Here is a 144,179-nt window from a genome sequence, read left to right on the forward strand (position 1 = left end):
CTAACTCCATATACCTGCCTATGCCCCATAACCCTTAATACTGTTAGCTAACTGACAGTCATTTTCCAACATTCCATAGACTCTGGATCAGTTCCTATGGAGTGGAGGGTAGCCAATGTAACCCCACTTTTTAAAAAAGGAGAGAGAGAGAAAACAGGGAATTATAGACCGGTCAGCCTGACATCAGTAGTGGGTAAAATGATAGAATCAATTATTAAGGATGTCATAGCAGCGCATTTGGAAAGAGGTGACATGATAGATCCAAGTCAGCATGGATTTGTGAAAGGGAAATCATGCTTGACAAATCTTCTGGAATTTTTTGAGGATGTTTCCAGTAGAGCGGACAAGGGAGAACCAGTTGATGTGGTATATTTGGACTTTCAGAAGGCTTTCGACAAGGTCCCACACAAGAGATTAATGTGCAAAGTTAAAGCACATGGGATTGGGGGTAGTGTGCTGACATGGATTGAGAACTGTTGTCAGACAGGAAGCAAAGAGTAGGAGTAAATGGGTACTTTTCAGAATGGCAGGCAGTGACTAGTGGGGTACCGCAAGGTTCTGTGCTGGGGCCCCAGCTGTTTACATTGTACAGTAATGATTTGGAGAGGGGATTAAATGTAGTATCTCCAAATTTGCGGATGACACTAAGTTGGGTGGCAGTGTGAGCTGCAAGGAGGATGCTATGAGGCTGCAGAGTGACTTGGATAGGTTAGGTGAGTGGGCAAATGGCAGATGAAGTATAATGTGAATAATTGTGAGGTTATCCACTTTGGTAGTAAAAACAGAGAGACAGACTATTATCTGAATGGTGACAGATTAGGAAAATGGGAGGTGCAACGAGACCTGGGTGTCATGGTACATCAGTCATTGAAGGTTGGCATGCAGGTACAGCAGGCGGTTAAGAAAGCAAATGTCATGTTGGTCTTCATAGCAAGGGGATTTGAGTACAGGGGCAGGGAGGTGTTGCTACAGTTGTACAGGGCCTTGGTGAGGCCACACCTGGAGTATTGTGTACAGTTTTGGTCTCCCAACTTGAGGAAGGACATTCTTGCTATTGAGGGAGTGCAGCGAAGATTCACCAGACTGATTCCCGGGATGGCGGGACTGACATATCAAGAAAGACTGGATCAAATGGGCTTGTATTCACTGGAGTTCAGAAGAATGAGAGGGGATCTCACATAAACGTTTAAAATTCTGACGGGTTTCGACAGGTTGGATGCAGGGAGAATGTTCCCAATGTTGGGGAAGTCCAGAACCAGGGGTCACAGTCTAAGGATAAGGGGTAAGCCATTTAGGACCGAGATGAGGAGAAACTTCTTCACCCAGAGAGTGGTGAACCTGTGGAATTCTCTAACACAGCAAGTTGTTGAGGCCAATTCACTAAATATATTCAAAAAGGAGTTAGATGAAGTCCTTACTACTAGGGGAATCAAGGGGTATGGCGAGAAAGCAGGAATGGGGTACTGAGGTTGAATGTTCAGCCATGAACTCATTGAATGGCGGTGCATGCTCGAAGGGCCGAATGGCCTACTCCTGCACCTATTTTCTATGTTTCTATGGTTTCTAACAGAAACCGATTAACCACTGATTAAAAATTAACAATTAACCCAGCATCAACTACCATTTGCGGAAGAGAGATCCAAACATCTACCACCCTTTGTGTGTCGAAGTGTTTCCTAATTTCACTCCTGAAAGGTCTGGTTCTAATTGTTCAACTATGCCCCCTCGTCCTAGACTCCCCAACCAGCGGGAAAAGTTTCTCTCTACCTACCCAATCAGTTCCCCTTAATAGTTTAAAAACTTTGATTAAACTTCTGAATTCTAGGGAATAATTTATATAATCTCTAATTTATATAATCTCTCCTCACAACTTAACCCTTTGAGTCCAGTTATCGTTCTAGTAAATCTACGTTGCACTGCCTCCAAGGTCAACATATCCTTCCAAAATGTCAAAGAAGGGCAAGGGAATTCTACAGGTGAGCTGGCCAATATTTATCCCTCAACCAACATCACTAAGACAGATTAGGAATGTAGAAAATGTGACAGCCAATTTGTGCACAGCAAGGTCCCACAAACAGCAATATGATAATGACCAGAAAAATCTGTTTCAGTGATCTTTCTTATCTGAAAGGTGTCACCTCCATCCCTACAGCACTCCCTCAGCACTGCACTGGAGTGTCAGCCTAGATTATGTGTTCAAGTATCTGGAGTGGGACTTGAACCCACAACCTTCTGACTCAGAAGTGAGCGTGCGACCCACTGAGCCACAGCTGATGCTTTGCGGGTCATCATGGTCCAATATTAGCAGAGGGACTAATGCGTGTCCACTATATTGTAACTGGAATTGGTGGGTGGAAGAATCACAGACTGTGCACCCGTGATGTGCTCCCTGGTGAAGTCTGCTTCTTGGGGAATGTTGGATGATGGAATCGACCCTTGTATATTTGTCAACTTATGAATCAAACTACCAAAGAAAAGGATGAGTGGAAGGTTCCCCCCATGTGTTCCATGTAACAAAATTAGAAATGGATTACTGATATAGGTGTTTACCATTTCATTGTATAGAGACTAAAGCTTTTTTTGAGTATTAAGTTCCTCAATGCAGTGGATTAGTGTGTGGAGTATAACATCAGTCGCAGTCCCTATATTCATAGAAACATAGAAACATAGAAAATAGGTGCAGGAGTAGGCCATTCGGCCCTTCTAGCCTGCACCGCCATTCAATGAGTTCATGGCTGAACATTCAACCTCAGTACCCCATTCCTGCTTTCTCGCCATACCCCTTGATCCCCCTAGTAGTAAGGACCTCATCTAACTCCTTTTTGAATATATTTAGTGAATTGGCCTCAACAACTTTCTGTGTTAGAGAATTCCACAGGTTCACCACTCTCTGGGTGAAGAAGTTTCTCCTCATCTCGGTCCTAAATGGCTTACCCCTTATCCTTAGACTGTGACCCCTGGTTCTGGACTTCCCCAACATTGGGAACATTCTCCCTGCATCCTCCCCTTACATTGGAACATAAGAACATAAGAAATAGGAGCAGGAGTAGGCCATATGGCCCCTGCTCCGTCATTCAATAAGATCATGGCTGATCCAATCATGGACTCGGGTTCACTTCCCCGCCCGCTCCCCATAACCGCTGACTCTCTTCGCCTTCAAGGGCAGCACTAGTGCTCAGGTGAGACTCAGCTGTGCTACCAGCTCACAAACGGCTGTGTCTCAGCACTGAACTTTGAACTCCACTATCTAACAAGAGAGAACATTGACCCCCTCGAGCCTGTTCCTCCACTCAATGAGATAAAGCTGATCTGCGGCCTAACTCCATATACCTGCCTATGCCCCATAAGCCTTAATACTGTTAGCACTGTGGAAGCATCTCACCCCATGGACTGCAACAGTTGAAGAAGATCTACCAGCACCGTTTCAAGGGCAACTAGGGACAGGCAATAAATGGCAACATTGCCAGCAACGTCCACATCCCGAGAATGAACTATATATATATATATATATATATATCTTTATATATACTTAGAGGCCTATTGGGATAGGGTGGGGGCAGTGGGATGAATTGGATCGCTCTTTCAACAGAGCCAGCACAGGCATGATGGGACGCATGGCCTTGTGAGCTGTAAGATTCTATGATTCTATGACCTCTTCATCAGAGGAAGACAAAGAAATGTGATTTGGATCGTTCTAGCTTCTATTCAATGCAACGACAGGCTGAATAATCTTTATTTACCTTCTTTCTGTGGGAACTACTTGGTCTCCATTTGGTAAGCAGTGGTTGAGTGTTGGCGGACTCGCAGTTACTGAGGCGCACCAACTGCTTAGCGTAGCAAAGTGCAGCAATCCTGCGGGCAGCCACTGTGTGACTGGAAACGTGGCTCTGGGCTGAAGGTTGATGTGTAACACTGTGTTAAGATGACAGCAGCGCTGTCTAAAGATGACAGCAGCGCTGTCTAGGGTACAGAATATCCAACAACAAAAAATGACTGCCAAAACATAATATATAACACTGATTCTTTAAATGTTCTCAATCACCTTAGGAAAATAAACTTGCGCCGTGTATGATATCATGTCACTAGGAAACTAAGTGAGCTATTGACTCAGCTAACCTCCACATTTCCCATAAGTTCACTTCATTTACAAGCCCAGTCAGAAGCCAAGTACACAATACACTCTTGTTGGAAGTGGAACAAGGATGAGTCACCTGTGGAATGGAAGCAGTCAGTTGAATATTTTGGTTTGGAAGTCCGGATTAATATTCTGGCATGTATTTTGGGATTCGGAAAAATCCCAAAGCTCCACAGAGCTTTAAATTTTGAAGAGGTATTATCTCCAGTCTCTCAGGAGTCTGTGTCGGTTTGAGAGCCTGTAAATAGGATTGGAGCAACTTTACGTGGCCACAAGGGACCAAGGGGTTCCATCTGGCTGGTTACAAATCTCAGTCATATCATGATGTTATGCTAAACCTTTATAAAACACTGGTTCAGCCCCAGGTGTCCAATTCGGGGCACCACGCCTTCGGAACAATGTCAAGGCCTTCGAGAGGGTGCAGAGGAGATTTACTCGATTGGCACCGGGGATGAAAGACTTCCGTTATGTGGAGAGACCGGAGAAGCTGGGGTTGTCTCCTTTGAGCAGAGAAGGTTAAGGGGGGATTTGAAAGAGGTGTTCAAAATCATGTCGGATTCTGATAAGAGTAAATGAGGAGAAACTGTTTCTAGTGGCAGAAAGGTCGGTAACCAGCGGAAACAGATTTATTGTAATTGTCAGAAGAATCCAAGGTAACAGGAGGAAGATTTCAGCAGCAAATTGCTATGTTGTGGAAGGCTCTGCCCGACAGGGTGGTGGAAGCAGATTCAGTCATTGTTTTCAAAAGAGATACTTGAAGGTGAAAATGTGCAGGGCTATGAGGAAAGAGCAGGACAATGGAACTAATTGGGCAGCTCTTTCAAAGGGCCAGCCGTGGGCATGATGGGCCGAATATCCTCCTTCTGTGCTGTGTGATTCCATGATTCCACTCTACCTCTCATATTCCTCAGTCGCTGTCTGAACCAGGTAGATTCTTGGCAATTTTGAGGTGGGATACACTGGAGTGTAGAATGCAAGTGGTTAGCAGAGGAAATGTGTAAATCAGTAAAATCAACAGGCTGGATGGGCCAAGAATCATTTGCTGATTCTGTGTCAGCATCAACTGCCCATCTACAAATTGGGGAAATGTTAGAGGCACCGTGACCAGCAAGAATAACACAGATTACAAACAGATTTACACTACTTGGGGCTGTCACTCTTAAAAATAATCACATTTGCCTTCAACAGCACCTCCCAAACCCATGACTTCTACCAGCTAGAAGGACAAGGGCAGCAGGTGCATGGGAACACCATAACCTCCAAGTCACACACACCACCCGATTTGGAAATATATTGCCCATTTCTTCATCGTCGCTGGTTAAAATTCTGGAACACCTTTCCTAACAGCACTGTGGGAGCACCTTCACCACACGGACTGCAGCGGTTCAAGAAGGCGGCTCACCACCACCTTCTCCAGGGCAATTAGGGATGGGCAATAAATGCTGGTGTTGACAGCAACACTCACATCCACCAAATTATTTTTTATAAAATGCATCATAATGGAAATACCTTAATATCAAAAATGAATTATTGCCTCTCCCAATAAATAAGTACTTGGTAGCACTCCGTATAGTGTGGATCACGTATAAATAAAATATAGAATCATAGAATGGTTACAGCACAGAAGGAGGCTGTTAAGCTCATAATAAAGTAATGCAACTGAGTACTGAAGACAATGAGTAAGTGTTACTTTAGCTCGTTTATTCAAACTCCAGAGTGTCTGTACAGCATGGGAGGCCTGCTTATAGACAGTGCTCCCATGTACAGGTAGGCCCTCTGGTGATAAGAACATAAGAACATAAGAATTAGGAACAGGAGTAGGCCATCTAGCCCCTCGAGCCTGCTCCGCCATTCAACAAGATCATGGCTGATCTGGCCGTGGACTCAGCTCCACTTACCCGCCCGCTCCCCGTAACCCTTAATTCCCTTATTGGTTAAAAGTCTATCGATCTGTGATTTGAATACATTCAATGAGCTAGCCTCAACTGCTTCCTTGGGCAGAGAATTCCACAAATTCACAACACTTTGGGAGAAGAAATTCCTTCTCAACTCGATTTTAAATTGGCTCCCCCGTATTTTGAGGCTGTGCCCCCTAGTTCTAGTCTCGCCTCCGAGTGGAAACAAACTCTCTGTCTCTATCTTGTCTATCCCTTTCATGATTTTAAATGTTTCTATAAGATCACCCCTCATTCTTCTGAACTCCAACGAGTAAAGAACCAGTCTACTCAATCTATCATCATAAGGTAACCCCCTCATCTCCGGAATCAGCCTAGTGAATCGTCTCTGTACCCCCTCCAAAGCTAGTATATCCTTCCTTAAGTAAGGTGACCAAAACTGCACGCAGTACTCCATGTGTGGCCTCATCAATACCCTATACAGTTGCAGCAGGACCTCCCTGCTTTTGTACTCCATCCCTCTCGCAATGAAGGCCAACATTCCATTCGCCTTCCTGATTACCTGCTGCACCTGCAAACTAACTTTTTTTGGGATTCATGCACAAGGATGCTCGCCTTGGTGCCGTGCTGGACCACATGATCCACCCCGACCAGTCCTACACGGTCCCGGGCCGGACAATCCACGATAACATCCATCTGGTCCGGGACCTCATCCATTGTTCCCAGGAGGCTGGTCTGTCGGTCGCCTTCCTATCCCTCGACCAAGAGAAGGCGTTCGACAGGGTGGATCACGACTATCTGCTCGGAACTCTGCGCGCTTTCGGGTTCGGGACGCATTTCTTCGCCCGGATCCGACTTTTGTACGCCGCCGCGGAGTGTCTGATTAAGGTTAACGGGTCCTTGACGGCGCCCCTTCGCTTTAGGAGAGGGGTGCGCCAGGGATGCCCCATGTCCGGCCAGTTATACGCCATTTGCGTGGAGCCTTTCCTGCGCCTCTTGCGGACGAGGTTGACGGGACTGGCTCTGCAAGGGCCGGGCGTGGAGGTCGTCCTCTCGGCTTACGCCGATGACGTGCTCCTCGCGGTAGAGGATCCAGCTGACCTGCGGAGGATGCGTGAGTGCCAGGAGATTTACTCGGCCGCGTCCTCCGCCAGGATCAACTGGGAGAAATGTTCCGGACTCCTGGTGGGTCAGTGGCGGGTGGACTCCCTGCCGGAGGAGCTCAGGCCTTTTGCCTGGAGCACGACCCATCTCCTCTATCTGGGAGTCTACCTTAGCCCCGACGAGGGAGCCTGGCCGGCGAACTGGCAGGAGCTGGAGGCCAAGGTCGCCGCTCGCCTAGGGCGCTGGACAGGACTGCTCCGAGTGCTGTCCTACAGGGGTCGAGCGCTAGTCATAAACCAGCTGGTGGCCGCAATGCTGTGGTACCGGCTGGTCACTTTGACCCCTCCCCCTGCGTTTGTCGCCAAGATACAGAAGAAGCTGGTGGACTTCTTCTGGAACAACAGGAAGCACTGGGTCTCTGCCGCGGTCTTGAGTCTCCCGCTTGAGGAGGGCGGTCAGTCGTTGGTGTGCGTCAGCGCCCAGCTCGCGACTTTCCGTCTTCAGACCCTGCAGAGATACCTTTACGTCGAGCCCCCTCCTAGGTGGTGCGCTCTGGCGAGGTATTTCTTCCGCCAGCAGCGCGACCTCAATTATGACACGCAGCTCCTGTTTGTGAACTTGGGGGGTGCCAGGACCGCCCTCCGGGAGCTGCCTGTCTTTTACAGGGAACTCATCAGGGTCTGGAACAAAGTCTCCACCAAGCGCAGCTCTCCGCCGGCTGGAGTGGCGGCCGTCCTGCAGGAACCGCTGCTCGGGAATCCGTACCTCCACGGCCGAGGTTTTATGTGGCGGTCGGAAGAGAGGGCTGTGGCTGGTGAGGTGACCAGGGTCAGGGACCTGCTCGATGGCGGAGGAGCGGGCTGGATGGCGCCAGACACGCTGGCGCGGCGCCTAAATTCTGCCAACGTTCGCCACGCGGCCGATGCCATCGAGTCGCTAAAAACAGCTCTGGGCCCTGACTCCGTTAGGTGCATCGAGGAGGCTCAAGCACGTGGGGAGATCCCGTCCGAACTGACCCCCGTCCGGACGGAATTCCTCATCGGCGCCAAACCCCGGAACCTCCCTCGGGGGCCGGCGCCTCACAACTTGAGCCGCCTCGGAGAAATCCCCTCCGTGCCTTTCAGTTCCGCGCGGAGGGGTTTCCTGTACGGGCTGCTCCTGCACACCCTCAACTTTGCCATCCTCGCCGGCCGTCCGGACACGCCATGGCGTACCATCTTGCCGTCCGGAGGAGGCGGGGGTCCCCGATGGAGGGCACTCTACGCAGGGGTCCTCCCACTATTCATCGGGGACTTGGCCTGGAGGGTGGTGCACGGAGCAGTGCCGTGCAACAAATTTTTAAGCCGGTTCACGGACTCCCAGGCCGCCTGCAATTTCTGCGGTCTGGAGGAGTCCGTGTTCCATGTTTTTATTGAGTGCACAAGGTTGCAGCCCCTGTTCCATTATTTGAAGGGGCTGCTCCTGAAATTCTGGCTGCACTTCAGTCCCACTCTCCTGATCTTTGGGCACCCTGTGCGGAGGGGAGCGGGTAGGTCCGAGGGCCTCCTCGTAGGACTGCTCCTGGGCACGGCCAAGGGTGCCATCAGCCGGTCCAGGCAGCGGGCGGTCGAGGGGGTCGTTCAACCTGACTGCCTGCCTCTCTTCCACTCTTACATCCGGTCCAGGGTGTCCTTGGAGATGGAGCACGCGGTGTCCACCGGTACGCTCGCGGCCTTCCGCGAGAGGTGGGCACCGGAGGGACTGGAGTGCATCATCACGCCCGGCAACCAAATTTTAATTTGATTTTACGTTTTAAAGTTTAATTTGTTTTAATTGCCGGTGCTTTTAGTGTCCCCCTCCCCTTTTATAGGGGGCACTGGAAAAAATTTGATTTTAGCGCCCCAAAAAAAAAAGGAAAAAAAAAAGGGGCCTTGAAAATGTCAGCTGTGTCACCCAGGCGGGTGGCATGGTTTTAATGTTTATGTTTATTTTCAGGTAAACTCAAAAGAGTTTCATGCACATGGACCCCCAAGTCCCTCTGCACCTCAGCATGTTGTAATTTCTCCCCATTCAAATAATATTCCCTTTTACTGTTTTTTTTTCCAAGGTGGATGACCTCACATTTCCCGACATTGTATTCCATGATGGTGTGATACAGGTTGTCAAGGGTTGCATACATAACATCACTCTCTCCCCCAAAGTCAATAGTACACTTATTTACAGGGTGAGGCAATCTGGGGCTTTTCGCTCCCTTGTCGATCATCTTGGTTCAAATGCAGGTGTGGGTGAGTTGGTTGGCTATTCACTGGGCTGTTGGGCAGCTGGCCTTGCCGGGCTGCTGGGGATGGTGAGTTCAGCTTCGTGGGGGGTCAACCGTGATGTCGGTTGCCATTTGTGTGTGTGTTGGAGGGTCGAAGTTAGTGGTGTCCTTTCGGGTTGCTCGTGGCTGTCTGTGAATCGCAATTTGGTTTGGTCCAAATGCTTTCTGCAATTTAGTCCATTGGCAAGTTTGACCTGAAACACCTACTCCCTTCTTTGGCTATGACCATGCCAGCAAGTCATTTGGGACCATGTCCATAGTTGAGTAAAAATACAGGGCTATTGACTTCAATATCGCGTGACAAGTTTGCGCGATCATGGTATGTGCTTTTTTGATGCTGCCTGCCTTGACATGATCATGAAGATCAGGATGGACAAGAGAGAGCCTTGTTTTGAACACCCTTGTCATGAGCAGCTCAGCTGGGGGAACCCTGGTGAACGAGTGGGGTCTGGTGCGGTAGCTGAGCAACACTCGGAACAGGTGGGTCTGTCGGGAGCCTTCCGGCACACGTTTCAAGCTTTGCTTAATGGTTTGGACTGCCCGTTCTGCCTGGCCGTTGGATACGGGCTTGAATGGGGCAGATGTGACGTGCTTGATCCCATTGCGGGTCATGAATTCCTCGAACTCAGCGCTGGTGAAGCACAGCCCATTGTCGCTGACAAGGACATCAGGCAGGCCGTGCGTGGCGAACATGGCTCGTAGGCTTTTGATGGTGGCAGCGGATGTGCTTACAGACATTATTACACATTCAATCTACTTTGAATAAGCATCCACAACAACCAAGAACATTTTGCCTAGAAACGGGCCAGCAAAGTCAACGTGGATCCTAGACCACGGTTTGGAGGGCTATGACCACAAACGTAGCGGTGCCTCTCTGGGTGCAGTTGAGAGCAAGTGTTGCATTGGCGCACCACACATGGGATCTGGCTATAGCTTTCATCATTACTATGCCTGGGTGGGTACTGTGTAGGTCGCGTATGAACGTTTCCCTGCCTTTCTTCGGCAAAACCACATGATTGCCCCACAAAAGACATCTTTGCGCCACTGGAATGACTTGATCTCTTCATGCATCTCCGCTGGGATGCTGGCCCAGCTCCCATGGAGGACACAGTTTTTTACAAGGGACAGTAAAGGATCCTGGCTAGTCCAGGCCCTGACCTGGCAGGCCTTAATGGGTGACTTTTTGTTTTCAAATGCATCCATCGCCAAGATCAAGTCTGCAGGCTGTGCCTTATCCACCCCGGTGGTGGGCAATGGTAGCCGACTGAGAGCATCAGCGCAGTTCTCTGTGCCTGGTCTGTGGCGGATTACATAGTTGTATGCCGACAGCGTGAGCGCCCATCTTTGGATGCGGGCAGAGGCATTGGTATTAATCCCTTTGCTCTCTTAGAATAGCGACATGAGTGGCTTGTGGTCAGTTTCTAACTCAAACTTGAGACATTTTTTTCACCCCGTAAACGCATGCCAGAGCTTCTTTTTCAATCACGCCGTAAGACCCTTTCGGCCTTGGACAACTTCTGGACACATAGGCAACCGACTGCAATGTTCCCGATCCGTTAGCTTGTTGTAACACACGCCCGACCCCATACAATGGCGCATCACAAGCTAGCACTAAACATTTACATGGGTTATACAGAACATAACAGATTTCTGGCTTTCTCAAAAGCAGCCTCTTGTGACTTCCCCCATACCCAGTCGTCTCCCTTGCGTAGCAGCACATGTAGGGGTTCTAGCAAGGTGCTTAACCCGAGTAGGAAATTACAAAAATAGTTGAGGAATTGCAGGAATGACCACAGCTCCGTCATGTTCTGTGGTCTCGGCGCGTTCTTGATGTCCTCCGTCTTGGTGTCGGTGGGTCTGATGCCGTCTGCCGCGACTCTTCTCCCGAAGAACTCGACCCCTGGTGCCAGAAAAACACACTTCGAGCATTTCAACCTGAGTCCCAAGTGATATAGCCGACTTAGAACCTCTTCCAGGTTCTTCAAGTGTTCGATGGTGTCCCGACTTGTGATCAATATGTCGTCCTGGAAAACCACGGTGCGCGGAACCAACTTTAGCAGGTGTATTCCAGATCCTAAACACTCGCCGCGTAAAAACATTTTTTCTTATGGCACCTTTGGTTCTTCTACCAATCACCTTAAATCTGTGTCCTCTGGTTCTCAACCCTTCTGCCAATGGAAACAGTTTATGTCTCCTTTGTCCTGACACCCTCATGATTTTGAACACCTCTATCAAATCCCCTCTCAACCTTCTTTGCTCCAAGGAGAACAACCCCAGCTTCTCCAGTCTATCCATGTAACTGAAGTCCCTCATCCCTGGAACCATTTTCGTAAATATTATCTGCACCCTCTCTAAGACCTTCACATCAACCTTCACCTGCATTGCTCCAACAATTCACTTTAACTGTAACCTCGGAGGAGAATGTCTGACTCTGGGTTATGTTGGGACTTACGGGTGGGAACGGAACGGGAGCTGAATTTATTGAGGGAATGTTGGTCTTGCTTGTTTTATCCATATGGAGATATCTGTATTTTTGTGTATGGAATCTTACATTTTGGGTTATTTTGCATGTATGGGAAGGTTTCTATTTTTTCGTATGGGTATTTGATTTTTCAGCAATGCGATAATGACCAGTTAATCTGTTTTAATGATGTTAGTTGAGGGTTAAATATCGATCAGGACACTGGGGAGAACTCCCTGTTTTTTTTCGGAATAGTGCAGTAGGATCTTTTATGCTCACCTGAGACGGCAGACATAAGAACATAAGAAATAAGAGCAGGAGTAGGCCATACGGCCCCTCGAGCCTGCTCTACCATTTAATAAGGTCATGGCTGATCTGATCAAGGACTCAGCTCCACTTCCCCACCCGTTCCCCATTACCCCTTATTCCCTTATCGGTTAAGAAACTGTCTATCTCTGTCTTAAATTTATTCAATGTCCCAGCTTCCACAGATCTCCAAGACAACGAATTCCACAGATTTACAACCCTCTGAGAAGAAAAATTCCTCCTCATCACAATTTTAAATGGGCGGCCCCTTATTCTAAGATTATGCCCTCTAGTTATAGTCTCCCCTATCAGTGGAAACATCCTCTCTGCATCCACCTTGTCAAGCCCCCTCATAATCTTATACGTTTCGATAAGATCACCTCTCTTTCTTCTGAATTGCAATGAGTAGAGGCCCAACCTACTCAACCTTTCCTCATAAGTCAACCCCCTCATCCCCGGAATCAACCCAGTGAACCTTCTCTGAACTACCTCCCAGAGCAAGTATATCCTTTCGTAAATATGGAAACCAAAACTGCACGCAGTATTCCAGGTGTGGCCTCACCAAAACCCTGTATAACAGTTTAACATCTCATCCGCAAGACGGCACTTCTAATGGTGTAGCACTTCCTCAGCACTGCACTGGGAGTGTCAGCCTGGATTTTGTGCTCAAATCCCTGGAATGGGACTCGGACCAACGACCTTCTGACCCAGAGGGGAGAGTGCTATCCACTGAACCACGGTTGACACAGCTGCGAATGACATAGGTAGAACTTCATTGCAATTATGTATAAGTGGTTGAAAAGGATTAACACTTTACAATGTTTGGCAACGAAATAGCAAACGCTTGGCATAAAATATTCCTAAAACAGACTGTTTTCCAGTTAACACAGCACAATGCACTTGCATTTCTATAGCACGTTCCACGACCTCAAGATGTCCCAAAGCCCTTGACGGCCAATTAAGTGCTTTTTATTTGAAGTGTCGTCACTGTTGTAATGTTGGGAAACAGGCTGTGAGTCATGAACGATATTGTGATATCTGCAAGGAATGCACTTGGAACATACTGACACTTGGAATTAATGCTTGTCGAGACTTTGGCCCACCACAAAAATTTTAAACCATCGTGCCGAAGAAAATTGATGGCTCACTTGAGGATGCAGAGCATCAGCAAAAAGGGACTCCTTGGCCAGGGCTATCCTGCAGGAGTTATCCCAAAAAAAGAACCTGTGGAAAATTTTCTGAACGTGTAATCTCCTTCTTCTGGAACTTGGCCACACGCAAAATTTAGAAGCTAAATCCACTTTCTGTCAGCAACGCAGAGTGCAGAGAAACTTCTTTTTGTAACAAATCTTAGTAAAACCTTTCCCAAAATCATGAATGTCCCAGGGAACACAGATTCAAAGACAGATTTCTAGGGCTAGAAATTAAGTTGGTTAGCACCACACGTTAGCCACCTCCCATGGCTAAACACCTTCCACCCAAGCACCTCAGTGTCAGTGCCTGCCACGAACTTCAGTGAAGATTTAACAGTGGCACTGACAGTTCGCGCTGTGCTCGCTAGCCCCAGCCATTCGGTGACATCACCGAGTGTGCAACGCCCCCTTAGCCCTTCATTTGCAAAATTCACGCTTTCACCTGCGGCAGAGCCTGGCACTGAGACCGGCGGGGACAAGCAGTCGGCCCGGGGCGATATCGTCCGGAGAGCGAGGCAAGTGTTGAAATTCCAGTTTTGCAACTTTCATTTATTTGTGGCAGTCGTGGGGAAGTGTGGCTGAGGTTTATTGCAATTTTCAACAGGATTTTATTTTTCATCTTCAGGCACTAGGATTCCTGTGCTATCGCTCCGCTAACGCCGGAAAAGGAGTGTGGAACGCCTCTCTTAGTGTTCCACTCTTCTCTTGGAGCGATGCAACTGAATATCTCACTTTGAGGCGGTAGACATCGCACGGCGCTAAAGGTTGTGCCCCGGCGATGTCACTGCCTCAAAGCGGGCGATACCGAATTTCTAGCCCAGAATGTTCAAGGCCAGAAGCAAATGGGATTTAACACAGACAAATGTAAAAATGTAAAAATGTAAACAAGTGTAAAGAAGACATGTACAATTGGAACAGGGTGATTTATAAACGAACGTGGGAGTAAAAGTAACCCCTTGCAATGTAACGATGGGCCGGAATTTGATGAACAAATAACAGGGTGTGAATCAATCTCAGATAATCCCCAGGGGGTGAGGTTAAAGTGGGCTATGGCGGGGGAGGCCAATCATGATATCGGTGCAGCTCAGGTACAGCACATCTGCTCCTCCTGTCTCCCAGGAAAGTACTTTTAACAAAACTTTATAGCTTATTCCTTATGGCAGCCGTGAGGGCCGCTGAAGACTCCTAAGCGAGGTAGCCCCAAAGCCTGCCACCACTGTTGACTAATCGAAGGGATGTGGGGATCGGGTGGGAAGATGTAGGTCAGCCATAATCTTATTGAATGGCGGAGCAGGCTCGAGGGCTCGTGTGGCCTACTCCTGCATTCACTTCCTTCTTTCTTTCTCAGGTGGACGAAATATATCCCACGGCACTATTTCATAGAGGAGCAGGGAAAGTTATCCCCGGTGCCCTGGCCAATATTTATCCCTCAATCAACATAACGAAAACAGATTATCTGGTCATTATCATATTGCTGTTTGTGGGAGCTTGCTGTGCGCAAATTGGCTGTCACATTTCCAACATTATAACAGTGACTACACGTCAAAAAGTACTTAATTGGCTGTAATGTGCTTTGAGCTGTCCAGTGGTCATGAAAGGTGCTATATAAATCCAAGTCTTTTAAAAAAATGTCCCCACACATAATACGGTATGAAACGGAAGTGGAATCAGACTCCTGAGAGTCTCATTCCTTTTTGCTCTGAAATGGGGTTTGTTATGTATGTAAACTTGTAATTACCATGTCTAACCACCAGAGGGCTTATCTCCTGGAATCCCAAAGGATCCCACAATCCCTTGGGAGCACCTGTATATAAGGAGGCCTCACAGGCTGGAGAGGCACTCTGAGATCTGTAATAAAAGACTATGGTCACACTTACTTTGAGCTTGCAGTATCTAGTCTGACTCTTTATCCAAGACATAACAACTAGCGACGAGATACAGATAACGAAACCCAACGCAACAATGCAGAGTACTGTGGGGATCCTGGAGAAATTTTCGGAGGGAGATGATTGGGAAACCTTCATGGAACGACTTGACCAATACTTCGTGGCCAACAAGCTGGAAGGAGAAGCGAACGCTGCCAAACGAAGGGCGATCTTTCTCACTGTTTGCGGGGCATCAACGTATGGCCTCATGAAAAACCTGCTCGCTCCAGCAAGTCGTACGATGAGTTGTGCATACTGGTCCAGGAGCATCTAAACCCGAAGGAAAGCGTTCTGATGGCGAGGTATCGGCTCTTTACGTACAAGAGGTCTGAAGGCCAGGAAGTGGCGAGCTACGTCGCTGAGCTTAGGCGCCTTGCAGGACATTGCGAATTTGAAGGACACTTGGAGCACATGCTCAGGGACTTCTTTGCACTTGGCATGGGCCATGAAGTAATACTTCGCAAACTTTTGACTGTAGAGATCCCAACCTTGAGTAAAGCCATAGTGATAGCCCAGGCATTTATCTCCACCAGTGACAATACCAAACACATTTCCCAACACACTAGTGCTGCTGCAAGTACTGTGAACAAAGTAACGTTGTTTTTGAATCGAAATGTACATGGCAGAACTTACAAGTCTGTAGCTGCACGTCCGCAGAAAACTCAGAGTCTTCCATCAAGGGTGGTGAATACAAGGCAATTAACACCTTGTTGGCGCTGCGGGGGTGATCATCGATTCTATTCATGCCGCTTCAAAGGATACATTTGCAAGGACTGTGGAACAATGGGACACCTCCAACGTATGTGCAGGCGAGCTGCAAACCCTGCTAATCTTGCAAACCACTATGTTGCAGAGGAGGACAGATCTACGGTGGACCATGACGAACCAGAGCCTCAGACCGAGAAGGCAGAGGTATATGGGGTGTGCACATTTACCACAAAGTTTCCCCTGATAATGCTAAATGTTCAATTAAATGGACTCCCGGTGTCCATGGAGCTGGACACTGGTGCAAGCCAGTCCATAATGAGTAAAAAGACTTTCGATAAGTTGTGGTGCAACAATGCTTCGAGGCCAGTCCTGACTTCCATTCAAACCAAGCTTAGAATGCACACAAAGGAACTGATTCCCGTAATTGGCAGTGCTATCATAAAGTTCTCCTATGATGAAGCGATGCACGATTTACCACTCTGGGTGGTACCGGGCAATGGCCCCACGCTGTTCGGCAGGAGCTGGCTGGGAAAGATACGCTGGAACTGGGACGACATCCGAGCGCTTTCGTCTGTCGACAACACCTCATGTGCCCAGGTCCTAAGCAAGTTCCCCTCGCTGTTCGAACCAGGCATCGGGAAGTTCCAAGGAGCAAAAGTACAGATCCATTTGATTCCGGGGGCATGACCCATCCATCACAAGGTGAGAGCAGTTCCTTACATGATGAGAGAGAGGGTGGAGATCGAGCTGGACAGGTTGCAACGAGAGGGCATCATTTCGCCGATCGAATTCAATGAGTGGGCCAGTCCAATTGTTCCAATCCTCAAGGGAGATGGCACCATCAGAATCTGTGGTGATTACAAAGTAACTATCAATCATTTCTTGCTGCAGGATCAATACCCGCTACCAAAGACAGATGACCTATTTGCGACGCTGGCTGGAGGGAAAACGTTCACGAAGCTGGACTTGACCTCGGCCTACATGACGCAGGAGCTGGAGGAATCTTCGAAAGGCCTCACATGCATCAACACGCTCAAAGGTCTTTTCGTTTACAACAGATGCCCGTTTTGGATTCGATTGGCTGCAGCGATATTCCAGAGGAACAAGGAAAGCTTACTGAAGTCGGTCCCACGTATCATGGTCTTCCAGGATGACATCTTGGTTACAGGTCGGGACACTGTCGAGCATCTGCATAACCTGGAGAAGGTTCTTATTCGGCTTAACAGCATGGGGCTCAGGTTAAAATGCTCGAAGTGCGTTTTCCTGGTGTCTGAAGTGGAGTTCCTGGGGAGAAGAATCGCGACGGACGGCATCAGGCCCAACGATTCGAAGACGGAGACAATCAAGAACGCACCGAGACCACAGAACGTGATGGTACTGAGGTCATTTCTAGGACTCCTGAACTATTTTGGTAACTTCTTACCAGGTCTTAGCACATTGATAGAACCCCTGCACTCTTTACTGTGTAAGGGAGATGAATGGGTATGGGATAAAAGCCAAGAAAATGCCTTTGAGAAAGCTAGGAAGCTGTTATGTTTAAACAAATTGTTTGTGTTGTACGATCCATGTAAACGTTTGGTACTAGCATGTGATGCGTCGTCGTATGGGATCGGGTGTGTATTGCAACAAGCTAATGAATTTGGGAAATTGCAACCGGTTGCTTATGCATCCAGAAGTCTGTCTAAAGCCGAGAGGGCCTACAGCATGATCGAAAAAGAAGCGTTAGCGTGTGTTTACGGGGTAAAGAAAGCGCATCAATATCTGTTCGGGCTCAAATTTGAATGGGAAACTGACCATAAGCTGTTTATATCCCTCTTTTCTGAAAATAAGGGGATAAATATGAATGCATCGGCCCACATCCAGAGATGGGCGCTCACGTTGTCCGCATACAACTACGCCATCCGCCACAGGCCAGGCACAGAAAACTGTGCCGATGCTCTCAGCAGGCTGCCATTGCCCACCACCGGGGTGGAGATGGCACAGCCCGCAGATTTAGTCATGGTAATGGAAGCATTCGAGAGTGAGCAATCACCTGTTACCACCCGACAGATTAGAACCTGGATGAGCCAGGACCCCTTACTGTCCTTAGTAAAAAACTGTGTGCTCCACGGGAGTTGGTCTAGTGTCCTGTTAGAGATGCAGGAAGAAATAAAGCCATACCAGCGGCGGAAAGATGAAATGTCTATAGAGGCAGACTGCCTTCTATGGGGTAATCAAGTAGTTGTGCCAAGAAAGGGCAGGGACACTTTCATTAGTGATCTCCACAGTACCCACCCAGGCATTGTAATGATGAAAGCGATAGCCAGATTCCACGTGTGGTGGCCTGGTATCGATGGAGACTTGTGTGCACAAATGTAACACATGTTCCCAGTTAAGCAATGCACCCAGGGAGGCGTCACTAAGTTTATGGTCCTGGCCTTCCAAACCATGGTCTAGGTTTCATGTCGATTATGCAGCCCCATTCTTAGGAAAAAATGTTTTTAGTGGTTGTAGATGCGTACTCGAAATGGATTGAATGCGTTATGTCGGCAAGCACGTCCACTGTCACCATTGAAAGCCTGCGGGCCATGTTTGCCACGCACAGCCTGCCTGATGTCTTTGTAAGTGACAATGGGCTGTGCTTTACCAGTGCTGAATTCAAGGAATTCATGTCCCGCAATGGGGTCAAACAAGTCACGGCTGCCCCGTTTAAGCCAGTGTCCAATGGTCAGGCAGAACGAGCAGTTCAAACAATCAAGCAGAGCTTGAAAAGGGTAACTGAAGGCTCACTGTAGACTCACTTATCCTGAGTCCTGCTTAGTTACCGCACAAGACCCCACTCGCTCACCGGGGTCCCTCCCGCTGAACTGCTCATGAAAAGGGCACTTAAGACAAGGCTCTCATTAGTCCACCCTGATCTACATGAACAGGTAGAGAGCAGGCGGCTTCAACAGAATACATATCATAATCGCGCAAATATGTCACGTGAAATTGAAGTAAATGGTCCTGTATTTGTGTTGAACTATGGAGAAGGTCCCAAGTGGATTGTTTTGGCCAAAGAGGGGAGTAGGGTGTTTGTGGTCAAACTTGAAAATGGACTCACCTGCAGAAAACACTTGGTCCAATCCAAACTCAGGTTTATGGACTATCCAGAACAACCCACAATAGACTCTACCTTTATCGACTCTCCAACACACACACAAGTTTCAACCGACCCAGCGGTTGACCACGAAGCAGAACCCATCACCCGCAGCAGCCCAGCAGGACTCACCACCCCCAGCAGTCCAGCAAGGCCAGCTGCGCAGCAGCCCAGCGAAGGCCCAACAAACGACTCACCAACACCAGCATTTGCACCGAGATTATCAACCAGGGAAAGGAAGGCCCCAGATCGACTCACATTGTAAATAGTTACACTATTGACTTTGGGTGGGGGGGGCGGGGTGGTGTTGTTATATATGTAAACCTGTAATTACCATGCCTAACCACCAGAGGGCTTATCTCTTGGAGTCCCAAGGGATCCCACAATCCCTTGGGAGCATCTGTATATAAGGAGGCCTCACAGGCTGGAGAGGCACTCTGAGATCTGTAATAAAGGACAAAGGTCACACTTACTTTGAGCTTGCAGTATCTAGTCTGACTCTTCATCCAAGACATAACAGGGTTGGTTCCTGAATCCACATTTAAACGTGGAAATAGGAGTCAAGGCCAAAGCCTAATTGCCTTGCACCAACTCGAAGCTAAGAATGTGGATGCAGACTAAGAATGACAGAAAGCTGAGTAAATACAGGGGGTGAGGATAAATTGAGAGTTTGTTTGCCATCGTTGAGCCTGGTCTGCTGGGAGCGCATATCCGGAATTCCATTTGGACAGTAGATTGTGGTCAGTGTATGCCCGAGGCAATTTTGTAAAATGACTGACTACGGAGCTGTTTTATTGTAAGACCAGCATAAAATAACATCAGACTGAATCTTTAGACTGAAACTTGTGAATTGTGGCTCCTAGTGAGTAGAATTTGATGCTTCTTGTCATAGAATTCAGGCATGATCACAGTCACTAAAGCAGACCAAAGAGTGCAGGCGTTCCACGTTCTTTGCCTGATGTCATGTATTCAACTGTCATTGTAACCTATGTAAAAGCTGACCTAAGTTATACATCTTGAGCATTCTGACCACAAGGAGCAAACTTGTGGGAAACACTCCTAACCTGGACTTTCAGGTATAAAAGGGGAAGCTCCACCCACCTTCATCACTTGAGGTCTTGGTAATAAAGGTAACAGGTCACAGAGTGATCTTCTCTCAAGTATGGGCCTCGTGTGCATTTATACTGTATAGTAAGGACATATAATTGGCGACAAGAAACTGGGATTTAAACCAGCGAGCATGGCCACTAGACCAGCGAGCAGCATGCACATGGTGAGACACTGGTTTTACACGCACCAGTGGCGAGAAGGGCAACGCGTTCCAGACTTCGCGGCAGATCTCCGGCGACTGGCGAGCCTATGTAAGTTCCCAGATGCAGAGCAGAGATGCTGCAAGACTTTTTTATTGAGGGCATCGGGCACGCTGGGGTTTTCAGGAAACTGATTGAGACCAAAGACTTGACCTTGGAAGCGGCGGCTCTGATAGCCCAGAAAATAATCTCAGGGGAGGAAGAGACCAGAATGATTTATGGCAACAATCTTGGCTCAAATGTGGTAAACAACCAGGGAGTTAACATTGTTAACCTGGCACACAGTTCTCTAGGCAGACAAGGGCAATCGGACATGCCCCAGCATGCAGTCGAACCCAAAAGGGGAAGTCAACAGAGACAATGGCTTGCTGAACGGCGATTGATGCCATCGCAATGGACAATGCGGCTAGTAATGGGGCCATCAACACCTGTTAATGGTGCGCTTAAGGACAGTTACAGAGACAGTCAGAGACGATCGACTGGTAATGGACCTTTTGTTTCCGACAATGGGGCCCCTAGCTCATGCTGGAAGTGTGGATGCAAACACCCAGCCAGAGCTTGCAGGTATCAGCAATATACCTGCAGAAACTGCAACATCAGCGGTCACTTGGTGCGTATGTGCAGGAAGCCTGCAGCCAGGTTGATGTACAAGGAGGACGGGCCCGATGTAAGCCCTACGAGGCCAAATGAATACTGGGGGAAATCGCTGGAAGCTGAAGTTCAGCGAGTTCACGTGGAGCACAGTTCATACACCACGACGCCACCGATAATGATGAAAGTGCTCCTCAATGGCATCCCAGTACTAATGGAGCTGGACACGGGGGTCAGCCAGTCCCTGATGAGTATCAAACAGTTCGAAAGGTTGTGGGTGTCCAAGGCGAGGAGGCCAAAATTATTGCCGATTGACGAACTGCTACGGACATATACAAAGGTGATCATTCCGGTGCTAGGCAGCGCCATGGTAGTCGTGACCCACAACGATTCGGAGAACAGGTTGCCACTTTGGATTGTCCCTGGGGACGGTCCCGCACTACTGGGGAGGAGTTGGCTTGCTGTCATGATCTGGAAATGGGGCAATGTCAATGCAATTTCTTCTATGGAGCGAGTATCATGCTCACAGGTCCTGGACAAATTTGACTCATTATTTCAACATCGGCACTTTCATGGGGACCAAGGTAGTGATTCACATAAACCTGGACGCCAGGCCAGTACACCACAAGGCCAGAGCGGTGCCGTACGTAATGCGGGAAAAGACAGAATGCGAATTGGGTGAGCCCGATCGTGCCGGTGCTCAAGGCGGATGGGTCGGTCAGGATATGTGGTGATTACAAGGCCACCATCAATTGGGTGTCACTCCAAGACCAGTACCCGCTACCGAGAGCAGAGGACCTCTTTGCGACGCTATCCGGTGGCAAACTTTTTAAAATTGGACCTGACCTCAGCTTACATGACCCAGGAGCTGGCGAGTGAGTCAAAGAAGCTGACCACCATCATGACACACAAGGGGTTGTTTGAGTATAACACATGTCCATTCGGGACTCGTTCGACTGCCACAATCTTTCAGCGAAACATGGAAAGCCTCCTCAAGTCGATTCAGAGGACGGTGGTTTTTCAAGATGACATCCTCATCACGGGTTGCGATACTGAAGAACACCTCCACAACCTGGAGGAGGTGCTACGTAGACTGGACCGGGTAGGGCTGCGATTGAAAAAGGCGAAGTGCGTCTTCTTAGCTCCAGAGGTAGAATTCCTGGGGATGAGGGTAGCAGCAGACGGGATCAGATGTACTGCATCCAAAACGGAAGCAATCCAGAGAGCACCCAGACCGCATAACACGACGGAGCTGCGTTCGTTCCTGGGGCTCCTGAACTATTTTGGCAACTTTCTTCCCAAATTGAACACACTGTTAGAGCCGCTACACATGCTCATACGCAAAGGTCGCGATTGGGTCTGGGGGGACAGCCAGGAAAGGGCTTTTGATAGAGCACGCAACTTGTTATGTTCCAACAAACTGTTAACGTTATATGACCCGTGTAAGAAACTTGTTTTAACGTGTGATGCATCGTCCTATGGGGTCGGGTGTGTGTTGCAGCATGTTAATGCCAATGGTCAGTTACAGCCGGTAGCTTATGCCTCCAGAAGTTTGTCCTGGGTAGAAAGAGGTTACGTGATGGTAGAAAAGGAAGCGCTAGCATGTGTATATGCAGTAAAAAAAATGCACCAGTACCTATTTGGCAGGAAATTTGAGCTGGAGACAGATCACAAACCCCTAACGTCCCTTTTGGCCGACAACAAAGCCATAAATGTGAATGCATCGGCCCGCATACAGAGGTGGGCACTTACGTTAGCTGCCTATGACTGCATAATTCGGCACAGACCGGGCACCGAAAACTGCACTGATGCACTCAGCAGGCTACCACTAGCCACCACTGAGGGCGCAACTGAGCATGATGCTGAGATGATCATGGTGTTGAAGCTTTCGAAAGCGAAGGCTCACCTGTGACAGCCTGTCAGATTAAAGTCTGGACAAATAAAGACCCGCTACTGTCTTTAGTTAAGAAATGTGTCCTGAATGGGCACTGGGCAGCCACGTACGGGGCATGCCCTGAGGAGTTTAAACCGTTTCATAGGCGCAAGGATGAACTCTCGATTCAGGCCGATTTCCTACTGTGGGAAAACCGAGTAGTCATGCCCCAGAAGGGCAGAGAGATGTTTATTAGAGAACTTCACAGTGAGCACCCGGGCATTGTCATGATGAAAGCAATTGCCAGGTCACATGTTTGGTGGCCAGCGATCGATGCAGACCTGGAACTTTGTGTTCGCAGATGCAACACGTGTGCTCAGCTGGGCAACGCACCCAGGGAAGCCCCCCTTAGCCCATGGTCCTGGCCCGCCAAGCCATGGTCACGCATCCTTGTGGACTACGCAGGTCCTTTCACGGGAAAAATGTTTTTGGTTGTAGTAGATGCCTACTCCAAATGGATTGAGTGTGCCATTTTAAATTCAAGCACATCCTCTGCCATGGTAGAAAGTCTATGGGCAATGTTCGCCGCCCATGGTCTACCGGACGTCTTGGTCAGCGACAATGGCCCGTGCTACACAAGCACTGAATTCCAGGACTTCATGGCAGGCAATGGAATCAACCATGTCAGAACGGCACCGTTCAAGCCGGCCTCAAACAACCAGGCAGAACGAGCAGGGAAGATAATCAAATGGGATGTTCAGAATCCAAGGGGGTTCCCTACAAAGCCGCTTATCACGCCTCCTGTTGGCCAATAGATCCCGACCACACTCGCTCACAGGGGTTCCACCCGCAGAGCTGCTAATGAAAAGGACGCTCAAAACTAGGTTATCCCTTATACACCCTTCTATGAAAGAAATTGTTGAGAGCAGGCATCAGTCACAATGTGACTACCATGACAGGATGTCAATGACCCTGTTTTTGTCCTTAATTACGCTGCAGGGCCCAAATGGCTTGCAGGCACTGTGATTGCCAAAGAGGGGAATAGGGTTTTGGTAGTTAAACTTACCAATGGGCAAATCTGCCGCAAACACATGGATCAAACTAAAAGGCGGTTCAGCAACCCCATGGAAGAAGCAGAGGAAGAACATGATGTAGAGTTTACTCCACCACAGGTAAACGAACACCGGAGGAGAGTGGAGGAGAGCCCAGTCACTGTGGGCAATCCGGACAGTCCTGAGGCACCGCAAACAGCAGACTCTCAGGCCAGCACCCAATAACCAGAGCCCCAACTCAGGTGCTCTACAAGGGAGCGTAAACCACCAGAGAGACTTAACCTGTGATCCCAATAAGACTTTGGGGGGAGGTGATGTCATGTATTCAACTGTCATTGTAACCCATGTATAAGCTGACGTAAGTTGTACACCTTGCGAACACTGACCACAGGGGGCAAACTTGTGGAAGACACTCCTAACCTGGATTTTCTGGTATAAAAGGGGAAGCTCCACCCACCGTCTATCTCTTGAGGTCTTGGTAATAAAGGTAACAAGTCACAGAGTGATCTTCTCTCAAGTATGGGCCTCGTGTGTATTTATACTGCATAGTAAGGACATATTAGAAGCCCACTCCATCCAATCCCCTGCACGGCAACATCGGAAAACTCCTCGTGTGGGAAAGGAAGGCATGGACTCTGGTTTCCTTGACAGAATGTTATCACTGCACTTTTAATCGTTCTCAATATGCCAGTGAGAGAGGCTCATTTGCAACATTATCGAGAGAGTTATGTTCAGTTTGAACAAGGTTCCATTCATGACTGGGTTATTTTGAACTTCTTTCCCAGTGTCTGTGTTTCCGGAGAGGATGCTTGTGGTCGCAGTCCTGGCAAACTGCTCGTGATTGCTTGTGTCAGTCAGAAAGCTGTGTCAACAAAGTGACCACTTCAGGGAATTTTCATACCACGAGATTTGGGTTTAAATCCAGACCTCACTGATGGCATGAAAGTCGCTGCCAGGTGTAATGCAGTGAGTCTGGAACAGGCCCAAGCTCATTCCTCGTGAGTGTAAAGTGGATAACTGGCAGCATTTAATACCAGTCTCACTCGGGCTGCAACAGCAGCTGATGTAGGTAATGGAGGTGTCACACTGATACAGTCAGAGGTGGGCATAAGAACATAAGAAATAGGAGCAGGAATAGGCCATTTGGCCCCTCGAGCCTGCTCTGCCATTCAATAAGATCATGGCTGATCTTCGACCTCAAATCCACTTTCCCGCCCGATCTTCATATCCCTTGATTCCCCTAGAGTCCAAAAATCTATCGATCTCAGCCTTGAATGTACTCAACGATTCAGCAATCCACAGCCTTTTGGGGTAGAGAATTTCAAAGATTCACAACCCTCTGAGTGAAGAGATTCCTTCTCATCTCAACCTTAAATGGCCGACCTCTTGAGACTATGTCCACTAGTTCTAGACTCTCCAGCCAGGGGAAACAACCTCTCGACATCCACCCTATCAATCCCCCTCAGGAATGTATATGTTTCAGTGAGATCACCTCTCATTCTTCTAAACTCCAGAGAGAATAGGCCCAATCTACTCAATCTCTCCTCATACGACAACCCTCCTATCCCAGGAATCAGTCTAGTGGACCTTTGTTGCACTGCTTCAAGATAGGTATATCCTTCCTTAGAAAAGACCAAAACTGTGCACAGTACTCCCGGTGTGGTCTCACCAGGGCCCTGTACAATTGTAGCAAGACATCCTTACTCCAATTAAGAATTGAGCAGAAGCCTGAAACTCTAAGCTGGGAGTTTGACTACAGTTGAATAAATAGGATTACATTGGATGTACAACACAGAAACAGGCCATGCAGCACAACCATAGTTTTTGCTCCACTCGAGTCTCCTCCCGTCTTTCCTCATCTAAATCTATCAGTATAACCCTCTATTCCCTTCTCGCTCATACGCTTGTCTAGCCTCCCCTTAAATGCGTCGATACTATTCGCTTCAACCACTCCCTGTGGTAGTGAGTTCCACATTCTCACAACTCTTTGGGGAAAGAATTTTCTTCTGAATTCCCGATTGGATTTCTTGGTGACTATCTTATATCGATGGCCTCTAGTTATGCTCTTCCCACAAGTGGAAACATTCTCTCTGTATCCACTCCATTAAAATCTTTCATAATTTTAAAGTCCTCTATTAGGTCACCCCTCAGCCTTTTTTCAAGAGAAAAGAGACCCAGCCTGTTCATCCTTTCCTGATATGTATACGCTCACATTTCTGGTATCATCCTTGTAAATCTTCTCTGCACTCTTTCCAGTGCCTCTACATCCTGTTTATATTATGGCGACCAGAACTGTACTCAGTACTCCAAGTGTGGTCTAACCAAGGTTCAATACAGGTTTAGCATAACTTCCCTACTTTTCAATTCTAGGGACTGGATTTTCGACTTTTGAGAGTTTGGGGCGGTAATGGCAACGTGTCCAGTATTAGCTCCATCCCTCAGTTTCCTCCATTTGGGAGAACTGGTCCATTATGAGCTGGCGACGTGCGCTGCCTCCACTGTGGATGGTGTGGCTATCCAATGGGGGCCTCACCAGGCTCCTCCTCCTGAGGTGGGCCTGCAAGCCCCACCATCAATGTCTGGCCCCTCATGATGGCCAAGTTGTGCAAGATGCAGCACACCACAATGAACTCTGATACCTGTTGAGGGGAGTATTGAAGGCTGCCTCCAGAGCGGTCCAGGCATCGGTCTGCCTGTAGGAGATGGAGTCATCTCACACACTGCTCCTCAGAGAGCTGGAGGTATGAGTGTTGGCGCCTGTAAACCCGTGGGGGGTAAGCCCTCCTCCCCAGACGTCTTTGACCTCTCCTCATCCGTGGCCCGACAAGGCCAAGAGCCCTTCTTCTAGTTTGATGCCACCTGGCAATAGCTTGGAGCATGATAGGCTGCCGAACCAGTAATGCCTCCATTAAATTATTTCACTGAAGTTGTAAGGGCACTGTAAAGGTAGATAAAAGTGCCTTTTGCAAGTCGGAGCTTCACGCAGCGTGCTGGGCGCAACCGTTGCAGTCAATGTGACCTGTGATGTAGGAGCCTTCTCCCTCCATTTACATAAGCTGCCAATACCGCCTGCTGCACCCTGGGAAAATACCGCCTGCTGCACCCTGGGAAAATACCGCCTGCTGCACCCTGGGAAAATACCGCCTGCTGCACCCTGGGAAAATACCGCCTGCTGCACCCTGGGAAAATACTGCCTGCTGCACCCTGGGAAAATACCGCCTGCTGCACCCTGGGAAAATACCGCCTGCTGCACCCTGGGAAAATACCGCCTGCTGCACCCTGGGAAAATACCGCCTGCTGCACCCTGGGAAAATACCGCCTGCTGCACCCTGGGAAAATACCGCCTGCTGCACCCTGGGAAAATACCGCCTGCTGCACCCTGGGAAAATACTGCCTGCTGCACCCTGGGAACACCTGGTTTTTCAGACGTTTCCTGGGGCAGGCGTTAAATGAGGTGTTCGGGCCGAATGTTGCATCCTGGGCAGTAATGCAGCGTTGCACGATGATTGACGTCATGATCTCAGTGAAACTAGAGGGCGGGGCGTTAAGTTTTTGTGCCACCGCAAACCACGAGCCGAATTTGCCGGTGGGGCGGTAAAAGCTGGACACCCGGCGTTACGCCTAGAAACATCATTTACCGCCCCTCTGGGGTGAAAATCCAGCCCAACATCTCTAAAAATCAACCCTAGTGCTTGGTTTGCTTTGTTTATGGCCTTGCTAACCTGTGTCACAACTTTTAGTGATTTGCGTATTTGTACTCCGAGATTCCTTTGTTCCTCTACCCCACCCAGACTCGCATCCTCCAAGGAATAAGTGACCTCCGTATTCTTCCGACAAAAATGTAATAGCTCCCATTTATCTGTATTGATCTTCATTTGCCAATTATATGCCCATTCTACATGTTTATTAATGTCCTCCTGTAATTTGTTTCAGTCCTCCTCAGTATTGACTACACCCCGTAATTAGGCGTCATCCGCAAATTTAGAAATTGTGTTTTTGATTCCAAAGTCTAAATCATTAATTTAAATTGTGAACAGCAGTGATCCTAGCACTGATCCTTGTGGAATACCACCTTGTGCCACTGTGAGACCTCAGTAAAAATTCCTCTGATTGCTGCATGTAAAAGAACAAAGGGATTGGTGGACGAAAAATGACCATGGTCCATCTCGTTCTCCTTCTACCATCCTGGCTCTCACTTGATACAATGATGATGGCGTTGTTGCCTAATCATAGCAGTCAATCCCAATGAGCCATAACAACCCAGGCATAAGGCAAGGAAAACCCTCAGAGCTTTGGTGGTGACCATAGGTCCAAATTCATCTGTTCTGCCCGAGCACATTGCACTCACCACTCATCACGTCTCAAAATGGTCTTTCTTATTTGCATTTTGGTGGATCAATACTGACTGTTTGCACGATTCTCTGGGAACCCTGTTCCATAGAATGACCACGTGCTCACAGAAATATTGTTTCTGAAGATGAGTTTCATATTTACCCTCTTCAAGCGCAGGCTGTGTCCTTTGGTTCTACTGACATAGAAGGCATTTATAATTTGGCTAGAAATATTTAGCAAAGGAAATCTTCTCTACCATGTCCTTGCAGCAACTCACCAAGGTCACTTCGAGAACACTTCCCAGTATCACAGCCTCTGTCACCGAAAAACACAAGCGCATCAAAGTCACAGGAATACCAACACCTCCAAGTTTTCCCTCCAAGTCGTGGAATATTCTGACTTGTACGTTTATTGCTGTAGCTCCACTGTTGCTGTATCAAAATCATGGATTCACCTTCGTCGCAGGAGCAGCATCACTCCAGAGAATAAAAACACAATCTAGGCCTCAACACCACCCCACCAGGCAACTCGAGATGGGTAATAAATGCAGCCTTGCTAGTGGTATACTGGGGTTCATTGTAATTGCTTTTCTGTGCATCTTTTCTAGTGCAAATACATTTCATAGAACCATATAAATATACCGCACAGGAAGACCATTGGGCCCATCATGTCTGTGCTGACTAAGACTGCCAATTTCCACCTCCAGAATATCGTCCATCTCCACCCCTGCTTCAGCTCATCTGCGACTGTAACCCTCATCCATGCCTCTAGACTTGACTATTCCAATGTACTCCTGGCCGACCTCCTACACTCTACCCTCTGTAAACTTGAGGTCATCCAAAATGTTGCTGTCCATGTCCTAACTCGCACCAAGTCCCGTTCACCCCTGTGCTCGCTGACCTATATTGGCTCCCTGTTAAGCAACGCCTAGATTTTAAAATTCTCACGCTTGTTTTCAAATCACTCCATGGCCTTGCCCCTTGCTATCTCTATAATCTCCTCCAGCCCTGCAATCCTACGAGATATCTGTGCTCCTCTAATTCTGGCCACATGAGCATCCCTAATTTTAATTCCTCAACTATGGGCAGTCACGCCTTCAGCTGCTGAGGCCCCAAGCTCTGGAACTCCCTCCCTAAACCTCTCCATGTCTCTTTCCTCCTTTAAGACTTAAAACCTTCCTCTTTGGCCAATCTTTTGGTCATTTGCCCTAATGTCTTCTTATGTGGCATGATGTCAAATTTTGTTTGATAATGCTCCTGGAAGTGCCTCGGGACGTTTTACTATGTTAAAGGCGCTATATAAATACAAGTTGTTGTTGTTCAAGCAATCCAAATCTAATCCCACTGCCCCATGCTCTCCTATAGCCCTCTATCTTTCTCCGATTCATCAGCTGTGGCTCAGTGGGCAGCACACTTACCTCTAAGTCAGAAGGTTGTGGGTTCAAGCCCCATTCCAGAACTTAAGCCTACAAATCCAGGCTGACACACCAGTGCAGTGCTGAGGGAGTGCTGCACTGTCACAGGTGCTGTCTTTTGGATGAGACGTTAAACCGAGGCCCAGTCTGCTCTCTCAGGTGGATGTAAAAGATCCCATGGCAATACTTCGAAGAAGAGCATGGGAGTTATCTGCGGTGTCCTGGCAAATATTCATCCCTCAATCAATGTAACAAAAACAGATTATCTGTTCAATATCACATTGCTGTTTGTGGGAGCTTGCTGTGCGCAGGTTGGCTGCGGTGTTTCTCACATTACAACAGTGACTACACTTCAAAAGTATTTCATTGGCTGTAAAGTGCTTTGAGACGTCCGGTGGTCATGAAAGGCGCTGTAGAAATCCCTTTATTTCTTTCTAATATTTATCCAGTTTTCCCATAAAAGGATGCAATGTTCTCTGCCACTCCTCGCAAAGTATTCTGTGCTCCAATAACCCTCTGTGTAAAGACATTTTTCCTATCCTCTCCCCTCACTCTCTCAGTGACAATGTTAAATGGATAATCCCTCAACACTGCCTCCCCTACTAGTGGAAATAATCTTTCTCTATTCACGCTATCTAAACCTATCATAAATGTAAAAACCTATTAAATTGCCTCTTAAAATTCCTTGTTCCATTGGAAGTTGTCCCAGCCGCTCAAGTCCATGCTCACTGTAGCTTTCCATTGCTGGCATCTTTCTGGTGAGTCAATATTCTTTATGAATTTAATGTCCTTCCGATAATGAAATGCCTACAACTGCAAATATTTTTTAAAAATTCCAAAATTCTCAACGACTGCTGAGAAATCAGTGATGCTGGTGCCCCATGGATCGAAATCCTTTCCTCCCACACCCCTCTTGGGCTGGATTTCCTGGTCTTCTGTGCTGCGTTTTTCACCCCAGAGCGGCGGCAATGGTGGCAGTGAGGTCTCCAGCGCCTCGCCGCGATCCTCCGCTCGTGTTTCATGGCGGCGCGGAGCAGCACCGCCCGGAAGAGCTGTGCCGGGAGTGCAACGCCCCTGGTTGCCGATCCGTCTGTCCGGAAGTGCGCCCCGGAATGCCCAGCTGGGAAATCAGAGCGGTCCAGCCATCCCATCGGCGAGCAGGTAACGGACTCCTAAGGCAAGTGTGAATGTTTTTCCTTTTAATTATTTTAGCGATTTGCGTTGTGGTGGCGTGGGCAATGTTTTCAGACGTCTCTCGGAGCACTCCCGGCCAGGCTCTTTAGCTCGGGAGTTTCCCATCCTTGTGCCAAGAGAGTACAACGCCTCCCTTAGCACTGCGCCCCCTGACACAGGGCCCAGATGCCCAAGCTTAACTACTAAAGCGCAAACTATTCCTGGCCACTAACTTTCCCGCCCCGCCGCCATTTTCGCCCCCAAAACATTAAAGCTTAAAATACAACCCTTTGAGACACACTTTTAACTCTCTAATGGCAGTTGGTCACTAACTCACCATTCACACCCTATCTTGACTAATGTTTTTCTAACTCCTGGCATTACGATTTGAATTTGGGCCATCATCCCTTTTGTCTCTCTAATCTCTCCTGTCTTCCACCCGATCACAGACCTTCCCTTTTGTTCTTTCTTCCCCTCCCCCTTTCAGTGCTTGTTAACAATCTGTTCATTTTGAACACTCTGCAGTTCTGATGAAGGGACATTGACCTGAAACGTTAACTCTGCTTCTTATCCATAGATACTGCCTGGCCTGCTGAGATTTCCAGCATTTTCTGTTTTCTACTCCAGCTCCAAATTCTTATGTTCTTATGTTCTTAACTGTGCATATTAGCTCAACTGTAGCCCAGAACCAGAGCCAGGGGTCACAGTCTAAGGATAAGGGGTAAGCCATTTAGGACCGAGAGGAGGAGAAACTTCTTCACCCAGAGAGTGGTGAACCTGTGGAATTCTCTACCACAGAAAGTTGTTGAGGCCAGTTCGTTAGATATATTCAAGAGGGAGTTAGATATGGCCCTTATGGCCAAAGGGATCAAGGGGTATGGAGAGAAAGCAGGAAAGGGGTATTGAGGTGACGGATCAGCCATGATCTTATTGAATGACGGTGCAGGCTCGAAGGGCCGAATGGCCTACTCATGCACCTAATTTCTATATTTCTATATTTCTATGTTTGCATTTATATGGTGCTTTTGATGAGCTCAGGATATTGCAAAGCCTTCCTGGCCAATGAAATACTTTTAGAAGTGTAATCACTGTTATAATGTAATGTAATGTTGGAAACAGTAACTAATTTACACACAGCAAGCTCCCACAAAGAGAAATGCGGTAATTGACCAGATAACCTATTTTAGTGATGCTATTGAGGGCTAACTATTGGCCAGGACACCGGGAGAACTCTGTTGCAAAATGGTGCCATGGGATCTTTTACTTCCCACTGTGAGGTCAGACAGAGCCTTGGCTTAACATCTCATCTGAAATACGGCACCTCCGACAGTCTAGATTATGTTCTCAAATCACCGGAGTGGGGACTTGAACCCACGCATCTCTAACTCAGAGGCTGGACAGTGTTCCTGCAGTCAAACCACAGCTCTGCACAACTTTACCGGTACTTTTGATGGGCTTTTACTCTTGAAATCCCATTTTAAATATGATGACCAACATTACACACAGTGTGCCAAGATTCTGGCTTAACCACTGCGCTATGGGACCTTAGCAGATTAGCTGTAGATTTGCATCGCAGTGTCCTTGCTATGTGTCCCTAACCGTTGCCCAAGTGGGGATGACATGGATGTCCATCTCTACATTAAACACAAAAGTTGGCCAAAAAAACATGCACACACACACATACACAAATATATGTATATAATCCCAAATTTGTCAACGCATTTTAGAATAATAACTATTTTTAAATGCACTTGACATCTGGCCCATGCATAACGCCAGAAAACCTGATGATTAATGCCAGCCGCAAACAATTCTTTCAGTTAGTTAAGTGACTAGTCTCCATTATTAGTTGGCAGAGCATGAGCAGAAGCAGCCAGCTTTTATGCATTGGAATGACAAATGTTAATGATCAGTTCACCAACTGCACCAGAGAATTTGTCAATAGGTGTCGACAACTTCCTTGAATTTGATGAGCAACAGTGCTACACTGTAAAATCCAACTGAGCGAAACGTAAGCAGGGGAATGGGAAGGGAAGGTCATGTAGTCCAGACTTGCATCACCATGTCAGTCGTGGCTCAGTGGGTAGCCCTCTCGCCTCTGAGTCAGAAGCTTGTGAGCCCAGCCCCATTCCAGAGACTTGAGCACATAGGCCTAGAAATTGGCCTCATTAATGCCTCCCATTATCGCCTCCGGGGGAGGGGGGTGCGATAATGGTGCGCCAACCAGGTTGTGACTGGGCACAGCGATAACATTGACCTCGCCATACTTGCTGGGAGTTTTGCGGAGGTCATGGTGTCATCACAGTGTGCATCGCCCCAGTAGCCCCCCCCGGACCCGCACTAGCATTCTGCCCCCGTGCAGCATTTCCAGGCGTAAACACCGACAGCTACAGGAGGCATCCATCGTGACTCAGAGGCGAGAGTGCTACCCACTGAGCCACGACTGACATGGTGATGCAAGCCTGGACTACATGACCTTCCCTTCCCAATCCCCTGCTTACGTTTCGCTCAGTTGGATTTTACAGTGTAGCACTGTTGCTCATGGGGAGAGGGCCATGCTTAAAGGCGAGGTGGCCGAGGTAAGTAAAAAAAAAAATGGACCTGCTCTCCTGCAGGTTTTTTCCGCTGGTTCCTGCCCACGATCGATGAGCCTGGCACTCTGCCACAGTGCATCGCGCCGGATCGCGGCTGCCATCGGGAGAAGGTAAGCTTTCCTTTGCAGAACCTGCAGCGATGGCCCGTCCCTTTAAGGGAGGGAAGGAACCTTTCGACATGGGAGTGCTGCACGGCCCAGTGTTCAGTGTGTTGTGCACGCATGCCTGTTTGCTGTGTGATGTCGGTAACACTGTTATGCCACACTGAATGTACCCTTACACTGTACACACCTTGCCTGTACACCAGAGGGTGCTGCTGCTGGAGACCGAAGGGTGACCTGCACACTGCAACTGGCGACGGGAATACGAGGCCACGAACCACAAGCTCAGCATGTCGAATCTCAGCAACTTTCAGCAATTTACCGATGGGGAAGATTGGGACGCTTTCGTAGAAAGATTGGAACACTCAAGGAGACTGGCTGCACCGTGCGACTTTGGCGACCATCTAAATGAAGCACTAAGGGCCTCTAAACCGACGAGAGTAGTGCACTGTATTGATACTTCTAAGGGCAGAAACGCTGCCCCGAGTCCCGCAACCCTGAGTCTGCCACATGGGGCAAACCGGCTAGCCCCGTGCTAGCGCTGTGGCGGAAACCACAGGGCCCACCAGTGCCGCTACAAAGACTATGCATGCAAAGTGAAAAGGCACCTTCAAAGGATGTGCAGAAAAAGCTTTACTCACCGTGACTGAAGAGTTGGCTGATCACCGGGGCTCCGACACAGAGGAAGGTGAAGTTGCTCAACCCCTGGAAGAAGAGTATGGAACTCAGACCTGCTCCACCGAAAGTTCTCCATTGACAATGAAAGTAGACGTTGACGGAGTCCCATGTTTCTATGGAGATCGACACAGGGGCGAGCCAGTCTGTGATGAGCCAAATGACCTTTGAAAAAATTTGGATAAATCCTGCCAATCGACCAAAACTGTCTCCTGTCCAGGCGAAGCTGCTCACCTATACCAAAGGTAAAATCCAAATCATTGGTAGCGTGGACATCCAGGTCTCCCAGGGCGGCGTGTTGAACAAACTCCCCCTGTGAATTGTAACCGGCGACGGTCCCACGCTGCTGGGCAGGAATTGGATGAATTCGGTCCACATCAGACCTTGGAAGGTCGCCGTATTAAAACGGAGGAATGTGCCGCCCAGCAAGGAAGATGACTGGGTTTGGGGCAAAGGTAAAGGGGTGGCCGCGGTGAAGGCCAGGAACCCACTATGCTCCAATAAATTGTGTGCACCATGTAACCCTTGCAAGCAGTCTTTCACGACCAATGATGTATCATTGTATGGGGTTGGGGGTACCTTACAACAAGCCAAAGTAGCGGGCGAACCCCATCCAGTTGTATATGTATCTAACAAAGTATTCGTAGCAAGTGAGATGTTACCGCACGGGGTCGGGAGTGTTGTGCAGCAAGCAAAAGTAGTGGGTGAGCCCCAAACGATTGAACATGTATCCAATAAGTTAACCAAGGCAGCAGCCTGTGTTCACGGGACTAAAGAGACGTACCAAAGAGTGTCCCAATATGTGCTCGAGTCAGACAAGCTGCTCATCCCACAAGTTTGGGAGAGCAGAGGCACCACTATCGATGTGTTGTTTCGAGAATGTCCAACACTGTCTGTGCACTGTAACATGATCTGCCAGGGCCAGGCACAAAGAGCGGCACTAATGCCCTCAGTTAGCCACCGTTGCCCACCCCCGGGGTGAAAACGATGCAGCCTGCAGACCTACTCGCGGTCGTGGAAGTGCAAGAAAGCGAGGGTTCAACCGGAATAGCCCCCCAGCTTAGGACCTGGACCAGCCAGGATCCCATGTTACCGCCGGCCAAAGGTGAACTGCTAGACAGGATGTGGCAATCTATCTGTCGCAGAGACGATAGACCCATCCCAACGTTGCAAAGCAAGGCAAGGTGGCTACACAAAGTCGGTGGTCCGGTGCCCCCAGACTACGGCCCAAAGTCCACGGGGACCACTGGGCCTCCCGCCACTACCGAAAGCCTCAAGGCCATTGTGGCCATCCTGGGCTTGCCAGACCTCAGGGTCAGCGACAATAGCCCGGAGCATGCAGCCCAAATCACTAAACCTAGCACCATGCGTGTCACCGCAGACTCCCTACAGACCCGGCTATCCTGGGTGCTACGCAGTCACCAAACAGAATCACTCAGAACCGAGGCTTCCGTAGGCCATCAGCAGAGAATGCACCATAATTGTACGGCCCCTCCATGCGACATCAGAATAAGTGAAGTAGACCATGTTCAGGGCCCCCATCTGGGCCGCTAGCACCGCATTAACCAAGGGGGGGGGAATGGAGTATATATGATGAAAACGGAGCGTTTGATTGTGAAACCATGTACCGGGCTAACGAGTAAAGCATTTACTAACGAGTAAAGCAAACTGTGTACCACAGATAACCAGGAACCACTGTGAAAGGACCTGGCCCCCAGTGATCCACTAACACGATCAACTTAGCCGTCAACCACGAGGATGAACCCACCATGTGAGGACTTCAACCCAGGCGATCGACCCGGGGGAGTGGGGTGCCAGATCGCCTCAACTTGCAAATAACTTGCGCAATAAGACTTTGCGGGGGTGGGGGAGTGATGTTATGTTTGTATGTAAACCTTACCAAAATGTAAGACTTGCCACTAGGGGGCACACCTGTGGCAGACCTAAGGGTAAGCAGGTATAAAAGGTGATTCACCATGCTGCTTCCCCACTCTGGAGTCTGAATAAAGAGACCAAGGTCACAACAGTTTGAGCTTGCGATATAGTCCTGTGAATTTATTCTGAACATAACATTAGTGATGTTGGTTGAGGGATAAATATTGCCCAGGACACTGGAGAGAACTCCCCTTTTTTGAATAGTGCCATGGGATCTTTTACATCCTCCTGAGAGGGAAGATGGAGCCTCGGTTTAACGTCTCATCCGAAAGACGGCACCTCTGTCAGTGCAGCGCTCCCTCAGCACTGCACTGGAATGTCAGCCTGGATTATGTGCTCACGTTTCTTGAAGTGGGTCTTGAACCCACAACCATTCTGACTCAGTAAGTAGCTTCAGAATGGCATTGACAGATGCCAGACCTTAGCTAGCTCATCCTCACTAATGTGAACAATTCACGGCATTGGAGAGGTACTCTGATGGCGTAATAAGTAATGGCAGTGCATGATATAACACTGGAACGTCCCAGGCTTAACCCGCAATATTTGCTGAATTAGCTCATCGTTACCAGCACTGATACAAAGATTATAGAAAGAATTAATGTAGTGCCTTTCAACATCCTCAGAACTTTCCAAAGCGTTTCACACACAATTTGAAGTGTCGTTACTGTTGACTTCACTATGCCTGAACTATGAAGGCCAAAATTCAGCCTCGGTTTCCAGGCCACAACCCGGTGAACCCTGTAGATAGAACTGGGCTTGGATGTGATGCTACCCACAGTCAAATAGCCTGATGGCACATACTGTCCACGATAGCTCTTGAAGAATTAGTCATTTTAAGAGTTGTTGGTGATTGTGGAACCCCCAACGCAAATCAGGAGTGGGCAAGTAAAGAAAAAGAAAGAAAACTTGTATTTCTATAGCGCCCTTCACAACCACAGCACGTCTCAAAGTGTTTTACAGCCAATGAAGTACTTTTTGAAGTGTAATCACTATTGCTATGTAGGAAACGCGGCAGCCAATTTGTGCACAGCAAGCTCCCACAAACAGTGAAAAGAACAATGTGATAATCTGTATCATTGATGCTGATTGAGGGATAAATATTGTCCAGGGAACCAGGGATACCTCCCGTGCTCTTCTTTGAAATAGTGCCATGGAATCTTTTATGTCTAACCTGAGTGGGCATACTGGGCCTTGGTTTAAATCTCATTTGAAAGAAACCACCTGTGACAGTGCAGCCTTCCCTCAGTACTGCACTGGAGTGTCAGCCTCGATTTTTGTGTTCAAGTCTCGGAGTTGGATTATGAACCCACAACCTTCTGACTCAGAGGCGAGAGTGCTGCCCAGTGAGCCACAGCTAACACTTGAAAGTAAGTGAGTAAGTGAGTAAGGGTATTAAGGACGATGGAACCAAGGAGGCTAAATGGAATAAAAACAGAAAATGCTGGAAATCTCAGCGGGTCAGGCAGCATCTGTGGAGAGAGAAATAGAGTTAACGTTTCAGGTCGATGACCCTTTGTCAGAACTGGCAATACTTCAAAATGTAACAGATTCTTAAGGAAGTGCTGGGGCCCTGAAAGGGGGAGGGGCAGAAAGGACAAAAGGGAAGGTCTGTGATAGGGTGGAAGGCAGGAGAGATTTGAGAGACAAAGGGGATGATGGGCCGAATTGAGATGGTAATAGTGCAGAACCTGAATCCACGATCAGATCAGCCATGATCGTATTAAATGGCGGAGCAGGCTCGAGGGGCCGTATGGCCAACTCATGTTCTTAAAAGGTGAGTCTAGATAGGGTGTGAATGGCAGAATGATTACTAGCTGCTATGGAAAACAGAGAGAACAAACTAAAAATAAAGAAGGGGCGGGGGAGGGGGTTTTGTTAAAAAAGAAAGCGAGGAAAGTGAACAAAATGTGAGTCGAGATTATGGCTAAATGGAGTTAAGATGCAAATCACCACAATCTCATTGAATGGCAGAACAGGCTCGAGGGGCTGAATGGCCTGTTCCTGCTCCTGTGTTCCGCTGAAGGAGGAATATAACCTGATAAAAAAACAAGAATGATGGAAATGCGAACTGGAAATATGCACCAGGTAAATCAGCATGCGAAAAGGGAAGGTTAGTCTTTCAGCATTAGGTTCCACCCGACACGTTAACTTGCCTTTCTCGTTCGATGGTCAATGCTGCGCCATTCGAGCACATTCTGTTTATACTTTAGAAAAAGAGAACGTCATTGTGCCACCCAGAAAGAACATGTTTAGTCGGGGCGATTAATGATTAATGGTTAATGATTAATGTGTTTGTTCCTGCCAGCTCTGCTTGACTCGTTCTCCAGTTGGAACAGCCCAGTGGCATCTTTTCTCTCAATTCGTCGATGGTACACTGTCGGGGTCAGTAAGTCCTCCGATAACCAACAGCTCTCCCAGCCCAGTGATACCGTCGCTCTTCTCTGTTTCAACAACAACAAAAAAATGATCTGCAGAACTCAGCATTAAAAGAACAGAATCAGAGTGTCGAACCAGTGCGGTGTCTTCACTTTGTGGTGTGGTAGTGAAATGAACGGTTTGGTTCATGTTCTCTGAGAGTTGACTGCATGTCCATTGTGGCTAGACTTGGAATTACAGATTCATCACACTGTTCCCCCCTCTCACCAGTATCAGCAGTGGCTCACTCACCGCTGAGCCAGGAGGTTGTGGGTTCAAGTCCCATTCCAGAGTCTTCAGCACAAAAATCTAGGCTGAGGCTCCCAGTGCAATGCTGAGGGGGTGCTGCACTATCAGAGGTGTTGTGTTTTAGATAAGATGTTAAACCGAGGCTCCATCTGCCCTCTCAATTGCATGTAAAAGATCCCATGGCACTATTTCAAAGAAAAGCAGGGGAGTTATCCCTGGTCTGCTGTTCAATAATTCCTTCAATCAACATAACAAAAAAAACAGATTATCTGGTCATTATCACATTGCTGTTTGTGGGAGCTTGCTGTGTGCAAATTGGCTGCCGGTATTCCTACATTCCAACAGTGACTGCACTCCTGTAAAGCACTTTGAGATGTCCGGTAGTCGTGAAAGGTGCTGTATAAATTGAAGTCTTTCTTTCTGTTATATATGCAGACTATAGATATACTCTCTGTGCAGTCACAGTATATTTGTATAATATGGAGACTTGTTACCTGATGTACTTTCAATAAGGTGGATGAATTAATTGTGCAAACAGATGTTAACAAATATGATGTGATTGGGATTACGGAGACGTGGCTCCAGGATGATCAGGGCTGGGAACTCAACATTCAGGGGTATTCAACATTCAGGAAGGATAGAATAAAAGGAAAAGGAGGTGGGGTAGCATTGCTGGTTAAAGAGGAGATTAATGCAATAGTTAGGAAAGACATTAGCTTGGATGATGTGGAATCTATATGGGTAGAGCTGCAGAACACCAAAGGGCAAAAAACATTAGTAGGAGTTGTGTACAGACCTCCAAACAGTAATAGGGATGTTGGGGAGGGCATCAAACAGGAAATTAGAGGTGCATGCAATAAAGGTGTAGCAGTTATAATGGGTGACTTTAATATGCACATAGATTGGGCTAGCCAAACTGGAAGCAATACGATGGAGGAGGATTTCCTGGAGTGCATAAGGGATGGTTTTCTAGACCAATATGTTGAGGAACCAACTAGGGGGGAGGCCATCTTAGACTGGGTGTTGTGTAATGAGAGAGGATTAATTAGCAATCTCATTGTGTGAGGCCCCTTGGGGAAGAGTGACCATAATATGGTGGAATTCTGCATTAGGATGGAGAATGAAACAGTAAATTCAGAGACCATGGTCCAGAACTTAAAGAAGGGTAACTTTGAAGGTATGAGGCGTGAATTGGCTAGGATAGATTGGCGAATGATACTTAGGGGGTTGACTGTGGATGGGCAATGGCAGACATTTAGAGACCGCATGGATGAATTACAACAATTATACATAGATAGAAACATAGAAACATAGAAAATAGGTGCAGGAGTAGGCCATTCGGCCCTTCCAGCCTGCACCGCCATTCAATGAGTTCATGGCTGAACATTCAACTTCAGTACCCCATTCCTGCTTTCTCGCCATACCCCTTGATCCCCCTAGTAGTAAGGACCTCATCTAACTCCTTTTTGAATATATTTAGTGAATTGGCCTCAACAACTTTCTGTGGTAGAGAATTCCACAGGTTCACCACTCTCTGGGTGAAGAAGTTCCTCCGCATCTCGGTCCTAAATGGCTTACCCCTTATCCTTAGACTGTGACCTCTGGTTCTGGACTTCCCCAACATTGGGAACATTCTTCCTGCATCTAACCTGTCTAACCCCGTCAGAATTTTAAATGTTTCTATGAGGTCCCCTCTCATTCTTCTGAACTCCAGTGAATACAAGCCCAGTTGATCCAGTCTTTCTTGATAGGTCAGTCCCGCCATCCCGGGAATCAGTCTGGTGAACCTTTGCTGCACTCCCTCAAAGCAAGAATGTCCTTCCTCAGGTTAGGAGACCAAAACTGTACACAATACTCCAGGTGTGGCCTCACCAATGCCCTGTACAACTGTAGCAACACCTCCCTGCCCCTGTACTCAAATCCCCTTGCTATGAAGGCCAACATGCCATTTGCTTTCTTAACCGCCTGCTGCACCTGCATGCCAACCTTCAATGACTGATGTACCATGACACCCAGGTCTCTTTGCACCTCCCCTTTTCCTAATCTGTCACCATTCATATAAGTCTGTCTCTCTGTTTTTACCACCAAAGTGGATAACCTCACATTTATCCACATATACTTCATCTGCCATGCATTTGCCCACTCACCTAACCTATCCAAGTCGCTCTGCAGCCTCACAGCATCCTCCTCGCAGCTCACACTGCCACCCAACTTAGTGTCATCCGCAAATTTGGAGATACTACATTTAATCCCCTCATCTAAATCATTAATGTACAGTGTAAACAGCTGGGGCCCCAGCACAGAACCTTGCGGTACCCTACTAGTCACTGCCTGCCATTCTGAAAAGTACCCATTTACTCCTACTCTTTGCTTCCTGTCTGACAACCAGTTCTCAATCCATGTCAGTACACTACCCCCAATCCCATGTGCTCTAACTTTTCACATCAATCTCTTGTGTGGGACCTTGTCGAACGCCTTCTGAAAGTCCAAATATACCACATCAACTGGTTCTCCCTTATCCACTCTACTGGAAAAATCCTCAAAAAATTCCAGAAGATTTGTCAAGCATGATTTCCCTTTCACAAATCCATGGTGACTTGGACCTATCATGTCACCTCTTTCCAAATGCACTGCTATGACATCGTTAATAATTGATTCCATCATTTTACCCACTACCGATATCAGGCTGACGGGTCTATAATTCCCTGTTTTCTCTCTCCCTCCTTTTTTAAAAAGTGGGGTTACATTGGCTACCCTCCACTCCATAGGAACTGATCCAGAGTCAATGGAATGTTGGAAAATGACTGTCAACGCATCCACTATTTCCAAGGCCACCTCCTTAAGTACTCTGGGATGCAGTCCATCAGGCCCTGGGGATTTATCGGCCTTCAATCCCATCAATTTCCCCAACACAATTTCCCGGCTAATAAGGATTTCCCTCAGTTCCTCCTCCTTACTAGACCCCCCGACCCCTTTTATAACCGGAAGGTTGTTCGTGTCCTCCTTCGTGAATACCGAACCAAAGTACTTGTTCAATTGGTCCGCCATTTCTTTGTTCCCCGTTATGACTTCCCCTGATTCTGACTGCAGGGGACCTACGTTTGTCTTTACTAACCTTTTTCTCTTTACATATCTATAGAAACTTTTGCAATCCGTCTTAATGTTCCCTGCAAGCTTCTTCTCATACTCCATTTTCCCTGCCTAATCAAACCCTTTGTCCTCCTCTGCTGAGTTCTAAATTTCTCCCAGTCCCCGGGTTCGCTGCTATTTCTGGCCAATTTGTATGCCACTTCCTTGGCTTTAATACTATCCCTGATTTCCCTTGATAGCCACGGTTGAGCCACCTTCCCTTTTTTATTTTTATGCCAGACAGGAATGTACAATTGTTGTAGTTCATCCATGCGGTCTCTAAATGCCTGCCATTGCCCATCCACAGTCAACCCCTTAAGTATCATTCGCCAATCCATCCCAGCCAATTCACGCCTCATACCTTCAAAGTTAGCCTTCTTTAAGTTCTGGACCATGGTCTCTGAATTAACTGTTTCATTCTCCATCCCAATGCAGAATTCCACCATATTATGGTCACTCTTCCCCAAGGGGCCTCGCACAACGAGATTGCTAATTAATCCTCTCTCATTACATAACACCCAGTCTAAGATGGCCTCCCCCCTAGTTGGTTCCTCGACATATTGGTCTAAAAAACCATCCCTTATGCACTCCAGAAAATCCTCCTCCACCGTATTGCCTCCAGTTTGGTTAGCCCAATCTATGTGCATATTAAAGTCACCCATTATAACTGCTGCACCTTTATTGCACGCACCCCTAATTTCATGTTTGATGCCCTCCCCAACATCACTACTACTGTTTGGAGGTCTGTACACAACTCCCACTAACGTTTTTTGCCCTTTGGTGTTCTGCAGCTCTACCCATATAGATTCCACATCATCCAAGCTAATGTCCTTCCTAACTATTGCATTAATCTCCTCCTTAACCAGCAATGCTACCCCACCTCCTTTTCCTTTTATTCTATCCTTCCTGAATGTTGAATACCCCTGGATGTTGAGTTCCCAGCCCTGATCATCCTGGAGCCACGTCTCCATAATCCCAATCACATCATATTTGTTAACATCTATTTGCACAGTTAATTCATCCACCTTATTGCGGATACTCCTTGCATTAAGACACAAAGCCTTTAGGCTTGTTTTTTTAACACCCTCTGTCCTTTTAGAATTTTGCTGTACAGTGGCCCTTTTTGTTCTTTGCCTTGGGTTTCTCTGCCCTCCACTTTTCCTCATCTCCTTTCTGTCTTTTGTTTTTGCCTCCTTTTTGTTTCCCTCTATCTCCCTGCATTGGTTCCCATCCCCCTGCCATATTAGTTTAACTCCTCCCCAACAGCACTAGCAAACACTCCCCCGAGGACATTGGTTCCGATTCTGCCCAGGTGCAGACCGTCCGGATTGTACTGGTCCCACCTCCCCCAGAACCGGTTCCAATGCCCCAGGAGTTTGAATCCCTCCCTGCTGCACCATTGCTCAAGCCACGTATTCATCTGAGCTATCCTGCGATTCCTACTCTGACTAGCACGTGGCACTGGTAGAAATCCCGAGATTACTACTTTTGAGGTCCTACTTTTTAATTTAGCTCCTAGCTCCTTAAATTCATTTCGTAGGAACTCATCCCTTTTTTTACCTATGTCATTGGTACCAACGTGCACCACGACAACTGGCTGTTCTCCCTCCCTTTTTAGAATGTCCTGCACCCGCTCCGAGACATCCTTGACCCTTGCACCAGGGAGGCAACATACCATCCTGGAGTCTCAGTTGCGGCCGCAGAAATGCCTATCTATTCCCCTTACAATTGAATCCCCTATCACTATCGCTCGCCCACTCTTTTTCCTGCCCTCCTGTGCACCAGAGCCAGCCACGGTGCCATGAACTTGGCTGCTGCTGCCCGCTCCTGATGAGTCATCCCCCTCAACAGCACTCAAAGCAGTGTAACTGTTTTGCAGTGGGATGACCACAGGGGACCCCTGCACTACCTTCCTTGCACTACTCTTCCTGCTGGTCTTCCATTCCCTCGCTGGCTGTGGACCCTTCTCCTGCGGTAAGACCAACTCGCTACACGTGATACTCATGTCATTCTCAGCATCGTGGATGCTCCAGAGTGAATCCACCTTCAGCTCCAACTCCACAACGCGGACCGTCAGTAGCCGGAGGTGGACACACTTCCCGCACACGTAGTCGTCAGGGACACTGGTGTTGTCCCCGTGTTCCCACATGGTACAGGAGGAGCATATTACGTGACCGAGCTGTCCTGCCATGACTTAACCCTTAGATACACTTAAATTGCCGACAACAATGTTAAAAGTTACTGACTAATAAAGAAAAAGAAAAACTACTCACCAATCAGCAGCCAATCACTTACCACGTTGGCTGTGACATCACCTTTTGATTTCTTTCTACTTCTTTTTTGACTTCTCTCAGCTGGAGCTGCACAAGTCACGCTTCTCTCGACTCCCGTCTCTCTCGACGCTCCCCGGACTGCTGAGCCTTTTATAGGCCGCTGCCTCTCTCGACTCCCGTCTCTCTCGACGCTCCCCGGACTGCTGAGCCTTTTATAGGCCGCTGCCTCTCTCGACTCCCGCCTCTCTCGACGCTCCCCGGACTGCTGAGCCTTTTATAGGCCGCTGCCTCTCTCGACTCCCGCCTCTCTCGACGCTCCCCGGACTGCTGAGCCTTTTATAGGCCGCTGCCTCTCTCGACTCCCGCCTCTCTCGACGCTCCCCGGACTGCTGAGCCTTTTATAGGCCGCTGCCTCTCTCGACTCCCGCCTCTCTCGACGCTCCCCGGACTGCTGAGCCTTTTATAGGCCGCTGCCTCTCTCGACTCCCCGGACTGCTGAGCCTTTATAGGCCGCTGCCTCTCTGGACTCCCGCAGCTCTCGACGCTCCCCGGACTGCTGAGCCTTTTATAGGCCGCTGCCTCTCTCGACTCCCGCCTCTCTCGACTCCCGCCTCTGGCTGTCTGGCGTAAAAATTAAAAAGGGAAGGTGGCTCAACCGTGGCTATCTAGGGAAATCAGGGATAGTATTAAAGCCAAGGAAGTGGCATACAAATTGGCCAGAAATAGCAGCGAACCTGGGGACTGGGAGAAATTTAGAACTCAGCAGAGGAGGACAAAGGGTTTGATTAGGGCAGGGAAAATGGAGTACGAGAAGAAGCTTGCAGGGAATATTAAGGCGGATTGCAAAAGTTTCTATAGGTATGTAAAGAGAAAAAGGTTAGTAAAGACAAACGTAGGTCCCCTGCAGTCAGAATCAGGGGAAGTCATAACGGGGAACAAAGAAATGGCAGACCAATTGAACAAGTACTTTGGTTCGGTATTCACTAAAAAGGATACAAACAACCTTCCGGATATAAAAGGGGTCAGAGGGTCTAGTAAGGAGGGGGAACTGAGGGAAATCTTTATTAGTCGTGAAATTGTGTTGGGGAAATTGATGGGATTGAAGGCCGATAAATCCCCAGGGCCTGATGGACTGCATCCCAGAGTACTTAAGGGGGTGGCCTTGGAAATAGCGGATGCATTGACAGTCATTTTCCAACATTCCATTGACTCTGGATCAGTTCCTATGGAGTGGAGGGTAGCCAATGTAACCCCACTTTTTAAAAAAGGAGGGAGAGAGAAAACAGGGAATTATAGACCGGTCAGCCTGACCTCAGTAGTGGGTAAAATGATGGAATCAATTATTAAGGATGTCATAGCAGTGCATCTGGAAAATGGTGACATGATAGGTCCAAGTCAGCATGGATTTGTGAAAGGGAAATCATGCTTGACAAATCTTCTGGAATTTTTTGAGGATGTTTCCAGTAAAGTGGACAAAGGAGAACCAGTTGATGTGGTATATTTGGACTTTGAGAAGGCTTTCGACAAGGTCCCACACAAGAGATTAATGTGCAAAGTTAAAGCACATGGGATTGGGGGTAGTGTGCTGACGTGGATTGAGAACTGGTTGTCAGACAGGAAGCAAAGAGTAGGAGTAAACGGGTACTTTTCAGAATGGCAGGCAGTGACTAGTGGGGTACCGCAAGGTTCTGTGCTGGGGCCCCAGCTGTTTACATTGTACATTAATGATTTAGACGAGGGGATTAAATGCAGTATCTCCAAATTTGCGGATGACACTAAGTTGGGTGGCAGTATGAGCTGCAAGAAGGATGCTATTAGGCTGCAGAGTGACTTGGATAGGTTAGGTGAGTGGGCAAATGCATGGCAGATGAAGTATAATGTGGATAAATGTGAGGTTATCCACTTTGGTGGTAAAAACAGAGAGACAGATTATTATCTGAATGGTGACAGATTAGGAAAAGGGAAGGTGCAACGAGACCTGGGTGTCATGGTACATCAGTCATTGAAGGTTAGCATGCAGGTACAGCAGGCGGTTAAGAAAGCAAATGGCATGTTGGCCTTTATTGCGAGGGTATTTGAATACAGGGGCAGGGAGGTGTTGCTACAGTTGTACAGGGCCTTGGTGAGGCCACACCTGGAGTATTGTGTTCAGTTTTGGTCTCCTAACTTGAGGAAGGACATTCTTGCTATTGAGGGAGTGCAGCGAAGATTCACCAGACTGATTCCCGGGATGGCGGGACTGACCTATCAAGAAAGACTGGATCAACTGGGCTTGTATTCACTGGAGTTCAGAAGAATGAGAGGGGACCTCATGGAAACGTTTAAAATTCTGACGGGTTTAGACAGGTTAGATGCAGGAAGAATGTTCCCAATGTTGGGGAAGTCCAGAACCAGGGGTCACAGTCTGAGGATAAGGGGTAAGCCATTTAGGACCGAGATGAGGAGAAACTTCTTCACCCAGAGAGTGGTGAACCTGTGGAATTCTCTACCACAGAAAGTAGTTGAGGCCAATTCACGAAATATATTCAAAAGGGAGTTAGATGAAGTCCTTACTACTAGGGGGGGGATCAAGGGTTATGGCGAGAAAGCAGGAATGGGGTACTGAAGTTTCATGTTCAGCCATGAACTCATTGAATGGCGGCGCAGGCTAGAAGGGCTGAATGGCCTGCTCCTGCACCTATTTTCTATGTTTCTATATACATGCTAGCACCACTAGAGGGTGCAACTGGTGGAGACCGGGATTTCCTGTCCTGGTGGCAGGGGCTGTCTAAAAGGGTAGCCATCATGCGGCTGCCTCACTCGCGAGTTACGAATAAAGGACCAAGGTCACTACAGTTTGAGTACAACACATTGCCTCGTGGCTTCATTGATAAGTATATTACAGACATAACAACTGGCGACGAGTATACGGACTTTCATGCGATTATGGCTACCTTTGGTACACTAAAAGACTTTGCATATGGTGATGAATGGGATGTCTTCACGGAAAGGCTCGAGCTATATTTCGTGGCAAATGACCTGGCGGAGGAGACGGACGCATTGGCGGAGAAGCGCAAAGCTATACTGCTGACCAGTTGTGGGCCCGAGGTCTACTGCCTCGTCAGGGACTTGCTGGCACCCACAAAGGCCAAGGCTAAGACATATGATGAGCTGAATGAACTAATTCGCGACCAACTAAAACCAAAGAGAACATCCTCACGGCCAGGCACAGATTCTACACCCACCACAGACCTGAGGGCCAGGAGATTGCAAAATATGCTGCCGACCTCAGGAGACTTGTGGTATTGTGTGATTTTGATATGCACCTCAACGAAGCATTGCGAGACATCTTCGTTATAGGAATTGGCCACGAGGGCCTCCTTCACAAGCTATTATCTGCCGACACCACAGTCAACCTGCAGAAGGCCATCAGCATCAGTCAGGCATTCATGACCTCGACCTGCAGCACCAAGCAAATTATTCATCCTGTGGACTCAAACCCGGCAAGTACTGTACACAGAATGGTGCCTTTCACAGGCAAGATTGTAGAACGTGGCTCTGCCCAGGGCAGAGAGCACAGACCTCACGGTTCCAGAACTCAGAGTCCGCGAGGGGTGCTAATCGAGTAGCACCATACTGGGTTTGCAGAGGAAACCATAGGGCTCACCAGTGTCGGTTTGCTGAGTACATATTCAAAGCCTGTAACACGAAGGGACGCCTCCAGCGTATGTGTAAAAGAAATACGACTCACCTTCTAGCAGAGGAGTCCGCAAATGACTTTGAATGCAGCGGGGAGTATGATAATTTGGCCAGAGAGGCAGCTCAGCCCCAAGAAGAAGTGTATGGAGTGTATACCTACACCACCGATTGTCCTCCAGTGAAAATGGAAGTCGAGATAAACGGTGTTCCAGTCTTCATGGAAGTAGACACGGGAGCAAGCCAGTCAGTGATGAACCAGGATGCCTTTGAGAGGCTATGGAACGAAAAACGACCCGAGCTGGTTCCAGTCCAGGAAAAGTTGTGCACCTACACCAAGGAGCTGATCCCAGTCCTTGGTAGTGCAGATATAAGTGTAATCCATAATGGCGTGGTGCACAAGTTACCTCTGTGGATTGTTGCAGGTGATGGTCCAACACTACTCAGAAGAAGGTGGATGGGGAAGATCCAGCAATCGATGTCCCCCGTGCTCAGAGGCAGAACAAAACCTCACCTTCGCTGGGGCCAGGCACCAGAGAACTGACCAGCGCAGCACCTGAGGCACAGACCGGCAATCATGACTGCGTGGCAATGATCCGACCAGCACGACCTAAAAGTACCTTCCCGGCTCCAGTGGCAGGACTACTGGGGAGGAAGATTGAATTCACAGGCACTCTTCCAGCTTTTGTGGCAGAATCGCGGGAGAGGAGGATCAAGGCATTCGACCTCGAGGACAGAGGCAAGATGCAGCGAGGGGCAGCATGGCTGAAAAAAAAAGATGGCCACGGCCAGACCACGAGGTGCAACGCTGAGTGACCAACATGTGGGGTCCAACAAAGGATTTGATTGGGGTAAAGCCAGCAGGGTTCTCTTAAAGGAGATCTGCAACCAACTGAACTTAAAGAGACATGGTATGCATGGCAATCAAAGTAACGAACTGATTAAGATTGTGAACAAAATGTTGTTGCGAGATGTCGGTACTATTCGTAATGTAAAAAACAAAATGTTGTTGCGAGATATCGGGAATAGAGCGTCCCCAAAAGTAGCAAGCGAGCAAATTCGGTAGGATAAAGGAGCTGATCCTGACGCTCTGCCCCAGGTGTCCCCACAAGTTATAGGCCAGCGACCTCAGCAGGGTGAAGGCACTGATCCTGATACCCTGCCCCAGGTCTATCCCACGCTACCAGCACTCGATGGCACTATTCGCCACGGACCTGGAAACGAAAACGGCGCCAACACGCTCAGTTGGTCGCCGTTGCCCACCACCCGGGTGGAGATGGCGCAGCCCCCAGACCCAGTCGCTACCTCGGTCATGTCCGGGAGCGAAAGATCAGAGCCAACGGGACCTGGAACAGCCAGGTTCCCAACACCGTTAGAGAGCAGGCAGAAGATTCTACAGCCCTCAAAGGAGGACAGGGAGGCCACACACATCTGTGGCTCTGCCCACCACTAGGCAATGACAAAGGCCCTGAATCCTGGTTTGATGAACAACCCAAGCCCACCCCGCTAGCAGGGGATTCCAGTGCCGCCATCAGATGACTAGGATCCCGTCCGGTTGTTCTGGAACTAGTGTCCTCGCATACCTGTACTGCTACCTCAGTATTGACTATGACTGAACCATGAATGCAATCTTCCCAATTCTGGCACACGACCGTAAAATGTATCGAATGTAAGTCACTGAACCAAAGTGTCATGATACAAACGGAAACTTTTTTTTTCTTCCTTTCTTTGTACTTGCACTGTGTCCGATCCTGTATGTTTATGTAACGGGCCAGCTGCGTGATCTCGCTGTGGGGGGTGAGGGAGAACTGGATGTATGTAGCCATGGACACACACATGGACCACACCCAGAACCCACTGAAACCTCCACTGCATCATCGAACCATCCAACCTGGTAACCACCACCCAACGTTGTGGCAAAAGGACTTGGGAGAGAGCCAAGCCAAAGCACAGCCAAGGTGTAAGGGCTATTGGCACCTAAGTCTGGGGAGAGCTAAGCCAGAGCACTTAGTGCAAAGGTAATTGGCACAAAGGACTTGGGGGAGAGTGATGTTATATATGCAGACTACAGATATACTCTCTGTGCAGTCACTGTATAGTTGCATAAGATCGAGACTGGTTTACCTGATGCACTATCAATAAGGTTTACACTGTGTATATGTTATGCTGGCACCACTAGAGGGTGCAACCAGTGGAGACCGGGGTTTCCTGCCCTGGTGGCAGGGGCTGTATAAAAGGATAGCCACCATGCAGCTGCCTCACTCTGGAGTTACGAATAAAGAACCAAGGTCACTGCAGTTTGAGTGCAACACATTGCCTCGTGGTGTCATTCATAAGTACATTACAGACATAACACTTTCTTTCTGAACCCCATTGCTGCCACCATTTTGTTGCCAGCCATGTTTGGCCATGCAAACTGAGGCGATTCAGAGATCAAAATTGGTTTATTTACTGACGACAATAGATGCTCCAAGTCCTGGATGACTGCAGAGGAGTTCAAACCTTTACAAGGAGGACTATTCCCATTCATTGCCACTGGGAGCCCATGGGCCAAGGAAACAAGAATGGAAGAGGAAGAACACTCGAGAAGGTTCAACCACAGAAGGTCTTTGCCAACTCACCGTGGTTTTTTAAAATCTCCCAGTAAATAGCGAAGGCAGTACAATCAAGAGTGATGGTCACTCGGAAGGCTGTCCACCACTGGATTGGAGACAGCACATGAAGATAAAGATCAACAAAGGAATTCCAAAGCAGTTTTAAAGGATTGACGATGGTGATTTCGGACAAAGGGATGTATCACAGCTGGCTCCATAAGGGGATTGGTTTAATCCTGTGTCATGTTGCCATGAAGATTCACCTTGTGAGGAATATCGCTGAGGAAGAAATGACCTTACAGATTCTCTTGGCAGGGTCTGATTGACAAATTATAGCACAGCCAAGAAGGCCCAGGTACAAGGACAGGTACAATCTCTTGGTCTCTTGTCTTGACTCCCTCAAGATCCACCACATTGAGACCTACCAAGAGAAACAACCGGGAAAGAAAGCTAGGACACCTTGCCTGATACCGTAGCCCTCACTTGTACTATTCATATGCAGGCCCTCAAAGCTCCTTGATAAAATGCAACCCCCACCGACACCTGGGAGCCCCTGGCCAAAGACCGCCCGTGGTGGAGGAGGTATATCCGGTAGGGCGTTGAGCACCTCGAGTCTCATCGCCGAGAGCATGCGTAAAATAAGCGCAGGCAACGGAAGAAGCGTGCGGCAAACCTGTCTCACCCTCCCTTTCCTTCAACCACCGTCTGTCCCACCTGTGACAGAGACTGTAATTCCCGTATTGGACTGTTCAGTCACCTGAGAACTCACCTTCAGAGTGGAAGCAAGTCTTCCTTGATTTCGAGGAACTGCTTATGGTGATGATGATGATATTCACATGCAGGACTTCTGGAGTTTGGTTCCATCCCAACAGCGTTCTGCTACTTATGTTGTTAAGCCACATAGATTCTACAAATTGTTTAGCGGGCTTGGCTGCTTGCATTGCGCATATGGTTTCTATTCTGTAAATAATTTGCTTTATTTGAATTGTATTTGCTAATAAAGCTTTTATTGCTGATGAATGTGGTATCTGTCTCCATCTGTGCGCGATTAGTTTGGAACTCCTGCGACCTGACTCTGAAGACAGGGAGCTTGTCTCTCAGCGACCTTGTTATTTCAATGGGCCGCTGTACCTGTAAGAACTTTGGCCTGGAAATTCGGCCTCCTGCCGCGCCTCTTAGATCTCTGGAGGGGCAGCAATGGCGACGGAAAGCAGTTGCGTCCAGGCGGCCATCTTCCATCGCCCGGCTGGGACATTGGGTGCTGGTATAGATGGAGGGAGGGGGGGTGGTGGAGCATTACAACCTGGGCGAGGAGAGCCAATGTGCAATGCTCCTGGTTGCCACCCGACTCGGAGCGCTGCGTAGAGCGCCCTCTGCTGGCACTGCCTGTGGAAGCTGGCGCTCCAAGCTGCAGTGGCCACAGTGATGTAAGTAATGCCGACCTACAGTAAGCGTGATTGTTTTTTTAATTTTTTCTTTAGCGGTTTCTGTTGTGGTGGCGTAAGCTATTATGTCTCAGGAATTTTTTTTGGTTGAGTTTGTTTCAGGTTTTTTCTCTCCCCCAGGCCTCAGTTATAGTGCTCGGAGGCCGGCTCTTTAGCTCGGGATTTTCCCTTACTCAGTCGCCCTGGCGCCCCAACAAATGCATGCAACGCCTCCCTTCACGCTCCGCTCCAAACTCCGGGCCCAGTTGATGAATTTTGGAGCGGCAGACGCAAACCATTTGCCGGAGCAAAATGTATCGCTCCGCCTGGGACACCGCCCCAACTGAGGCCCGATGCACTTTCTACCCCACAGCTTTTGGAAGGAGGGGCAGCCAGCTTAATGCTGCTGGCTTCTGTTTAGCTACGCTCTTCCCCCATGTATATTAGCAAGGACAAGGAAAGCTGGTTAGCATTTGGATACTCTCATTTCCACATTCTTCAAGAAGGAACTTGCATTTATATAGCACCTTCAAGCCATCCTAAAGTGCTTCACAACCAATGGAGCACTTTTGAATTGTGGTTAATGTGGGGAAACACGGCAGCCAATTTGGGCACAGCAAGGTCCCACAAACAGAAATAGGTAATAGATTTATGTGATGTTGGTATAGGAATAAATATTGGCCAGGACACCAGGGAGAACTCCCAAGTGGCAATTAGCATTGAATGTTGACCAATTTTGCTCTGTAAAGCCACACTCATTAGGGACTAGGCAGAGAGTATTTTAAACTAATTTCAGTCAGTACCCTGACAGCAACATTTACGCTGATCAGTCCCAGTTGCCACTGAATCCCAGACGCTGAGGTGACCTAACATGTGGCCAAATGTAATTTATTGCTGCATATAATTAAACTGGCAATTATATCTCTTTGAAACCTTACTTGTGTTGTTCCTGGCTGGTGTTTTATGGTATTATTAATGTTTAGCTTTTTAGGAGTGAAGTTTGTGCAAGGAAGTGGCCGGACAGTTTTAATCACATGGTACAATAATAGGGCAGTGTGAATGGCATGGCAAAATAATACCGCTTCGCTGTGACACTGACCCGTGACACCCCCTCACTGTGACACTGTCCCGTGACACACCCCTCACTGTGACACTGCCCTGTGACACCCCCCTCACTGTGACACTGTCCCGTGACACACCCTCACTGTGACACTGTCCCGTGACACACCCCTCACTGTGACACTGCCCTGTGACACCCCCCTCACTGTGACACTGTCCCGTGACACACCCTCACTGTGACCCTGTCCTGTGACACCCCCCTTACTGTGACACTGTCCTGTGACACATCCCGCACTGTGACACTGTCCTGTGACACCCCCCTTACTGTGACACTGTCCTGTGACACCCCGTCACTGTGAAACTATCTTGTGACACTCCCTTCACTGTGACACTGTCCTGTGACACACCCCTCACTGTGACATAAGAACATAAGAACATAAGAATTAGGAACAGAAGTAGGCCATCTAGCCCCTCGAACCTGCTCCGCCATTCAACAAGATCATGGCTGCTCTGGCCGTGGACTCAGCTCCACTTACCCGCCCGCTCCTCATAACCCTTAATTCCCTTATTGGTTAAAAATCTATCTATCTGTGATTTGAATACATTCAATGAGCTAGCCTCAACTGCTTCCTTGGGCAGAGAATTCCACAGATTCACAACCCTCTGGGAGAAGCAATTCCTTCTCAACTTGGTTTTAAATTGGCTCCCCCGTATTTTGAGGCTGTGCCCCCTAGTTCTAGTCTCCCCGACCAGTGGAAACAACCTCTCTGCCTCTATCTTGTCCATCACTTTCACTATTTTAAATGTTTCTATAAGATCACCCCTCATCCTTCTGAACTCCAATGAGTATTGACCCAGTCTACTCAATCATCATAAGGTAACCCCCTCATCTCCAGAATCAGCCGAGTGAATCGTCTCTGTACCCCCTCCAAAACTAGTATATCCTTCCTTAAGTAAGGTGACCAAAACTGCACGCAGTACTCCAGGTGCGGCCTCACCAATACCCTGTACAGTTGCAGCAGGACATCCCTGCTTTTGTATTCCATCCCTCTCGGAATGAAGGCCAACATTCCATTCGCCTTCCTGATTACCTGCTGCACCTGCAAACTAACTTTTTGGGATTCATGCACAAGGACCCCCAGGTCCCTCTGCACCGCAGCATGTTACTGTTTTTTTTTTCCAAGGTGGATGACCTCACACTTTCCGAAATTGTATTCCATCTACCAAACCTTAGCCCATTCGCTTAACCTATCTAAATCTCTTTGCAGCCTCTCTGTTTCCTCTACACAACCCGCTTTCCCACTAATCTTTGTGTCATCTGCAAATTTTGTTGCACTACACTCTGTCCCCTCTTCCAGGTCATCTATGTATATAGTAAACAGTTTTGGTCCCAGCACCGATCCCTGTGGCACACCACTAACCAATTTCCAACCTGAAAAGGACCCAGTTATCCCGACTCTCTGCTTTCTGTTAGCTAGCCAATTATCAATCCATGCTAATACATTTCCTCTGACCCCGTGTACCTTTATCTTCTGCAGTAACCTTTTGTGTGGCATCTTATCAAATGCCTTTTGGAAATCTAAATACACCACATCCATCAGTACACCTCTATCCACCATGCTCGTTATATCCTCAAAGAATTTCAGTAAATTAGTTAAACATGATTTCCCCTTCATGAATCCATGTTGCGTCTGCTTGATTGCACTATTCCTATCTAGATGTCCTGCTAGTTCTTCCTTAATGATAGCTTCAAGCATTTTCCCCACTACAGATGTTAAACTAACCGGCCTATCGTTACCTGCCTTTTGTCTGCCCATAGAAACATAGAAACATAGAAAATAGGTGCAGGAGTAGGCCATTCAGCCCTTCTAGCCTGCACCGCCATTCAATGAGTTCATGGCTGAACATGCAACTTCAGTACCCCGTTCCTGCTTTCTCGCCATACCCCTTGATCCCCCTAGAAGTAAGGACTTCATCTAACTCCCTTTTGAATATATTTAGTGAATTGGCCTCAACTACTTTCTGTGGTAGATAATTCCACATGTTCACCACTCTCTGGGTGAAGAAGTTTCTCCTCATCTCGGTCCTAAATGGCTTACCCCTTAACCTTAGACTGTGACCCCTGGTTCTGGACTTCCCCAACATTGGGAACATTCTTCCTGCATCTAACCTGTCTAAACCTGTCAGAATTTTAAACGTTTCTATGAGGTCCCCTCTCATTCTTCTGAAATCCAGTGAATACAAGCCCAGTTGATCCAGTCTTTCTTGATAGGTTAGTCCCACCATCCCGGGAATCAGTCTGGTGAATCTTCGCTGCACTCCCTCAATAGCAAGAATGTCCTTCCTCAAGTTAGGAGACCAAAACTGTACACAATACTCAAGGTGTGGCCTCACCAAGGCCCTGTACAACTGCAGCAACACCTCCCTGCCCTTGTACTCAAATCCCCTCGCTATGAAGGCCAACATGCCATTTGCCTTCCTAACCGCCTGCTGTACCTGCATGCCAACCTTCAATGACTGATGTACCATGACACCCAGGTCTCGTTGCACCTCCCCTTTTCCTAATCTGTCACCATTCAGATAATAGTCTGTCTCTCTGTTTTTACCACCAAAAACCAAACTGCAGGCACCACTGGGATTTAAACCCAGGATCTCCTGTTTAGTAGACAGGTGCTTTAATCAGCTAAGCCACAGCTCCCTTTTTTAAACACAAGCGTTGCATTAGCTGCTTTCCAATCTGATGGTACCTCCCCAGAGTCCAGAGAATTTTGGTCGATTATATCGAATGCATCTGCTATAACTTCCGCCATCTCTTTGGGATGCATTTCATCAGGACCAGGGGACTTGTCCACCTTGAGTCCCATTAGCCTGTCCAGCACTACCCCCCTAGTGATAGTGATTGTCTCAAGGTCCTCCCTTCCCACATTCCCGTGACCAGCAATTTTTGGCATGGTTTTTGTGTCTTCCAATGTGAAGACCGATGGAAAATAATTGTTTAAGATCTCAGCCATTTCCACAATTCCCATTATTAAATCCCCCTTCTCATCTTCTAAGGGACCAACATTTACTTTAGTCACTCTTTTCCATTTTATATATCGGTCAAAGCTACAACTATCTGTTTTGATGTTTTGCGCAAGTTTACTTTCATAATCTATCTTTCTTTTCTTTATTGCTTTCTTAGTCATTCTTTGCTGTCGTTTAAAATTTTCCCAATCTTCTAGTTTCCCATTAACCTTGGCCACCTTATACGCATTGGCTTTTAATTTGATATTCTCCTTTATTTCCTTGGTTATCCACGGCTGGTTATCCCTTCTCTTACCGCCCTTCTTTTTCACTGGAATATATTTTTGTTGAGCACTATTAAAAATCCTCCACTGTTCCTCAATTGTGTTACCGTTTAGTCTGTGTTCCCAGTCTACTTTAGCCAACTCTGCCCTCATCCCACTGTAGTCCCCTTTGTTTAAGCATAGTACGCTCGTTTGAGACATTACTTCCTCACCCTCATCTGTATTACAAATTCAACCATACTGTGATCACTCATTCCGAGAGGATCTTTTACTAGGAGATCGTTTATTATTCCTGTCTCATTACACAGGACCAGATCTAAGATAGCTTGCTCCCTTGTAGGTTCTGTAACATACCGTTCTAAGAAACAATCCCGTATGCATTCTATGAATTCCTCCTCAAGGCTACCCCGTGCGATTTGATTTGACCAATCGATATGTAGGTTAAAATCCCCCATGATTACTGCCGTTTCTTTTTCACATGCCTCCATTATTCCCCTGATTATTGTCCGCCCCACCGTGAAGTTATTATTTGGGGGCCGATAAACTACACCCACCAGTGACTTTTCCCCCTTACTATCTCTAATCTCCACCCACAATGATTCAACATTTTGTTCATTAGAGCCATATCGTCTCTCACAACTGCCCTGATATCATCCTTTATTAACAGAGCTACCCCACCTCCTTTCCCTTCTTGTCTATCTTTCCGAATTGTCAGATACCCCTGTATGTTTAATTCCCAGTCTTGGCCACCCTACAACCACGTTTCAGTAATGGCCACCAAATCATACCCATTTGTAATGATTTAGAAACATAGAAAAATAGAAAATAGGTGCAGGAGTAGGCCATTCGGCCCATCGAGCCTGCACCGCCATTCAATAAGATCATGGCTGATCATTCCCTCAGTACGCCTTTCCTGCTTTCTCTCCATACCCCTTGATCCCCTTAGCCGTAAGGGCTATATCTAACTCCCTCTTGAATATATCCAATGAACTGGCATCAACAACTCTCTGCGGCAGGGAATTTCACAGGTTAACAACTCTCTGAGTGAAGAAGTTACTCCTCATCTCAGTCCTAAAGGACTTATCCTAAGTCTATGTCCCCGGATCTGGACTTCCCCAACATCGGGAACATTCTTCCCGCATCTAACCTGTCCGGTTCCGTCAAAATCTTATACGTTTCTATGAGAACCCCTCTCATCCTTCTAAACTCCAGTGAATAAAGGCCCAGTTGATCCAGTCTCTCCTCATATGTCAGCCCAGCCATCCCTGAAATCAGTCTGGTGAACCTTCGCTGCACTCCCTCAATAGCAAGAACATCCTTCCTCAGATTAGGAGACAAAAACTGAACAGAATATTCCAGGTGAGGCCTCACTAAGACTATGTATAACTGCAGTAAGACCTCCCTGCTCCTATACTCAAATTCCCAAGCTATGAAGGCCAACATACCATTTGCCTTCTTCACTGCCTGCCTGCCAACCTTCAATGACTGATGAACCATGACACCCAGGCCTCATTGCACCTCTCCTTTTCCTAATCTGCCGCCATTCAGATAATATTCTGCCTTCATGTTTTTGCCCCCAAAATGGATAACCTCACATTTATCCACATTATACTGCATCTGCCATGCATTTTCCCACTCACCTAACCTGTCCAAGTCACCCTGCAGCCTCTTAATGTCCCCCTCACAGCTCACACCGCCCTCACTGTGAGACTGTCCTGTGACACACTCCTCACTGTGACACTGTCCTGTGACACTCCCTTCACTGTGACACTGCCCCGTGACACACCCCTCACCGTGACACTGTCCTGTGACACACCCCTCACTGTGACACTGTCCTGTGACACTCCCCACAAATATTACACTGTCCTGTGACACACAGCTCACTGTGACACTGTCCTCTGACACACTCCTCACTGTGACACTGCCCCGTGACACCCCCCTCACTGTGGCACTAACCTGTGACACAACCCTCACTGTGACACTGTCCTGTGACACCCCCGTCACTGTGACACTGCCCTGTGACACACCCCTCACTGTGACACTGTCCTGCGACACCCCCGTCACTGTGACACTGCCCTGTGACACACCCCTCACTGTGACACTGTCCTGTGACACCCCCCTCACTGTGACACTGTCCTGTGACACTCCCCTCACTGTGACACTGTCCTGTGACACTCTCCTCACTGTGACACTGTCCTGTGACACTCCCCTCACTATTACACTGTCCTCTGACACACTCCTCACTGTGACACTAACCTGTGACACAACCCTCACTGTGACACTGTCCTGTGACACCCCCGTCACTGTGACACTGCCCTGTGACACACACCCCACTGTGACACTGTCCTGTGACACCCCACGTCACTGTGACACTGCCCTGTGACACACCCCTCACTGTGACACTGTCCTGTGACACCCCCCTCACTGTGACACTGCCCTGTGACATCCCCCTCACTGTGAGACTGTCCTGTGACACTTCCTTCACTGTGACACTGCCCTGTGACACACCCCTCACTGTGACACTGTCCTGTGACACCCCCCTCACTGTGACACTGTCCTGTGACACACTCCTCACTGTGACAATGTCCTGTGACACACTCCTCACTGTGTCACTGTCCTGTGACACACTCCTCACTGTGAGACTGTCCTGTGACACTCCCCTCACTATTACACTGTCCTGTGACACACCCCTCACTGTGACACTGTCCTCTGACACACTCCTCACTGTGACACTGTCCTGTGACACACCCCTCACTGTGACACTGTCCTGTGACACCCCCCTCACTGTGACACTGTCCTGTGACACACTCCTCACTGTGACAATGTCCTGTGACACACTCCTCACTGTGTCACTGTCCTGTGACACACTCCTCACTGTGAGACTGTCCTGTGACACTCCCCTCACTATTACACTGTCCTGTGACACACCCCTCACTGTGACACTGTCCTCTGACACACTCCTCACTGTGACACTGTCCTGTGACACACCCCTCACTGTGACACTGTCCTGTGACACCCCCCTCACTGTGACACTGTCCTGTGACACCCCTTCACTGTGACGCTGTCCTGTGACACACTCCTCAATGTGTGTTCTTCTCCATTTAAAGATATTTATTTACACTTCATTCGTACAAAAATCAAACTGAACCATCTATTGACGTTGAAATGTGATAATCGAGCAGCTGCCACACTCCGTGTGGGTTAAGTAACAAATTGAAGCGGCAGAGCGGGGGTGTGAGGAATTGTTTCATATTCTCTTCAGAGAAGTGGAGTGATATATCCTGCCGAAAGCAATGGATGGCGAGAGGATTGACAGTACCCAAGATAAGAAGCAAAGTAGCTGGGCAAGGTAGCTCGGTGACAAAGAAAATGCTCAGCTGAGAATGCTATCAGCAGAGTGCAATTCAAGTTCAAGGGAACATCTGTAAAAATGGATCCTTAATGGGCTTTTATATGTTCAGACAGCAGGCTGCAAAAATAAACAGAATGGACACGCAGGATGATGAAAGAAAGACGAGTTCAGCAGTGATGAGATCAAACTGTCCGGCGGGCGTGCCAGGGAATTCTTTGCTGCCCGCGTCAGCGGAGTGAGGTCCCTCTCAGCTCCCAAAGTTCAAGCGAGGGATTATTCATCAGAAAACATAGTGCGTTCAGTGTCACATGATACTGAGAACCTCTGAATGTTGCCGGTGTGGTGTGGGTGGGTTCGGGGCCATTCTCCGAGCATGTGTTGGTAGATCTGACCCCTCGCCCACTGCCAATCTACATTGGATAGTTTGCGTAAGCTGGCTTGTGGGGACTCCACGAGCCCGCCCTATTACGCCCTCCTACCAATGAAATTATGCACCATCGCTCTCAGTTTGGATGTTACAATCGGCGTTTTCCTCCACTCCTTCTTGGGTGGAGCTCCATGGTTCGCGTAGTCGTCCAAATGGTCACCCGAACCTGGACAGTGATCTCTGAGAACCTCATCAACACCTGACTTTAACCCTGCTCTCAGTCAACTTCTACTCAAGGACAGTTTGCACGTTGCAGGAAGTGATCACAAGTGACTGGCATTCAGTACCAATTCAGGGGGCATTAAGAGTCAACCACATATCATGGGACAGGAGGCACTTGTAAAAAAGAAAGAAAGACTTCAAGGTTACTTCAATAGCAGCTCCCTCACCTGCAACCTATACAACCGAGAAGGACAAGAGCAGCAATGTTGTGGAAAAAGTAGCACCTTTAGGTTGCCCTCCACCCCGACTGTTCCTTCATCATCACTGGGTCAAAATCCTGGAACTACTGCCTTACAGCATCGCAGGAGCACCATCACTCAAGGACTGTAGCGGTTCAACATGGCCAACCACCTCCTCCTCAAGGCATCTAGTATGAGCAATAAGGCAACTTTTCCAGCATTGTCCATGTAGCACAGTGAATAAGAAAAATATTAACAGCAGGAAGCTTGGCTGTTTTTTTTTTTCCCTTTCCCTAAGCCAAGCCAAATGGATATTCCTTCACTGCAGTCCTGGCTGGCGTCTACTAGCTCAGCAAAAAAAATGGGATTGATGGATGGAAAAACTGAGACATGTTGGTGTGTGGCATTTGGGACTTTTCGTTGATTAATAAATTGGGATGATCTTGCTGGACACATAATGGTGTATTAATAACGCATGTCATTATTTCTCTGCAAATTAGCCAACAAGTTCCGGGGATGAAGAGCTGCACCACGAGTTGTAAATCTCCAGAATTTGCTGGTCGAGTTATGTCGCTCCACCGCTTGCTTCGCACAAACGGCATCTAACCCTAGCCTCCCTGTTATTTTTAAGATGTTGCTGGATTTGCACATTAATCGTCCATTAAACTCGCCATAGAAAGTTATGTCTGTTAATCAACCTCTCTGGCCCATAAAGTGAATAACTTAAACTGTGGAGGCTCATTCTTTCAGGTGGTAAATTGTTCTTAGAGATTTTAATGTCGAATTTTAGATTTTGTTCTTATTTTTCCTGCCTCTTTTCTCTCTTTCTCTTAGTCTCGGGATAAGGGGTCAGCCTTTTAAGACCGAGATGAGGGAGAATTTCTTCACTCAGAGGGTTGTGAATCTTTGGAATTCTCTGCCCCAAAGGGCTGTGGATGCTGAGTCTCTGAGTATATTCAAGGCTGAGATAGATAGATTTTTGGAGCCTAGAGAAATCAAGGGATATGGAGATCGGGCAGGAAAGTGGAGTTGAGGTCGAGGATCAGCTGTTGTGTTCCTAACACAGATGAGACTGCACACTGGGAGGTTAAAGTAACAGTGACCTCAGTCTTTATTAAGACACTCCAGAGTGAGGAACAGGTTTTCGGGGTCGGCTTATATACAGTGCTCCCAAGGGATCCTGGAATCCCTTGGGACTTCAGGCGATGCACTCCCTGGTGCGGAACATGGGAGTGCATGCTTTACAGATACACAACATCACTCCCCCCCAAAGTTAAAGTGAAAACTATTTATAAGGTGATGCGGTGGGAGCCTTTCTTTCCCTGGTGGACCGCCTCGGTACAAATGTCTGTTCTGATGTGTTGACTGTGCCCTCGCTGGGCTGGCGTGTTGTTGGCCCTGCAGGGCTGCTGGGTGAGCCTGGCCTTGCTGGGCTGTTGGGCGTGATGGGTTCGATTTCATGGTCCGGGGTGGTGTCGTTGATCCTTTGGGTACGTGTTGTGTGCTCGACAAAGGTGGTGTCTGCTGTGGGTTGTTCAGGGCAGTCTGTGAACCGCAGCCTCATTTGGTCCAAGTGCTTTCTGCAAATTTGTCCATTGTCTAGTTTGACTACAAACACCGTACTCTCTTCTTGAGCTATCACCGTGCCCGCGATCCACTTGGGACCATATCCATAGTTTAGCACATACACAGGGTCATTCAGATCAATCTCCCGTGACACAGTGGCGCGACCATCATTTACATTTTGTTGCTGCCGCCTGCTCTCTACCTGATCATGCAGGTTGGGGTGAACCAGCGAGAGTCTGGTTTTAAGTGTCCTTTTCATGAGTAGCTCAGCCGGGGGCACCCCTGTGAGTGAGTGGGGTCTCGTGCGGTAGCTGAGCAGTACTCGGGACAGGCGGGTGTGGAGTGAGTCTTCTGTGACTCGTTTAAGCCTCTGTTTGATTGTTTGTACTGCCCGTTCTGCCTGCCCATTGGAGGCTGGTTTAAACGGGGCCGAGGTGCCATGTTTGATCCCATTGCGGGTCATGAATTCTTTAAATTTAGCATTGGTGAAACATGGCCCGTTGTCACTGACCAGTATGTCAGGCAGGCCGTGGGTGGCAAACATGGCCCTCAGGCTTTCAATGGTGGCGGTGGCGGTGCTTCCCGACATTATTTCACATTCAATCCATTTTGAAAAAGCATCCGCCACCACCAGGAACATTTTACCAAGAAACGGGCCCGCATAGTCGACATGGATCCTCGACCATGGTCTGGAGGGCCAGGGCCACAAACTTAGTGGTGCCTCTCTGGGTGCGTTGCTCAACTGAGCAAACACGCTGCATTGCAGTACACAGGACTCTAAGTCAGAGTCGATACCGGGCCACCACAAGTGGGATCTGGCTATCGCTTTCATCATTACTATACCCGGGTGCGTGCTGTGGAGATCCGAGATGAACGTCTCCCTGCCCTTTTTGGGTTGCACTACGCAGTTACCCCAGAACAGGCAGTCTGCCTGAATGGACAGCTCGTCCTTTTGCCGCTGGAAATAGCTCTTGCATTTCAACGAGGATGCTGGCCCAGCTCCCATGCAGTACACAGTTTTTTACTAGGGACAGCAGAGGATCTTGGCTGGTCCAAGTTCTAATCTGGCGGGCCATGACAGGTGACTTAACATTTTCAAACGCTTCCATGACCATCAACAATTCTGCGGACTGCGCCACCATCAACAAGTTTGCAGGCTGCGCCATTTCCACCCCTGTGGTGGGCAATGGTATCCGACTGAGAGCATCCGCCCAGATCTCGGTGCCTGGCCTGTGGCGGATGGTATAGTTATACGCTGATAGCGCGAGTGCCCACCTTTGTATGCGGCTGAGGCATTATCCCCTTGTTTTCAGCGAACAGAGATATAAGGGGCTTGTGATCGGGTTCCAGCTCAAATTTGAGGCCAAACAGGCACTGATGCATTTTCTTTACCCCGAACACACACGCTAATGCCTCTTTCTCAATCATGCTGTAGGCCCTCTCGGCCTTAGACAAGCTCCTGGAGGCATAGGCGACAGGTTGCAACTTCCCCGCAACGTTAGATTGTTGTAATACACACCTGACTTCGTACGACGACGCATCACATGCTAGCACAAGTCTTTTACACGGGTTATACAATACAAGCAGCTTGTTGGAGCATAAAATGTTTCTGGCTTTCTCAAAAGCAATTACTTGTTTTTTTTCCCCATACCCAGTTCTCACCTTTATGCAATAACACATGTAGAGGCTCTAAAAGGGTGCTTAACCCCGGTAAGAAGTTACCAAAATAATTGACGAGTCCCAGGAACGACCGCAGCTCTGTTACATTCTGTGGCCTGGGCACATTCCTGATAGCCTCTGACTTGGTGTCTGTGGGCTGAATGTCGTCCGCCGCGATCTTTCTCCCCAAAAACTCCACTTCTGTTGCCATGAAGACACATTTCGATCTCTTCAGCCACAGCCCTACGCAATCCAGTCGCTGGAGGACCTCCTCCAGGTTTTGTAGGTGCTCGACAGTGTCCTGACCCATGACCAATATGTCGTCCTGAAAAACCACCGTGCATGGTACCGACTTGAGTCGGCTCTCCATGTTTCTCTGGAAGATCGCTGCAGCCGACCGAATTCCAAATGGGCATCTGTTGTAGATGAACAGTCCCTTGTGCGTGTTGATGCAGGTGAGACCCTTTGAAGACTCCTCCAGCTCCTGCGCCATGTAGGCCGAAGTCAGGTCGAGCTTGGTGAACATCTAGCCTCCTGCCAGCGTCGCAAATAGGTAATTTGCCTTAGGTAGCGGGTATTGCTCCTGTAGCGAGCAACGATTCATAGTTACTCTATAATCACCGCAAATCCTGACCGTTCCATCACTTTTGAGTACTGGAACAATCAGGCTGGCCCACTCGCTGAATTCCACTGGGAAGATGATGCCCTCGTGTTGCAGCCTTTCCAGCTCGATTTCCACTCTCTCCCTCATCATGTGAGGTACCGCTCGCGCCTTGTGGTGAATGCGTCGTGCCTCTGGGACCAAGTGGATCCGCACTTTCGCCCAGGAACTTTTCCAATGCCTGGCTCAAAAAGGGACGGAAATTTGTTAAGAACCTGGGTACATGAGGCCTCATCGACATGTGATAGCGCTCGGATGTCATCCGGGTTCCAACAGATTTTGCCCAGCCAGCTCCTTCCAAGCAGTGTGTGGCCATCGCCCGGGGCAATCCAGAGTGGCAGTTCGTGCACCGTGTCCTCGTAGGTGACCATGACCATGGCGCTGCCCAGTACAGTGATAAGCTCTTTGGTGTATGTTCTCAGTTTCGTGTGGATGGGGCTCAGGGCTGGTCTGAATGCCTTGTTGCACCACAGTCCATTAAACATCTTTTTACTCATGATGGATTGGCTAGCGCCAGTGTCCAGTTCCATGGCTACGGGTAAGTCATTCAATTTTACGTTTAGCATTATAGGTGGACATTTCGTCAAAATTGTGTGCACCCCATGTACTTCAGCATCTGTCTTCTCTCTCTGAGGCTCGAAATTGCTTTGATCCACCATGGACTGATCTTCCTCTGCCACATGATGGTTAGCAAGTTTTGCAGAGCTTGCAACTCATCTGCAAGCTCGTTAGAGGTGCCCCATTGTTCCACAACTCTTGCAAACATACCCTTTGATACGGCATGAATAGGCTGAATGGAAGCCTCCACAACGCCAACAAGGTGTGAATTGCCTTGCATTCATCGTTTGTTGCGGACTCTGAGTCATCTGGGTCACCTGAAGCCTGCTGGCAGTTGCAGACTCGTGGTTTCTGCCCTGTACATTTCTGCTCGCAAACACAGTTCCAGTTAATTTATGAACATTGCTCGCACTTGTGTGCTGAGAGATTTGTTTGCTGTTATCACTGGTGGACATAAATGCCTGTGCTATCGCAATGGCCTTACTGAGGGTCGGTGTCACTACAGTCAAAAGTTTTCGTAGGATGGTCTCGTGGCCAATGCCCAGTACAAAAAAGTCTCTGAGCATTTGCTGCAGGTAGCCATCAAACTCACATTGCCCTGCAAGTCGCCTTAGCTCGGCGACGTAGCTCGCCACTTTCTGACCTTCAGATCGCTGCCACGTGTAGAACCGATACCTCGCCATTAGCATGCTCTCCCTCGGGTTAAGATGCTCCCGAACCAGTGTACACAGCTCCTCATACTAATTATCTGTGGGTTTCACCGGAGCCAGAAGATTCTTCATGAGGCTGTAGGTCGGTGCCCCGCAGACTGTGAGGAGGATCGCTCTCCTTTTTGCAGCGCTTCCTTCTCCGTCCAGCTCGTTGGCTACAAAGTACTAGTCTAGCCATTCGACATAGGCTTCCCAGTCCTCACCCTCCGAGAACTTCTCCAGGATGCCCACAGTTTGCTGCATCTTTGCGATGGATTCGTATACTTGTCGTCAGTTATTGTGTTCCTAACACAGATGAGACTGCACACAAGGAGGTTAAAGTAACAGTGACTTCAGTCTTTAATAAGACACTCCAGAGTGAGAAACAGTCCTTCGGGGCCGACTTATATACAGTGCTCCCAAGAGACGCTGGAATCCCTTGGGACTTCAGGGAATGCACTCCCTGGTGGCGGAACATGGGAGTGCATGCTTTACAGATACACAACATCAGCCATGATCTTTTTGAATGGCAGAGCTGGCTCGAGGGGCTGTATGGCCTACTCCTGCTCCTAATTCTTATGTGCTAATGTTATTAATGGAATCTTTGTTACTCTCTCTTTGGCCGGAACTTTTACCTCGGAGTCGAGTCGGGTGCGTGCGGGCCGTGTGGCGGGAGCGCGATGTTTTGCTCAGCGTGTTGTTCAGCGTGATTTTAATTTTAATGGTCCCACATAAAGCAGTCATGCGCGTTGCTGGCCCAATTAAAAGGTGCGGGTCATTGATGACCCATTTTCAGTGCTGATATTTAAAGCGGCCTTGCACATAACTCATGTGAAGGTTGCTCAAGGAGTGCGGAAGTTCAATACGGACATCTGCATACTGCCCAAACATTAAAAGGTGCATACGCAAAGGCAGAGGGCTGCTCCCTGATTGGGTGGTACATTCCTGCACATTCTATGTATGTACTCACGTCCCCATCTGACTTAACCATCCCTGCCACCCTACCTCATCTTAATGCATCCATAGCAAGCGACGCCACAGAAGGTGGCTACCCCACCCCATCATAGTCACCCTTTACGGATGTAACCCATCCATTCCTTACACTCATTCCATCACTCTCACTCAAAGTTTCTATCCTTGCAGGAGAAAAGAGCCTAGAACAACAGAGAGAGGGAGAGAAATGGACGTGGATCTACAGTATTGACGCAACTGACTCCAGCAGCGGAGCGGACCTCGGTGATAGCGTGAGTTGCAGAGCTGCTGGTGGTGGGAGATGGAGAGAGGGGGACCTCCCAACAACCTGGTGACAAAATCACATCTCATTAAGGCTCATGGCATACAACAGTCACTCGTCTGGTGACTGATGTCAGCAGCCAGTGAATTTTCATTGTGTGCATAATGTTAGTATTACCCATTGTTACGATAACACATCTAAATCATCTCTTTACTCTCCCACAGGTCCCATCAAGTGCCCACCCGCCCGTCCCCACTGTCCAGCTGGAGGAGGAAGAGCACGCCTCAGAGGAAGCTGTCCCTGAGGTTGCACCGTCGCCAGAGCCAAGCCCACACAGCACCAGCGCAGATATGCAGACCTTGGTGGGTCCTGTGCGAGATGGAGTAGTGTTGTCACCTGGGGGGTCTCACACTTCCCAAGTGTGCAAGAGCAGGCGGTGGAGACAGGGGCAGCAGTGGAGACTACTCGCCAGTGGGCGTAGGATGCTCCAAGCCCTGCTCAGCTGGATGCAGACGTTGAGCCTCGGGATCATCCAGAAAAAGGGCGATCCTGGAGGGGCAGCAACAATTGCGCGAGGCTCTGGCATTGTTTTCAGCCGCGATGTTTGCAAATGTGCAGAGAATGGAGGAGTCCACCTCCAATATGAGCACCACCATCTCACATGTGATGGCGATGAGGTGCTGTTCCATGGAAAGGACGGCCATCTGCATTCACCAGTAAATGCACCACTCATGAGCACATGCTAGCTGTGGACAACAGATGTCAGGCACTCATAGACCGTTTCTCTCGGAGGAATATCAGCATAGACTTGTGTCTTCATTGCCCCACTGCTGTGTAGCAAGGTGTTCTCCAGCTCCTTGCTAGAAGGGAAGTGCTGGTGGCCCATGAGAGAGGTGACGGTGAGAGGGGACATGGAAGTGGGGGGCTCTTCTCAAAGCACTCCCACTTCTCCCTCATTGCCTCCCCCTCAGTCAGGGCCCCACATGCTTCCTCGAATCCTGACGGCTGAGTCTGCCCCTGCACAGTTACAGGAGGAGCAGACTTTGGCGGGACCAAAACACAGAGGACGTCCGCCAAAAATGTCTAAGCAGTCGCAGCAGGGAAGTGAGCAGCCTGCCTCTACCCCTGCTGAAGCCACAGGGGTTACAACTCATAGAAGCACTTGGTAAAGAAAAGGGCCGCCAATGTCGATGCACACGGGTATGCGCATGGGTGCATGAACAAATGTTAGTGTTACGGTTTCAGTTATTTTGATGACACACATAAATGTTTTTCTTTGCACCACTTTCGGGTCTTGTCCATTTCTGCTTGCTACCTGGGGAGTAGTTTTGTCACTTGGAGTGAATGGTGAGACATTACTTAACCTCGGACACTGAGGGTTTGGGTGAATGGAATGGCTTGGGCATTGTAGGGATGCTTTATGGTGTTGGGGGGTGGCGGGTGAGAACTTAGTACAGCAGCTGGCAGCCATAGGGGTGCATTGGAGCAAGTTAAGTAAATCTGGCCATGGTGAGGCCATCCCAGGCCTCCCGGGCAGCAATGTGCCGCTGCTGGTACCATCTCCACCTCAGGTTACTCCACCTCTCCTCGTCTTCCTCCTCCTCCTCGTCTTCCTCCTCCTCCTCGTCTTCCTCCTCCTCCTTGTCTTCCTCCTCCTCCTCGTCTTCCACCTTCTCCTCCTCTTCTTCCTCCTCCTCCTCGTCTTCCTCCTCCACATCCTCCTCATCTTCCTCCTCCTCCTCATCTTCCTCCTCCTCCTTGTCTTCCACCTCCTCCTCATCTTCCTCCTCCTCCTCGTCTTCCACCTTCTCCTCCTCGTCTTCCTCCTCCTCCTTGTCTTCCACCTCCTCCTCATCTTCCTCCTCCTCCTCGTCTTCCACCTTCTCCTCCTCGTCTTCCTCCTCCTCCTCGTCTTCCTCCTCCTACTCGTCTTCCACCTTCTCCTCCTCGTCTTCCTCCTCCTCCTCCTCGTCTTCCGCCTCATCCTCGTCTTCTTCCTCATCCTCGTCGTCCTCCTCCTCCTCATCTTCCTCCTCCTCCTCGTCTTCCACCTTCTCCTCCTCGTCTTCCTCCTCCTCCTCATCTTCCGCCTCATCCTTGTCTTCCTCCTCATCCTCGTCGTCCTCCTCCTCCTCATCTTCCTCCTCCTCCTCGTATTCCACCTTCTCCTCCTCGTCTTCCTCCTCCTCCTCGTCTTCCTCCTCCTCCTCGTCTTCCACCTTCTCCTCCTCGTCTTCCTCCTCCTCCTCGTCTTCCTCCTCCTCCTCGTCTTCCTCCTCCTCCTCGTCTTCCTTCTCCTCCTCCTCGTCTTCCTCCTCCTCCTCATCTTCCTCCTCCTCCTCGTCTTCCTCCTTCTCCTCATCTTCCTCCTCATCTTCCTCCTCCTCCTCATCTTCCTCCTCCTCCTCGTCTTCCTCCTCCTCCTCCTCGTCTTCCTCCTCCTCCTCGTCTTCCTCCTCCTACTCTTCGTCTTCTTGCTCCTCCTCGTCTTCCACCTGCTCCTCATCTGCCACCTGCTCCTCCTCTTCTGAAGAGGCTGTATACTGTGGCCTTGCTCCTCCTGCAGTTGCAATCCTTGCTGTGCGCTATGGTGTGCAGCAGGCAGCAAACGACGATGATTCTGGAGACCTAGTTGGTGCTATCTGAAGGGCCCCTCCAGATCTGTCAAAGCATCAGAAGCGCATCTTCAGCATGCCTGTTGATTGCTCTATAACACATCTGGCTCTCATTATAATGCTCCTCACCCTCAGTACTTGGTGTCCTCAAGGGTGTCATGAACCACGTCTTCAATAGATACATTCCTGTCTGGCATAAAAATAAAAAAGGGAAGGTGGCTCAACCGTGGCTATCTAGGGAAATCAGGGATAGTATTAAAGCCAAGGAAGTGGCATACAAATTGGCCAGAAATAGCAGCGAACCTGGGGACTGGAAGAAATTTAGAACTCAGCAGAGGAGGACAAAGGGTTTGATTAGGGCAGGGAAAATGGAGTATGAGAAGAAGCTTGCAGGGAACATTAAGACGGATTGCAAAACTTTCTATAGATATGCAAAGAGAAAAAGGTTAGTAAAGACAAACGTAGGTCCCCTGCAGTCAGAATCAGGGGAAGTCATAACGGGGAACAAAGAAATGGCGGACCAATTGAACAAGTACTTTGGTTCGGTATTCACGAAGGAGGACACAAACAACCTTCCGGTTATAAAAGGGGTCGGGGGGTCTAGTAAGGGGGAGGAACTGAGGGAAATCCTTATTAGTCGGGAAATTGTGTTGGGGAAATTGATGGGATTGAAGGCCGATAAATCCCCAGGGCCTGATGGACTGCATCCCAGAGTACTTAAGGAGGTGGCCTTGGAAATAGTGGATGCATTGACAGTCATTTTCCAACATTCCATTGACTCTGGATCAGTTCCTATAGAGTGGAGGGTAGCCAATGTAACCCCACTTTTTAAAAAAGGAAGGAGAGAGAAAACAGGGAATTATAGACCGGTCAGCCTGACATCGGTCATGGGTAAAATGATGGAATCAATTATTAAGGATGTCATAGCAGTGCATTTGGAAAGAGGTGACATGATAGGTCCAAGTCAGCATGGATTTGTGAAAGGGAAATCATGCTTGACAAATCTTCTGGAATTTTTTGAGGATGTTTCCAGTAGCGTGGACAAGGGAGAACCAGTTGATGTGGTATATTTGGACTTTCAGAAGGCGTTCGACAAGGTCCCACACAAGAGATTGATGTGCAAAGTTAGAGCACATGGGATTGGGGGTAGTATGCTGACATGGATTGAGAACTGGTTGTCAGACAGGAAGCAAAGAGTAGGAGTAAATGGGTACTTTTCAGAATGGCAGGCAGTGACTAGTGGGGTACCGCAAGGTTCTGTGCTGGGGCCCCAGCTGTTTACACTGTACATTAATGATTTAGATGAGGGGATTAAATGTAGTATCTCCAAATTTGCGGATGACACTAAGTTGGGTGGCAGTGTGAGCTGCGAGGAGGATGCTGTGAGGCTGCAGAGCGACTTGGATAGGTTAGGTGAGTGGGCAAATGCATGGCAGATGAAGTATAATGTGGATAAATGTGAGATTATCCACTTTGGTGGTAAAAACAGAGAGACAGACTATTATCTGAATGGTGACAGATTAGGAAAAGGGGAGGTGCAAAGAGACCTGGGTGTCGTGGTACATCAGTCATTGAAGGTTGGCATGCAGGTGCAGCAGGCGGTTAAGAAAACAAATGGCATGTTGGCCTTCATAGCAAGGGGATTTGATTACAGGGGCAGGGAGGTGTTGCTACAGTTGTACAGGGCATTGGTGAGGCCACACCTGGAGTATTGTGTACAGTTTTGGTCTCCTAACCTGAGGAAGGACATTCTTGCTATTGAGGGAGTGCAGCAAAGGTTCACCAGACTGATTCCCGGGATGGCGGGACTGACCTATCAAGAAAGACTGGATCAACTGGGCTTGTATTCACTGGAGTTCAGAAGAATGAGAGGGGACCTCATAGAAACATTTAAAATTCTGACGGGGTTAGACAGGTTAGATGCAGGAAGAATGTTCCCAATGTTGGGGAAGTCCAGAACCAGAGGTCACAGTCTAAGGATAAGGGGTAAGCCATTTAGGACCGAGATGCGGAGGAACTTCTTCACCCAGAGAGTGGTGAACCTGTGGGATTCTCCACCACAGAAAGTTGTTGAGGCCAATTCACTAAATATATTCAAAAAGGAGTTAGATGAGGTCCTTACTACTAGGGGGATCAAGGGGTATGGCGAGAAAGCAGGAATGGGGTACTGAAGTTGAATGTTCAGCCATGAACTCATTGAATGGCGGTGCAGGCTAGAACGGCCGAATGGCCTACTCCTGCACCTATTTTCTATGTTTCTATGTTTCTATAGCCCTTGTCTCCAAGCAGCCAGCTGGAAAGTCTGTTTGGAGGTGCAAAGAGCTGAGGGAGCGTGGACTGGTGCAGCACGAAAGAGTCAAACAGCTGCTAGGGAATCTGGTGCACGGGTGCATGATGATCTTCCTATAGTTTCAGACGAGCTGCACGAGATTGAGATGAGGAAAGACGGGAGGAGGCTCGAGTGGGGCATAAACGCCGGCATGGACTGGTTGGGCCAAATGGCCTGGCCTGTTTCTGGCCTGTATATATCTACGTAATCCTATGTCCTGAAGATACGATAAGGCACGATTTAAATATTTTTTTCTTTCTTTCTAAACACCAGCAATATGCTCTTCTGCACTATCTAATATTTTATATAACGGCCCAAATCTTGCTGGAGCAGAGCAACTTGCAATCGTGCCCCATTCGTAGATTTTATCTGCACCATTCAGTAGAATGGTGCAGATAAGCAGTAGGCCATTCGGCCCTTCGAACCTGCACCACCATTCAATAAGAACATGGCTGATCATTCACCTCAGTACCCCTTTCCCGCTTTCTTTCCATACCCCTTGATGCCTTTAGCCATAAGGGCCATATCTAACTCCCTCTTAAATATATCCAATAAACTGACATCAACAACTCTCTGCGGCAGGGAATTCCACAGGTTAACAACTCTCTGAGTGAAGAAGTTTCTCCTCATCTCGGTCCTAAATAGCCTACCCCTTATCCTTAGACTGTGTCCTCTGGTTCTGGACTTCCCCAACATCGGGAACATTCATCCTGCATCTAACCTGTCCAGTCCCGTCAGAATTTTATATGTTTCTATGAGATCCCCTCTCATCCTTCTAAACTCCAGTGTATACAGGCTCAGTCGATCCAGTCTCTCCTCATATGTCAGTCCTGCCATCCCAGGAATCAGTCTGGTGAACCTTCGCTGCACTCCCTCAATAGCAAGAATGTCCTTCCTCAGATTAGGAGACCAAAACTGCACACAATACTCAAGGTGTGGCCTCACCAAGGCCCTGTACAACTGCAGTAAGACCTCCCTGCTCCGATACTCAAATCCTCTCGCTATGAAGGCCAACATACCACTTGAATATATCCAACGAACTGCACCCAACAGCTTTCTGTGGTAGAGAATTCCATGGGTTCACAATTCTCTGGGTGAAAACGGCTTCAAACTTACAAAAAAAATTCTTTAAGTACACAGATTATCCCACACAAGCTAAGCTAGGGAACGATCAGAAACTGACCAAACTCTTCAAACAGTGGTAAACGTGAAGTCGTATGTCATAGTGTTAATTAGTGAGTTGAACCCTTAATTATTAGCCTGAGCTCCGCTCAGAGTCAGCTGGCTGTGGCATTTGAGTAAATAGTCTAAAGGGATGCTTCAGTGCTGTGCTGCTGGTGGTGCTGTCTATCAGATGTGGTTAAGTTGAGGTGCTGCCTGGCCACTCCGGTAGATCCCAGGACACTATTACAAGAGCAGCAGAGGTGCCCTGGCCAAAATGTATTCCTCGACTAACAACGCACCAAAGAAAAAGATTCTGCGTCCCTTCAACTCTGGCCTCTTGTATATTTCCCCACTCCCTTTGCCCCTCCATTGGTGGCCGTGCCTTCAGCCTTCGAGGCAATAAACTCTGGAATCCCTTCCCTAATCCACTCCACCTTTCTCTCCTCCTTTAAGACACTCACTAAGATCTATCTCTTTCACCATACTTGTCCTCGTGTCTCCTTCCTTAGCTCGGTGTCAATTTTTCATTTGATTTCGTTCCCATGAGGCCCCGTGGGACATTTTACTACATTAAATGCACTATATAAATGATCATCATCACAGGCAATCCCTCGAAATCGAGGAAGACTTGCTTCCACTCTAAAAGTGAGTTCTCAGGTGACTGTACAGTCCAATACGGGAATTACAGTCTCTGTCAATGGTGGGACAGACAGTGGTTGAAGGAAAGGGTGGGTGGGGAGTCTGGTTTGCTGCACGCTCCTTCCGCTGTCTGCGCTTGATTTCTGCATGCTCTCGGCGACGAGATACAAGGTGCTCAGCGCCCTCCCGGATGCTCTTCCTCCACTTAGGGCGGTCTTGGGCCAGGGATTCCCAGGAGTCGGTGGGGATGCTACATTTTATCAAGGAAGCTTTGAGCATGTCCTTGAAATGTTTCTTCTGCCCACCTGGGGCTCGCTTGCCGAGTCTCGTGCCTGAGGAAGAGAGTGTTCAAATATCAGGCCCTCAAATCTATATAAATGCATGTTGTTGACTAGTAACTCAGAGGTTGTAAGTTAAAATCCCACCATAGTAAGTTATGCAACTGAATTCAACAAATCTGTTAATTTCTAGCTTGCTATCAAAAGTGAAACAGGTTCATCAATGACTTTCAAAGATAAAGCCGAGCAAACCATCACCTTCTCAGGAGGATGGGCAAGTTGTGGAAGACTCTGTTGCAGGTTATTTCGCTGGTTGGATAGGCACAGCTATTAGTTGGGAGAAAGGTGAGTCAACTCCAGAAAAGGTCAGCATACCACAGCCCCTATAGCAGGATAGTACACCATAGGAACTGTTGCGTATGGAGAAAGAGTCAGACTGAACACTGTGAACTCAAAGTAAAGTGTGACCGTAGTCTTTTATTGCGGGTCTCCAGAGTGCCTCTCCAACCTGTGAAGCCTCCTTAAATACCTGTGCTCCAAAGGGATTATGAGATCCCTTGGGACTCCTGGGGAGCAGCCCTCTGGTGGCCGTACAGAATAAATACAAGTTTACATATATAATAGGAACCATGTAGAACTGGAGTGCGATGGGCCTGAGGTACCAAGAGAACTGGGGATACTTACACTGGGAAAGGGAAGCTCAGGGGATGATCTATTGTACTATCCTGGAGGGGGAGGTAGATGAAATAAGTGAAGGAGGGATCATACTAATGCATATTAAGAACATAAGAATATAAGAATTAGGAGCAGGAGTAGGCCATTCGGCCCCTCGAGCCTGCTCCACCATTCAATAAGATCATGGCTGATCTTTGACCTCAACTCCACTTTCCTGCACTATCTCCATATCCCTTGATTCCCTTAATATTCAAAAATCTATCTGTCTTGAATATACTCAATGACTGATCCTCCACAGCCCTTTGGGGTTGAGAATTCCAAAGATTCACCACCCTCTGAACGAAGAAGTTTCTCCTCATCTCAGCCCTAAATGGCTTGCCCCTTATTCTGAGACTGTGACCCCTGTTTCTAGACTCCCCAGCCTGGGGAAACATCCTCCCTGCATCTACCCTGTCAAGCCCTGTAAGAATTGTGTACGTTTCAATGAGATCACCTCTCATTTTTCTAAACTCCAGAGCATATAGTCTGAGTCTACTTAATCTCTCCTCATAAGACAATCCCCCATCCCAGGAATCAGTCTGGTGAACCTTTGTTGCACTCCCTCTATGGCAAATATATCCTTCCTTAGGTAAGGAGACCAAAACTGTACACAATACTCCAGGTGCGGTCTCACCAGGGCCCTCTATAATTGCAATAAAATGTCTTTACTCTGATACTCAAATCCTCTTGTAATAAAGGCCAACATACCATTTCCATATTGTACATGGTCTATTGAAGAAAGAAAACTTGCACATATAGCACCTTTCATGACCTAGGGACATCCCAAAGTGCTTTACAGCCAGTTAAGTTTTTTTTTGAAGTCCAGCCACTGTTGCAATGTAGGAAACACGACAACCAATTTGCAAACAGCAAGGTCCCACAAACAACAATGTGATAATGACCAGTTAATATCTTTTGGTGATAGAAACATAGAAACATAGAAAATAGGTGCAGGAGTAGGCCATTTGGCCCTTTGAGCCTGCACCACCATTCAGTAAGATCATGGCTGATCATTCACCTCAGTATCCCTTTCCTGCTTTCTCTCCATACCCCTTGATATCTTTAGCCATAAGGTCCATATCAAAGTCACTCTTGAATATATCCAATGAACTGGCACCAACAACTCTCCGCAGTAGAGAATTCCACAGGTTAACAACTCTCTGAGTGAAGATGTTTCTCCTCATCTCAATCCTAAATGGCCTACCCCTTATCTTTAGACTGTGTCCCTGGTTCTGGACTTCCCCAACATCGGGAACATTCTTCCTGAATGTTAGTTGAGAGATAAATATTGGCCAAGACAGCAGGGATAACTTTGAAATAGTGGTATGGGATCTTTTACATCCACCTGAAAGGGCCGATGGGAACTCGGTTTAACGTTTTATCTGAAAGACAAGACCTCTGGCAGCATGGCACACCCTCAGCGCTGCACTGGAGTGTTAGCCTGGATTGTGTGCTCAAGTCTCTGGAGTGAGACTTAAACCCATTATCTTATGACTCAAAAGGTGAGAGTGCTATGGCTGACATACTCTATTGGAACGAGTAGAGTTTATAGAATGAGTGATGTATTAATCTTCCTCACCTTGCTGTTCCTTTGTTCCCATTCTACCTGCAAAGAGGTCAAACTTGATTTAGTGCACCATTTCCCTCAGTAGGATGTTTAGAAAGCCCAACTTGTTTTCTTTCATGCTTACGCAGTTTATTATGCTGCCCATGTGACCGTTAACCAAACTGATGTCTCTCTCACCTCATAGGCGGTCCCTCGAAAAAGGTTGAGTTCACAGGTGTTTCAATGAAGTACCCGAACTGCATCCTCAAAGGTGGAAGATGCCTGTGTGTGGATTTTTTAACGTGTGGTGGCCGTTGCACACCAGCCACCACACGGGCTTGACAGAGCTAGGTCTTGGTCTCATGGCAAGACGACGGGAGACCAGCTCTGCTGCACGGACCTAGTGCGCACACATATCGCAGTGTGGGCTGGCCCGTGCTGCCCCCTGGGCCCCAAACCCCGAACTCACGGCTCCCCTGGGCCCCGATCACATCCCTCCACAGTCTCTCGCTGCTCCTTCATCCTGACCTCGCCGCTCCTGCTGTATCCGCCCACGTTCCAATCACCGACCTGGACCTTGATGACGTCACTCTTCACTGCCGTTGCCCTTCTGCACCAGCTCGTGCTGTTCCCTGACCTGCGTGAGAACACCAGCAGCAGGTCAGGGCCATAAAAGGAGCGGAGGTCTGGAGCAGCGTGGAAGCATACTGTCATGTATGGTATCGCGAATTTGTTCAGTCAGCTCATCATATGTCCTATCCTTGGCCTTCGTGGGTGCCAGCAAGTCCCTGATGAGGCAGTAGACCACGGGCCCGCAACTGGTCAGCAGTATAGCCTTGTGTTTCTCCGCCACTGTGTCCGTCTCCACTGCCAGGTCGTTTGCTATGAAATATTGCTCGAGCCTTTCCATGAAGGCATCCCAATCATCACCCTCTGTGAAGCCTTTTAGTGTGCCAAAGGTAGCCATAATTGCATGAAAGTCCGTATATTTGTCGCCAGTTGTTATGTACTTATGAATGACTCCACGAGGCAATGTGTTGTACTGAAACTGTAGTGACTTTGGTTCTTTATTCATAACTCCAGAGTGAGGCAGGTGCATGGTGGCTACCCTTTTATACAGCCCCTGCCACCAGAGCAGGAAACCACGGTCTCTACCAGTTGCACCCTCTAGTGGTGCCAGCATAGTATATCCACAGTGTAAACCTTATTGTTCGTGCATCAGGTAAACCAGTCTCCATCTTATACAACTATACAGTGACTATATCTATAGTCTGCATATATAACAGAAAGAAACACTTCAATTTATACAGCACCTTTCACGACTACCGGACGTCTCAAAGTGCTTTACAGGAGTGCAGTCACTGTTGGAATGTAGGAATCGCAGCAGCCAATTTGGACACAGCAAGCTGCCACGAACAGCAATGTGATAAGGACCAGATAATCTGTTTTTTTTGTTATGTTGATTGAAGGAATTATTGGCCAGCAGACCAGGGATAACTCCCCTGCTTTTCTTTGAAATAGTGCCATGGGATCTTTTACATGCACTTGAGAGGGCAGATGGAGCCTCGGTTTAACATCTCATCTAAAACACAGCACCTTTGATAGTGCAGCACCCCCTCAGCACTGCACTGGGAGTGTCAGCCTAGATTTTTGTGCTGAAGACTCTGGAAGGGGACTTGAACCCACAACCTTCTGGCTCAGAGGTGAGTGTGCTACCCACTGAGCCACTGCTGATAGTGGCGAGAGGGGGGAACAGTGTGATGAATCTGTAATTCTAAGTCTAGCCACAATGGACATACAGTCAACTCTCAGAGAACATGAACCAAACCGTTCATTTCACTACCACAGTAGGACACAAGTTTCGAGCCGTGCCTAGAACGGTGCAGTCCTGACCTGGACGCCCGTTTTTCACGCCACAAAGTGCGCCTAAAAAAACCCTCCAGATTCTCCAGCTCTCTGCAGGTCCTCTGGCCCTCGGCGCAGCACAGCAGGAGCTGCAGAGGGCGGAGCCAGGTCCCTGCGCTGAAAACAGTGCCGGGACCTCTGCACATGCGCACTACAGTGGGCGCGCATGTGCAGTAGCTCCAGGCGCCCAAAACTGTGTGGGAGGGGCCAAAGCACGCAGCCCCTAGCCCTGGCTCAATGGCCTCACTGGGGCTGCGTGAATAAGGCTCCTCCCACGGCCAGCTCCTGCTTCCTCCCGACCCGACTCGACTCCCGCTTCCCGCCCCCGGACCCGACACCGATCCGACTCCCGCTTCCCCCCCACCACCCCCCCGCCCCTGGACCGGACCCGACCACCCAGACTGGACCCGACCCGACTCCCGCTTCCCCGCCCCCCCCCCCGCCTCCGGACCCGACATCGACACCGACCCGACTCCCGCTTCCCCCCCCCCCCCGCCCCCGGACTGGATCCGACCTGACCTCCCTCCACCCGACCTGACCTCCCTCTCCCTCCCTCCCCCCGACCTGACCTCCCTCTCCCTCCCTCCCCCGACCTGAACCGAACCGACCGACCTCCCACCACCCCACCGACCCGCGCTCCCCCCGACCCGACCGAACGCCACCTACCTGTAAATCTGGTGCTGGGGACGGGCCCTGCCCGAAGTCTTGGGCCCGGCCCGTTCAGCCTCCCTCCCCCTTCTCCTTCCCCCCCCCAATCTCCTTCCCCCCCAAATCTCCTTTCCCCCCCAAATCTCCTTTCCCCCCATCTCCATTCCCCCCATCTCCTTTCCCCCATCTCCTTTCCCCTCCATCTCCTTTCCCTCCCTTCTCCCCCTTCTCCCCCCTCCCCCCTCCTCCCCCTTCTCCCCCCCTCCCTCCTTCTCCCCCCCTCCCTTCTCCCCCTTCTCCCCCTCCCCCTCCTCCCCTTCTCCCCCCTCCTCCCTTCTCCCCTTCTCCCCCCTCTCCCTCCTCCCCTTCTCCCCCCTCCCCCTTCTCCCCCTTCTCCCCCCTCCCCTTCTCCCCCTTCTCCCCCTTTCTCCCCCTCTCCCCATTCTCCCCCCCTCCCCCTTCTCCCCCCTTCTCCCCCTCCCCCTTCATCCCCCCTTCTCCCCCCTTCTCCCCCCCTCCCCCACTCCCCCTTCTCCCCCATCCCTCCCCCTTCCCTCCCTATGCTCCCCCCCCTCTCTCCCTCTACCCCCCTCCTCCCCCTCCCCTCGCTGTCAGAAACGCAGACACTGACAGACAGAGAATGAGAGACACACACAGACAGACAGAGAGATAGAGACACTGACAGAGACACACTGGGGGAGGGCATCCCAGCACGCTGTTGGAGGGCTCCCGGTGCTGCAGTCGGTAAGTAGAAAATGTTTTATTTATTGATTTAAAAAAAAAACATTATTTCTTATTAATTTTTTTTGATTGATTTATTTGTTGATTTATTGATCTATTTATCATTTATTATTGATGATGGCTCTTTATTTGTAAAACTGAAGTGTTTAATGTTTGTAAACTTCCCTTTAAACCCCCCCCCCCCATTCCCTACGCCTGATTTGTAACCTACGCCTGATTTTCTAAAGTGTAGACAAGGTTTTTTCCAGCGTACAAAAATCTTCACTTAATCCATTCGAAGTTAGTTTGGAGTAAGTTTTCACTGCCGAAACTTTGAAAACAGGCGTAAATGGCCGCACACGCCCCCTTTTGAAAAAAAAATTCTGTTCCAAAGTGAAACTGTTCTAACTGACTAGAACTGGGGCAAACTAAATGACGAGAATTCCGATTTCTAAGATACTCCGTTCTACACCAGTTGCTCCTAAAAATCAGGAGCAAATCACGTCGAAACTAGGGGCCGACAAAGTGAAGACACCGCACTGGTTAGACACTCTGTGATTCTGTTCTTTTAATGCTGAGTTCTGCAGATTATTTTTTTGTTGTTGTTGAAACAGAGAAGAGCGACGGTATCACTGGGCTGGGAGAGCTGTTGGTTATCGGAGGACTTACTGACCCCGACAGTGTACCATCGACGAATTGAGAGAAAAGATGCCACTGGGCTGTTCCAACTGGAGAACGAGTCAAGCAGAGCTGGCAGGAACAAACACATTAATCATTAACCATTAATCATTAATCGCCCCGACTAAACATGTTCTTTCTGGGTGGCACAGTGACGTTCTCTTTTTCTAAAGTATAAACAGAATATGCTCGAATGGCGCAGCATTGACCATCGAACGAGAAAGGCAAGTTAACGTGTCGGGTGGAACCTAATGCTGAAAGACTAACCTTCCCTTTTCGCATGCTGATTTACCTGGTGCATATTTCCAGTTCGCATTTCCATCATTCTTGTTTTTTTATCAGGTTATATTCCTCCTTCAGCGGAACACAGGAGCAGGAACAGGCCATTCAGCCCCTCGAGCCTGTTCTGCCATTCAATGAGGTCGTGGTGATTTGCATCTTAACTCCATTTAGCCATAATCTCGGCTCACATTTCATTCACTTTCCTCGCTTTCTTTTTTAACAAAACCCCCTCCCCCGCCCCTTCTTTATTTTTAGTTTGTTCTCTCTGTTTTCCATAGCAGCTAGTAATCATTCTGCCATTCACACCCTATCTAGACTCACCTTTTAAGAACATGAGTAGGCCATACGGCCCCTCGAGCCTGCTCCGCCATTTAATACGATCATGGCTGATATGATCGTGGATTCAGGTTCTGCACTATTACCATCTCAATTCGGCCCATCATCCGCTTTGTCTCTCAAATCTCTCCTGCCTTCCACCCTATCACAGACCTTCCCTTTTGTCCTTTCTGCCCCTCCCCCTTTCAGGGCCCCAGCACTTCCTTAAGAATCTGTTACATTTTGAAGTATTGCCAGTTCTGACAAAGGGTCATCGACCTGAAACGTTAACTCTGTTTCTCTCTCCACAGATGCTGCCTGACCCGCTGAGATTTCCAGCATTTTCTGTTTTTATTCCATTTAGCCTCCTTGGTTCCATAGCCCTTAATACCCTTACTCACTTACTCACTTACTTTCAAGTGTTAGCTGTGGCTCAGTGGGCAGCACTCTTGCCTCTGAGTCAGAAGGTTGTGGGTTCATAATCCAACTCCGGAGAATCTCGGCTGATATTCCAATGCAGTACTTAGGGAGAGCTGCACTGTCACAGGTGCTGTCATTCAAATGAGATTTAAACCAAGGCCCAGCCTGCCCATTCAGGTAGACATAAAAGATCCCATGGCACTGTTTCAAAGAAGAGCACGGGAGCTATCCCTGGTTTCCTGGACAATATTTATCCCTCAATCAGCATCAATAATACCGATTGTCACATTGTTCTTTTCACTGTTTATGGGAACTTGCTGAGCATAAATTGGCTGCCGTGTTTCCTACATAGCAACAGTGACTACACTTCAAAAAGTACTTCATTGGCTGTAAAACACTTTGAGACGTGTTGTGGTTGTGAAGGGCGCTATAGAAATACAAGTTTTCTTTCTTTTTCTTTTCTTGCCCGCTCCTGATTTGCGTTGGGGGTTCCACAATCACCAACAACTCTTCACTACCTCATAAACTGACTAATTCATCAAGAGCTATCCTGGACAGTGAGTGCCATCAGGCTATTTGACTGTGGGTAGCATCACATCCAAGCCAGTTCTATCCACAGGGATCACCGGGTTGTGGCCTGGAATCTGAGGCTGAATTTCGGCCTTCCGAGTGACGACACTTCAAAATTGTGTGTGAAACGCTTTGGGAAGTTCTGAGGATGTTGAAAGGCATTACATTAATTCTTTCTATATTCTTTGTATCAGTGCTGGTGACAATGAGCTAATTCAGCACATACTGGGGGTTAAGCCTGGGTCGTTCCAGCGTTATATCATGCAATGCCATTACTCTTAACGCAATCAGAGTACCTCTCCAATGCCGTGAATTATCCACATTAGTGAGGCTGAGCTAGCTAAGGGCTGGCCTCTGTCAATGCCATTCTGAAGCTACTGAGTCAGAATGGTTGCGGGTTCAAGACCCACTTCAAGAAACTTGAGCACATAATCCAGGCTGACATTCCAGTGCAGTGCTGAGGGAGCGCTGCACTGACAGAGGTGCCGTCTTTCGGATGAGCCGTTAAACCGAGGCTCCATCTTCCCTCTCAGGTGGATGTAAAAGATCCCATGGCCCAATCAAAAAAGGGGAATTTTCCCCGGTGTCCTGGGCAATATTTATCCCTCAACCAACATCACTAATGTTATGTTCAGAATAAATTCACAGGACTATATCGCAAGCTCAAACTGTTGTGACCTTGGTCTCTTTATTCAGACTCCAGAGTGGGGAAGCAGTATGGTGAATCACCTTTTATACCTGCTTACCCTTAGGTCTCCCACAGGTGTGCCCCCTAGTGGCAAGTCTTATATTTGGGTAAGGTCTACATACAAACATAACATCACTCCTCCCCCCCCCCTGCAAAGTCTTATTGTGCAAGTTATTTGCAAGTTGAGGCGATCTGGCACCCCACTCCCCCGGGTCGATCGCCTGGGTTGAAGTCTTAACATGGTGGGTTCGTCCTCCTGATGGGTGGCAAGGTTAATCATGTTAGTGGGTTGCTGGAGGCCAGGTCCTTTCACAGTGGTTCCTGGTTATCTGTAGCTCACAGTTTGCTCTGGTCCAAATGCATTACTCATTAGCCCGGTCCATGGTTTCACAATCAAACACTCCGTTTTCATCATATACACTCCATTCCCCCCCTTGGTTAATGCAGTGCTAGCGACCCAACTGGGGCCCTGAACATGGTCTACATCACTTATTCTGATGTCGCGTGGAGGGGCCGTGCGATCATGGTGCATTCTCTGCTGATGGCCTACGGAAGCCTCTGTTCTGAGTGATTCTGTCTGGTGACTGCGTAGTACCCAGTATAGCCGGGTCTGTAAGAGTCTACAGTGACACGCGTGGTGCTAGGTTTAGTGATTTGGGCCTCCTGCTCTGGGCTATTGTCGCTGACCCTGAGGTCTGGTGAGCCCAGGATGGCCGCAATGGCCTTGAAACTTTCGGTAGTGGCGGGAGGCCCAGTGGTCCCCGTGGGCCTTGGGCTGTAGTACTGGGGCACCGGACCACCGACTGTGTGTAGCCGCTCCGCCTTGCTTTGCAACGTTGGGATGGGTCTATCGTAGGTTGCCATATCCTGTCTAGCAGTTCACCTTTGGCGGTGGTAACATGGGATCCTGGCTGGTCCAGGTCCTAAGCTGGGGGGCCGTTACAATTGACCCATCGATTTCTAGCACTTCCACGACCGCGAAGTGTAGCGTTTTCACCCTAGTGGTGGGCAACAGTGGCCAACTGAGAGTATTAGTGCCACTCTCATTGCCTGGCCCGTGCGGATCATGTTACAGTGCACAGACAGTGTTGGACATTCTCGAAACAACACATCGATAGTGGTGCCTCTGCTCTCCCAAACTTGTGGGATGAGCAGCTTGTCTGACTCGAGCACATATTGGGACACTCTTTGGTACGTCTCTTTAGTCCCATGAACACAGGCTGCTGATTTGTTTAACTTATTGGATACATGTTCAATCGTTTGGGGCTCACCCACTACTTTTGCTTGCTGCACAACACTCCCTACCACGTGCAGTAATATCTCACTTGCTACGAATACTTTGTTAGGTACATATACAAACTGGATGGGGTTCGCCCGCTACTTTGGCTTGCTGTATAACACACCCGACCCCGTGTGATAACACATCACTTGTTACAAGTACTTTGTCAGATACATATACGACCGCTTGGTGTTTGTCCACTACTTTGGCTTGTTGTAAGGTCCCCTCGACCCCATACAAAACAATACATCATTGACCGCGAAAGCCCACTTGCAAGGGTTACATGGTGCACACAATTTATTGGAGCATCGCTGGTTACTGGCCTTCACCGCGGCCGCCTCTTTACTTTTGCTCCAAACCCAGTCGTCTTCCTTGCTGGATGACGCTTTCTCATCCTGTGGACTGGGCGTGTCCAGTCCGTGTCCATGATGCCGACTGCCATGATCTTCCTCCCCAGGTATTTTTCCTTTGGTGTCGGGAAGATGCATTTGGATTGTTCTGGCCAGAGTCCCACTCCACATGATCGACCTGGAGCCTCTTCCATCATCGCGAAGAAGTCGTCGGCTTTGGGGCGGTGGGTACCGCGCCTGTACCACTGCTCCGTTGAACCTTACCTCCTCGTGGGTGTGATGAGCAGCCTGTGCCTCGGGGATCTGCGAATAGATCTGCACTTCGATGCCTGGTTCAGCTGAAAGTGGGGGTTTGCTCAGCCTTTGAGAAAGGGAGGCCTCATTTGCCGGAGAAGGTACGCAGATGTCTTCCCAGTTTCATCGAATCTTCCCCATCCACCTCCTGCCAAGCAGCGTTGGCCCATCACCTGAAACAATCCACATAGGTAACTTGTGCACCACGCCATTATGGATTACACTTACATCTGCACGAGCAAGGACTGGGATCAGCTCCTTAGTGTAGGTGCGCAACTTTTCCTGTACTGGAACCAGCTAGGGTCGTTTTTCGTTCCATAGCCTCTCAAAGGCATCCTGGCTCATCACTGACTGGCTCGCTCCCGTGTCCACTTCCATGAAGACTGGAACACCATTTATCTTGACTTCCATCTTCACTGGAGGTCAATCGGTGGTGCAGGTATACACTCCATACACTTCTTCTTGGGGCTGAGCTGCCTCTCTGGCCAAATCATCATAGTCCCCACTGCATTCAAAGTCATCTACCGACTCCTCTGCTAGACGGTGAGTCGTATTTCTTTTACACATACGCTGGAGGTGACCCTTTGTGTTACAGGCTTTGAATATGTACTCAGCAAACTGACACTGGTGAGCCCTTTGGTTTCCTCTGCAACGCCAGCATGGTGCTACTCGATTAGTACCCCTCGGCGGACTCTGAGTTTTGGAACCCTGAGGTCTGTGCTTTCTGCCCTGGGCAGAGCCATGTTCTACAGTCTTGCCTGTGAAAGGCACCATTCTGTGTACAGTACTTGCCGGGTTTGAGTCCACAGGATGAATAATTTGCTTGGTGCTGCAGGTCGAGGTCATGAATGCCCGACTGATGCTGATGGCCTTCTGCAGGTTGACTGTAGTGACGGCAGATAATAGCTTGTGAAAGAGCCCTCGTGGCCAATTCCTGTATCGAAGAAGTCTTACAATGCTTCGTTGAGGTGCGTGCCGAAATCACACGGTGCCGCAGGTCTCCTGAGGTCGGCAGTATATTTTGCAATCTCCTGGCCCTCAGGTCTGCGGTGAGTGTAGAATCTGTGCCTGGCCGTGAGGATGCTCTCTTTTGGTTTTAGTTGGTCGCGAATTAGTTCAGTCAGCTCATATTATGTCTTGTCCTTGGCCTTCGTGGATGCCAGCAAGTCCCTGATGAGGCGGTAGACCTCGGGCCCAAAACTAGTCAGCCGTATAGCCTTGCGCTTCTCCGCCAATGTTACCGTCTCCCCTGCCAGGTCGTTTGCCACGAAATATTGCTCGAGCCTTTCCGTGAAGGCATCCCAATCATCACACTCTGCGAAGTCTTTCAGTGTGCCAAAGGTAGCCATAATCGCGTGAAAGTTCGTATTCTCATTGCCAGTCATTATATCTGTATTTACCATCGAATAACTCCACGAGGTCTTGCACTGTGAGTAAGAGCTGTGTGACTTCAGTCCATTTAATACGACTGTAAAGTGAATGGCAGCATGGCTGGCTGCCTTTTATATGCCCCTGCACACCAGGGCAGGAAACCCCTGGGCCTCCAACAGCAGCACCCTCAGGTGGTATATCGTACATAGTTACATAGTGAATACAAAGAGTTTGCATACATGACACATGCTACTCCAGGGAGCAGCACGAACTGATGTCTACTGCACAGCCATTACTGTTCTCCTCATTGAATGGGCTGGATATTCTGGTCCTTTGGTTTCGCGTGAAAGGCGCCGTTCATGTCTCCAGCGTCCCTTCACGATCCTCCGCTTCATTTTAGCGATGGCGCTGAGCAGGACCACGAGGTGTGCAACGCCTCTGGTTGTGACACCGCCAGTAGTTTGGCCACTTGCCCCATCCGTCCACCCGGAAGTGTGCCTGCAATGACCACCTGGGTAATCAGTGGGGTCCAGCCATGCCGGCGGCGGAGAGGAAGGTACAGTACTCCGAAGGTTAGTGCGAGGTTTGTTCTTTTAATTGTTTCAGTGATTTGTGTTGTGGTGGCATGGGCAATGTTTTGGGAATGTTTTTGTGTTTTTTAAAAATGTTTCCCCCCCCCTAACCCCACCCCCCCTCCCCCCTCCCACCCCCACCAGGCCGCTCTTGGAGTGCACACGGCCTGGTTCTTTAGTTTGCGAGTTTTTGTGCCTCGAAAAGTGTACAATACCTTCCTTCGCACTGTGCCCACTGAGGCAGGGCCCAGAAGGCGAAAAGTCCTTACCAAAGCGCAGACTCTTCCCAGCCAGTAACTTTCCTGCCCTGCCTCCATTTTTGCCCCGAAAACAGAGAAACCTAAAATCCAGCTCAATGTGTCTCGGAGTCTCTCCCTCTCCTCCTTTTAGCTTTGCATCGTTGCTCTGAAACTCCACAGAGAACATCAGCTTCCAAAACAGTTGCCTCCTCCAAACTCGAATTTGGTTCAAGATAAGGCCAGTTATGGTAAAACCAGTTATCAAAACCAGTTATTGAGAAATCCAAGCAACGCATTCAATTTGACAGTTTAGTTAACTGTTACGTTGAGTCCTACACAAGTAGTCTGAGAGTTTGAAGCATCAGCTGTGCCAAATGTAGGCTGGATCACAAAGTAAAAGCATTGCAATTAATCTGTTTAATATGTGTTTAGTCTCGTGTGTTGGTTTCGCTTGGTGGAGTGCTTATACAGGATTTCTGGCACCAGCCACAATGTCAGTCAGTGTGTTGAGCAATACATGATGGACTTACTCCTTTTTTTTAATTCATTCACGGGATGTGGGAATCGCTAGCAAGCCCTGCATTTATTGCTCCCATTTACTGAAAATCTCCAGCAAAAGTTTTTGGAAGGGTATAAAGTTTTGGGGAATGTGACTGATGGAACCAGAAAGCACAAGGAAGTGAGCGAGAGGGAGAGTGAGAGAGACAACAGAGAAAGTAAGAAAAGGTGAGCACGCACGCAAAAGGGAACAGTAGAATATTGGTTATATTACTGGACTAGTAATCCAGAAGCCTGGACAAATGAGCCGGAGACACGAGTTCGAATCCCACCCCGGCAGTTGGGAAATTTAAATTCAGTTAAATAAACCTGGAATAAAATGCTAGTATCAGTAATGGTGACTATGTAACTACCAGATTGTCGTAGAAACCCACCTGTTTCACTAAGGAAGGAAATATGCTGTTCTGGCCGATATATGACTCTTAACTGTGATCTGAAATGGCCGAACAAGCCACTCAGTTGTATATGGATAGGCTATAAATGCAGGGCTTGCTAGCGATGCCCACATCCCGTGAATGAATAAAAAAAAAAGGAGAGAGCATCAGAGATAAAGTGTGAGGAAGACAGATTGGTAGATGGAGATAAATATCAAATAAAAATTCATACATGGTTCCTTGAGTGCCTGAGCCATACCGACAAGGAAGGCGATTGCATTTCCACTTCTTTGCCATTAGCTGATTTGAGTTGGGTGGTGAGGTGATGTTACATGTGGTCTCAGTAAGTGAAGGGAAAATTGGTGTGGATTCCTGCTCCTGTTTGCTATCCAGCAACCACCTGCTGCTAAGTGGATGTTTGCCAAGGACAGAAGTGAACCTCAGGGTTTAACAACCTACCGACACTGAATATCATGGTTCACACATTAGTGAAAGCTATTTGGATAGCTACCAGAGGATAGTACACATCCGTGGAAATCTGCACACGTCAGTTCCCTGAAGAAAGGAGGGCAAGGGAGGAAATTGGTACAGAGAAAGAGAAAAAAAACATTTGGATACAAAATAATGGAGCTGGGAAAGAAACTTCAGGAGCCACCAAGTGGTCAGAGCCTATAACAGCACATGATAGTTTACATAGGAAAATTGAATGGTAAATGGTGACCAAAAATTGTGACAACAGGAAGTAAGGTTTGTAAACAGGAAGTGCAAGTCCTATCCAAGAGAGACAGAGAGAGATTTTGAGATGTCGACCATCCGTAATTGGTTTTGACTCACTGAGAAGTGGCCATTTTGCCAGCAGGTAGTGGAAAGCTATTGCCGCACACGTGATGGATCTGTAAAGGGTCAGGATTGTCAGTTTTAGTCCAAAGCGATAGAAATGTTCCGAATTCCTCAGCAGTCAGCACAGATGGAGGCCTTTACACTATGGTCTGAACCTGGCCCTTTATTTGAAGCCCATTAAGATCCTCGCTCTTATACAACCTTCCTTGTTTCTCTCTATAGTTTCAACACTACTGTGCATTACAACAGTGACTACACTTCTAAAGTACTCCATCGGCTGTAAAACGCATTGGAAACGGCCTGAAGTCAGGAAAGACACTATTTAAATTAAATCTTTAAGAACAAAAGAACATAAGAACATAAGAAATAGGAGCAGGAGTAGGCCATTTGACCCCTCGAGCCTGCTCCGCCATTCAATAAGATCATGGACTCAGCTCCACTTCCCCGCCCTTTCCCCATAACACTTTGCTCCCTTATCGCTTAAAAATCTGTCGATCTCGCCTTAAATATATTCAATGACCCAGCCTCCACAGATCTCTGGGGCAGAGAATTCCATAAATTTACAACCCACTGAGAGAAGAAATTTCTCCTCATCTCAGTTCTAAGACTATGGGCTAGAGTTTCCCTAACCTGTTTTTTAGCGCCCTCACCCGAGGTGCGGCGTTTTTGTCCGCCTCCAAGCGCGCCAAAAAGAGACGTCGGCATTCTGGCCGCTCCCCGCTTCTCTTCGGTCGTGGTGCAACATGGCCCAATGGATTGGGGGCGGAGCCAGGTCTCGCGCTGAAAACAGTGCCGGGACTTCTGCACATGCGTGCTAGAGTCTGCGTGCATGTGCAGTACCTCCTGGCAGGCTGAACCTGTGAGTACGCGCTGCAGGCTGTGTCGGAGGGGCCCAAAGCACGCCGCCCCTAGCCCTGGCCGAATGGTCTCCCTCATCGGCCCGCTGCATTCCCTAAGGTAGGACTTCTATTTTGTATTTGTGATTTACTGATTGATTTTGGTGCTTTAGATGCAGGGTTCCTTCTATTTTTTGATTTGTTAGTTATTGATTGCTTATTACTTTGGTCTTGGTGCTTTAGGGGCAGGGTTCCTTCTATTTTATTTGTTAATTAATTGCTTACTACTTTTTGTGCTTTGTTTGGTGCTTGGTGGTGCTTTAAATGTCGTTACTTGCGCCGATTCCTTAACTCTAGGTAAGGTTTTTCTGTGCGGACAGAAGTGGCAATAAACGCTGGCCTAAGTTAGTTTGGAGCAACTATTTGCTGGCCAAACGCCTAAAACAGGAGTAAGTGGCTGGGAACGCCCCCTTTTGAAAAAAAAACTGAACTTAAAAAATCCTAACTAACTCACTTACACTGGCGCAAGATAAATGGCCAGTATTGCAACTAAAAAGATAGTTCAGAAAAATCAAGTTGCTCCAAAAAAAAGGAGCAACTCCTGGGGAAACTTGGGCCCTAAGTACCTAGTTTTAGTTTCCCCTATGAGTGGAAATATTCTCTCTGCATCCACCTTGTCGAGCCCCCTAATTATCTTATAAGTTTCAATAAAATCATCTCTCATTCTTCTGAACTCCGGTGTATATAGGTCCAACCTACTCAACCTATCCTCACAAGTCAAGCCCCCCATCTCCGGAATCAACCTAGTGAACCTTCTATGAACAACCTCCAATGCAAGTATATCCTTCTTTAAATATGGAGACCAAAACTGATACGTCCTTACTACACAGTATAAATGCACACGAGGCCCATGCTTGAGAGAAGGTCAGTCTGTGATCTGTCCTTTATCCCTTAGCACTCAAGTGATGAAGGTGGGTGGAGCTTCCCGTTTTATACCTGAAGGTCCAGGTTAAGAGTGTCTCCCACCTAGTGGTCAGTGTTCTCACGGTGTACAACTTAGGTCAGTTTATACATGGGTTACAATGCTGGTTGAATACATGACATCATCTCCCCCCCCAAAGTCTTATTGGGATCACAGGTTGAGTCTCTCTGGTGGTTTACGCTCCCTTGTAGAGCGCCTGAGTTGGCGCTCCGGTTGTTGGGCGCTGGTCTGAGTGTCTGCTATTTACAGTGCCTCAGGCCTGTTCGGACTGCCCACAGTGACTGGGCTCTCCTCCACTTGATTCCTGTGTTCGGTCACCTGTGGTGGAGTGAACTCTATATTGTGTTCTTCCTCTGCTTCTTCTGTGGGGCTGCTGAACCTCCTTTTTGTTTGATCCACATGTTTGTGGAAGATTTGTCCATTGGTAAGTTTAACTACCAGAATCCTATTTCCCTCTTTGGCAACCACAGTGCCTGCGAGCCATTTGGGCCCTGCAGCATAGTTGAGGACAAAAACAGGATCATTTACATCAATACATCACGCCCTCGCATTCCTGTCATGGTAGTGATATTGTGACTGGCGCCTGCTTTCGACAATTTCTTTCATGGTGGGGTGTATAAGGGATAATCGGGTTTTGAGCGTCCTTTTCATTAGTAGCTCTGCGGGTGGAACCCCTGTGAGCGAGTGTGGTCGGGATCTATAGGCCAACAGGAAGCGTGATAAGCGGGTTTGTAGGGAACCCCCTTGGAATCTGAGCATCCCCTGTTTGATTATCTGCACTGCTCGTTCTGCCTGGCCGTTTGAGGCCGGCTTGAACGGTGCCGTTCTAACATGGTTAATTCCATTGCCTGCCATGAAGTCCTGGAATTCAGTGCTTGTGAAGCATGGGCCATTGTTGCTGACCAAGATGTCCGGTAGACCGTGGGCGGCAAACATTGCCCGTAGACTTTCTACCGTGGCAGAGGATGTGCTTGAATTTAAAATGTCACATTCGATCCATTTGGAGTAGGCGTCTACTACAACCAAAAACATTTTCCCCATGAAAGGACCTGCGTAGTCCACATGGATGAGTGACCAAGGCTTGGCGGGCCATGGCCAGGGGCGAAGGGGGTCTTCCCTGGGCGCATGGCCCAGCTGGGCACACGTGTTGCACCTGCGAACACAAAGTTCCAGATCTGCGTCTATCCCTGGCCACCAAACGTGTGACCTGGCAATTGCCTTCATCATGACAATGCCCGGGTGCCCATTGTGGAGTTCTTTGATGAACACCTCTCTGCCCATCTGGGGCATGACTACGCGGTTTCCCCACAATAGGCAATCGGCCTGAATCGAGAGTTCATCCTTGCGCCTGTGAAATGGTTTAAATTTCTCAGGGCATGCCCTGTACGTGGCTGCCCAGTCCCCATTCAGGACACATTTCTTGACTAGAGACAATAGCGGGTCTCTATTTGTCCAGACTTTAATCTGACGGGCTGTCACGGTTGAGCCTTTGCTTCCGAAAGCTTCAACAGCCATGACCATCTCAGTACCATGCTCGGTAGCCCCCTCAGTGGTGGCTAGTGGGAGCCTGCTGAGTGCATCGGCGCAGTTTTCGGTGCCCGGTCTGTGCCGAATTGTATAGTCATAGGCGGCTAAAGTGAGTGCCCACCTCTGTATGCGGGCCGATGCGTTTGCATTTATGGCCTTGTTGTCGGCCAAAAGGGACATTACGGTTTGTGATCTGTCTCCAGCTCAAATTTCCTGCCAAACAGGTACTGGTGCATTTTCTTTACCGCATATACACATGCGAGCGCCTCCTTTTCTACCATCCCGTAGCCCCTTTCTGCCTGGGACAGACTCCTGGAGGCATAAGCTACCGGCTGTAACTGACCCTTGGCATTGACACGCTGCAACACACACCCGACACCATAGGACGACGCATCGCACGTTAACACAAGTTTCTTACATGGGTCATATAGCGTTAACAGATTGTTGGAACATAACAAATTGCGTGCTCTATTAAAAGCCCTTTCCTGGCTGTCCCCCCAGACCCATTCGCGACCTTTGCGTAGGAGCACGTGTAGCAGCTCTAGCAGCGTGCTCAATTTGGGAAGAAAGTTAGCAAAATAGTTCAGGAGCCCCAGGAATGAACGCAGCTCCGTCGTGTTACGGGGTCTGGGTGCTCTCTGGATCGCTTCCGTCTTGGATGCAGTAGGGCTGATCCCGTCTGCTGCTACCCTCATCCCCAGGAATTCTACCTCTGGAGCTAGGAAGACGCACTTCGCCTTTTTCAGTCGCAGACCTACCCGGTCCAGTCTGCGTAGCACCTCCTCCAGGTTGTGGAGGTGTTCTTCAGTATTGTAACCCGTAATGAGGATGTCGTCCTGAAAAACCACCGTCCCTGGAATTGACTTGAGGAGGCTTTCCATATTTCGTTGGAAGATCGTGGCGGCCGAGCGAATCCCGAACGGACATCTGTTGTACTCAAACAACCCCTTGTGTGTCGTGATGGTGGTCAACTTCTTCGACTCACTCGCCAGCTCCTGGGTCATGTAAGCTGGGTCATGTAAAAAAAAGTTTGCCACCGGATAGCGTCGCAAAGAGGTCCTCTGCTCTCGGTAGAGGATACTGGTCTTGGAGTGACACCCAATTGATGGTGGCCTTGTAATCGCCACATCTCCTGACCGACCCATCCGCCTTGAGCACCGGCACAATCGGGCTCGCCCAGTCACTGAATTCGACTGGCGAGATGATGCCTTCCCTCAACAGGCGGTCCAATTCGCCTTCTATCTTTTCCCGCATCACGTACGGCACCGCTCTGGCCTTGTGGTGTACTGGTCTGGCGTCCGGGTTTATGTGAATCACTACCTTGGCCCCCATGAAAGTGCCAATGCCAGGTTGAAATAATGAGTCAAATTTGTCCAGGATCTGTGAGCATGATACTCGCTCCACAGAGGAAATTGCATTGACATCGCCCCATTTCCAGTTCATGACAGCAAGCCAACTCCTCCCCAGTAGTGCGGAGGACAATCCAGAGTGGCAACCTATTCTCCGAATCTTTGTGGGTCACGACTACCGTGGCGCTGCCTAGCACCGGAATGATCTGCTTTGTGTAAGTCCGTAGCTGTGCGTCAATCGGCGATAATTTTGGCCTCCTGGCCTTGGATACCCACAACTTTTTGAACTGTTTGATACCCATCAGGGACTGGCTGGCACCTGTGTCTAACTCCATTGATACTGGGATGCCATTGAGGAGCACTTTCATCATTATCGGTGGCGTCCTGGTGTATGAACTGTATACGTGCTCCACATGAACTCGCTGAACTTCAGCTTCCAGCGATTTCCCCCAGTGTCCATTTCTGCAATTTCTGCATGTATTTTGCTCATCTCTGCAAACTCCGGCTGAATGTATGTCTCCACGCCTCCAGCATGAGTTGCGGTTTGAAACAAAAGGTCCCTTGCCAGTCGATCGTCTCTGACTGCCCCTGTTATTGTCCTTGAGTGCACCATTAACAGGTGTTGATGGCCTCATTACTGGCCGCATTGTCCCTTGCAATGGCGTGAATCGCTGTTCAGCTTGCCATTGTCTCTGTCGAACTCCCCCTCTGGGTTCGACTACATGTTGGGGCATGCCTGAGAACTGTGTGCTGCTTTAACAATGTTGAATCTCTGTCCCAACCATTCCTTAACACAATACCTCTCGTCTGTTCTGCTAGTGGCCATGCTCGCGTAGTTTAAATCCCAGTTTCTTGTCGCCATTGATACGTCCTTACTACACAGTATAAATGCACACGAGGCCCATGCTTGAGAGAAGGTCAATCTGTGACCTGTCCTTTATTCCTTAGCACTCAAGTGATGAAGGTGGGTGGAGCTTCCCCTTTTATACCTGAAGGTCCAGGTTAGGAGTGTCTCCCACCTAGTGGTCAGTGTTCTCACGGTGTACAACTTCGGTCAGTTTATACATGGGTTACAATGCTGGTTGAATACATGACAAAAACTGTATGCAGTACTCTAGGTGTGGCCTCACCAATACCCTGTACAGTTGTAGCAAGACTTCTCTGCTTTTATACTCTATCCCACGTGTAATAAAGGACAACATTCCATTTGCCTTCCTGATTACTTGCTGTACCTGCATAACTTTTAGTGTTTCTTGCACAAGGACCCCCAGGTCCCTCAAAACTGCAGCACTTTGCAATTTTTCTCCATTTAAATTATAATTTCTTTTTCTATTATTTCTGCCAAAGTGGATAATCTCACATTTTCCCACATTATACTCCATCTACCAAATTTTTGCTCACTCACTTAGCCTGTCGAAATTCCTTTGCAGATTTTTTGTGTCCTCCTCACAATTTGCTTTCCTACCCATCTTTGTACCATCAGCAAACTTGGCTACATTACACTCAGTCCCTTCATCCAAGTCATTAATATAGATTGTAAATAGTTGAGGACCCAGCACCGATCCCTGCGGCACGCCACTAGTCACTGTTTGCCAACCGGTATATTACCCATTTATCCCGACTCTCTGTTTTCTGTTACTTAACAAATTCTCTATCCATGCTAATATATTACTCCCAACACCGTGAGCTTTTATCTTGTGCGGAAACCTCTTATGTAGCACCTTATCGAATGCCTTCTGGAAATACAAATACACCACATCCACTGGTTTCCCCTTATCCACCCTGCTCGTTACATCGTCAAAGAACTCCAGCAAATTTGTCAAACATGATTTCCCTTTCATAAAACCATGCTTGATTGAATCATAGAAAATAGGTGCAGGAGTAGGCCATTCGGCCCTTCGAGCCTGCACCACCATTCAATATGATCATGGCTGATCATTCACCTCAGTACCCCATTCCTGCTTTCTCTCCATACCCCTTGATCCCTTTAGCCATAAGGGCCACATCTAACTCCCTTTTGAATATATATAATGAACTGGCCTCAACAACTTTCTGTGGTAGAGAATTCCACAGGTTCACAATTCTCTGAGTGAAGAAGTTTCTCCTCATCTCGGTCCTAAATGGCTTACCCCTTATCCTTAGACTGTGTCCCCTGGTTCTGAACTTCCCCAACATTGGGAACATTCTTCCTGCATCTAACCTGTGCAGTCCCGTCAGAATTTTATATATTTCTATGAGATCCCCTCTCATGCTTCTAAATTCCATTGAATATAAGTCTAGTCGATCCAGTCTTTCTTCATGTCAGTCCTGTCATCCCGGGAATCAGTTTGGTGAACCTTCGCTGCACTCCCTCAATAGCAAGAATGTCCTTCCTCAGATTAGGAGACCAAAACTGTGTACAATATTCAAGGTGTGGCCTCACTAAGGCCCTGAACAACTGTACTAAGACCTCCCTGCTCCTATACTCAAATCCCCTCGCTATGAAGGCCAACATGCCATTTGCCATCTTCACTGCCTGCTGTACCTATATGCCAACTTTCAATGACTGATGTACCATGACACCCAGGTCTCGTTGCACCTCCCCTTTTACTAATCTGTCACCATTCAGATAATAATCTGCCTTCCTGTTTTTACCACCAAAGTGGATAACCTCACATTTATCTACATTATACTGCATCTGCCATGTATTTGCCCACTCACCTAACCTGTCCAAGTCACCCTGCAGCCTCTTAGCATCCTCCTCACAGCTCACACCGCCACCCATCTGCAAACTTGGAGATATTACATTCAATTCCTTCTTCTAAATCATCATTGTATATTGTAAATAGCTGGGGTCCCAGCACTGAAAATTGCGGTACCCCACTAGTCACTGCCTGTCATTCTGAAAAGGACCCGTTTATTCCTACTCTTTGCTTCCTGTCTGCCAACCAGTTCTCTATCCACGTCAATACATTATCCCCAATACCATATGCTTTAATTTTGCACACTAATCTCCTGTATGGGACCATGTCAAAAGTCTTTTGAAAGTCTAAATACACCACATCATGCTTTTCCAAATGTCCCGCTACTGCTTCCTTAATAATGGACTCCAGCATTTTCCCAATGGCAGATGTTAAGCTAACTGGTCGATAATTACCTGCTTTTTGTCTGCCTCCTTTTTTAAATAGGGGCGTTACATTTTTACTGTGGTGATTGCTGCTCTCAATTGCCCTCTTTTCCTATCTTATCTTCCAAATGCCAACACATATGACCTTCTGTTTCACTATATCCTCTTTTTTCTCTGCATTTGGCACAACTCAATCATAAGCGGGTTTACAAGGAACAGATTAACAATTTAGCTGCACTAAGGATATCTTCATCATGGCTCAGTGGGTAGTGCTCTTGTTTGTGGAGTCCGAAGGTTGTGGGTTCAGGTCCCACTCCAGGGCCTTGAAGGCTGGTACTACAGTGCAGTGATTAGGTCCTGTCTTCTCTTTCAGGTGGATGTAAAAGATCCCTTGGCATCATTTTGAAAAAAGCAGGAGAGTGATCCCCGGTGTCCTGGCCAATCTTTATCCCGCAAGCAACATACCAAAATAAAAACAGATTATCTGGTCATTATCACATTGCTGTTTGTGGGAGCTTGCTGTGCGTAAATTGGCTGCCGTGTTTCCCACATTACAACAGTAACTACATTCCAAAAGTATGTCATTGGCTGTAAAGCACTATGAGACGTTCGGTGGTTGTGAAAGACGCTATATAAATCCAAGTCTTCTTTCTGTTGACATCAAGACCCCCAACTCATTCTTTACCAGGAATTGTTTATCTCCCTCACACTTCCCTACCTGCTAAAATGTTCGGACTTTTAAAACTCAAGTTTGGCATTGAATCCAAGGTTGTGAGTTTTAATATTTCGGCACATAATCTAGCATGGCATCTCTGTCCTGAGGGAGCGATGTACCGTTGAAGTATTGTTCTTCGGATGAGACATGAAACCATTCTATGCCATTTTAGACTGAGGGAGCACTGCATTGTCGGAGGTGCAATCTATGAACCTCTGCCAGTGGGTCAGATGGGTGTTAATGGTCCTGTGGCATTATTAAAAGAAGAACAGGGTGTTATCCCCATGTCCTGGCCAACAGTCCTCTCTTGGCCAACACCTCTAAAACCCAATTAGCTGGTCAATCATCAATGTTGTTCGTGAGATCTGCTGTGCACATAATAGACACCGCATTAGGCTACATAGCAAAAGTCATTGCATTTTGAAGCAACTAATTATATGCAAGGCACGTAGTTACACTCCTGAGATGTGATAACGCACTATCTCCAAGACTTGAGCCCTACTTCTTGATCGGTTTTGTCTTTGTCAGCCGTGGCTCAGTTGGTAGCACCCTTCGCCTCTGAATCAGTAGGGTGTGGATTCAAGTCTGCACGCCAAAGACTTCGGGCACAAAAATCTGAGATTGCACTCCAGTGCAGTGCTGAGAGAGTGCTGCACTGTCGGAAGTGCCGTCTTTCGGATGAGACGTTCAGCCGAGACCCCGTCTGCTCTCTCAGGTGGATGTAAACGATCCCACGGCACTATTTTGAAGAAGAGCAGGGGAGTTATCCCCTGGGACCAATATTTATCCCTCAACCAACATCAATAAAAAGGACAGATTATCTGGCCATTATCACATTGCTGTTTGTGGGAGCTTGCTGTGCACAACTTGGCTACTGCATTTCCTACATTACAATTACTACACTTCAAAACGTACTTCATTGGCTATAAAGCACGTTGGGACATCTGGTGGTTGTGAAAGGCGCTATATAAATGCAAGTCTTTCTTTCGTTTTTCTTTCTTTCACTATGGGCCTTGGCCCTACACCCAAGTTTCTCAAAAACAAGGGAAGTGGAGTAATTCAAAGCATCTTGAAAGATTTTCCCCACGGAATGTACAGGAGATCTTGGGAATTCTTCTAGGCTGTTTTGACTCACAGTCCCTGTTCGGTTACAAACAGACTTGGAATTTCGCAGGAAGAATGAAATACTTGCCATTCTACAATGCCTTTTACAACCTCAGGACGTCCCTAAGCATTTTACAGCCAATGAACAGGCTCTGGCACAAGCTCGATGGGCCAAAAGGCCTCCTTCTGGAATACTGCGTACAGTTTTGGTTTCCATATTTACGAAAGGAGATACTTGCTTTGGAGGCAGTTCAGAGAAGGTTCACAAGGTTGATTCCGGGGATGAGGGGGTTGACTTATGAGGAAAGGTTGAGTAGGTTGGGCCTCTACTCATTGGAATTCAGAAGAATGAGAGATGATCTTATCGAAACGTATAAGATTATGAGGGGGCTTGACAAGGTGGATGCAGAGAGGATGTTTCCACTGATGGGGGAGACTAGAACTAGGGGACATAGTCTTAGAATAAGAGGCCGCCCATTTAAAACAGAGATGAGGAGGAATTTCTTCTCTCAGAGGGTTGTAAATCTATGGAATTCGCTGCCTCAGACAGCTGTGGAAGCTGGGACATTGAATAAATTTAAGACAGAAATATACAGTTTCTTAACCGATAAGGGAATGGGGAGCAGGCAGGGAAGTGGACCTGAGTCCATGATCGGATCAGCAATGATCGTATTAAATGGCGGAGCCGGCTCGAGAGGCCATATGGCCTACTCCTGTTCCTATTTCTTCTGTTGTGTTCTTATGTAAACATTCTATGATTCTATGAAGCACTTCTGAAATGAAGTCACTTTTGCAATGTAGGAAATGTAGCAGCCAATTTACACACAGCAAGGTTCCACAAACAGCAATGTGATAATGACCAAATAACCGAGCGATGCTGATTGAAGAATTAGTATTGGCTAGGACACCAGGGAAATCTCCCTTGCTTCGGAATAGTGCCATCGACCTGAGAGAGCAGACGGGGGCCTCGGTTTAACTTCTCATCCAAAAGACGGCCCTTCCAACAGTGCAACACTTCCTCAGTACTGCACTGAGGGTGTCAGCCTACATTATACATTCAAAATCTATGAAGAGACACTTGAATCCACAAACCTGTCTGATGTAGAGGTGAGCCACCTGGCATCTAGGTTCTGATGGAAGAAAAGTCCTTTGGTATGAAGTGAAAATTGCCCCAAATAAATAACATGAAGGGGGGGGGGGTCAGACAGCATCTGAAAGTGGAGGGCAGTGTTTCAGCTGGGACCCTTCATCACAATGGGCACAAATCTGACCCAAACCTATTGAGATATCTCTTATCTTTACAGACGCTGATCGCGCAGCACTTACTGTTTTTAACTTCAGATTCCCAGCACTAGTGGAGCTCTCTTCGGGTTCCACAGTTGCTCCAGCCCCTATCCAGCAGGGAAGGCCACTGGTTACAACATGGACGGCAGCCACCTCACCTTACTGAGACCCTGGCTGCTGAACCGGATCAAAGTCTGCAGCAGTCAGAGCTCTTGCCTTCTGGCTGATGACTTTCCCGTGCTCTCTGTAACATCTAAGAAAGCCCATCTGAGCTTGTCGCAATAACAATCCAGATTGTATTCAAATCAAGGCCCGGTGGGCCAGAGGAACATGTGTGTCTCCGTCACACTGCTTGCGAACTTGCTCGGAGACTGAGCTCAGGAAACTTGGCACTGCTACCCACTGCTGTCGCTCGTTTTGTATAGATAGGCCCAAGCATTGCTTTACACATAGTGATTGCTTTAAATAGTTAGAGGCACGTCTACTTGGGCTGAGTGGTCCTCAATTTCTCTCATGTTCTTTAAAAGCTAAGTTTAAATACGTTGTTATTTTTTCTGAATGGGCTGAACATTTCTCTCCCAATTTATGGGCTCTGTTCTCCTCCTGCCAGGACAAATTTGGACTGTGCTTTCTTTAGGGTGGAAAGATCTTACATGTCCTGTGACTGTGTGGGTGTCAGCTATGACTCAATGGGTAGCACTCTCTTGCCTCTACGTTAGAAATTTGTGAGTTCAAGTCCCACTCCAACAGACTTGAGCAAATAATCTCGACCTGCACTCCTGTGGGAGTGCTGCACTGTCGGAGGTGTCGTCTTTTGGATGAGACATTAAACTCAGCCCCGTTTGTTCCCTCAGGTGGATGTAAAAGATACTACAGCACTATTTGAAGAAGAGTTTTCCCAGTGTTTTGGCCAATATACATCATTCAACCAACTTCACCAAAAGCAGTTTAATTGGTCATTTATCTCATTGCTGTTTGTGGGAGCTTGCTGTGCACAAATTGGCTGCTGTGTTTCCCAACATTATAACAGTGACTACCCTTTAAAAAGTACTTAAGTGAGGTGAAGCGCTTTGGGCATCCTGAGGTCATGAAAGGTGCTATATAAATGCAATTTATATTTTTCTTCTTAAGTCAGCTAGCAATATATTCAATTCAAATAAGGCAAATGAATTTCTCTTCCTTCCCTTCACCAACAACTCTTTTGTCTTTAATCAGTTCTCCCCCCAAAAAAACCTCTCGACCCACCCTCTTCCTCATCCCTAAATATGGTGCTTGTCTTTGTATGGTGCAACATGACTAAGATCTGTCAAAACTCTGCCAGTTTAAGCAAGTGTGTGGATTTTGGCATGGGTTAAAATTCATGAAATCAGGGTGACCAGACAATGTTCGAAGGCAGCAGGTGCACGGGAATTCCGTCCTCTCCAAGTCACACACCATCCTGACTAGGACCTGTATCGGCCATTCCTTCATCGTGGCTGGGTCAAATCCCTGGAACTCCCTCCCTAACAGCACTGTGGGAGCACCTTCACCACACGGACTGCAGTGGTTCAAGAACACGGCTCACCACCACCTTCTGAAGGGAAACTCGGGATGGGCAATAAATGCCGGTCTTGCCAGCGACGCCCACATCCCAAGAATGAAGAAAGTCAAACCTTTCCTAAATACCTAGAGACCTCTCTACACTGGATTTGCCAAAACATTTTAGACAAATTCTAATTATGGGACAGAATTTTGCACTTGCAAGCAATATGTGAATTCATCCCAATGAATAACTGTATATGTGCCTATGTGTGCATGTGTACATGCATGCATGTGTGTCAGTCTTAATTACTTCACTCTATGTTCCTTGCATGCGGTGCTGTATTGTTGAACATATTCTCTTGCTTTTCCATCTTAAAAGCCTTAATGGGCTTTGAGACCTGCATGACTTCTACTGGCTGTTCAAGACTACGCTGAGCTACTGATATGTTTTTTTGACTTATTTTTCATTCTGTTTCGAGCCAAGTATTTTTTTTTTTCTCAACATAAATGGACACAGATTTTCCAGTAAAAACTGTCAGTGGTAGATGAGTAAAAGGCTGCTGGACAGCCGCCAGGGCAAGAAGATTCCAGATTACGGACCCAGCCAATAGACCAATTAAGACCAAATGTGCTGGAGGGAGAGTGAGAGAGAGAGAGAGAGAGAGAGAAAGAGGAGGAGGGAAAAAATAAACGATCGAGAGCCCCGACAGTCCCACAAGGCACTGGGGCTGGCCATTAGTCTTTATGCAGAGGAAGTTTTTCTCAACAGTTTCCATTGAACATGGTCCTTTGGGAGCCCAAGCTTTGCCCTGGTCTCCAAAGTCCTTACCTAACTGCTCCCTAAAGCTACCTTGTGACACATGATCTCATCATGGGAAGAACAGAAATGGAACACATTAAAACATTTGTATGTGTGGTATGTAATGTTGACGTTGATTGCATTACACGCGCCAGGCCTGTCCTTTTTTATAAAAGAAATGTTGGCCATGAAGACTTAACAGACAGCGCCTGATTACGATGAGGTGAACTTTTATTGCTGTTATTTGTTTAAAGCCCTTTAAGTTTGATCACTTTATTGGCCAAGGTGGCATTGTTGGTTAGCGCACTGTGCTTTCATCCTGGGATCTGAGGTGAAACCTAACCCGCGTAGATCGAGTGCGAGGCTCAGCTTGAATCACTCCGTTGAAATAGCTCAACCAGAATTTGTGTTTATACAGCACTCATGCAGAAAAATGTCTTTTAAAAGGAGAGAAGGAAAGAAAGAACCCACAATATTTATCTTGCTGACATTTTCTTTTAAACTCAAAATCCACTAAACCATTTACCAAATAAAGTAGTTAAAAAGTTTTCCTTTAACGTAGTTTTCAAGAGATTTTCTAATGCAGGCTGATTTCACTCATGTTCGCATTGACACTTATGTTGTGGCAGTCTTGGCTAGGCAGTCTATGTGAAGAAGGAAATCTGCGGGAACAGTAGCATTGTGGTTGTGTTACTGGATTAATAATCCTGAGGTCTGGACAAATGACCTAGAGGTGTGAGTTCAAATCCTACCACAGCATGTAGAAATGAAATTCAGTTAATTAAATAAAATCTGTACTGAATCACTAGTATCAGTAATGGTGGCCATGAAACTACCGGATTGTCATTAAAACCCATCTTGCTCACCAATGACTGTTAAGAAAGAAAATATGCCGTTCTTACCCAGTCTAGCCTATTTTTGACTCCAGACCCACAGCAATGTGGTTGACTCTTAACTGCTCTCTGAAATGGCCCAGCAAGTCACTGAGTTGTATCAAACCACTAGGCTTGCAGCGATTCAGGAAAGTGGCTCACCACCACCTTCTCAAAGGCAATTAGGGATGGGCAATAAATGCTCGCCTTGCCAACGATGCCCACATCCCATGAACAAATAAAAAAGTATGTGGACATGGGGATGAGGTACATTTGTCATTTTACTCCTCACACAGAGATGCCTCCTTAGAGGTCACCTGAGAAATGACATTAACGTGCCCAGGCAGATGAGATTCCAGTCCTCAAGCTTTAAGGTCGATTTACCTCTCAACTAACATGGCTAAAACAGGTTCTCTGATCATTTATCTCACTGCTGCTAGTTGGAGCTTGCTGCGCGCAAATTGGCTTCTGTGATTCCTATGTTACAATGCTGATTACAGTACAATAGTACTTAAATGTCTGTGTAGCGCTTTGGTTTCATCCTTAGGGTTGAAAGGCGCTATATGAATGCAAGCTATTTCTTAAGTCCCCGTCACACAAGGGATTGTAATGATATGTAATTCAATATGTGTCCACCGGTGGGAGAAAGTGATGGATGCAATGAGACCATTTGGGTAAACTCTTACGTTGGGTCGGGGAACCAGCAGTAATATGATGGGACTGAAATTCAGCCCCGGCTGAAAGCTGGTGCACTCATCCTTTTTAAAGTTTTTTTACCGCCATTCGTGAAATTCAGCTCTTTGTCTTTTTTTTTAAGCGGTCAGAAAGTCATTCATAATGGAGGCGGAAGTGGCGGCGGGAAGTGCTGGTTAGGGGCGGAAGTGGAGGCGGGAAGGATTCTCCGCCGCTGTCACTCATTAGCGGAGCGGTGGTGACATCATCACGCGTCTGTGTCACCACCTGTCTCGCCTCCGTTAAAGGGGAGAGAATCGGCCATCAGTCGCGACCGGACACAGGGCCACCAGGAAGGGTTCCGGCTGGGCCAGCAGCCAAGAGGGAGTGCCAGGCTGCCTGTTGGCGGCCCGGCCGAACCCGGGGGGGGGCACAATAGTCTGGGCGACATGGAAGTCGTCTGGCAAAAAAAATAAATAAAATGGCGGCCGCGGCATTGGGCTCTCGCCTTTAATGGCTGCCGCACAGCCAGGGCAGAGAGAGAGAGAGCAGACAAGGTGCGCTGACAGAAAAAGCTGTCGGGGGCACCGCTCGGCAGGCACAAGATTTTGCTTGCAAAATTTCGCGGGAGGTGGGGACTTCCCAGCGGTGCGCGCACTCATGGCGCAGGCACGGCTGGTCAGCAGCAGCGGGACGGAAGTGTGGACCGCCAGAAAACCCTCCGAGCTGAATTTAGTTTGCGGCGGCCTTTGGACCAGAAATTGGCCGCTGTAAACGGGCGGTAACGGGTCTTATTGGGGAGCTGAATTTCGGCCCCGATGTGTGTTACCGAGCAATGGAACAATGCAGAGACAAGTATCACATTCAGGCTTTATTTAGCTCCATTTCCAGCCACACACAGCAGTGAGTACTGTACCCTCCAGCTTTATCAGCATCAAGACACTGTCATATCTTTGGCAAATCTCTGGCATTCCAAGCTATGAAGTTCTGCACCAGATAAGCTGTCTCACTTCTAGACAAGACTAATTTTGCTCCCCCCGCCCTTATACATTTAATTAGGATCATGGGTAGCATCGTGATATGTGGGCTTCACAATGAGATGGTTTCAAGAATAATGTGCAAGGCCACTGGTTTTATGGTCTTTTGGGGAAAATGTACAGAATGATGTAATTCAATCTCCAAATCACCAGTAAAAATCAGTGAGTCTCATACAATAAGAACAGAATGTCATCGCTAACCATTGTGGGAGTTCCTTCACCACACGGACTGCAACGGTTCAAGAAGGCGGCTCACCATCGCCTTCTCAAGGACAGTTCGGGATGGGCAATAACTGCTGGCCTTGCTAGCGATGCCCACGTGCCAAGAATGAATGAAAAAAACAGACTGATGGGATGGCAGTCTCCTTTCTTGCAAGAAATGAGTGAAATCTGATCTCAGTTGCTACTGGGCACGAGTTCACTTGTGAAAACTGGCGATAAAAATTGCCAGTGGTATGCGGGCAAAGGCTCCTCCGAAGGCGGCCTGGAGTAAAGGCTATCTCACATCCAACCCATATTAGATCTCACCTGGATGTCACATTATATATAGCCTTCTGTAACCTATATAATCATTGTGATATATACAGGCACAGTACAGTTAAGGGGCTTGACAGGGTGGATGCTGAGAGGATGTCTCCCCTTGAGGGGAAATCTAGAACCGGGGGCATAGTTTCAGAATAAGGGCTCACCCATTTAAGGCAGAGCTTAGGAGGAATCTCTTCTCTCAGAGGGTCATGAATCTTTGGAATTCTCTGCCCCAGAGAGTTGTGAAAGCTGAGTCGTTGAATATATATGCAAGGCGGAGATAGACACATTTTTGAAATACAGGGGAGTCAAGGGTTATGGGGAACAAGCAGGTTCGTGGAGTTGAGGCCAAGATCAGATCAGCCATGATTATTGAATGGTGGAGCAGGCTCGAGGGGCCGAATGGCTTACTCCTGCTCCTATTTCTTATGTTCTTCTGTTCTTATTAAGTGAAGAAGCACTGGAGTGTGCTCAGCACCAAAGCTCTAGTTTCTTGGTGAGATTAAACATTTACTTCACATTTAACAATAAATAATGTTACATAGATATGAGACAAACAGCTTGTCTGTTCTGAAGGTTGCTAAAAAAATGTGCTTACTACAAGCACTTTGAAAGCAAGTTTCCTGCCCTGCTTGTTTAAAGTGCTTTATATTCTGTAATTATTTAAACCATTGGTTCAAGAGGAGCTAATAATAGGCCCCCAAGTGTTGGAAGGGTTAGATCACTTCCTCATGCTTGAGGCAATAGAAATGATTGTTTGTTTTTAGTTTGGAGAGACTACTTTGCATCTGATTATGTGGCATTTGAATGTAGCTTTGCTTGCCAACCATACTTATGGCCTGTTTGACTGAGGCTGAGATAATTTGGTGCCAATCAGTGTTTGGTTCCATCCTGTCGGGTAGTTATACCCCGCCACCCCACCCCCAACCCCCAAGCAGTGTGATTGACAGGTTCCAAGTTAACCATTGGAGTGCCAGAGAGCCAGTGAGTGCCCACCAGAAGATTTTCAACTCTTTGCCTTGGGTGTAAAATCCACGCAGTGGATCGATGGTAATGAAAATTGGGCCGTTTTGATAACCTACTCCGCTTTCTCCTGGGCCACTTGACAGTTGCAGAAGGAAAGTGTTCAGATTAGGTGACTGCATTATAGATCTGGAAAGTGCAGTAAACATAAACATCAAAAGTTGCATTTTTTGGATGGCTTATGATGCCTGTCCGAACCTGCTTAGAATATAAACTTCTACAGACACCATTTTACATCGACATTCTCATTTTCTAACAATACAGGGCAGTAGTTTTTAAAATGTAATCTGGTATGTGGGTGTCACTGGCAAGGCCAGCATTTATTGCCCAACCATCATTGCCCGTGAGAAGGTGGTGGTGAGCCGCCTTCTTGAACCGCTGCAGTCCCGTGTGGTGAAGGTTCTCCCACAGTACTATTAGGGAGGGAGTTCCAGGATTTTGACCCAGTGACGATGAAGGGACGGTGATATATTTCGAAGTCAGGGTGATGTGTAACTTGGAGGGAAACTTGCAGGTGATGGTGCTCCCATCTGCCTGCTGCCCCTGGCCCTCTAGGTGGTAGAGGTCGCTGGTTTGGGAGGTGCTGCCGAAGAAGTCTTGCTGAGTTGCTGCATGGCATCTTGTAGGTGCTACATATTGCAGCCATGGTAAGCCAGTGATGGAGGGAGAGACTTTTCAAGCGGGCTGCTTTGTCCTGGATGGTGTCGAGCTTCTTGAGTGTTGTTTGAGTTGCACTTAAGTGAGGGAGTGCTGCACTGTCAGAGGGGCAATACTGAAGGAGACTGAGGGAGTGCTGCACTGTCGAAGGTGCCGTCTTTCAGAGTGAGGCCCCTTCCTTCCTTCCTTCCTTTCTTTCTTTATTTCGTTCTCTCCTTCCTTCCTTCCTTTCTTCCACCCTCCCTCCCTCAATCCCTCCCTTCCTCCTTCCTTCCTTCCTTTCTTTCTTTCTTTTTTTCTCTCTTTCCATCCTTCCTTCGTTCCTTCCTTCCTACCATCCATCGTTTCTTTCTTTCTTGCTTTCCTTCCTTCCTTCCCTCCTTTCTCTCACCTTCCTTCCTTTCAGTCTTTATTTATTTCTCTTTTTGCTCCCTTTCTTTCTTTTTTCTCTCCTTCCTTCCTTCCTTCCTTCCTTCCTTCCTTCCTTCCTTCCTTCTTCCTTCCTTCCTTCCTTCCTTCCTTCCTTCCTTCCTTCCTTCCTTCCCTCCCTCCCTCCCTTTCTTCCTTCCTTCCTTCCTTTCCCTCTTTCCTTCCTTTCTCTATTTCTATCCTTTCGCTCTTTCATAGAAACATAGAAAATAGGTGCAGGAGTAGGCCATTCGGCCCTTCGAGCCTGCACCACCATTCAATATGATCATGGCTGATCATGTAACCTCAGTACCCCACTCCTGCTTTCTCTCCATACTCCTTGATCCCTTTAGCCGTAAGGGCACTATCTAACTCCCTTTTGAATATATCGAACGAACTGGCCTCAACAACTTTCTGTGGTACAGAATTCCATAGGTTCACAACTCTGAGTGAAGAAGTTTCTCCTCACCTCGGTCCTAAATGGTTTACCCCTTATCCTTAGACCGTGACCCCTGGTTCTGGACTTCCCCAACATCGGGAACATTCATCCTGCATCTAACCTGTTCAATCCCGTCAGAATTTTATATGTTTCTATGAGATCCTCTCTCATTCTTCTAAATTCCAGTGAATATAAGCCTAGTCGATCCAGTTTTTCTTCATAGGTCAGTCCTACCATCCCGGGAATCAGCCTGGTGAACCTTCGCTGCACTCCCTCAATAACAAGAATGTCCTTCCTCAGATTGGGAGACCAAAACTGTCCACAATATTCAAGGTGTGGCCTCACCAAGGCCCTGTACAACTGCAGAAAGAACTCCCTGCTCCTATACTCAAATCCTCTCGCTATGAAGGCCAACATGCCATTTGCCTTCTTCACTGCCTGCTGTACCTGCATGCCTACCTTCAATGACTGATGTACCATGACACCCAGTCTTGTTGCACATCCCCTTTTCCCAATCTGTCACCATTCAGATAATAATCTGCCTTCCTGTTTTTGCCCCCAAAGTGGATAACCTCACATTATACTGCATCTGCCATGCATTTGCCTACGCACTTAATGTATCTTCTAAATAGCTGGGGTCCCAGCACTGAACCTTGTGGTATCCCACTAGTCACTGCCTGCCATTCTGAAAAGGAGCCGTTTATTCCTACTCTTTGCTTCCTGTCTGCCAACCAGTTTTCTATCCACATCAATACATTAACCCCAATACCATGTGCTTTAATTTTGCACACCAATCTCTTGTGTGGGACCTTGTCAAAAGCATTTTGAAAGCTCAAATACACCACATCCACTGGATCTCCCTTGTCCACTCTACTGGTTACATCCTCAAAAAATTCTAGAAGGTTTGTCAAGCATGATTTCCCTTTCATAAATCCATGCTGACTTGGACCGATCCTGTCACTGCTTTCCAAATGCGCTGCTATTTCATCTTTAATAATTGATTCCAACATTTTCCCCACTACTCAGTTCAGACTAACCAGTCTATAATTCCCTGTTTTCTCTCCCCCTCCTTTTTAAAAAAGTGGGATTACATTAGCTACCCTCCAATCCATAGGAACTGATCCAGAGTCGAAAGAATTTTGGAAAATGACCACCAATGCACCCACTATTTCGAGGGCCACTTCCTTAAGTATTCTGGGATGCAGACTATCAGGCCCTGGGGATTTATTGGCCTTCAATCCCATCAATTTCCCTAACACAATTTCCTGACTAATAAAGATTTCCTTCAGTTCCTCGTTGTCGCTAGATCCTTGGTTCCCGAGTATTTCCGGAAGGTGATTTGTGAAGACAGAACCAAAGTATTTGTTCAATTAGTCTGCCATTTCTTTGTTACCCATTATAAATTCATCTGATTCTGACTGCAAGGGACCTACATTTGTCTTCACTAATCTTTTTCTCTTCACATATCTATAGAAGCTTTTGCAGTCAGTTTTTATGTTCCCAGCAAGCTTCCTCTCATGCTCTATTTTCCCCTCCTAATTAAACACTTTGTCCTCCTCTGCTGAATTCTAAATTTCTCCAAGTCCTCAGGTTTGCTCCTTTTTCTGGCCAATTTATATGCCTCTCCCTTGGATTTAACACTATCCTTAATTTCCATTATTAGCTACGGTTGAACCACCTTCCCCGTTTTATTTTTACGCCAGATAGTGATGTACAATTGTTGAAGTTTATCCATGTGATCTTTCAATGTCTGCCATTGCCTATCCACCATCAACCCTTTAAGTACCATTCGCCAGTCTATCCTAGCCAATTCACGTCTCATACCATCAAAGTTACCTTTCTTTCAGTTCAAGACCCTAGTCTCTAACTTAACTGTGTCACTCTCCATCTAAATGAAGAATTCTACCATATTATGGTTACTCTTCCCTGTGGGGCCTCGCACAACAAGATTGCTAATTAATCCTCTCTCATTACACAACACCCAGTCCAGTTAGTTCCTCGACATATTGGTCTAGAAAACCATCCCTTATATACTCCTCCACCTTATTGCTACCAGTTTGGATAGTTCAATCTATATGTAGATTAAAGTACCCCGTGATAACTGCTGTACCATTATTGCACGCATCCATAATTTCCTGGTTGATGCCATCCCCAACCTCACTACTACTGTTAGATGGTCTACAACTCCCACATGCACTCCGATAAAATCGGGTCATGGCTGGTCCAGATCCTAACTTGAGCAGTGACAGGAGTTCCTTCACTCTCAAAAGCATCCATTACTAACAGTAGATCTGCAGGTTGAAGCTCCTCCATCTCTGTTGTGGTTAAGGGTAGACGACTTAGTGCATCGGCACAATTCTCAGTACCAGGTCTATGACGGATGACATAAACATAGGCAGACAATGTCAGCGCCCACCTTTGAATACAAGACGTTGCATTGGTATTACATAGAAATATAAACACATAGAAATTAGGTGCAGGAGCAGGCCATTCGATCCTTTGAGTCTGCACCGCCATTCAATAAGATTAAGTCAGTCGAGGAGGCGGGAGCTTGGAGCAGCGCGAGTCCGGGGTCGGCGAGAGGCCTATAAAGGCCAGCGGGAGTCGAGCAGTTCGAGCAGTCAGTCGAGGAGGCGGGAGCTCGGAGCAGCGCGAGTCCGGGGTCGGCGAGAGGCCTATAAAGGCCAGCGGGAGTCGAGCAGTTCGAGCAGTCAGTCGAGGAGGCGGGAGCTCGGAGCAGCGCGAGTCCGGGGTCGACGAGAGGCGTGCCGGTGCAGCTACAGGGAGAAGGCAAAGATACAAAGGTGACGTCACAGCCTAGGGGGTAAGTGATTGGCTGGTGATTGGTGAGTAGTTTTTCTTTTTCTTCTTATATTGGTCAGTAACTTTTAACATTGTTATTACCAGTTTAAGTGTATCTAAGGTTTAAGACATGGCAGGAGAGCTCGGTCGGGTGTTATGCTCCTCCTGTACCATGTGGGAACTCAGGGACACTTCCGGTGTCCCTGACGACTACGTGTGCGGGAAGTGTGTCCACCTCCGGCTCCTGACGGTCCGCGTTACGGAATTGGAGCTGAGGGTGGATTTACTCTGGAGCATCCACGATGCTGAGAATGACGTGAGTAGCACGTGTAGTGAGTTGGTCTTACCGCAGGGAAAGGGTCCACAGCCAGATAGGGAATGGAAGACCAGCAGGAAGAGCAGTGCAAGGAAGGTAGTGCAGGGGTCCCCTGTGATCATCCCCCTGCAAAACAGATACACCGCTTTGGGTACTGTTGAGGGGGATGACTCATCAGGGGAGGGCAGCAGCAGCCAAGTTCATGGCACCGTGGCTGGCTCTGCTGCACAGGAGGGCAAGAAAAAGAGTGGGAGAGCGATAGTGATAGGGGATTCAATTGTGAGGGGAATAGATAGGCGTTTCTGCGGCCGCAACCGAGACTCCAGGATGGTATGTTGCCTCCCTGGTGCAAGGGTCAAGGATGTCTCGGAGCGGGTGCAGGACATTCTGAAATGGGAGGGAGAATAGCCAGTTGTCGTGGTGCACATTGGTACCAACGACATAGGTAAAAAAAGGGATGAGGTCCTACGAAACGAATTTAAGGAGCTAGGAGCTAAATTAAAAAGTAGGACCTCAAAAGTAGTAATCTCGGGATTGCTACCAGTGCCACGTGATAGTCAGAGTAGGAATCGCAGGATAGCGCAGATGAATACATGGCTTGAGCAGTGGTGCAGCAGGGAGGGATTCAAATTCCTGGGGCATTGGGACCGGTTCTGGGGGAGGTGGGACCAGTACAAACCGGACGGTCTGCACCTGGGCAGGACCGGAACCAATGTCCTAGGGGGAGTGTTTGCTAGTGCTGTTGGGGAGGATTTAAACTAATATGGCAGGGGGATGGGAACCAATGCAGGGAGACAGAGGGAAACAAAAAGGAGACAAAAGCAAAAGACAGAAAGGAGATGAGGAAAAGTGGAGGGCAGAGAAACCCAAGGCAAAGAACAAAAAGGGCCACTGTACAGCAAAATTCTAAAAGGACAAAGGGTGTTAATAAAACAAGCCTGAAGGCTTTGTGTCTTAATGCAAGGAGTATCCGCAATAAGGTGGATGAATTAATTGTGCAAATAGATGTTAACAAATATGATGTGATTGGGATTACGGAGACGTGGCTCCAGGATGATCAGGGCTGGGAACTCAACATTCAGGGGTATTCAACATTCAGGAAGGATAGAATAAAAGGAAAAGGAGGTGGGGTAGCATTGCTGGTTAAAGAGGAGATTAATGCAATAGTTAGGAAAGACATTAGCTTGGATGATGTGGAATCTATATGGGTAGAGCTGCAGAACACCAAAGGGCAAAAAACGTTAGTAGGAGTTGTGTACAGACCTCCAAACAGTAATAGGGATGTTGGGGAGGGCATCAAACAGGAAATTAGGGGTGCATGCAATAAAGGTGTAGCAGTTATAATGGGTGACTTTAATATGCACATAGATTGGGCTAGCCAAACTGGAAGCAATACGGTGGAGGAGGATTTCCTGGAGTGCATAAGGGATGGTTTTCTAGACCAATATGTTGAGGAACCAACTAGGGGGGAGGCCATCTTAGACTGGGTGTTGCGTAATGAGAGAGGATTAATTAGCAATCTCATTGTGCGAGGCCCCTTGGGGAAGAGTGACCATAATATGGTGGAATTCTGCATTAGGATGGAGAATGAAACAGTAATTTCAGAGACCATGGTCCAGAACTTAAAGAAGGGTAACTTTGAAGGTATGAGGCGTGAATTGGCTAGGATAGATTGGCGAATGATACTTAGGGGGTTGACTGTGGATGGGCAATGGCAGACATTTAGAGACCGCATGGATGAATTACAACAATTGTACATTCCTGTCTGGCGTAAAAATAAAAAAGGGAAGGTGGCTCAACCGTGGCTATCTAGGGAAATCAGGGATAGTATTAAAGCCAAGGAAGTGGCATACAAATTGGCCAGAAATAGCAGCGAACCTGGGGACTGGGAGAAATTTAGAACTCAGCAGAGGAGGACAAAGGGTTTGATTAGGGCAGGGAAAATGGAGTACGAGAAGAAGCTTGCAGGGAACATTAAGGCGGATTGCAAAAGTTTCTATAGGTATGTAAAGAGAAAAAGGTTGGTGAAGACAAACGTAGGTCCCCTGCAGTCAGAATCAGGGGAAGTCATAACGGGGAACAAAGAAATGGCAGACCAATTGAACAAGTACTTTGGTTCGGCATTCACTAAGGAGGATACAAACAACCTTCCGGATATAAAAGGGGTCAGAGGGTCTAGTAAGGAGGGGGAACTGAGGGAAATCTTTATTAGTCGTGAAATTGTGTTGGGGAAATTGATGGGATTGAAGGCCGATAAATCTCCAGGGCCTGATGGACTGCATCCTAGAGTTCTTAAGGAGGTGGCCTTGGAAATAGCGGATGCATTGACAGTCATTTTCCAACATTCCATTGACTCTGGATCAGTTCCTATGGAGTGGAGGGTAGCCAATGTAACCCCACTTTTTAAAAAAGGAGGGAGAGAGAAAACAGGGAATTATAGACCGGTCAGCCTGACCTCAGTAGTGGGTAAAATGATGGAATCAATTATTAAGGATGTCATAGCAGTGCATCTGGAAAATGGTGACATGATAGGTCCAAGTCAGCATGGATTTGTGAAAGGGAAATCATGCTTGACAAATCTTCTGGAATTTTTTGAGGATGTTTCCAGTAAAGTGGACAAAGGAGAACCAGTTGATGTGGTATATTTGGACTTTCAGAAGGCTTTCGACAAGGTCCCACACAAGAGATTAATGTGCAAAGTTAAAGCACATGGGATTGGGGGTAGTGTGCTGACGTGGATTGAGAACTGGTTGTCAGACAGGAAGCAAAGAGTAGGAGTAAACGGGTACTTTTCAGAATGGCAGGCAGTGACTAGTGGAGTGCCGCAAGGTTCTGTGCTGGGGCCCCAGCTGTTTACATTGTACATTAATGATTTAGACGAGGGGATTAAATGCAGTATCTCCAAATTTGCGGATGATACTAAGTTGGGTGGCAGTGTGAGCTGCGAGGAGGATGCTATTAGGCTGCAGAGTGACTTGGATATGTTAGGTGAGTGGGCAAATGCATGGCAGATGAAGTATAATGTGGATAAATGTGAGGTTATCCACTTTGGTGGTAAAAACAGGGAGACAGACTATTATCTGAATGGTGACAGATTGGGAAAAGGGAAGGTGCAACGAGACCTGGGTGTCATGGTACATCAGTCATTGAAGGTTAGCATGCAGGTACAGCAGGCGGTTAAGAAAGCAAATGGCATGTTGGCCTTCATAGCGAGGGGATTTGAATACAGGGGCAGGGAGGTGTTGCTACAGTTGTACAGGGCCTTGGTGAGGCCACACCTGGAGTATTGTGTACAGTTTTGGTCTCCTAACTTGAGGAAGGACATTCTTGCTATTGAGGGAGTGCAGCGAAGGTTCACCAGACTGATTCCCGGGATGGCGGGACTGACCTATCAAGAAAGATTGGATCAACTGGGCTTGTATTCACTGGAGTTCAGAAGAATGAGAGGGGACCTCATAGAAACGTTTAAAATTCTGACGGGTTTAGACAGGTTAGATGCAGAAAGAATGTTCCCAATGTTGGGGAAGTCCAGAACTAGGGGTCACAGTCTGAGGATAAGGGGTAAGCCATTTAGGACCGAGATGAGGAGAAACTTCTTCACCCAGAGAGTGGTGAACCTGTGGAATTCTCTACCACAGAAAGTAGTTGAGGCCAATTCACTAAATATATTCAAAAGGGAGTTAGATGAAGTCCTTACTACTCGGGGGATCAAGGGTTATGGCGAGAAAGCAGGAAGGGGGTACTGAAGTTTCATGTTCAGCCATGAACTCATTGAATGGCGGTGCAGGCTAGAAGGGCTGAATGGCCTGCTCCTGCACCTATTTTCTATGTTTCTATGTTTCTATGTTTCTAATACATTTGTTTTCCGCAAACAATGAAATGAGTGGCTTGTGATCCATTTCTAGTTCAAAACGAAGAACAAACAGGCACTGGTGCATTTTTTTTAACCCGTACACACAGGCCAAAGCTTCTTTCTCTACCATACTGTAAATTCTTTCCGCTTTAGACAGACTTGTCGACGCATATGCAACAGGTTGTAGTTTGCCTGATTCATTTGCAATCGGGCAAACTACAGCAAACCCCCTATGTTAAAGCATCAAAGGCCAATACAAGATGCTTGCATGGATCACAATGATCAAGCAACTTGTTTGAACATAGCAGATTTTTGGCTTTCTCAAAAGCTCTATGTTGATCCAGTTGTCGTCTTTTCTTAGTAACACATGCATTGGCTCAAGTAAAGTGCTCAATCTGGGTAAGAAATGACAAAAGTAGTTGCGTAGCCCAAGGAATGAACGCAGCTCCGTCACATCCTGAGGCCTGGGTGCATTTTTGATGGCCTCGGTTTTCGAATCAGTGGGCTTGATGCCATCAGCAGCAATCTTCCTCCCGAGGAATTCGACTTCAGGTGCCATGAATACACACTTCGAGTGTTTAAGCCTGAGTCCCACTTTGTCCAGATGCTGTAGGACTTCTTCAAGATTGTTGAGATGTTCAGCAGTGTCGTGACCTGTGACCAGAATGTTATCTCGAAACACGACAGTTCTAGGAATGGACTTCAGTAAACTCTCCATATTCCTCTGAAATATGGCTGCAGCCGAACGAATCCCAAAAGGACACCTGTTGTAGACAAACAGTCTTTTATGGGTGTTGATGAAGGTGAGTTTCTTCGATGTGTCGACAAGCTTCTGTGTCATATAGGCCGACGTCTGATCTAGTTTCGTGAATGACATTCCACCAGCTAGCATGGCGAACAGGTCATCGGACCTCGGTAACAGATACTAATCCCGTTTTGAAAATTGGTTAATCGTAACCTTGTAATCTCCACAAATCCAGACAGTGCCATTACTCTTCAACACAGGAACACTGGGACTAGCCCACTCGTTAAACTCAACTGGTGATATGATCCCTTCACGCTGGAATCTGTCAAACTCAATTTCAACCTTCTCCCTCATCATGTACGGAACAGATCGAGCTTTGTGATAGACAGGTAAATCTGCACCTTGGCTCCCGTAAAATTACCAATGCCCGGTTCAAACAAAGAAGGAAACTTTTTCAATACTTGAGCACACGAAGTATCATCCACCGAGGACAACATCTTGACATCATTCCAGTTCAGCTTGATTTTCTCGAGCCAATTCCTGCCAGTGTTGGACCATTATCTGGGACGATCCATAATGGTAGCTCGTGAACCACACCGTCATATGACACCTCGATTGCTGCACTGCCGAGCACCGGTATGAGTTCCTTAGTGTAAGTAAGCAACCTGGCATTGACTGGACTCAGCTTCGGTTTCACAGCCTTAGTGTTCCACAGCTTGTCGAATGTCCTTTGGCTCATTATCGACTGGCTCGCACCCGTGTCCAGTTCCATTGATACAGGCACGCCATTCAGCTTCACATTAACGACTATCGGCTGGCTCTTGCTCAGGAATGAATACAGTCCATTCACTTTCTCCTCATGTTGTGTATCCGGGCCATCACTGAAGAACTGGTCCTCATCAACCATGTGGTGAGCCGCACCACGCTTGTTCCATTGATGACAGTTCCTGTGAAGATGCCCCACTTTCGAACATCCATTGCATGAGTAATGTCTAAACCGACACTGATGAGGCCAATGATTTCCCCCACAACGCCAACAGGGTGAAATCTGGTTTGAACCAGTTGGTGGACTCTGAGCAGTGGCAGGTTTTGCGTAAGAAGCTCCGCCCAAAGATGGTGCCATCTTGTTTATAGTACTTGCCGTGGAACTCCAACTCGTCGATGATATCTGCCTCAAATAATCATCTGTCATCATGCATGCCTGGGTAGCCGTTGTCATGTATTCAACTGTCATTATAACCCATGTATAAACTGACCTAAGTTGTACACCGTGAGAAGACTGACCACTAGGTGGTGAACTTGTGGGAGACACTCCTAACCTGGACTTTTAGATATAAAAGGGGAAGCTCCACCCACCTTCTTCACTTCAGTGTTGGCTAATAAATGTTACTGGTCACAGAGTGACCTTCTCTCAAGTATGGGCCTCATGTGCATTTGTACTGTATAGTAAGGACATATTATTGGCGACGAGAATCTGGGATTTAAACCACGCGAGCATGGCCACTAGCAGCACAGATGAGAGGTACTGTGTTGGTGATGATTGGGACAATTTTATTGAGAGACTACAGCAAAGTTTCGTCACTAAGGAATGGCTGGGACAGGATTTGGCCGACAAACGCAAGGCTCATCTCCTGACGGTTTGTGGATCCAGGACGTACTCCCTGATGAAGGACTTCTAGCGCCAGAGAAGCCGGCGGACAAAGCTTTTGAAGAGCTCAGTAAGTTGATCGGGGAACACTTTAAACTGGCGAGCAGCATGCACATGGCGAGACACCTGTTTTACACGCACAGGCGGTGAGAAGGGCAAAGCGTTCCAGACTTCATGGCAGCCCTCCGACGACTGGTGAGCCTATATAAGTTCCCAGATGCATGCAGAGCGGAAATGCTGCGAGACTTTTTTTGTTGAGGACATCGGGCACGCTGGGGTTTGCAGGAAACTGAATGACTTGACCCTGGAAATGGGGCTTTGATGGCCCAGACATTTATCTCAGGGGAAGAAGAGACAAGAATGATGTTTGACAAAAATTTTGGTTTAAATGCAGCAAATGGACAGCGAGTCAACATTGTTAACCCGGCACACAGTTCTCCAGGCAGGCAGGGGCAATTGGATTGTCCGAGCATGTAGTCGAACCCAAAGGGGGAATTCAACAGAGACAATGGCTAGCTGAACGGTGATTCATGCCATCGCAAGGGACAATGTGGCCAGTAATGGGGCCATCAACATCTGTCAATGGTGCGCTTAAGGACAGTTACAGAGACAGTCAGAGACGATCGACTGGTAATGGACCTTTTTTTTCCAACAACAGCTCATGTTGGAGGTGTGGAGGCAAACACACAGCCAGAGCTTGCAGGTATCAGCAATATACCTGAGAAACTGCAACATCAGCGGTCACTTGGCGTGTATGTGCAGGAAGCCTGTAGCCAGGTTGATGTACAAGGAGGACAGGCCCGATGTAAGCCCTACGAGGCCAAATAGACACTGGGGGAAATTGCTGGAAGCTGAAGTTCAGCGAGTTCACGTGGAGCACATATACAGTTCATACACCAGGACGCCACCGATAATGATGAAAGTGCTCCTCAATGGCATCCCAGTATCAATGGAGCTAGACACGGGGGCCAGCCAGTCCCTGATGAGTATCAAACAGTTCGACAAATTGTGGGCGTCCAAGGCCAGGAGGTCAAAATTAGTGCCGATTGACGCACTGCTACGGACATATACAAAGGTGATCATTCCGGTGCTAGGCAGCGCCATGGTAGTCGTGACCCACAAAGATTCGGAGAACAGGTTGCCACTCTGGATTGTCCCGGGGGATGGTCCCGCACTGCTGGGGAGGAGTTGGCTTGCTGTCATGAACTGGAAATGGGACGATGTCAATGCAATTTCTTCTGTGGAGCGAATATCATGCTCACAGGTCCTGGACAAATTTGACTCACTATTTCAACCTGGCATTGGCACTTTCATGGGGACCAAGGTAGTGATTTACATAAACCCGGACACCACAAGGCCAGAGCAGTGCCGTACGTGAAGCGGGAAAAGATAGAAGGCGAATTGGACCGCTTGTTGAGGGAGGGCATCTTCTCGCCCGTTGAATTCAGTGACTGGGCGAGCCCAATTGTGCCGGTGCTCAAGGCGGATGGGTCGGTCAGGATATATGGTGATTACAAGACCACCATCAATCGGGTGTCACTCCAAGACCAGTACCCGCTACCGACAGTGGAGGACCCAGGAGCTGGCGAGTGAGTCGAAGAAGCTGACCACCATCACGACACACAAGGGGTTGTTGGAGTACAACAGATGTCCATTCGGGATTCGCTCGGCCGCCGCGATCTTTCAACGAAACATGGAAAGCCTCCTCAAGTCGATTCCAAGGACGGTGGTTTTTCAAGACAACATCCTCATCACGGGTTGCGATACTGAAGAACACCTCCACAACCTGGAGGAGGTGCTACGCAGACTGGACCAGGTAGGGCTGCGACTGAAAAAGGCGAAGTGCGTCTTCCTAGCTCCAGAGGTAGAATTCCTGGGGATGAGTGTAGCAGCAGATAGGATCAGAACTACAGCGTCCAAAACGGAAGCGATCCAGCGAGCACCCAGACCCCGTAACACAACGGAGCTGCGTTCGTTCCTGGGGCTCCTGAACTACTTTGGTAACTTTCTTCCCAAATTGAGCACGCTGTTAGAGCCGCTACACGTGCTCCTACGCAAAGGTCGCGAATGGGTTTGGGGGGACAGCCAGGAAAGGGCTTTTGATAGAGCACACAATTTGTTATGCTCCAACAATCTGTTAACGCTATATGACCCATGTAAGAAACTTGTTTTAACGTGCGATGCGTCATCCTATGGGGTCGGGTGTGTGTTGCAGCATGTTAATGCCAAGGGTCAGTTACAGCCAGTAGCTTATGCCTCCAGAAGTCTGTCCCAGGCAGAAAGGGGCTACGGGATGATAGAAAAGGAAGGGCTTGCATGTGTATATGCATTAAAAAAAATGCACAAGTACCTATTTGGCAGGGAATTTGAGCTGGAGACAGATCACAAACCCCTAATGTCCCTTTTGGCCAACAACAAGGCTATAAATGCAAATGCATCGGCCTGCATACAGAGGTGAGCACTCACGTTAGCCACCTATGACTATACAATTCGGCACAGACTGGGTACTGAAAACTGTGCCGATGCACTCAGCAGGCTCCCACTAGCCACCACCGAGAGGGCAACCGAGTATGCTGCTGAGATGGTCATGGCTGTTGAAGCTTTCGAAAGAGAAGGCTCACCCGTGACAGCCCGTCAGATCAAAGTCTGGACAAATAGAGACCCGCTACTGTCTTTAGTCAAGAAATGTGTCCTGAATGGGGACTGGGCAGCCACATACGCGGCATGCCCTGAGGAATTTAAACCATTTCACAGGCGCAAGGATGAACTCTCGATTCAGACCGATTGCCTACTATGGGAAAACCGAGTAGTCATTCCCCAGATGGGCAGAGAGCTGTTCATCAGAGAACTCCACAATGAGCACCCGGGCATTGTCATGATGAAGGCAATTGCCAGGTCACACGTTTGGTGGCCAGGGGTAGATGCAGACCTGGAACTTTGAGTTCGCAGGTGCAACACGTGTGCCCAGCTGGGCAAAGCGCCCAGGGAAGTCCCCCTTAGCCTCTGATTCTGGCCTGCCAAGCTATGGTCATGCATCCATGTGGACTACGCAGGTCCTTTCATGGGAAAAATATTTTTGCTTGTAGTAGACACCCATTCCAAATGGATCGAGTGTGACATTCTCAATTCAAGCACATCCTCTGCCACGGTAGAAAGTCTACAGGCAATGTTCGCCTCCCATGGTCTACCGGACATCTTGGTCAGCGACAATGGCCCGTGCTTTCCAAGCATTGAATTACAGGACTTCATGGCAGGAAATGGTATCAACCATGTCAGAACGGCACCGTTTAAGCCGGCCTCAAACGGCTAGGCGGAATGAGCAGTGCAGATAATCAAACAGGGGATGCTCAGAATCCAAAGGGGTTTCCTACAAAGCCGCTTATCACACCTCCTGTTGGCTAATAGATCCCGACCACACTCACTCACAGGGGTTCCACCCGCAGAGCTGCTAATGAAAAGGACGCTCAAAACAAGGTTATCCCTTATACACCCCACCATGAAAGAAATTGTTGAGAGCAGGCGCCGGTTACAATGTGACTACCATGACGGGAATGCGAGGGTGCGATGTATTGATGTCAATGACCCTGTCTTTGTCCTCAACTACGCTGCAGGGCCCAAATGGCTCGCAGGCACTGTGATTGCTAAAGAGGGGAATAGGACTCTGGTAGTTAAATTTACCAATGGACAAATCTGCTGCAAACACGTGGATCAAACAAAAAGGAGGTTCAGCAACCCCATAGAAGAAGCAGAGGAAGAACACGATGTAGAGTTCACTCCACCACAGGTGACCAAACACCGGAACCAAGTGGAGGAGAGCCCAGTCACTGTGGGCAGTCCGGACAGGCCTGAGGCACCGCAAACAGCAGACACTCAGGCCAGCTGTTAGTGAAAATAAATTCACATAGACTCTGGTAAGGTAAGAGAGACAACTTTATTGCTAACAGAGCTCTGGGAGAAGGGTTGAGATCCCGCGACCTGCGAGGCACCTTCTCCCCGAGTGCCTGGTGCCGCGGGGTTAGAAGCAGTTTACAGAGGGTGGAATACAATCATTTAAAGTCATTTACATACAACCAATCAATCCATATAGCAACGCAATTCATTTACATACAACCAATCATATTGTTGCACAACTTTTTAGTCCTCGTGAAAACTGATAGCATGGCGCGAGTTTGGGGGCCCTTCCTCTTTATCTTCTTTTGTGGTTAGTTATTCTGTTGCAAAGCTTTCTATGAAAAAGTGACCTGCACCTGGCCATGAGTCACTTGTTGCTCCAGAGTTCATATCAGCGGACAGCAGATAGGCTTCTTGGTACAAAGTTGATTTAGTGGCAAGGCAGATAGTTGGCTTACCCCATCATGCTTTGCTATATCCGAAAATCCACTCCAACACCAGCGCCCAACAACCGGAGCCCCAACTCAGGCGCTCTACAAGGGAGTGTAAACCACCAGAGACTTAACCTGTGATCCCAATAAGACTTTGGGGGGAGAGGTGATGTCATGTATTCAACTGTCATTGTAACCCATGTACAATCTGACCTAAGTTGTACACCGTGAGAACACTGACCACTAGGTGGTGAACTTGTGGGAGACACTCCTAACCTCGTCTTTCAGGTATAAAAGGGGAAGCTCCACCCACCTCCCTCACTTCAGTGCTGGCTAATAAAGGTTACTGGTCACAGAGTGGCCTTCTCTCAAGTATGGGCCTCGTGTGCATTTGTACTGTATAGTAAGGACATATTAGCCGCGATGGCGTTTTTCAAATCCAACGTCTCTGCAGCCAACAGCTTCCTGAGGATCGCATCATGGCTGATTCCTATCACGAAGACATCATGCAGCATGTCTTCCAGCATGTTCCCAAACTTACACGGCTCAGCAAGACGCAGGTCGCAGGTCGGCGACAAGTCCCAACACTGGCCCTCAGCACGAACATGCGTGTAGAAATGATAACGTGATATGACGATCCCCTCTTTTGGATTTAGATGGTTACCCACCAACGTACACAATTCCTCATACCCTTTTTCCACCGGACACACAGGCGAGAGAAGATTCTTCATGAGTCCCTAAATTTTCGGGCCACAAACGGTGAGGAGAACAGCCCTGCACCTAACTGCATAGGCCTTTGCCTCCATGCCGTTGGCCACAAAATACTGATCCAGGCGGTCGATAAAATACGTCCAATCCTCGCCCTCCATGAATCTCTCCAGGATTCCAACAATGCCCATTGTGCATGCGAAGGTTCTTAAATTACCTCGTCGCCAATTGTAATGACTCAAGAGCCTGGTTACTGTAAACTCATTCAGGTGCAACCTGATCCATCGTTATTCCAGCCCAAGAGTGCTAGCTTGACCAAGCACACATGCCACATGTGTACAGCCTGATGACCTCCGACCACGGCGCCCTCTGGTGTCTGGTGACCCCCAAGCATTAATGCATAACACTTCCTTCCCTCCTTCCTTCCTTTCTCCTTTCCTTTTCTCCTTCGCTCCTTGCTTCCTTTGTTCCTTCCTTCCTTCCTTCCTTACTTCCTAACTTCCTTCCTTCCTTCATTCCTCCCTTCCTTCCTTCCTTCCTGCCTTCCTTCCTTCCTTTCTTCCTTCACAAGAACATAAGAGCAGGAGTAGGCCATACGGTCCCTTGAGCCTGCTCCACCATTTAATACAATCATGGCTGATCCGATCATGGACTCAGGTCCACTTCCCCGACCGCCCCTCCATAACCCCTTGTTCCCTTATTGTTTAAGAAGCTATCTATTTCTGTCTTAAATTTATTCAATGTCCCAGCTTCCACAGCTCTCTGAGGCATAGAATTCCACAGATCCACAACCCTCTGAGAGAAGAAATTTCTACTCATCTCAGTTTTAAATGGGCGGCTCCTTAGTCTATGATTATGCCCTCTAGTTCTAATCTCCCCTATCCATGGAAACATCCTCTCTGCATCCACCTTGTCAATCCCCCTCATAATCATATACGTTCCGATAAGATCACCTCTCATTTTTCTGAATTCCAATCAGTAGAGGCCCAACCTACTCAACATTTCCTCATAAGTCAACCCCATCATCTCCGGAATCAACCTTGTGAACCTTCTCTGAACTGCCTCCAAAGCAAGTATATCCTTTCTTAAATATGGAAACCAAAATTGCACGCAATATTCCAGGTGTGGCCTCACCAATACCCTGTATAACTGTAGCAAGACTTCACTGCTTTTATACTCCATCCCCTTTGCAATAAAGGCCAAGATTCCATTGGCCTTCCTGATCACTTGCTGTACCTGCATACTATTCACAAGTACCCCCAGGTCCCGCTGTACTGCAGCACTTTGCAATCTTTCTCCATTTAAATAATAACTTGCTCTTTGATTTTTTCTGCCAAAGTGCATGACTTCACACTTTCCAACAGTATACTCCATCTGTCAAATTTTTGCCCGTTCACTTAGCCTGTCTATGGGCTAGAACCTCCACTTTTATGATTATCGCACCAAAAATGGCCGATATTTCCGGTGTGCATGTTAAAAAAGTGTTTTCAGATCACCGGCTTCTCGCCCATTCTCAAAGCACCTAGGGCTAGAACTTTCACTTTTTTTTTGCATGCTTAATGGCCACTTAATGCCCATTTTACTGCTGAAATGATGTATAACGCCTATATATCGCCCATTTTGGCACAAAATGGAAACTGATGGGCATTTTTTTGAAACTTATCGCCGAGCTTTACTTTTCCCATGTGCTTAACGCCGAGAAAAAATATTATCGCCCGCCCACTTTTTTTGGGTGGAATCAGCAGAATGGGTGAATCCAACGCCCATAATATCGCCCACCGTTACTTTCCTCACGAATTTAATGCCGAGATCTAATATTAACTTCCGCGCACTTTTTTTATATTTATCGAAACAAGCGGCCATGAGATCGCCCAGCATCAATTTCAGCACCTCGCACATATATCACCCACAATATCGCTCACCCAAAAAACCGACCACAAACAGTGGAACTAACTGGAACTAATCACAGTTCTAGATCACATGTCGAATCCTGCTGTGATTTAACCTCGACAGACTTCGGATGTACTCTGCAGGTCGTTGGAGTTGATGTGAACATCTGCAAAAACATCTTGACCATACTGTGGCCGACTGGAATTGAAGAGGTGTCTTTGTCGGGACATTCCTTGTTTTTGACCAATCGGTGGAAAACAGAGAGCTACTGCAATGGGGCCTGTCCTTTCTCACCCTCACTTGGTGACCAAGTACATGCAGCAGACTCGACATCGCCGAAGGAACGCTGCACTGCATTATGTGCCCAATGTAAGACATGACAGAAAGATGAGGAGGACCAGACATTACACCCCTCGCAAGTACAAGGAGAAGCATTCTTTCCTCAATTTGCCCAACACCACCTGCCTTCGGAGACTGCGCTTCCACAAACAGGTCATCACTGAGGTATGCCAGCTGATAAGGGCAGATCTGCAGCCTGCCAGCACTATCAGTACTGCACTGTCCGTCGAGGTCAAAGTCACCGCAGCACTGTCGTTCTACGCCTCGGGTTCTTTTCAGGCCACAGCTGGCGACATTTGCGGACTTTCTCAGCATGCCACACATCGCTGCATAAGACAGGTCACTGAAGCCCTGTAGGCAAGCAGGAGGGACTTGATCAGCTTCCCTATGACCAGGGAGGCACAGAGTGAGAGGGCTCTAGGATTATCCAGAATTGCAAACTTCCCCAAGGTGCAGGGAGCAATAGACTGTACGCACATCACGATGCGGGCACCTTTTTCAGGATGCAGAGATTTTCAGGAACTGCAAGGGATTCCACTCCCTGAATGTCCAACTGGTTGTCAACCACCAGCAAATTATACTGGCAGCGAATGCTCAATTTCTGGGCAGCATCCATGATGCTCACATCTGACTTGTTTAAGAATCAGCCGCAAGGTCGATGCTGGATGCTTGGTGACAAAGGATATGGCCCCTGCGTGATACCCACACCGAGGCCGAGAGTCGCTATAACGAGAGCCACAGAGCAACTTGCAATATCGTGGAGAAAACCATTGGAGTGCTGAAGCAGCGCTTTAGATGCCTGGACCACTCAGGAGGTGAACTCCAATACCACCCTGAGCAGGTAGCTTAATTCGTGGTGGTGTGCTTCACGCTACACAACTTCGCTATCAGGAGGGGACAAGAATGGCTCAATGAGTCTGACAATCCACCTCACCAGAGAGAGGATGAGGAGGTGGATGCTGACATCGGCCCATACAATCAGGCTGACGCTGTAGACCACATGGGCCCATGGTGGCATGATAGCTGCGAGAGCCTTACGTCAGGAGCTCATCAATGATCGTTTTGCCTGAAAGAACGTTGGTGTTATTTACAAGGCTGATACACTGCTGGGTGCGCAGGTCATACATCAATGGTGGGCATCACCTTGGTGACAGTTAAAGTTTAAGTTGATTGAAGTTAAGTGTAATTATACCCTTTGATGTTAAGAAATCACCAGCTTGTAATGGTGCAGCCAACTGAGCCAATGTGCCACAAGGTTTTGTTAAATAAAAAACATTTAAACTGAACATTAGTCTGAAATCATCAGTATTTCTGTACAAACCAACCCTCCCCCCACCCCCCCCCCCCGGCCCGCTTCTCCCCACCTCTACCTCTTCCCCTTCTCCTCCTGACTCCATGCTGCCTAGCTGAGGAGATCCTCAGGTGATGCTTCAATGGGGAAGGGGGCTGATGGCCAAAGCGCTGCTTGGACAGATACGGGAGAGGACAGTCCTGAGGTGGGATAGTGCTCCGAGCCAGAAGCAAGATGTTGCTGTGGCTCTCATGTGTGGTTGGCAATGGGGGTGCGTCACCTTGGGGTGCAGTGCCGCGCTCCAGGAGCCCTCTGCCACCAGTGTACCTGGCTACCAGCTCCAGGGCCTCCTCCATCCCTTCCATGTTATATCTTATTTGTTGGACAGAAACTCGGTGCCAGCTATGTTCTTGGTGCTTAGTAGACTTTTTGCTACTGGTGAATCCCAGTCGTGCCTCCCACAACAGTCAAACAAGCACAAACTACAGCCACACACGCTTTCAGTGCCTCTGAGCTCCCTCTCTGTCTCCTCTTCTGTTCATGCCATGATGACCCTTGACCTCCTGAATCACGGGAATTGAGCGTTGCCATGCTGTTGCTATGGACGACCACACTTTACTGCAGAAGGTCAAGAAAATTTAATGCTACTGCCCATTTGATATTGCTCGCGGTAATGCCCATTTTCAAAAATGGAAACTAGGTGTTTTGAGATTGGGCAAGAAGGCGGCGATCTGAAAACCCTTTTTTAATGCCCATGCCGGAAATAACACCCATTTTTGGGCGAAAAGCACAAAAGTAGAGGTTCTAGCCCCTAGTCTCCATTTTTGAAAATGGGCGTTATCGTGAGCGATATAAAATAGGTGGTAGCGTTAAATTTTTTTGACCTTCTGCCGTAAAGTGTGGCCGTCCCTAGCAACGGCATGGCAACGCTCGATTCCCATCACTCGGGAGGTCAAGGGTCATCATGACATGCGCAGAAGAGGAAACAGAGAGAGAGGGAGCTCAGAGGGACTAAAGGCGTGGCTGGGTGTGGTACGGCTGCTTTGAGAGGAAGGAGGGAGACTTTAGGGCTTCACAGCAAGTAGGCAAACAAAAATTAGCTGTTACCAGCCACATATTTGCCTGAATTTGGCCTATAATGGAGAGAGAGGAGGAGGCTACACGGCACGCTGAGGAGACTGACGCTGGAGAGAGCAGTGAGGTGGGAGAGGAGCACATTGGAGGGCGCAAAAGAGCCAGGAGGTTCTCGGACGAGGCAAATGCCTCCCTCCTGCAGGAGGTCGAATTACGCTGGGGTGATGTGACCCAGGGAGGACGTAGGAAGCTCACCCAAAGGCCTACCAGAGGATATGGACCGAGATAGCAGAGGTGGTCTCATCAGCGACCAACGAGGTGCGTGAGGGAAACCAATGCTTCAAATGATGGAACGACCTTGTTGGATCTGCAAGAGTAAGTATTACATAGATTTACATGTACTTATGTATTTATATAATTTGATTAGGAACAGTCATAAGTGACTATCATCAGATTTAACGTCATTCACTTTTGCCGGGAATGTTTTACTCAAAGCCTGTGGTCACGGTGCACGTCTTTAGGTAAAGAATGATAACTATCATAATCACGATTACATCTGTTGGTTATGTGTTGTATCAGTTTCTGTGACAGTACCTAGCAATGATATCACACAATGATCCCATGCCATGTCATCCTGTCACCTTTTACAGAAGAAGTTATCGACGATGAGTCCGTGCAGAGGTGAACGGGTGGGGGGCCACCAGTCCCCAGCGACAACACTGAGATGGAGGAGCGGGTGCTCACACTCGTGGGGAAGCACCCCCGGACAGCCACAGATGCATCTGTAGACCCGAAAGTGATGCCACGTGAGTAAAGCTTACACCATTGCGTGACCTAAAGTCAATAGATGCCACACCCACTCATATCCGAACAATCATATATGATAGATGATTTCTAAAATTGTTATAGAAATAATGATGGCCTAATGAAAATCATTGCAATGCAAATGTGTTGACGGTCATGAAATGTGATGTCTGCGATGATTTTGAGAGCAGTGGTGCTTTTGTCGTGCATATGCTGTGTGTAGCGCTGGACTCACCTTGTGACCCGAGCACCCCCTTCTCCTCTAATAACTTCACTTGTGTTTTGCAGCTCAGCCAGCAGCACGTCCCAAGGCAAGACCACAGAGGCCAGAAGACGGGGGTATGGGGCAGGAGTCGATGGACAATCCTACATCTGGTGCTGAGGAGCTCCGATTCTCTCCCGTCAATCCGCTGGGTCTGTTCTTCTGTTCTCCATGGATAAGAGCGCGGACTTCAAGAAACCTGCATCGCCACGCTCCAGAAGCCGTTCCACCCCAAGGCCATCTAGTGGTCCTCCGGTCATTCCCGTCTCCACTCTGGAGGTACCGGCCCCAAGCACCTCGCCACAGTGACCTTGATTCCTTATTCCAAACTCCATAGTGCTGTGCAAGCATGGTGTGCAGCCTTTTATACAGGGCCCCGCCACCAGGGCAGGAAACCCCCGGTCTCCACCAGTTGCACCCTCTAGTGGTACCTGCATGTATGAACCTTATTGATGGTACATCGGGTAAAGAAGTCTCCATCTTATACAATCTCACAGTGACTACACATAGAGTACATCCATAGTCAGCATATACAATAGGCGGTAATATTTTTTCCCGGCATTAAGCACATGGGGAAAGTAACACTTGCCAATAAGTTTCTGACAAATGCCTTTCAGTTTCCATTTTGTGCTAAAATGAGTGATATATGGGCGTTATACGTCATTTCAGTAGTAAAATGGGCATTAAGTGGGTGTTAAGCATGCAAAAAAAGTGGAGGTTCTAGCCCTATGTCCTTTTGCAGATTTTTTGTGTCCTCCTCACACATTGCTTTTCCCCCCATCCTTGGATCATCAGCAAACTTGGCTATATTACTCTCGGTCCTTTCTTCCAAGTCGTTAATATAGATTATAAATAGCTGGGGTCCCAGCACTGATCCCTGTGGCACCCCACTAGTTACTAATTGCTTACCCGAGAATGAACTATTTATCCTGACTCTCTGCTTTCTGTCAGTTAGCCAATCCGCTATCCATGCTAATACATTACCTCCAACCCCATGAACTTTAACCTTTTATGTGGCATTTCCTACGTTCCTTCCTTCTCTCATTTCTATATCTCCTTTCTTTCTTTTTCTCTTTCTTTCTTTCTTTCTTTCTTTCTTTCTTTCTTTCTTTCCTTCTTTCTTTCTTTCTTTCTTTCTTTCTTTCTTTCTTAATTTCTTAATTTCTCTCCTTCCATTCTCTCCTTCCTACCTTCCTTCCTTCATTTATTTATTTCTCTCCTTCCTTTCTTCCTACCTTCCTTCCTTCATTTCTTTCTTTCTTTCTGTTATATATGCAACCCTATGTAACCAGTATTATACTGCCACCTGAGGGCATACCTGTTGGAGTCCAAAGGGATCCCAGCATCCCTTGGGAGCACTGTATATAAGCAGGCCTCCCATGCTGTACCAGCACTCGGGAGTTAGAATAAAGAAACTAAGGTCACACTTACTCACGTCTACAGTACTCAGTTACATTACTTTATTTGAGACATAAGAACTGGCGACGTGAAAATTCTAAAAGGGCAAACTGTGTTAAAAAGACAAGGCTGAAGGCTCTGTGCCTCAATGCGAGGCATATTCATAATAAGTTGGACGAATTAACTGTGTAGGCAGCAATTAATGAATAAGATATAATTGGCATCACGGAGACATGGCTCCAGGGTAACCAAGGCTGGGAACTCAACATCCAGAGATATTCAACGTTCAGGAAGGATGGACAGAAAGGAAAAGGAGGTGGGGTAGCATTGCTGGTTAAAGAGGAAATTAACACAATAGTAAGGAAGGACATTAGCTTGGTGATGTGCAATCTGTATGGGTGGAGCTGGGGAATACCAAAGGGCAGATAACTCTAGTGGGAGTTGTGTACAGACCACCAAACAGTAGTAGTGAGGCTGGCGACAGCATTAAACAAGAAATTAGGGTTGGTACAGCAGTTATCTTGGCGACTTTAATCTACATATAGATTGGACTAATCAAACTGGTAGCAATACGATGGAGGAGGATATCCTGGAGTGTATTAAGGATGGTTTTCTGGACCAATATGTTGAGGAATCAACTAGAGGGGTGGCCATCCTAGACTGTGTGATGTGCAATGAGAAAGGACTAATTAACAATCTTTTTGTGCGAGGCTCCTTGGGGAAGAGTGACCATAATATGGTAGAATTCCTTATTAAAATGGAGAGTGACACAGTTAATTCAGAGACTAAGGTTCTGAACTTGTGGAAAGGTAACTTCGATGGTATGAGATGTGAATTGGCTAGAATAGACTGGCAAATGATACTTAAAGGGTTGACGGTGGATAGGCAATGGCAAACATTTAAAGATCACATGGAAGAACTTCAACAATTGTACATCCCCGTCTGGAGTAAAAATAAAATGGGGAAGTTGGCTCAAACGTGGCTAACAAGGGAAATTAAGGATAGTGTTAAATCCAAGGAAGAGGCATATAAATTGGCGAGAAAAAGCAGCAAACCTGAGGACTGGGAGAAATTTAGAATTCAGCAGAGGTCAAAGGGTTTAATTAGGAGGGGGAAAATAGACTATGAGAGGAAGCTTGCCGGGAACATAAAAACTGACTGCAAAAGCTTCTATAGGTATGTGATTAGTGAAGATAAACATAGGTCCCTTGCAGTCAAATTCAGGTGAATTTATAATGGGGGACAAAGAAATGGTAGACCAGTTGACCAAATACTTTGGTTCTGTCTTCACTAAGGAAGACACAAATAACCTTCCGGAAGTACTAGGGGACCGAGGGTCTAGTGAGAAGGAGGAACTGAAGGATATCCTTATTAGGTGGGAAATTGTGTTGGGGAAATTGATGGGATTGAAAGCCGATAAAACCCCGGGGCCTGATAGTCTGCATCCCAGAGTTAAGGAAGTGGCCCTAGTAATATTGGGTGCATTGGTGATCATTTTCCAACATTCTATCGACTCTGGATCAGTTCCTATGGACTGGAGGGTAGCTAATGTAACAGCACTTTTTAAAAAGGAGGGAAAGAGAAAAGGGGTAATTATAGACCAGTTAGCCTGACATCAGTAATGGGGAAAACGTTGGAATCAATTATTAAAGATGAAATAATTGCATTTGGAAAGCAGTGACAGGACCGGTCCAAGTCAGCATGGATTTATGAAAGGGAAATCATGTTTGACAAATCTTCTGGAGTTTTTTGAGGATGTAACTAGTAGAGTGGACAAGGGAGTACCAGTGGATGTGGAGTATTTGGACTTTCAAAAGACTTTTGACATGGTCCCACACAAGAGATTGGTGTGCAAAATTAAAGCACATGGTATTGGGAGTAATGTACTGACGTGGATAGAGAACTGGTTAGCAGACAGGAAGTAGAGAGTCGGGATAAACGGGTCCTTTTCAGAATGGCAGGCAGTGACTAGTGGGGTGCCACAGGGCTCAGTGCTGGGACCCCAGCTATTTACAATATACATTAATGATTTAGATGAAGGAATTGTGTGTAATATTGCCAAGTTTGCAGATTGACACTAAACTGGGTGGTGTGAGCTGTGAGGAGGACGCTGAGAGGCTGCAGGGTGACTTGAACAGGTTAGGTGAGTGGGCAAATGCATGGCAGATGCAGTATAATGTGGATAACTGTGAGGTTATCCACTTTGGGGGCAAAAAGACGAAGGCAGAATATTATCTGAGTGGCGGCAGATTAGGAAAAGGGGAGGGGCAACGAGACCTGGGTGTCATGGTATATCAGTCATTGAAGGTTGGCATGCAGGTACAGCAGGCAGTGAAGAAGGCAAATGGCATGTTCACCTTCATAGCTAGGTGTTTTGAGTATAGGAGCATGGAGGTCTTACTGCAGTTCTACAGGGCCTTGGTGAGGCCTCACCTGGAATATTGTGTTCAGTTTTGGTCTCCTAATCTGAGGAAGGACATTCTTGCTATTGAGGGAGTGCAGCGAAGGTTCACCAAACTGATTCCCGGGATGGCTGGACTGACATATGAGGAGAGACTGGATCGACTGGGCCTGTATTCACTGGAGCACTAATTACTGTCAGTTGTGTCTCTTCTCTGATGGATGTTCAGTATAATAAAAAAGTCACAGGGGAATGGATGTGCATTGAATTGTTGTACAACAGTTACAGAGATATTCATCATTCTTATTTTGTGGTGCCATGGCTTAGTTGGTTAAAGTGTCTATCTAGTAAACAGGAGATCCTGGGTTCGAATCCCAGGTTTGCAGTTTGGTTTTTAAATCATCCTCGACTCTGAGCGACTGCCTCACTGAGGGACTCTTACTCAGTCTTGACTTATTCCCTCATTTCAAATTGTTGGCTAGAGGCAGACTGGGAGCAAACATTTTGCGTATAATCTGTAGTCCAGCCACACCTTCTGTCATTGGGTCTAGTTCATAGGGATGGCAGGACTGACATATGAGGAGAGACTGGATCGACTGGGCCTTTATACACTGGAGTTTAGAAGGATGAGAAGGGATCTCATAGAAACATATAACATTCTGACGGGACTGGACAGGTTAGATGCAGGAAGAATGTTCCCGATGTTGGGGAAGTCCAGAACCAGGAGACACAGTCTAAGGATAAGACGTAAGCCATTTAGTACTGAGATGAGGAGAAACTTCTTCACTCAGAGAGTTGTTAACCTGTGGAATTCCCTGCCGCAGAGAGTTGTTGAGGCCAGTGTGTTGGATATATTCAAGATGGAGTTAGATGTGGCCCTTACGGCTAACAGGATCAAGGGGTGTGGAGAGAAAGCAGGAAAGGGGTACTGAGGTGAATGATCAGACATGATCTTATTGAATGGTGGTGCAGGCTGGAAGGGCCGAATGGCCTACTCCTGCACCTATTTTCTATGTTTCTATGAAAATGCAGATCATTGTTGGTATCTTGGAGAAATTCTCAGACGGGGACGATTAGGAGGCCTTTGTGGAGTGACTCGACCAATACTTCATGGTCAACGAGCTGGAAGGGGACGAGACCGCTGCCAAACAAAGTGCGATCCACCTCACCGTCTGCGGGGCAACAATCTGTGGCCTCATGAAGAATCTTCTTGCTCCAGTGAAACCAACAACGAAATCTTATGAAGAACTGTATACGCTGGCCCGGGAGAACCAAAATCCGAAGGAGAGCGTTCTGATGGCAAGGTGTCGATTTTACACATGTCAACGGTCTGAAGGCCAGGAAGTGGCGAGCTACATCGCTGAACTAAGGAGCCTTGCAGGACATTGCGAATTCGATGGATTCCTGGAGCAAATGCTAAGAAACTTTTTTGTGCTTGGCATTGGCCATGAGGTTATCCTTTGCGAACTATTGGCTGTTGAAATACCGAACCTGAGCAAAGCCATAACGATAGCCCAGGCATTTATGTCCACCAGCGATAATACCAAACAAATTTCGCAGTATAAAGAGATTTTGACAAGTACCGTACACAAAGTTAAGTCGTTTTCAGGCAGGAATGCATGAGGCAGAATGTACAAGCCTGTAGCTGTACGACCTCAGATGACCCAGGTGATCATCAAGTCCATCAATGCCGCTTCAAACACTATGCGTGCAAAGGCTGTGGAATAATGGGACACCTCCAGCAAATGTGCAGGCGAGCTGCAAACCCTGCAAACCACCACGTTAGAGACTCGAACCGAGGAGGCAGAAATGTATGGGTTACACACCTTCACCACGAAATGTCCACCGATCATGTTAAAAGTTGAACTGGACAGAATTCCAGTATCCATGGAACTGGACACGGGTGCGAGTCAGCCCATCATGAGCAAAAAGGCCTTCGACAGGCTGTGGTGCAACAAGGCACAAAGGCTAAGCTTAGCCCCATTCGTACCAAGCTGAGAACTTACTGATCCCTGTAATTGGCAGCGCAGCAGTAACAGTCTCCTTTGATGGAGCAGTGCACAAACTCCCACTGTGGATTGTACCAGGAGACGGCCCCACACTGTTTGGCAGAAGCTGGCTGGGGAAAATCCGCAGGAACTGGGATGACATCCGAGCGCTCTCGTCTGTCGACGACGCCTCATGTGCCCAGGTTATGAGCAAGTTTATGGTGTTGTTTGAGTCAGGCATCGGAAGTTTCTCGGGGGCGAAGGTGCAGATCCACTTGGTTCCCGGTACACGACCCATCCACCACAAGGCATGGGCGGTGCCATATATGATGCGAGAGTAAGTGGAGATCGAGCTGGACAGGCTGCAGCAAAAAGACACCATCGCGCCGGTGGAGATCAACGAGTGGGCCAGTCCAATTGTTCCGGTCCTCAAGGGCGATGGCACGGTCAGAATTTGTGGGAACTACAAAGGTTTTCATTGCAGGACCAGTACACACTTCCAAAGGCAGACGACCTATTTGTGACCCTGGCAGGAGGAAAGACGTTCACCAAGTTGGACCTGACCTCGGCCTACAATCTTTGAAAGCCATCACCTGCATCAACACGCACAAAGCTCTGTCATCTACAATAGATGCCAGTTTTGGATTTAATTGGGCGTGGCTATTTTTCAAAGGAAAATGGAGAGCCTGCTAAATTCGGTTCTGCGCACCATGGTTTTCCAGGACAACATATTGATCACAGGTCGGGACACTATTGAACACTGGAAGAACCTGGAACAGATTCTAAGTCGGCGAGATTGTGTGGGACTCAGGTTGAAATGCTTGAAGTGTGTTTTCCTGGCGCCAGAGGTCGAGTTCTTAGGGAGAAGAATCGCGGCAGATGGCATCAGACCCACCGGCGCCAAGACGGAGGCCATCAAGAACGCGCTGAGACCACAGAACGTGACGGAGCTGCGGGCGTTCCTCGGACTCCTCAATTATTTTGGCAATTTCCTACCTGGGTTAAGCACCTTGCTAGAACCTCTACACATGTTGCTACACAAAGGAGATGACTGGGTATGTGGGAAATCACAAGAGACTGCTTTTGAGAAAGCCAGAAATCTGTTATGTTCCAATGAACTGCTTGTTCTATATGACCCACATAAACGTTTAGTGCTTGCTTGCGATGCATCTTCGTACGGGGTCGGGTGTGTGTTACAACAAGTAAACGAATTGGGAACATTGCAACCGGTCGCCTATGCGTCCAGGAGTTTGTCCAAGGCCGAAATAGAAGCTCTGGCATGTGCTTACGGGGTAAAAACATGCACCAGTATCTGTTTGGTCTTAAGTTTGAGTTAGAAACTAATCACAAGCCACTCATATCACTATTCTCAGAGAGCAAGAGGATTACTACCAATGCCTCTGCTTGCATCCAAAGATGGGCACTCAAGCTGTCTGCATATAACTATGTAATCCGCCACAGACCAGACACAGAGAACTGCGCTGATGCTCTCAGTTGGCTACCATCGCCCACCACCGGAGTGGAAATGGCACAGCCTGCAGACTTGCTCTTGGTGATGGATGCATTTGAAAATGAAAAAATCACCTGTTACGGCCTGCCAGATCAGGACCTGGACCAGCCAGGATCCTTTACTGTCTCTTGTAAAAAACTGTGCCCTCCATGGGAGCTGGTCCACCGTCCCAGCGTAGATGCAGGAAGAGATCAAGCCGTTCCAGTGGCGTAAAGACGAAATGTCCATACAGGCGGACTGTCTTTTGTGAGGTAATCGCATGGTTTTGCCTAAGAAAGGAAGGGAAATGTTCATACGCGACCTACACAGTACCCACCCAGGCATAGTAATGATGAAAGCTATAGCCAGATCTGATGTGTGGTGGCCTGGCATCGACTCAAATCTGGAGTCTTCAGTGCGCCAATGCAACACTTGCTCTCAACTGAGCAATGCACCCAGGGAGGCATCGCTAAGTTTGTGGTCATGGTCCTCCAAACCGTGGTCTAGGATCCACGTTGACTTTGCTGGCCCGCTTCTAGGCAAAATGGTTTTAGTTGTTGTGGATGCTTATTCAAAATGGATTGAGTGTGTAATAATGTCTGTAAGCATGTCCACTGCCACCATCAAAAGCCTTCGAGCCATGTTTGCCAGGCATGGCCTGCCTGATGTCCTTGTCAGCGACAATGGGCCGTGCTTCACCAGTCCTAAATTCAAGGAATTCATGACCCGCAATGGGATCAAGCACGTCACATCTGCCCCGTTTAAGCTCGCATCCAAAGGCCAGGCAGAATGGGCAGTCCAAACCATCAAGCAAAGCTTGAAACGCATGTCAGAAGGTTCCCTGTAGACCCACCTGGCGCGAGTCCTGCTTAGCTACTGCATCAGACCCCACTCACTCACCGGGGCTCCCCAGGTCGAGCTGCTCATGAAAAGGGCACTCAAAACAAGGCTCTCTCTTGTCCACCCTGTTCTCCATGATCATGTCGAGGACAGGTGGCATCAACAAAGCATGTACCATGATCGCGCAAATTTGTCACGCGATATTGAAGTCAATGACCCTGTATTTGTACTCAACTATGGACATGGTCCCAAATGGCTTGCTGGCACTGTCATAGCCAAAGAAGGGAGTAGGGTGTTTCAGGTCAAACTCGCAAATGGACGAACTTGCAGAAAGCATTTAGACCAAACCAAACTGCGATTCATAGACAGCCCTGAGCAACCCGAAGAGGACACCACCAACTTCGACCCTCCGACACACACACAAGTGGCAACCGACATCGCTGTTGACCACGAAGCTGAACTCACCATCCCCAGCAGCCCAATGTGGCCAGCTGCACAGCAGCCCAGCGAAGAACCAACCAACTCACCCACACCTGCATTTGTACCGAGACGATCGAGTAGGGAGTGAAAGGCCCCAGATCGGATCACCCTGTAAATAAGTGTACTATTGACTTTGGGAGGGAGTGATGTTATGTGTGCAACCCTATGTAACCAGTATTATACCGCCACCAGAGGGCGTACCTGTTGGACCCCAAGGGATCCCAGCATCCCTTGGGGGCACTGTATATAAGCAGGCCTCCCATGCTGTACCGGCACCCTGGAGTTAGAATAAAGGAACTAAGATCACACTTACTCACGTCTACAGTACTCAGTTACATGACTTTATTTGGGACATAGAAACATAGAAACATAGAAAATAGGTGCAGGAGTAGGCCATTCGGCTGAACATGCAACTTCAGTACCCCATTCCTGCTTTCTCGCCATACCCCTTGATCCCCCTAGTAGTAAGGACTTCATCTAACTCCTTTTTGAATATATTTAGTGAATTGGCCTCAACAACTTTCTGTGGTAGAGAATTCCACAGGTTCACCACTCTCTGGGTGAAGAAATTCCTCCTCATCTCGGTCCTAAATGGCTTCCCCCTTATCCTTAGACTGTGTCCCCTGGTTCTGGACTTCCCCAACATTGGGAACATTCTTCCTGCATCTAACCTGTCTAAACGTTTCTATGAGGTCCCCTCTCATTCTTCTGAACTCCAGTGAATACAAGCCCAGTTGATCCAGTCTTTCTTGATAGGTCAGTCCCGCCATCCCAGGAATAAGAACTGATGACGCGATAACGAACCATCACACGAACTGTTGGTATCCTGGAGAAATTCTCAGAAGGGGATGATTGGGAGGCCTTCGTGGAGCGACTCAACCAATACCTTGTGGCCAACGAGCTGGAAGGGGATGAGAACGCTACCAAACGAAGGGCGATCTGCCTCACCGTCTGCGGGGCAACAACCTATGGCCTCATGAAGAATCTTCTTTCTCCGGTGAAACCAACAACCAAATCGTATGAAGAACTGTGTACGCTGGTCCGGGAGCACCTAAATCCAAAGGAGAGCCTTCAGATGGCAAGGTATCGATTTTACACATGTCAACGGTCTGAAGGTCAGGAAGTGGCGAGCTACATCGCCGAACTAAGGCGCCTTGCAGGACATTGCGAATTTGATGGATTCCTTTTATACTTTTTAGGGCTTTTATACTCCATCCCCTTTGCAATAAAGGCCAACATTCCATTTCCCTTCCTGATCACTTGCTGTACCTGCATACTATCCTTTTGTGTTTCATGCACCACGACTCCCAGGTCCTGCTGTACTGCAGCACTTTACAATCTTTCTCCATTTCAATAATTACTTGCTCTTCGATTTTTTTCTGCCAAACTGCATGAGCTCACACTCCATCTGCCAAATTTTTCCCCACTCACTTAGCCTTGTCTCCTCCTCACACATTGCTTTTCCTCCCATCCTTGTATCGCCGGCAAACTTGGCTACGTTACACTCGGTCCCTTCCTCCAAGTCGTTAATGTAGGTTGTAAATAGTTGGGGTCCCAGCACTGATCCCTGCAGCACCCCACTAGTTACTGGTTGCCTACCAGAGAATGAAGCATTTATCCCGACTCTCTGTTTTTTGATAGTTAGCCAATCCTCTATCCATGCTAATATATTACCCCCAACCCTGTGAACTTTTATCTTGTGCAGTAACCTTTTATGTGGCACCTTGTCAAATGCCTTCTGCAAGTTCAAATACACCACATCCTTTCTCTCCTTTCCTTCTCTCCTTCTTTCTTTGCTTCCTTCGGCTCTTTCTTTCTTTCTGTCCTTCCTTAATGTAATTCTTTCCTTGAGTCCTTCCATCCTTCCTTCCGTCGTTTCCCGCTATCTTGCCTTCCTTCCTTTCTTTATTTCTCTCCTTCCTTCCTTTTTTCTCTCTCTCCTTCCTACTTTCCTTCCATCCTTCCTTCTTTCTTTCCTTCATTCCTTCCATCCTTCTGCCTGTCCTTTCCCTCTTTCCTTCCTTTCTCTCCTTCCTTCCTTCCTTCCTTCCTTTCGGCCCTTACGGCTAAAGGGATCAAGGGGTATGGAGAGAAAGCAGGACTAGGGTACTGAGGTGAATGATCAACCATGATCATATTGAATGGCGGTGCAGGCTCGAAGGGACGAATGGCCTACTCCTGCACCTATTTTCTATGTTCCTATGTTTCTTTGTTGCTTCCTTCCTTCCTTTCTTTCTCTCGCTCCTTCGATTTTCTTCCTGTTTTCCTTGCTTCCTTTTACTCTTTCCTTCCTTTCTCCCCTTCCTCCTTCTATCCTTTCTACCTTCCTTCCTTTTTCTATTTTGTTCTCTCTTTATCTCTTCTTCCTTCATTCCTTCCTTCCTTCACTCCTTTCTTTTTCTATTTCCTTCCTTCCTTTCTCTTTTCCTCCTTCTTTCCTTCTTCCCTTCCTTCCTTTTTTTCCTTTAATTCTCCCTTCCTTCCTTCCATCCTTCCTCCTTCCTTACTTCCTGCTTCCTTTCTTTGTTGCTTCCTTCCTGCCTTCCTTTCTTTCTCTTGTTCCTTCTCTTCCTGTTTTCCTTCCTTCCTTTTTCTCCTTCCTTCCTCCCTTCCTTTCTCCCCTTCCTCCTTATTTCCTTTCTACCTTCCTTCCTTCCTTTTTCTATTTCCTTCTCTCTCTCTTCTCTCTCTTTCTTTCTTTCCTTCCTTCCTGCTTTCCTTTCTTTCTCTCCCTTCCTTCCTTCCTTCCTCCTTCCTGTCTTCTTTTCTTTCTCCCTTTATTTCATTGTTATTTGAGGAAGCTTGCTGTGCACAAATTCCCAGCCGCACTTCCGACATAACAACAGCAACTGTACTTCAAAAGTACTTCAGTGTTTGTGAAGCACTTTGGGACGACCTGAATTTGTGAAAGGGGCTACATTCATATAATTTTGTTTCTTTCTTTCAATATCTACATGATGGGTGGAGGTGAGATAACCAGGAGAAAATTACAGGAGAAATATCAAGAATAAAATGGAAGGCCCACAGCAAGCTCGGCTATCCAGTGAACAGGCAGCAGATCAGACTCCTTCCCACCCAATATTCCTGTCCAAGTGGAATAGAAGTATGGGGCTTCACATTAAGCAGAAAACTTGTGCAAGAAACAGTGCAACAGAGAGAAATGAACTATTGGGCCTTTGCCGCGGACTTTGGTGCTATTTCTGTTGCTGATGATAACAGGGAAAAAATTTTACTAAGCCACTCGGACGGAGTGCATCGTGGTAAATCACACACTCCGAGCCCATGTGTTTCTGCCTGTGTCAGCTGTGGCTCAGTGGACAGCACACTTGTCTCTGAGTCAGAAGTTTTTGTGGGTTCAAATCCTACTCCAGGGACTTGAGCACATAAATCTAGACTGACACTCAAGTGCCGTGCTGAGGGAGTGCTGCACAGTTGGAAGTGCCGTCTTTCCTCTCAGGTGGATGTAAAAGATCCCATAGCACTATTTTGAATAAAGGCAGGGGAGTTATCCCCGGTGTCCTGGTCAATATTTATCCCTCAATCAACATAACAAAAGCAGACTATCTGCTCATTATCACATTGCTGTTTGTGGGAGCTTGCTGTGCGCAGATTGGCTGCCCGCGTTTCCCACATTACAACAGTGACTAGACTCCGAAAGTATTTCATTGGCTGTAAAGCGCTTTGAGACGTCTGGTGGTGGTGAAATGCAAGTCTTTCTTTCTAAGTGTGATCCTGCCATGTGCGGGAAGTTGAGCTGAGGGTTTTTATTTTTGTCTCAGAGCGAAATCAGCATGAGACAAAGTTACCACAAATAAAATCCCGAATATAGAACTTAATTTTCCCTTAGGACATGCCTTGTGAACATTCTGAAGTCCAACAAAGAAGCACGCTCCCACAGATAAACAGCTAGTGCTGAATTATACCGCAGATAAAGATTAAGGTGTGGCCTCATAGATATATTCCAGACTGTAAAGGTGAATGGCAATTGATTGTTTCCACTACTGAGTGAGACATTAAGGAACGGGCATAATAAATCTGAAATAGTCTGCCATGACGCAGAGTGTGGTTAGATGAGTAATTCTCTACCATAAACTGTTGAGGCAAGAGCCCAAGAATCCTGACAGAAGGGATTTGGATTGCTGACTGAATAAGAGGAATATTGCCGAGTACGAGGATCACAGTTGGATTAGATGAGGGGGCACATCTGGAATAAAACACCAGCCCAGTGACATCTATCCTTGTTATAGACGTTTGCAATGTCACCACGTTGTTCTACCACGATTGTTTATAGTTTCTGGAGTTCAGTAAGTTTCTTGAGGAAATTACTGACTGACAGTTATTCCAAGGCAATCATTACGCATGCTGACTTCTAGTTTCTGGGAGTCAGCCGCTGATTTCTAGAAAGAACGGGGGAGTGGGACCAGCCAAAGTACAAAGAGCCAGCAGGGGCTCAACAAGCCAAATGGCCTCCGATTGTGTTGTAACCATTCTAGGATTCTATGATTAGCAATCAGTAAACAAGCTACAATTAGCGAACCAGTAATACTTCAGAGAGGATCGCCTCACCTCTCAATGTTGGCCTTCAGCAGAAAAAAAGGATGCACTGGAATAAACTTGTCCAATCACGCCGCAACATGAGTAAGAAGGGCCAGCTCCTAACTGCACAGGCCGGGAATGCATGAGAAATTCAAGCAGGAACTGCTTGTCTCACCAGTATTCTAAATACTCAAAAAGACCGTAGCTTGCCTTATAATCCTGCAATCCTTTACAGCCCCAGATAATGTTGGTTGGAAGCACTTTGGCCGCACTCTCGCCTCTGAGTCAGAAGGTTGTGGGTTCAAGTCCCACTCCAGGGGACTTAAGCATAATCCAGGCCGACACTCCCAGAGCAGTACCGAGGGAGTGCTGCACTGTTGGAGGTGCCGTCTTTCCGATGAGATGTTAAACCGAGGCCCTATCTGCCTGTTCATATGGATGTGAAAGAACCGATGAAGCTATTGGAAGTGCAGAGGGTTCTCCTGGCCAGCCTCCATCTCTCAGCCAAGATATGTTAGGCCAAAATTGCCCCTTTCCTGAAGGCCTGTTAACACCGGAAATCGGCGGCTATGCTGCAGAGTGCAATGGTCGCCGACTTTTCCATGGCATGGCTGCCATTATCAAAATTCTGTTCCCGTGTTAACCTGGCAGTACCCCGTTACACCCCCCCCACCCCCCCATGCTACCGTTCTGCTGCTGCCGATCCGTGTTAAGTGTGTCATCATAGTGCGCACCGCCGATCTACGCCCCCGCCACCCGCTGGCAAAATTCCTCTCTGAAAATCTTCGGCCCACCCGGCAGTGCCAAAACCTGTTTTTCCCCAGTGGTCCAGTGAGGCTTTGGCCTTCTACAATGGTGGTGTGACTTCCCTTAAAGGGGAGGGCCCACTGCCGCTGCCGCCATGTTTTTTTTGTCGGCCGGCTGCCATGCCAACAGGCATCCTGGCAGCCCCTCTTGGGTGCCAGGCCGCTGGGCCGGCCGAAAGCCTCCCTGGTGGCCCAGTGGGCCAAAGTTTTAAAATTGTGGCGGCTCTCCCCTTTAAGTGAAGGGGAGAGCCGTGGTACCATTGCACCGGCCACGCCGCATCGCCCACAACCTCTGCCCCTCGGGTGCTGTCACTGCCCACAACCTCTGCCCCTCGGGTGCTGTCACTGCCCACAACCTCTGCCCCTCGGGTGCTGTCACTGCCCACAACCTCTGCCCCTCGGGTGCTGTCACTGCCCTGTATCTGCCCCTCGGGTGCTGTCACTGCCCTGTATCTGCCCCTCGGATGCTTTCACTGCCCTGTATCTGCCCCTCGGGTGCTATCACTGGCCTGTATCTGCCCCTCGGGTGCTGTCACTGCCCTGTATCTGCCCCTCGAGTGCTGTCACTGCCCTGTATCTGCCCCTCGGGTGCTGTCACTGCCCTGTAACTGCCCCTCGGGTGCTGTCACTGGCCTGTATCTGCCCCTCGGGTGCTGTCACTGGCCTGTATCTGCCCCTCGGGTGCTGTCACTGGCCTGTATCTGCCCCTCGGGTGCTGTCACTGGCCTGTATCTGCCCCTCGGGTGCTGTCACTGGCCTGTATCCGCCCCTCGAGTGCTGTCACTGCCCTGTATCTGCCCCTCGGGTGCTGTCACTGGCCTGTATCTGCCCCTCGGGTGCTGTCACTGCCCTGTATCTGCCCCTCGGGTGCTGTCACTGCCCTGTATCTGCCCCTCGGGTGCTGTCACTGCCCTGTATCTGCCCCTCGGGTGCTGTCACTGCCCTGTATCTGCCCCTCGGGTGCTGTCACTGCCCTGTATCTGCCTCACTCTTGTAGTCACCGCCCCCATTGGATCCAAGTAAAAAAACTAAACAAAGAGCGAAAGAGCGGAATGTTGCTCAGGAAGCGGCCTCAATCACCACGGCGATAAAAACACACCAAAAGGGGTAGGGCGGGCGTAATTTCGACCCAATGAACTCTTCATTAATCTTATTTGCTGTTGCTGTGTACAAATCGGCCTAGACATCACCTGCTAAACAACAATGACTGTAAGAGCTGTGAAGCACATTGGTATCTCATGCGGTTGTGAAAGATGCTGTATGAATGCAAGGTCTTTCTTTAGGCATTTATTATTCTGTATAGAAACTACTTCAACCCCTCGATTAGCTTCCAGCCTGTAACTCACTCCCGGCTATCCATTATTCTATATATAAACCACCTCAAACTCCTTCCTTCCTTTCTTCCTTCCCTTTCTTCCTTCCTTCCTTCTTTTCTTCTTCCTTTATCTCCTTCCTTCCTTTATCTCCTTCCTTCCTTTCCACTCTTCCTTCCTTCCATCCTTCATTGCTTTCTCTCCTTCCTACCTTCCTTCCTTACTTCCTTTTTTCCTCGTTTCCTTTCTTTTTTTTTTTCTTTCTTTCTCTCTTTCTTTCTCTCCTTCCTTCCTTCCTTCATTCATTTCTAGGAAACTGTCTCAAAGACATTCCATGAACACGTTCTCCAGACTATCCTTGCCAATTTAATTTGCCCAGTCTATATGAAGATTGAAGTCCCCCATAACTATTGTATTACCTTTGTTACAAGCTGCTGTTATTTTCTGATTAATGTTCTGTCCAACGATATAGCTACTGTTTGAGGGCCTGTAAACTACTCCCATCTGTGTTTTCTGCCCCTTGTTATGTCTTAGCTGACTACTGTTCTTATTTTATCCTTTATTATCAGGGCTACCACCCTCCTTTTAAATTCTGCCTGTCTTTTCTAAGCATCAAGTGCCCTGGAATATTTAGTTCCCAACCTTGGTCACCTTGCAACCACGTCTCTATAATGGCTATTAGATCAAAGCCATTTATTTCTGCTTGGGCCATTTATTCCTCTATGTTATTATGAATGCTTTGTGCAATCAGAAAAGAGCCTTTAAAGTTAATCTTTTGCCATTATTCCCTGCTTTCATCTTATTTGCTGATGTACTTTTACTGTTACATTCTCTGTCCCCTCCTGTCACACTCTTTACCAAATCGCTACACTGCTCCAATGCCTTGACTTTTCTCTGTAGATTTCTAAATTTTCCGTCACCTGAACCCTCACCCCCTTTTTAAGTTTGAAGCCCTATCAATAGCCCTAGTTATTCGATTCTCCAGGACCCTGATCCTAATCCGGTTTAAGTGGCGATCGCCCCAATGGGATAGCTCCAGTGGCCCATGAATTGAAAAGCCAGCCTAGTTAAGTCAACAGCAGCAAGCAAGGGACAGCGAATAAGACAGCCACCGCATGTACATCATATAGTTAATGGTGTGTTTGCAAAAGTAATTGTCCCTGGTACGACAAAGTGGGGGCGCCAGAGTGCCAATGCTTAACGTATGCGTCTAAGGTTCCTTCCTTTTTGCAGCGGCCTTGACCTGTTTATATAACTTGGGTCAGTACCTCCATGAAAATAGCTCGGAGAGGAATCCCAGGGGACCAGGCTAAGCATTTGCACATTAATGTCCCACAGCTCCATTGTCTGTAGCTTCGTAAACTGAACGAGAGTCAAAATGTTACCAGGCCTCATTTAACTTAAAAATCTGAAACATTTAGCTTGTACACACAGCTCCTGACTTCCCAACCACAGCTTATTCTGATGAGGTTTCTTTATTGTATCTGCTAAGTCTGAATTCTTTGCAGTTTTTGGCCTTGTTTCATGTTGGAGCGTAGAACCTCTGATGCATATTCTGAAGTCCATGTGATGGGTTATATGGTGGCGTCATGTTGCTGAGATTCCAGGGAGCGTGTTTGCCCCTGTACAGTGCACTTCCCTTGCTTGGAAATATCACTTTGAGGCGTTTCTGAGGAATGCTGGGAAGAAAGGGCCAACGGATTCCATTGTAACCTGGGCCGCCTGACAAAAACGGGGTGGAAGCGGCCCTTTAATGGTTTACCGTCCCACCTCCCAATATACAC

This window comes from Pristiophorus japonicus, chromosome 9, assembly GCF_044704955.1.
Source record: "Pristiophorus japonicus isolate sPriJap1 chromosome 9, sPriJap1.hap1, whole genome shotgun sequence".
Lineage (NCBI taxonomy): Eukaryota > Metazoa > Chordata > Chondrichthyes > Pristiophoridae > Pristiophorus > Pristiophorus japonicus.